The 119,343-nt window shown below is 37.0% G+C and overlaps 8 protein-coding genes and 4 non-coding genes across 19 annotated transcripts; 6 read left to right on the forward strand and 6 right to left on the reverse strand.

Annotated features, from left to right (window-relative positions):
• Nucleotides 1-4: 4 nt before the first annotated feature.
• LOC117238851 (male-specific lethal 1 homolog) lies at nt 5-5,802 on the forward strand (the record flags this gene model as incomplete). Its single annotated transcript, XM_033504060.1, has 4 exons — nt 5-877; nt 1,854-2,602; nt 2,755-2,973; nt 3,055-5,802. Coding segments are annotated over 4 exons (1,932 nt in total), but the record flags the coding sequence as incomplete, so codon positions are not given.
• Nucleotides 5,803-5,895: 93 nt separating this feature from the next.
• LOC117238852 (actin, clone 403-like) lies at nt 5,896-8,488 on the reverse strand. The gene is made up of 4 exons (XM_033504061.1): nt 8,001-8,488; nt 7,356-7,734; nt 6,507-6,742; nt 5,896-6,393 (listed from the first exon to the last, which is right to left on the reverse strand). The coding sequence occupies exons 1-4, from the start codon at nt 8,124-8,126 to the stop codon at nt 6,004-6,006; spliced, it is 1,131 nt and encodes a 376-aa protein (XP_033359952.1). The 5' UTR covers nt 8,127-8,488; the 3' UTR covers nt 5,896-6,003.
• A 473-nt stretch (nt 8,489-8,961) lies between these two features.
• Nucleotides 8,962-12,647, reverse strand: LOC117238857 (histone acetyltransferase KAT2A). The gene is made up of 5 exons (XM_033504069.1): nt 12,455-12,647; nt 11,371-12,348; nt 10,711-11,271; nt 9,921-10,645; nt 8,962-9,837 (listed from the first exon to the last, which is right to left on the reverse strand). The coding sequence occupies exons 2-5, from the start codon at nt 12,339-12,341 to the stop codon at nt 9,644-9,646; spliced, it is 2,451 nt and encodes an 816-aa protein (XP_033359960.1). The 5' UTR covers nt 12,342-12,348; nt 12,455-12,647; the 3' UTR covers nt 8,962-9,643.
• A 68-nt stretch (nt 12,648-12,715) lies between these two features.
• LOC117238856 (protein shuttle craft) lies at nt 12,716-21,576 on the forward strand. 3 transcript variants are annotated; one of them, XR_004494278.1, is made up of 12 exons: nt 13,080-14,780; nt 14,863-15,036; nt 15,159-15,548; nt 15,621-15,902; nt 15,988-16,278; nt 16,459-16,922; nt 17,056-17,586; nt 17,666-17,772; nt 17,957-18,086; nt 19,988-20,170; nt 21,041-21,182; nt 21,343-21,576. XR_004494278.1 is itself a non-coding variant. In XM_033504068.1 (11 exons), the coding sequence occupies exons 2-10, from the start codon at nt 13,277-13,279 to the stop codon at nt 18,057-18,059; spliced, it is 3,846 nt and encodes a 1,281-aa protein (XP_033359959.1). In that variant the 5' UTR covers nt 12,716-12,761; nt 13,237-13,276; the 3' UTR covers nt 18,060-18,086; nt 19,988-20,905. The 3 variants fall into 3 exon arrangements, 2 of the variants coding, with proteins under 2 accessions (XP_033359959.1, XP_033359958.1); XM_033504068.1 differs by lacking the exons at nt 21,041-21,182; nt 21,343-21,576 and adding an exon at nt 12,716-12,761 and having other exon boundaries at nt 13,237-14,780; nt 19,988-20,905; XM_033504067.1 differs by lacking the exons at nt 21,041-21,182; nt 21,343-21,576 and adding an exon at nt 12,727-12,761 and having other exon boundaries at nt 13,170-14,780; nt 19,988-20,905.
• A 6-nt stretch (nt 21,577-21,582) lies between these two features.
• Nucleotides 21,583-23,502, forward strand: LOC117238859 (tctex1 domain-containing protein 2-like). The gene is made up of 4 exons (XM_033504074.1): nt 21,583-21,908; nt 22,410-22,543; nt 22,649-22,782; nt 23,072-23,502. Exons 1-4 carry the CDS (start codon nt 21,709-21,711, stop codon nt 23,117-23,119), a joined length of 516 nt encoding a protein of 171 aa, XP_033359965.1. The 5' UTR covers nt 21,583-21,708; the 3' UTR covers nt 23,120-23,502.
• LOC117238858 (proteoglycan 4) lies at nt 23,260-45,349 on the reverse strand. 3 transcript variants are annotated; one of them, XM_033504071.1, is made up of 11 exons: nt 45,064-45,200; nt 34,757-34,913; nt 33,863-33,992; nt 33,684-33,801; nt 30,470-30,551; nt 28,054-28,102; nt 27,722-27,806; nt 27,539-27,632; nt 26,284-27,272; nt 25,552-25,758; nt 23,260-25,356 (listed from the first exon to the last, which is right to left on the reverse strand). In XM_033504071.1, exons 2-11 carry the CDS (start codon nt 34,878-34,880, stop codon nt 25,222-25,224), a joined length of 2,013 nt encoding a protein of 670 aa, XP_033359962.1. In that variant the 5' UTR covers nt 34,881-34,913; nt 45,064-45,200; the 3' UTR covers nt 23,260-25,221. The 3 variants fall into 3 exon arrangements, with proteins under 3 accessions (XP_033359962.1, XP_033359963.1, XP_033359964.1); XM_033504072.1 differs by lacking the exon at nt 45,064-45,200 and adding an exon at nt 42,929-43,059; XM_033504073.1 differs by lacking the exons at nt 33,684-33,801; nt 33,863-33,992; nt 34,757-34,913 and having other exon boundaries at nt 45,064-45,349.
• A 7,160-nt stretch (nt 45,350-52,509) lies between these two features.
• LOC117238850 (tyrosine-protein phosphatase 10D) lies at nt 52,510-99,106 on the forward strand. Of its 4 annotated transcripts, XM_033504055.1 has the most exons (20): nt 52,510-55,501; nt 78,835-79,081; nt 79,916-80,191; nt 80,311-80,517; nt 80,604-80,957; nt 82,352-82,524; nt 83,536-83,899; nt 85,218-85,487; nt 86,836-87,138; nt 87,958-88,236; nt 89,717-90,126; nt 90,538-90,915; nt 92,826-93,018; nt 93,320-93,334; nt 93,654-93,822; nt 94,237-94,489; nt 94,915-95,172; nt 95,844-96,228; nt 97,628-97,717; nt 98,719-99,106. In XM_033504055.1, the coding sequence occupies exons 1-19, from the start codon at nt 55,403-55,405 to the stop codon at nt 97,687-97,689; spliced, it is 4,695 nt and encodes a 1,564-aa protein (XP_033359946.1). In that variant the 5' UTR covers nt 52,510-55,402; the 3' UTR covers nt 97,690-97,717; nt 98,719-99,106. The 4 variants fall into 4 exon arrangements, with proteins under 4 accessions (XP_033359946.1, XP_033359949.1, XP_033359947.1 ...); XM_033504058.1 differs by lacking the exon at nt 97,628-97,717 and having other exon boundaries at nt 52,511-55,501; XM_033504056.1 differs by lacking the exon at nt 93,320-93,334 and having other exon boundaries at nt 52,511-55,501.
• Nucleotides 99,107-106,862: 7,756 nt separating this feature from the next.
• On the reverse strand, nt 106,863-109,056 carry LOC117238854. Its single transcript, XM_033504066.1, has 5 exons — nt 108,982-109,056; nt 108,723-108,834; nt 107,949-108,148; nt 107,131-107,366; nt 106,863-107,055 (listed from the first exon to the last, which is right to left on the reverse strand). The coding sequence occupies exons 1-5, from the start codon at nt 109,054-109,056 to the stop codon at nt 106,863-106,865; spliced, it is 816 nt and encodes a 271-aa protein (XP_033359957.1).
• Nucleotides 109,057-110,575: 1,519 nt separating this feature from the next.
• Trnaa-agc lies at nt 110,576-110,648 on the reverse strand. The gene has a single exon. It is a non-coding gene; the product is annotated as a tRNA-Ala (tRNA).
• Nucleotides 110,649-111,971: 1,323 nt separating this feature from the next.
• LOC117238860 lies at nt 111,972-112,094 on the forward strand. Its single transcript, XR_004494279.1, has one exon. It is a non-coding gene; the product is annotated as a U5 spliceosomal RNA (small nuclear RNA).
• Nucleotides 112,095-112,433: 339 nt separating this feature from the next.
• On the reverse strand, nt 112,434-112,505 carry Trnap-agg. Its single transcript has one exon. It is a non-coding gene; the product is annotated as a tRNA-Pro (tRNA).
• A 932-nt stretch (nt 112,506-113,437) lies between these two features.
• On the forward strand, nt 113,438-113,511 carry Trnat-agu. The gene has a single exon. It is a non-coding gene; the product is annotated as a tRNA-Thr (tRNA).
• Nucleotides 113,512-119,343: the final 5,832 nt, after the last annotated feature.

Consider the following 119,343-nt stretch of genomic DNA (forward strand, 5'->3'; position numbering starts at 1 on the left):
TGGTGCTGGTATTGGTACTGGTACTACTGGTTCTAGTGCTACTAGTGAGAGCGGTAGTGGTAGTGGTGGTAGTGGTTGTTCCACCAGCAGTGATAACGGTGACAGTGGTAGTAATAGTGGTGTCTGTGTTACCGGCTTGACCGCCGAGGGCGTCGTCGGCGTGGAGTTTTGTGACGTGAATTCCGATCTGAAGATACCGGAGAATCAGGGAGCGATACGTAATGAAAAAGATGTGAACACGAGAACGGAATACAGTGAAATCAAATTTGAAGAGACGTACACCGGAAGGTGTATCGAGACGCCAATCGTCAATCTCACCACCACTACCACTACCACCACCACTACCACCACCATCACCATCATTGAGCACGACGATCGAGCGACTACGGCCGTTTCTGCTCCTTGTTACGAAGAAGACGAGGAAGAAGATAACGAGGAGGACGACGACAACATGGTCGCGGCGATGAACGAACACTTGTCTACCACGTCGGCGACCAGCGGCGTTCGAAGTAACACGGTCTCGACTACCAGCACCACCGTTAACTCTGTCGTTAACCAGAACAATAGTTGCTCCGGTACTGAATTCGAAAACGTCGACGAGGATGGTAAACCAGCCGCTGGAATACTCAGTTTCCCCTGTGATTTCGATCACATGTACGCCAGCATGACAGATAGCGGAGCTCCGGCAGTAGCCACTGCCACCTCCACTCTTGGTGTCAGTCCTCTTCGAGGTAACGAACCACGTCAGAACGATCTCACAGAAGTCAAACATCTTAAGGAACTCTTGCTTCTTCATCTTGATTTGATTCAACAACAGTCTGAACAAATCGTGACGAAGGATAAGCTCTTAGCAGCTCTACGACAGGAAAATGAAACGGTACCTTCCTTTCCTTTGCTTTTAATCTTCTCGTCTCAATGTTAACGCGTATCTCAATGTTCGTGTTAATTTACAATTATTTCATTTCCTCGGGGATTCTCTCTTTTTTCTCATTTCTTTTACTACTAATTTACTATTACCACGCGAGCTGCATGTTTCTGACGATAAGATGCATTGCAAAGTACCCGCGTTTATGTCCGTGTGTCAATATCTTTGCCCTTCCCATTCTTTCAACTCTGCTTTCCCGGTTCTTATTCCTCTTTCTTTCATTGGTCACTCGAACGTGAAGGTCAGACGTAACGTTACCGCATGATGGCGCTGTTTTGTATAGAACCGTAACTTCGAAACAACAAGCACGTTATACATATGTAACTTCTGTTTGTTTCTCGCGGGCAATCTGCCTTTCCGGTGACGATACTCTCACTATGGAAAATAAAAGATCTTTAAATAAACGGATTTTCTGAAAGAATCGATCAATTTTCGCGACACTATTGTCGATAATATCACTCTCGCTAATACTTTGTGTTATATATACGTATGTGTGATCAATTGCGAGAATGATCATGCCTGGGATTCGGAAAGAAATCAAAACTCGACCGACCTATCGTTTGTTGACAGTAAATAAAGTTGTTTAAACGAATACTGCGTAATTTCTGTGATTATTCATTTGTGAATGTTTGTGTTTCTGAATGAAAAAAAGGAAAAAATAATTCATTCTAATCTTCCTACATGAAATTTTTTGTATTTAGTTGTATTTACATTTTCCGTGCAATGTATGGAATATATCCGTCGTGTTTATTATTATTTAAGTAATAAATCTCGATTTTATATTTGTATCTAATTAATTGATTAAATGTTTAAATCTATATTTGTACAATTTCAATATATCAGAACTATAGTTTTCATTAACATTAATGCTGTAGAGATACGCGTTATTTTGACGGAACTTACTTATAAATGTGTGTCTGTGTTATAGCTTAAGCTGCGGTTGGAGCGTATGGACAGGCGTGTAAATTTGCAAAAGCTCAGATCAGAAAACAATGAAAATTCCATTGCGTCAGAGCACATAGGAGCTTGCTCGTCTCCAACTATTAATTCTGTGAATGTGCCATCGACTAGCGAACTTCACAGGAATATTCAATCTGAGAACAGTAATTCTCAATACAATGAAAGCTTTAAGATACGTTTAAATACCAGTGGCGGCATTACCACTGTTAAACAGGAACCAAATGATAATCAAAGTAAGCACGAGACAAAAATAGAAACTGGTAATGATATTAGATTAGAGTGGGAAGAGAAGAAGAAAAGAAGAACGGACTCGACGTCGCTATCCAGTGGAAGCAAAAGGAAAAGGGGTGTTTCATGTTCGTCTACGATTAGCAACGACACATCGTCTACGGTACAAGATAAGCCATTAACTCAAGAAAACAACAGGAAAGGTGATAGGAAGGGGAAGCCATTAACAAAAAAGGAATCCTTCCTTACTACAGAGGAACATTATTATACAGCTGTTGGAGATCCCAATTATACGTTAAATTTAAAGGAACCTAATTTAGTAGAAAGTAATACCTCGTTAGAAGTTCCAAATTGGAGGGTAAAGATATATACAAGCTGTTATACGATGGAAGGAACTGAAAATTTGGATGATGAAATTTTTAACAAAAGACATTTAAAGTTAGAAAATGATGAAAGGAGGAGAAAAAGATGGGATGTACAAAGGATAAGGTTTGTATCGCGTTACCAAAGTAATACAAAGTGTCGTTACTGTATTTTATTTCCTTCCAACCGTTTCATAATGTTTCACCGTTTCGATCAAACTTATACAGCCGGTTGATTATTAAGTAAATTTCAATAGTCAGATGAACTTCCATTTTTAGAGAACAGAGACATATTGAAAAATTAAAACAAAGACAAGAAAGGCAGAATCATCAAGCAACGTGTTACAATACGAATCATACCGGGCCGTGTCCGTCTGCTGTTGAAGAAGAAGCTGTATCGTCGTTATGGCCTGATGTAGAACAAATACAAAGTCTTCAAGTGGATTCCCAGTTACCTGTTACTGCATTTGGTACTCCTATTCCTAGTTTCACCCCAAGGTAAATTAATAATGTATTAATAACTATGTCCTACACTCGTACTGATTCATATTGGTTATATCATTTGTTTTATAATTACAGTGAATTTTCTTTACCTTGGTCAAATATGTCACGATCGAACAGTCGTCGTCCAAAACGATCAACAGGTAGAAGAAAATCTACTAGAAGATAAACGTTTTACGACAGTGGACAGGATTATTTTTGTCTTATCATTTTTAATCTTTGTTATAGATATGCTCCCTCATATACATCTGTTTTTTTCTTTTTTCTAAAATCATATCTTTTTTATTACATGAAATAGGAGCACCAAAGATATTTTTATTACCCTTTTTTAAAACAAAATTCAGGAAAGATGACTATACTTGACAGGAGTACCTATAACACAATGCTTTTTATTTCTTACTTACTCATCCGTGTTTATTAAAGCTTGATCAAAAGATATTGATCTTATAGTTTGTTCAAATCTATAAGAATCATTTTATTTGTACGACTGTAATTTGATATTGTCGCAGTTTTGTAGAAATGTTATTCATTTATTCAATTTTAATTAATATTTATTAAATATACTTATAAAATCTTATTTGAAATTGTACAGACTTCAATGGACATAAATAATCGGATTAAGTGTATTTTCTTGCAATTAACTGGATAAAATGTGAATTTACATTTAAACATGCAGAAGCTCAAATGCGTTGAAGATATGCATACTCCGTGATAAACTATTACAAAATTAATATTATATACAAATAATGCAATTTACTTCAAATTCTTCGTAGCCCTTTTCTTTAATTTTGGCTGTAAAACTAATTGGCGTCAACAAATATGTTCCATGATTAATATCAAAGATTCAGTAAAATTGTAAATTATTTATGTAATTTTTTCTTTCTTTTTTTTATGGATAGTGCAAGAGAAAAGTGGGCACGACGTCCGCTTGAAAATATTAAAATGAAATAAACTTCTTTAATAAATTTCTTTTCAGTTTTAACATCAATTATTAAAGATATATCTTTGTTCCGTCTTCTTCTTTTCTATTTCTTTCTATCTCATTTTTAATTTCTTTCTAAATTTTACCCTAGCATTTAATTACAATCGTCGAAAATTCTTTCAGTAAAGTGCACTAATTTATTATGAATGTACTTTAATTGCATTATTCTATTTTATCATACATGACAAGTAATGGGGTACTCGATTCAACCGTCCATAAGAGATGGTCAGCATTTCGTAAATTGAAATGCTCGACGTTAAAATACGGTGAACATAGCGATTATAACTTGTAAATAAAAAGAAACATCTTTCCAATTATACATAAGTTTTTGTTTACTATTTTATTTATAGTAGTGCGCACTACCGATGAGTAGACATCAAACGATTATATTTTGTTTACAATAAACAGAATAAGAACGAGTAGCGTCTTTTAGGTATGTTAAGACATAGCATAGAATTATTTACGTTATTCTCGTTAATTCGATTTTACGCATTGAAAGCTTTTTCAAGTATACCAAAGACGTAAAATAATGTCATATACTTTTCTGTTTTAAAACTAATAATTTCATAAAACATACATGTGTGTGTATCACATTTTGATACACAAAATCTCATAACATTTATAAATATTATAATTATTATTTGAAACAACATAAATTTTTGTGCTATTAACATTATTTGAATTGTTTAAAATATAATTTTGAAAACATAAATGAATGTTAGGCATAAAGTACCTCCTGTTAAGTTTTAACGATTACATAAATTGTTCCGGAATTTCGTGATATTGTTGTGACTTTCGAATTAACGAGATTGTGACAGCCTACGTAATTGTCATGTGTATAGCATGTATATACGTTTACTTTATTTTTCGTGTGCGCGCGCGTGTGCGTACGTGCGTGCGTGCGTGCGTGCACGCATATGTCTGATATACCGTATGCGTGCAACTATAAAGTAATGTATATGATTTTAACTGGATCGATGTATATATAGGGTGGCTCATTTATTTTGATCATGCAAAACATTTCCGTCATTTTTAATGACAAAGAGAACTATAAAAAAAAAAGGTTGTTTAGTTCAGCGTAACAATCTTTTAAGATCGCAGTTTTCAATGCTTATGTCTCTTTAATGAATTAAAAACATATTATAGGGAGTACTTTTCAATGATAAAAGAATCGTTATGAGTTAACTTAATTTATATTTTTTATCACTTTATTACTTTCGATGCATAACAAGCACAACTTGAAAAACAACTAAAGTTTTATAAACTGTGGTCTTAAAAGCTTCACTGCGATGATAAAAATTTCTTCTTTGAACTAGACAACTTTTTTCATTTTTTATTTTTGTATAATATTAAGGTATTAAAATAAATGAATCATATATATAAGGGAATGAATGACTGTATGCGTGTTTTACAAAATATATTTATTATATTGTGTACTATATATAAATATTATATATTATAGTACACATATTATTGCTCTACATACAGGTCGTTCCATAAGTAGTGGACCACTGCTTAAGATTATACATAATAGTATTAGGAATATAATTTCAGTCGAATATTTCGGCTATCATAGAGGTACAAGAGCATTTACATTCTAAATGTATTTCATATATTAGTATGCGAATCTGTTTGTTTCTAAACAAAATGAAAAGATATTAAAATAAATAATGTATAAAATAATAAGAATAAGGAGAGAGAGAGGGAGAGAGAGAGAGAGAGAGAGAGGTAAAGAGGAGAAAAAGGTACGGTCCATTAGCAACTTATGAAATGACCTGTATATAATAGAAATTATAATTTAGAAATAAGAAATGTCAAATAAATAAAATTATTTCTTACAAAAACATTCTGATAAATGTTAGAAATTAATTATCCTATAAATAAATCGAAGTTTTCAAATAAATATTAGGTGACGCGTTGTGATGTAAAATTTTGCATACAGAGTAAGTTAGTTTTATTACGACACAATATCGATTTATAATTTTTCAATTGAATATAGTCAAATTTCTTTTGAAACCTCTTGAAAACTCTTTTTGAAAGGAGAATTAGAAACACTTTCTGTGTACAATAGACGGACCCGATTCGTCGTATTCTTGCTTAGAAATCCACATTTGTTGGAAGGTGCTTAAACTGGCCAAGATCGAACCACCGATCCAGACCGAGTATTTCCTTTCTGGAGGCGCGATTATCTTGATCTTCATTGTAGACGGAGCCAGTGCCGTTATTTCCTTTTGCATCCTGTCCGCAATACCTGGATACATAGTGGTTCCGCCCGATAAGACCGAATTGGCGTATAAATCCTTACGAATATCGACGTCACATTTCATGATTGAATTGTAAGTGGTTTCATGTATTCCACATGATTCCATGCCGAGGAAGCTTGGCTGAAACATTGCTTCTGGACACCGAAAACGTTCGTTTCCAATAGTAATTACCTAAAAACAGCATCAATTAGTTCGTTAATTTAAACATTTTGCTCTCAAACTCTCAGTTCCTGAATAACCATAGATCGTTAAAAAATTAAACATTATATATAAGTCAGAATTACCTGACCATCCGGTAATTCATAGCTTTTTTCGAGGGCACTTGAGCCAGCCGCCGTAGCCATCTCCTGTTGAAAGTCCAAAGCAACGTAACACAATTTTTCTTTAATATCTCGAACAATTTCACGCTCCGCGGTCGTAGTAAAGGAATATCCTCTTTCCGTTAGAATCTTCATGAGATAATCTGTTAAATCGCGGCCGGCCAAGTCCATACGTAAAATTGCATGCGGTAACGCATATCCTGAATCAAATAGGATTCTTCATTCGTAACAGCAATTATAATTAATATATACAGGATTCGTCTACTTTTCGGTCTTATAACGATTTGGAAGGATATTGTCATAGACTTTTATTAAAACTAAAACCAATACTACATTTGCGTACATTACTACACGTGATATATGCCAATAAAAATGTTCATTCTGATAATAATTTCCGTTATTCGTGCAACATGTATTCACATACAATAAAATGAATGCCCTCTTCTCAAGTATATTATACAAGTTGTATAAATTAGATAAATTTTAGTTTTTAGACAAATTTTACAAATAAATGAATTAAACGAATTATATTTTTCATTAATAGTTAATACGTAAAGGTATGTATTTTGTAGCGATAAAAATCACGACGTAAAATCGCATAATTTTTTCAGGAAACAGTTTTTTTTTAAATTAACGTTAGCTGTACACAAATATTATATATACAATGATATCTTGGATCAAATCAAATGAACCGTTTTGCTTTTGTAATATTCGTTAAAGAATGAAATATAAACGAAATAATATAATTTGCAGAAATAATCATCCTGTCGGTCGAAATGATAAATACACATGTATATGTATAACGACACGTACCCTCGTAAATCGGTACTGTGTGTGAAACTCCATCTCCGCTATCTAGAACAATGCCTGTAGTGCGCCCTGAAGCGTAAAGCGATAAAACCGCTTGTATAGCGACATACATTGCTGGAGAATTAAAAGTTTCAAACATAATTTGTGTCATCTTTTCTCGGTTAGCTTTAGGATTCAAAGGAGCTTCGGTCAATAGAACAGGATGTTCTTCCGGAGCGATTCTTAGTTCGTTATAGAATGTATGATGCCATATTTTTTCCATATCGTCCCAGTTTGTTACAATGCCGTGCTCGATTGGATATTTAACAGTTAAAACACCCCTTTTACTTTGTGCTTCATCTCCCACATAACTGTCCTTCTGTCCCATACCAACCATGATTCCCTATATATCATTTTTTATTGTTTTCAGAACAAATAAATAATGTGATAAGTATCCATTCTTTCTTATAAACTTTGAAACAACTTGATTTTACAAATGTAAATGTATTGAATTTTAAAAATACGATAATTTTGAAGGTTGCACGGTATTCCGATATTAAGTTAGAACAAATATTATCTTATACTAATATAAATGTACATGACAGTATGTATAAATAAATTTAGCTAACGATTTATAATAGGTCATATTTAAGATATTGTTAGTTTTACCTGATATCTAGGTCTTCCAACAATGGAAGGGAATACAGCACGCGGAGCATCATCTCCTGCAAATCCTGCTTTGCACATCCCTGATCCATTATCTACTACTAAGGCTGCTACATCGTCGTCACACATTTTAAACTAAAAGTATTTATGTCGCTCTTCTGATTTTTATAGGTATAAAAGGAAATATTAATCTTGATTGCCAAAAACAGCAAATAGCTTGTTTATTTGACTAGATTTTGCACTACCTCGACAGTGCATTGACTCTTCTAATATTGTTTCTGCTGAAGAATGGAGCTGCTTTATATTAATGCCCCCTCTTTTACTACCTCTATGCATTCATGCCTGTATATTAAACAGTTTCTTGCACGTCAATGAACTAGTATACATTTCAGCTAACATAATGTGAGCTAATATGATTTAAGCTAATATACAGCAATTTTTGGTTCTAACATTTTTATAATTTCCAACAAATATTCCCCCTATTGATATCTAATCTCTCTATTCGATATAAATGCCAGTTCTTTATTTTCTACATTTGTTATATTTACAGAACAGAAATTGTTAGCCAAAAAAGAGTTTAACTTCTTTAGTTTCTTAAGAATTTCTAAAATCTGTATGACAATATTAATCCTATACTTAACAAAACTGCCGAAATGACTTACTACTTATCAATGAAAGCGAAAACCAACTTATGAGTCCATTAAATACAAACGAACTGATAGAATATGCAAAATGATAGCTTAAATAATGATAAAGTTTACATAGTAGAAAAATATGTTATTTTTATTGTTATAAATATGTATATCCAGTTTATTTCAAATTCCAACTTTGTGGAAACATTTCTTATACATAAATGTACATATGTGAGTAATTTTAATAATAGAAACAAAATATGTATCTTACAAATAATTTGTCTTTTATGATATAAGGTATTATTTGCATATTTAAAATACATATATATGTCTTTTCTTTTTCATTAATTTAGCGAATGCTCTAGTTTAAAATGCAGTTCGTTTACAATTAAACAGTTATATACATAGCATCTGTTAAAGAAAATTTCATGCAATTACTAGGAATTTTCGTTTAATTCGTCCTCAAATAAATATTCATAATTGTATTTAAAAAAAATGTGTGTGTATGTGTTCTACAAATGTTTATTTTTATTTTAGCTTTATTTCGTTTCAGTTAATTATTTACGGAAAATAGAAATTTCAGTTTACTAAGTCTTCCAGAATTAACGCATTTTAGAGATTCACTGTTCCATAGAATGACCACTATACAGAATCTCGTTATAATCGGTGTATTACATTCCTTAATTAACTGTTCGACTAATGTTTATAATTAGGCCGTGAAATTAAGTATCCAGTTTGATTTTAATTTGCTGTGTATCCTATTTTCAATCGTGTTTTAGGGTGGAAAAATGATAAAGAACGTAGTACCAAATTTATTACAAATTATAGAATATAGGTGTAAATATTTTTAGCTACATTTTACATGGAGTACTACTTTTCCATCGTTTCTCGTATCCTCTTAAGAACTAAGTTCTTTTTTACATTAACTAGTCTTTAATTTCTGTATTTACAGACGAATGTACAAACATTAGCCATAAAAATATAATCAACACATATATTTTTAATTTATGAATTTTATTTATCCCAAAGACCAATTTCTTTCATTCTTGTTTGGAAATATTTTTCTAAAGCATTAGCACATCGATAGTACTCGGTATCAGGACTATTATACAAGCGACAGTTAGTGAAAATTCGTGTCATGTCTGCAATAAATAATCTTCTTGTAACATAATATCTAGCTTTCAATCGATCAGTCATAGTTTTGAGATCTGAAAAGTAAAATTTTTCATTCTTTCCCCATTTTGTACGATTTATTATGTTTTGAATTTTTCTACTCAATCCTTGCACTCACCCATTGGATATTTAATATGATCGTAATAATCTGGCACTTCATTCTTATCCACAGGCTTTAAAAATGGCCATGCTGTACTATGATTTTTTACGCTATTCAAAACATTTTTTAACGCATTATACAAAGAATCAGTGATATCCAAGCACGCTTCCATTGGTTCTGGCCCTTGAGTTCCTTTAGCTACTCCTCTTGTTCTTGTCTGAGTATAACTTTTCCAACCGGTTTCACGAATACCAGGTATAGATTCAACTGGAATACCCCTAACACCTTCTTTGAAACATGTTAAACCAGGGTGAACTTTTTGTATCTCTTGTTGCCTTTGATGAATCAACTTTTTAATAATTTCTTTCTGTTTTCGTATCACAGCCGTAAATTCAGTATACACAATTTTCGCATTCAATTCGCAATGCATTAATGTTGCTCCTTCATAATCCTTAATATATCCTTGATACATTGACCGAGGTAATTTTATATCTTTACTAAAGCCCTGCTTCTTGAAATATCCGATTGCAAATTCATCGGCGAATGTAAGGAAATGTAATATATTATTTTTTATATGATAGTCTTTAAGCATATTCATTAAGTGTGTACCATAGCCTTTAACTTGTTCTTGGCTTGTAACAGCACAAAATACTATTTCTGTAAAGCCCTGAGTAGGAAACATTCGAAAACAGATACCACCAATTGGTCGACCATCCTTTATTAGAGCTAGTGTTTTATGCTTTCTGTAAATAAAGAAAACATTATAAATCATGAAAAATATATCTATTTTATTATCCACGTTACTTACGGATCAAAAACTAATTGAGATATGTATTCTTTTGGCATCCTAGGTAATTGATGGCTAAATACATTATGTAATCCAATTAACCAAAGCATTGTTTGTTTAGAAACTGGCTGCGTTAAACTGTTCCCAACCACGTGAAATTCTATAATCTTTCTGCTTTCCTCAATCTTAGCAGTTTCATCTCGTGGAACATTTGGAGGAAATACTGCGTCAGGCCCGCACATGTAATTAGGATCGTTAATAGTCGCTATAATTTCAGCAACTGTTTCTTCTGATAAATCTTCAAAAATTTCTTCATTCTTTCTTCTTTTTACGTCTGAACGGCCTTCGGAATGTGATCTTTTTTCATGAATTTTCTTCATGCCAGGACTTATGTTAATTGTTGTATAGTTATCTTTATCATTTGGTGGAACTGTGACTTTTTCAAATTCACCGGTTCTTCTTCCTTGACTTGCTTTTGATTCCAATGCAGATTGTAAATAAGTAGGTGGTACTTGTTTAAAATCAGGATCCCAGATCGGAGAATTATCCGAATAAATCTCTGCCTCTAACATTGATAGGAACCTAAAATTGAATAAATATATTACATATTGCATATACGTTATATATCTCATCGATTAATGAAGTAACACAAATAAAGTAAAAACAGAAATTTTTACATACTTTGGAAAATGTGTTAAGACTATTACTCTTTTCTCCGGTGCTAACTTATCTCGTTCACTGTGACATTTATCTAGCAATTGCCTGGAAACTGGCTTAAAAACAGCTTGGACGAACGTTCGTCCAAAAACTAGAGACGTATCGTAATGAGGTAATGAATCACAAAATGCTGGTATATGACAAAATACAAGCCAACGAGTATGATTAATTTTATATGCAGGAGCTTCTTCTGCGCTGATTGTGCCTCTTCTAGCACTAAGTGGATCAAAGTTCCAATGGTTCAAACAATGCAGAAACATTTTAGCCATATCGCACATAGCTTGCATGTCTCTTTGCGGCAAGTGACCATATTTATAAGCAACAAAATTCATTACTGCTTTTGCTATACTAGGTCGTTCGAAAGGTGGTTGTCCTAATGGACCTTCTATCATAGGTTTAGTCATAGATTGTATACATTTTCTTAAAAGCTTGTATAAGTAGAAATAAACTTTCTTTGTGTCAGGATCTTCTTCTTTCTGTAAGCCTAGAAAAATATTGTCAGCGTCTATAACCATACATAATAATTTATTGACCTCTTCTTCTGATTGATTAGTCAAATGTGAAACATGATTTTCTAAAACATGCTTGCAACTTTTACAAGGGTCAAAAAAATTTATAATAGGTTGTTGTGTATCATTTTTAGAAGATTTATTTAGTAATTGAGAATTCTTCCATCCAACGCATTTGCAATCTTCAATTTTACACGCGCTATATGTTGCAATTTTTAATATTTTTTTCATTTGTGGTAAATTTAACATGTGTTGTTTCCTTTGTTGTATTCTTTGTAAATTATTTTGTCGGCTGCTCTGTTCCTGTGGTCTGACAGTATTTGATTCTCTACTATTTCCTGCATGTTGTGATGTACTAGTTACACATTGACCAGTTTCCTCTAGCGACTGTAAAGTTGAGTTACGATTTCCTTCTTCAGTTGTCATACTTTTCCTAAATAAAAGGGTGAAAGGAAATAATTTTTGGCTTTATATAAAATAAGAAAGTGATTAGCTTTTGAAATGAAAATATGTAAGTAAGGGATGCATTGTAAACTTACACCGCATCAATGACCCTATAACTGTATAAATTGTCAATACATTTAAACTGTTAATAGTAAACAATACTACTATTGTATATCTTTGATATAATTAAATGTTATAAAACTAGAGAAAAGATTCATAAAACAGATATAACACTTATATTTGTATGTAATATACGAGGCTCGACGCTTATTTACATCATAATGAGCATAAAGGTTAGGAAATAAAGTGAAATTAAATTGAACATAGTGCCATCTATTTCACAAATAGAAATTAATCCTCTCTTTCATTCAACATCCAAGAAGGTTCTAAAGCTTTCTTCTTGTAAGTACGACGATCAATCTTTATCTTATATTAGATGATATATATGATACAAACTACATTATTTCTGTTATAAAATATTCGAGATATCTTCTAAATTTTATTTCAATTACAATTTCAAATAATTGTTCAAATGTACTATTCCAATGAAAATTTGATAGCGTGTTTTGATTACATGATTCATGCTTGATAAGTCACGAGTAAGTACTTACATACTTACTTAAAAGGATCTTCGTACTGTTTCGGTTTTGTATTGCAATATCAATCGTATCTTATCTTATTTTCTCCACAACGAGTATTTAATATACTTATGTTTAAAAATTTTAAATAAAGACATACAGCGGTGTATATTACGAAAATTTGGTATTGCGTTAAAAGATTTCTAAAAAGATTGCGTTAACCATATTTTAGGTTTAATTGTACATCAGCTCAGCGTAATATTGGAAGGGACTTATAAATATAATTGTGTTCTTGTTACTATAACAAATTATAACGAAGAAAGTAAAGTTGCAAGAATTATGGCTACTTGGGATGGTTCTTATTCAGGGCCAGATGACCAAAATTATTGTCAAATGTATTCTGATCAAAGCATACCTGGGCCTGCAACAGGAAATTGGACATTATTTTCTGATAATATAAATAACGATTATTTGCAACCTAGTCGTGAGTTCTACGTACAAAATGAACCTATATTTGAACAGAATAGTCCGAATGCTTTCTATCATTCGAACACCAATGTTATGCCAAGTTTGTTGACTACAACCAATAATTATCATGGGCATGTAATAAACCCAGTAGGAAATACACAAGTATTAAATAGTGAGGAGTACTTTCCAAATGTTGTCAAATCTCAACAAGGCTACGTATCTGATGACTCTTGGAAATATGATAGCAATGTAATGAAGAACGAAGATAAATATGCCTCTACAAAGAGAATTACGGAATCTTCAGGCAGCATAGTCAATCACTCAAAATTACATGTCATGGCTGAAGAGTTTGTGCCAAATAATAGAGGATATGGTGATAGAAGTAAAAATAAAGAGTTAGAGAATACAAAATCTACTAATGATGCAAATTATCGTGTCACGGATAACGGCAAGATATCAGATAAATACTTCTTTTGCAATGAGAGTAGGCATGAAGGTAAATATAACAACAAAAAATGTTCTAATTATAAGCACAAAGAAAGACATCAAGATCAGTGTTACAAAAAAAATGCATATACAAATTCCTATCAACAGCATGTCAAAACTTCTCATAAACTTCAAGGTAATAAATACTTTACTAATAAGTATTATGCAGGAAAATCACAAGTAAATTCAAAAGTTATAAATGAAAATGCATTGGATCAATGTTCAATGACTAATAGTGCTACTTGTAATAATAAAAAGGATCCTGTAATAAATTTGAATAAAGAAGAATCATCATTAAGTATGAATGTATGTTCAAATAAAAATAAAAATTTGTCGAATGAGATTAATGATAAAAGAACTATTATTGGTGATAATAATGTCGTACAAGGTGATAGCATACAGCAGCCCAAAAATTCGACGAAGGAATTTACTTACTATAATCCTGGTTTCAAACAGACCTACAATAATCATAGAAATTTAAGGAAATATCAGTATAGTGATAGATATAACAGGGAAGGAAATTTTTACAAAGAAAAGCGACATCACTATCCAGGATATGGTAGAGAAAATTATAATAAAGAAGATAAAATTAAAATAAGAAATGAAATGTGCAGTAATGGAGAATGTAGCGAATATAAAGAATGTTTTAACGAGAGAACTGGATTAGAAGCAAAAGAGATAAAAGAGAAAAGGCACAACTATCAAGGATATAATGGATTTAAAGAACATCATAAGGAAGCTAAACTAGAAATCTTTAAAGAGAAAGATAAAGGTAAATATTATGTATCTGAAAATAAAGAGAAAGGAAATGAACATTGGAGAAATAAAAGGGAAATTAGCGAAAGAAATAATATTCAGAAACGGGGACAAAATAGGAAGTCACCAGTTGGTACGTATGTAAGTTGGTATTTCCTATGCTATGTTGTATTTTTAACATGATAATAATGCAGTTTTATAATTTTATTGTGCAGATGATGATGCAAGTCAAAGAGAAAGACTAGCAGAACAGTTGAATAGAGGACAATTAGAATGTTTAGTATGTTGTGAATATATTAAACAGAATGATTATGTTTGGTCATGTTCTAACTGCTATCATGTGTTGCATCTGAAATGTATTAAAAAATGGGCAAAGTCATCACAATCTGGTAAATATAATTAGAGTTATAAGCCGGATAATTTTTTTATTAGAAGTTATTAAATTGTATACTAATAATTCCTATATACTATATACCATACTACAATAATTCTTTATATACTATTTATATAGAAAATGGCTGGAGATGTCCAGCATGTCAAAATGTTAACTTAGTAATACCTGAAGATTACTTTTGCTTTTGTGGCAAAACAAGAGTACCTGAATGGAATCGTAGAGATGTTGCACATTCTTGTGGTGAAATTTGCGCTAGAACATTATCCAAAAATAGTTGTCCACATAAGTGCACTCTTCTATGCCATCCTGGATCTTGTCCACAATGTACAGCAATGGTAACAAAATATTGTGGCTGTGGTAAAACTCAGCAAACAGTACAGTGTAGCACTCAGAAATTATTGCTGTGCGAGTCTATATGTGGCAAAAATTTAAAATGTGGCAGGCATAAATGTCAAAGTAAATGTCATCATGGAGAATGTGCAAATTGTGAAGAAACAATAACGCAAAGTATGTAATTTAAATATGACATAATGTAAATTAAAGTATTAAATTTCATTCTGATAGCATATTTACTTTCAGAGTGTTATTGTGGCAAAAGTACAAAAGAAATAACTTGCCAGAGTAATATTTCGTTCACATATTCTTGTGGAACTATTTGCGGTAAATTGTTAGAATGTGGTAATCACACTTGTACAAAATTGTGTCATGCGGACGCTTGCGAATCCTGTTCTTTAACTCCTGACAAAATTACAACTTGTTGCTGTGGGCAAACACCATTAATAGATAAGAGACAGACTTGCTTAGATTCAATCCCAGTCTGTGACAAAATATGTTTGAAAAATTTGAAATGCGGGCAGCCTAGTGAGTGTTTCATCTCAAATTGAATGTGAATTGGGATTTTTGATAAAATACAGTAAAAATTTATGATATAATATATTGTCTGCAGATAATCCTCATAAGTGTAAAGTGAAGTGTCATGTAGGGGATTGTCCTGTTTGTGACTTAATTACCAATGTTAGATGCCGCTGCGGAAACATGGATAGGGAAATAGCTTGTAAAGATTTGATATCAAAAGCTGATGATGCACGGTGTGAAAAGAGATGTATAAAAAAAAGGTCTTGTGGGAAGCACAAATGTAACCAACTGTGTTGCATAGAGATAGAACATATTTGTCCATTAATATGTTCTAAAACTTTAAGCTGCGGGAGGCATAAATGTGAACAAAGCTGTCATAAAGGTATTAAATTATGTTAATGATAATATTAATGTTAATTTTGAAATTAAATCGCAAATATTAAGTAAAAATCATAAAAATTATACTGTACGATAAAGAGTAAAAGAAACTAAGATTTGTACCAAAAAAAGAAAAAGAGTCAACGAAATTAATAGATTAATATAAAACATTATATTAAAATAGGAAGGTGTCAACCTTGTTGGCGAAGTAGTTTTGATGAATTATATTGTGAATGCGGGGCTTCTGTGATATATCCTCCTGTTCCTTGCGGGACAAGAAGACCTACATGTGACAGACCTTGCTCTCGACAGCACTCTTGTGGCCACGAAATATTACATAATTGTCATAGTGAATTAAACTGTCCGCCTTGTACTGTTCTTACTCAAAGATGGTGTCATGGCAAACATGAGTTACGAAAAGCTGTACCATGCTATGTTAACGAAATTTCATGTGGTTTGTCATGTAACAAGCCCATATCCTGTGGCCGACATAAATGCATTACTATTTGTCATTCTGGACCATGTGAAAAACCAGGACAACAATGTTCTCAGCCTTGTACCGTTCAAAGGGAACTGTGTGGACACATCTGTGCTGCTCCGTGTCACGAGGGTAAATGTCCAGACACACCTTGCAAGGAGATGGTTAAGGTAATTGATTAAATATGTTTTCAAAATGACATTCACGGCTTGATGATACATAAGATGTCTGTATAATTAAGTTTAAAGTTTGTATTAATATATTGGCTTTCTAAATTACTAATAAAAATCTCTTTATACGTAGGTGACGTGTCAGTGTGGGCATAGGACTATGTCGCGTGTTTGCGCCGAAAATTCTAAAGAATATCAGAGAATAGCAAGTAGCATATTAGCTAGTAAAATGGCTGATATGCAATTAGGTCATTCTATTAATTTGGAAGAAGTATTTGGTCAAGGAGCAAAGAAGCAGAATCAGTTAAAAACTTTAGAATGCAATGATGAATGTAAAATAATAGAACGGAATAGAAGATTGGCGTTGGGTTTGCAAATTGTAAATCCAGATTTAAGTGGAAAATTAATGCCTAGATACAGTGATTTTATGAAACAGTGGGCTAAAAAGGATCCTCATTTTTGTCAGATGGTTCATGACAAATTAACCGAGTTGGTTCAATTAGCAAAAACCTCTAAACAAAAATCACGCAGTTATTCCTTTGATAGCATGAACAAAGATAAACGTCATTTTATTCACGAGTCTTGTGAACATTTTGGTTGTGAAAGCCAGGCGTATGATCAGGAGCCAAAAAGAAATGTTGTTGCGACTGCTGTAAAAGATAAGGTAATGCATATTTTACGTCTAACTAGCAGAATTGAACTTATAATTTAATTTTCTGGTATTACGTTGAAATTTATTACAGTGTTGGTTACCTAGTTATAGTTTATTAGAGATTGTACAACGGGAAAATGGTCAGAGAAAAGTTCCAGGTCCAATGTTAAATACTACAAAAGCTGATGGATCCGTGAAGTAAGTAAAATTAAGTAAATTTTCAAAATCTGTCAGGTAATTTTAATAAATTAACAATGGGTTTGTATATCGAGTTGGCAACTAAGTGATTGCGGATTTTGTCAATACCACTTAATGACAAAATCCGCAATTACTTAATTGTCAACCAAATATTAATTTCAAATTATCCATTTGTTCTTTTTAGGACAATATTATCACTGCCTGCGAAAAAGATTCAAAAGCCAGAGACAACATTAAGCATAAAAACATCAGAACCAGAAATAGATTATTTTGATTATAAGGGTTAAGATTACTATCTCCGTATTACATAAAGTGTAAGTAATATAAGCGATGAAATTAATATCATAATTAGAAAAAATGCTGTTAAATATAATGGATTAACTAAATATTTTAATAATATTTATTCTTTGTAACACATATACACATATACACATATACACATATACACATATACACATATACACATATACACATATACACATATACACATATACACATATACACATATACACATATACACATATACACATATACACATATACACATATACACACACACGCGCACGCGCGCGCGCACGCACGCACGCACGCACGCTACCATAATATATGTATACATATATGTAGAGTGACCTAGATAAATGGGCCACATGCAACGGTGAAAACAGCTCTATTTCATGGTCATTTTTCTTACAAGATTACAAGTGGTGGACATCACCAGTTTTTTTTTTTCTTTTAAATAGAACTGTATATATTTATTTTTCCATATCCTTATAGAGCACGAAAAAACAAATTCAATGACCTTAATAGCTACCTTAATACCGTTTCCATCACTTAATCTTCAGATACTTGCGTTTGAATTGTACATAAATGATATTTAATTATGTTCAATCGTTTCAATGGTAGAATAAAAGAATGCAAAATTTCCGACTTCAGAGCAGAATTTTCTAACTTTTAAGTTTAATTTATTAGTGCCACACGTCACAACTGTTATAAGACAAATTTTTAAAGTTACTATATGGTATAAGAGTTAATGTCTTGGATTAAAAAGTTTTGGTTTCAAATAATCATTATAAATGATTAAGATTTTCTTTACTACCGGTAATCATTATCGATGACAAGAATTTTATTTTGATCGTGAATAATCTGTAAATAGCTCATCACAAGTGGCCGTCATGTATAAACAGAGGACGTTAAAATCAGTAACGTGTCGAATTTCTTAGTTGGTATAGCAGTCACGTTGGGCCACTAAGGTTCATAAAGTGATTTGTCTCGTGGTATATTTCGTCTGTGACGCAGCCCACTGGCTCGTAGGACACTGTTTTTTACATTGCACGAGAGGTCTATCTTATCTTTAGTCCATGATGTTGTCATTGATAATATATGTATACATAATATGGTTACATCGATAATATAGTTCCCTTCGTCGTCTGATAAAGTAGGTTACCTCTTTAACTTGAAGTTGGTGCGGTGTGCTTCTTTGGCCTGAACTTGGCGCAGTATAGATCCGAAGTTCGTCACAATCCTGGCCAATAGGGCCCATATATATGAAAATTGAGCGCTCCTATTGGCGCAATGTATTGCGGTGTGAAATCGAGGGTGCCTATTGGTGCAGAATATTGTCAAAGTCAAATCGAGCGCGCCTATTGGTGCGAAATATTGGAAAGTCGTAGTTTCTCGGAGAAACATACCGTGGAGTGTGACGTTGTACTCTTGACAATCGTGGAGCGAAAATTCGTCCCGTCGAGCGTTACCCTGTCATTATTGGCACTTTCATTTCAAGTTTACCAACATTTCTACACTTCTATCTGCTTCATTCAAATAGTACGTTCGTATTTAATTACTTATTGATTTTATTTTTAATCACTTATCAATCTTAGTAGAATTAAGTAGTCTAACGAAATTTTCTTTTACTTTCATCGTTGTCTACGTATTTGACGAGGTTACAGTCATCGTATTACCGGTCTTTCAGATAGAGTTTGGGTTCTATTATTACTTTATTTCGCTATAATTAGTTTCATTGCTTTAAATTATTGGTTTATTATACATTTATTCTTGACTGTATTTCTGATGGTTGAAATTATCTATAATTCGCATTACCGACCTTTGAGGGAGACTGGATTTTATCGTCGCTTTATCTCGTTATAATTTGTTCTGTTATTGTTAATTACTGATTTTGTCATACATTTATTTGAAATTGTCGTTTTTCTTTTGTGCAGATTATTGGCTGGTCACGTGACTGAAAGGATAGAGGTTCATCACATCGCCACAGATGCCATAGGCGATTAATAATCGATAATTCGAACTGATACGAAATGGACGCTACAGATGATTATTAATAATCGAGTCGTTGATTTCTCGTGCAGATTTAGTAACGATCGAGGTATTAGAACAAAGCAGACGTACGTAGACGATTATTTTCTCTTTTTATTGAATCAATGATGATCGATATTTGCTACGTAATTGCTGCTATATAACTTACGATTGGTATATAATGACATTATTTTATAAATAGTTGCATAATTTGTTGAAAATATTAAGACGAAAGAAAAACCTTAAAGAAATCAAATTTTGAAACTGTTTCGGGTATATAGATTAGACGGATATACTTATTAAGTGATTAATGTTTTTATATCAATATACAGAAAATTATACGAATCATTTGATTGTTATTAGAAAACAATTTGCTGCAAAATTATTATATTTTAATGTATTCGAATGAGAAAATCGGTTTATTATTATTTATTATCGGTATATTAAAGGGTCTGAACAAGACACGTTGAAATAGGTTTCTGTGCAATATTAAATATACACTCTAATCACTAATCACTTCGGACATGTTTATGTAAGGAAGTTTAATTTATTAGAAGCATCGTCGAATCTTTATACGGTGCAACATAATATATTAGCAAATAGCATAATTCACACTCCGATAACGAACATTCAGAATTGAATTTATCCTAATGAAATGATATTATATTTTAAAACATTAATAAAGATTGGCAGATATATTAGAAAATATACATTGCAATACATAAACGGTGTTTGAAATATTACACGTATATCCCATTTTCTTAATATGTATATGTAACAGCTGTTTGTTGGTGAGAAACGAATAATAATCGGTATATAGTGTATACATTTCGAAAACCTTGCCCCTATCGTTCCCTGCTAATACAACTTTTCTTCGGAACATATTTTTGACCGCGCGCAATGCGCAATACGCTAGAATCGGTGTTTGCTGCGTAATGACATTTTTTTATATTTTCTAGAGCACGGTAGCTGTTGATAGTTGTAAATTCAGTTCAGGAAAAGTTATACGCGAAATTAGAATTTGGAATCGAAGCTTCCAAGTTTTCAACGCTGCTTTCGCATTTTCGAAAACGTGCTTCGACGAAAGGATTGTTGCCTAAGGTTGTTTGCATTAATATTTAATTTTTATTCAATAAGTTAAATAAATTTCCCATTCACTGTCAATTTGTCTGTTTCGTAATGGAATTTCAATAATCCAGAGAGTCAGTTATTTGGACGAGTCGTTACGTAGGCGCGTTTTCGCATGTTCAACCTGTTTCAGGGAATTTCATTTGAGCAAATCGACGGTGAATGCTGGCCGCGGATGGAGTATGCCATTGTCTCCTGTGTATGGCTTTGGCCATGGATTTTTCGAATTCCGCGATCGTGGTCGCGAATAGGTTGCCACACGAACTAACAGGACGGTTCGCTAATTTTATAGGTTCGTGTGTATGCCAATGTCAATTTAAACTCGGCATTTGACCGCATGGTGCAGCACTAGTCCGAGAACAACCAGGTTCGTGAACGTGAGCATTCTCGTTACCTCTCTGATACGACTGTGATTCGAGGCGATAGGTTTCATAACCTAAGTGCAGTGTGAGAAATATTTAAGGTTCTTTGTAATTAGATTCCAACGTAATTGAAATAGATGGCGGACAATATTGAAAGTAAAGCTACGGTCGCATCGGAAGAGATAGAAGCGGAAGAATGCCAAGAAGATGTTCCAGAGGAAGGAAAGATTATTCGGAAAGACGAAAAATCGAGGTTAAATGTGGAGGTGCTCGATGACGCGGAAACTGTGACGTTAGAACAACCAGTTTATCAAATACGTCCGCAGTTACACGAGAAGTACCTATTAATCGTATCGAAATTTTTTACAGTTGAACTCTATTCCTTTGGATTGAGAGTTTTTAATTGAATTTCTTTTTTAACGACACGACGTTTGTTCGTCAAGCTTTATCTCGTTCAATTATTTCTAATATGTTGCTATTGTTGTTGCTGTTGTTGTTGTTGTTGTTATCGTTGTTACAATCAAGGGGAATACTTTTTTCATTTTGAAGATATGATTTTATACTTTAAGTATATACTTCTAACATAATCTTAAGTATATCATTTGTAAATATAGAAACTATATACAGAGCAGTCTAGTACCACTGTCGTTGTAAATAACGTATGAAATGTATTTTACATGGAATGTAACTTTTATTATTATTAGGAATGGTTAAAACGAGTAATATAGTAGGTCGAATAGTTCGCTAAGCTCTACTTATATATAACGATAGTTTAATAAAGCGTTTCGCTTTTGACTATAACTAAAATATAAAAGGTGAACAAACGATTTGGATACAGGTTTAAACCGTTAAACGCTAAAGAAGTTATACATAATGTGCTATTTGATCAGCTTTCTGCGAAAACTTACGATGCTCAGGAAGCAGCTCAGTGGACTAAAGATATAGCGGATTTAATTAGAGAGAAAGTTAAAGGTGAAATTCTCTTTTCTAAAATAAGTTAGGCGTCGAGTAAATAATACGCTAAGTTTAATCAGCCAATTCAAAATTTCAAATAATTTGTTACGTACTTATTTCTAGAGTTAAAGTTCAAACGTTACAAATATATTGTAAATGTGGTTTTGGGCGAGCAGCATGGTGCTGGGGTGAAAATGGGTACAAGATGTATTTGGGATGCAGAAGCAGATACGTACGCGTATGATAGTTTCTTGAATGTAAGAGTCGCGCAGTTAATTTTAGTATCTTAATTTAGTTTAATATCGATACTGTATTTGACGGAGAACACTAAACGGAGATACTAAACAGTTTACAAATTGAGTTGCAACATTGGATATCGTTCGACTACGTCAATTTTAAAATAAACGTACTTGCAAAGATACGATATATATTATTTAATATACGCGTATAGCTTTTAATTCTTGCGATTATGATAAAAAGCGATTATTAGCGAAAGAAACTTGATAGCAAAGAGACGAATGCACAAAGATAATAACATTTTTTCAGGATACGATATTCTGTGTGGCCACTGTGTACGCGGTGTATTTTTATTAGGAAATGCTTGTACGCATCTCTTTATTATACGTATCTTTGATTACGATACACCAAGTATTCGAAGTTTACCAATTATGGTATCCTACGATCAAAGGAAACAAAATCGAATGAAAGATGAAGAAGAATAAAAGATGATCTCATAGGTGGAGTAGACATTTTATTGAAACGGAAGCTACTATTAACACACACTTTACATCTATATATCGTCTCATGGCACAATTTTTACATATTCGTAACATATTAAACATATCTGTAACCATGTATTCTAATAATACACAAACTCAAAATTTAACGAGAGCGCATAACATTTACATGTCTTTGTTTACTAAAATTATTATAGCACCATAATTCACGGTATTATTCTATTACAAGAATTTTTTAAACACGATAAAAGAATGATATAGTTATGACTTTCACTTATATTTATTTACTTTAAGATTATATTAAACTACGAAAAAAATGTATCGTCTTATACGTTATTTGTCTTAACAACTTTATCTAAATTCCTTTTGAAATTTGTTGCATTTAAATTCATATTTTCATCCATATTTTCATCCATATTTTCATCCATATTAAATCCATATACAGATAACATTCTGTAAGCGCATAAATATGTAACTGTTCATCGTGATAGATAGTAATAAAAGTGAAAGGACAATCATAAAATATTGCTTTAATAATACAACGATATAAAAGGATATATACTAATGAATAGTCTCTCTATCTGATTCTAGATAATGAATATTCCTGATTCGATTCCTGAGAAAAGAATTATCGAAAGAAACTATTTCGAATGTTACAAAATTTTATAAAATTTTTAATAAAAGTGCAAAATACGTGGTTTATATAATGATATATTTTTATACATAGATATAATGTACTGCATATGATGAAACGTAGAACTTGTAAGGAGTATAAAAGAGTATTTTTGTAATAAGGAACGAGAGAGAGAAAAAAAAAACACATAAGGTTTTTATTCTTACGAATACAGCGGATGATGTTACGCTAAACAAAACCCAGTGTAATACACAGGGTGAATTATAAATGCATGTTCGTACTTCAAAGGGTGATTCTACATACTAAAATGAGTAAAGAACGTCCTATGAACACGTGTATGCCCTACGTACCTTCGTTTTCGAGTTGTGGATGATTACAGCGAGAACATCCTTTATCGTTCATGATGATCTAAATTATGTATTCTTGCGGGACCATTTAAAGTCTATCGTATATTGAACGCAAGTGAACGATGTATAGAATCGTACGGGACTCGATGTTAAGTGGTGCAGTAGAGCGTGTGTCGATGAGAGGCAGTATCGAGAGTCGGGATACGCGGTGGACATTTTGAATATTTTCTTTGATCGTTCATCGACGCCGAAACTGAGGTACGTAAGACACAATGCTAGTAAGACGTTTTTTATATTTTATATTTTTTATATATTATATTTTAACGTGTAGATCGATCGCTGAAGTATGAACACGCATCTGTGACTAAGTCTGTATACAGCAGGATGAGAATTCACCGTTCTCTATAATATCGAAGTAATAACGCGAAGTAATAAAGCAATTTAAACGTTAGTGTCGTAGAAATGAAAAAGAACGAAAAGGAAGAAATTTGAATGAGATGTCGTAGCTTTAACGTCTGATCGGAAAAATTATTACACAGAGAAAGTAGAAGTAGAGATTAAGGTAAGAATATGTAGCGAGATTTAAAATGTCGATAATTCGTCGGTATGATTATGCGTAACTAAGAAAGCTTACAATTACAATTGCTACTTTGAATTAAAATTATATCGAGTTTTAATCGTATATTTATTTATCGTTATATATATATGACAAACAAAGAAGCAGACAAATATTTGCTTGCATTTTATTTCGTAATCATTTCGTAATCATTTCGCAATCATTTTGTAGCTTTTTAAAATCGTTTACTGTTTCTTACGTTAAGGTTGTTCTCTAAATATTATTCTACGCAAGTGGCACAAGTGATCGATTCTGACGCGCGATCGTTCAAAACACGATTAATAAATCGCTTAATCAAGATTAATACGTATTAATATTGATATTGATATTGATATTGATATTGATATTAATATCGATATAATTTACATAATTACACATGGCAAGGCGCAACAAAGTGGCAAACAAACAGGAACGACAGCTTTGCCGCTACTCGATTTCGATTTACTTTTACCAGACGCTTCGTATTCGTATTTCGCCTTAGCCTTTTGCCATCCTCCCTATAATAAAAAAAGTGCTGATAATCTTATATTATACGTAACACATACACGATTGCAAGGATTCTCTAAGGGACGATTCTTTACACTTGTTGTTTCGCAATTAATTTATAGCTAGAAAATATTTTGAAACGGATGAGTAAGAAATATTGCTTTTGGAAACAATTTGGAAACGATTAGAATACTTTTTGTACTTACACCGCCAGACTGTGACATAGCTGCACTAGCCTCTTCTTTCTTAGTGAATTCTGCTGCTCCGGGAGGATAATAAACCGGAGGACCAGCAACATTTTTACTTTTTACTTTGGGCGGTGTATGGGGTACAAAGTCAACCTCCTTTTTCACCGATGGCGACTCCTTCTGTTGTTCCTTTTCCCTTTTTTCAATGTCTTCTAGGACCTCGCGCTAGAGAGAAAGTAGAGATTGTTTACCATTTAGTAGTATGCAGTCGAGTAACTTTTTCTTAAATATTTTTAAATTTCATAAATATACGCGATAGAATTTAAGTAGCGATCCGTTTTAGCCACTGAATATTACAACGAATATACTATTGGACGTTTTATGTATGACGTATGTACGAACGGAGATTGAAAAGTTTGGAAAATTTATAGCAATAATTAGGTGAAATAAATATAAATATTTGTCTGTATAATATATAGTATAGTACGGTTTTGGTAGTAGTGTGAAGTAATGTCGATCCATCGTTGAAACGATTAACTGGAATAAATACGTGCTGTGCAGTTGTGAAACCACGCGATAGATACATAGATATAGAAAGGTTTTGCATAGGTAAAGTGAAAATGTACGATAATTCGCATGGATAAGACACAGAGGCACGCAAAGCGACCGTACGAGATTCCCTATCACCGACTAGACACACTCGCCGCTTACGTGCGACTAGAAATACTCGAAGAAATCAGAAATGCTTACCTCTGTGTCAGAAAACGATGCCATGAGATCCTCCAACTTCTTGGGCGGAGTTTGCACGTTGTTGTTAGCCGGCTTGGTCGATGGATAGAGCTGAACAGCCTCGGTCGGGAACGGTTTAGGTAACAAAAGTTCGTGGTCCTCGGGATTCTTGTTCGGAGGTATCGACGTGGTGGTGTTGGAATATTTGTATATTGTTGTGGTAGACTGCGGCGGGGAAGTGGGCTGTGCCGGTGATGTATAATAATTAACCGGTGTTGCCGGTTTATCGGGTGTCGGATGTCGTCCGGCGGACGGTGGTCGACTAGGATAATGTTCCTCGATCCGATTTATCGTTGTACGAGTCTCGTTTATAGTCGGTGGTTGGTTCTGATAGATGACCGTGGTTGCCGGATGATCCGGTGGTCGATCGCCAACCGTATGCCCGTTTGGATAACCTCCATCCACCTGATAGTATTTTTCATTTCGCGTGATCGTTGTTTTATTTGTCAAGGGTGGTGAACCAGGATGATAGATTGTGGTGGTTGGTTGCACGTTGGCCGGACTATCATGGTGTTGCTCGTGATAGAACTTTGACTCTTGATGGATCGTGGTAGATTTCTTTGTCACGTCTGTTACAGGAGGCGGCGGACTGCTGTATCTGGCTGGTGTTCTAGATGGAACGTTCTCGGTCACGGTTTGATAAGCGATGGTTTTGTCGGTGGAGCCAGTTCCTTTCGGTATCGTGTACGTGATAGTTTGATCACCTGGCAGCACAACGGTGCCTGGCGCGTTGCCACCTGGTAAATAGGTTTCAGGCGGTCCTGGTAGCTCGTAAGTGTACGTTTTAATGGTGGTGGTTACTTTGGTGTTCGGACCCGGTGCCAGATTGATCGGTATCGCTGCTGTTGGCGATGGCACTGGTACGTACTCGACGTTTCCATATTCTTGCGCAGCACTCGCGTGCACCGTAGTCGTTACCGTCGTGTTTTGCGCTGGTTCTGTTTGGTAGCCTACGAATTTATCGTGATTTATCGTAAAAATAAGTTTTTATCGGTAACAGCCAGACAATGCTGCATTTACAATAATATTACACGTACGTTTCAACGGTAGTAAAGGTATTGAAAATCACGTATACGTAAATGTTATTGCAATAATTCATTCTATCGCCATTGATTGCCATCACTGATTGCCGTCATCGTGCGAGTGGTTTTCATGACATTCGACCAGTGAAACGATACAGTAGCTGAATTTGATAACTTTGTTTAGATATACTTACTGGAAGATTCGTGAATATATTTCACATCCCTCTGAGTACCTGTTGGTAAAGGCGAAGTTTGCTTCGAACGAGATACGGAACTATCGTTATACACCTGCAATACGAATAGCCTTTTATACTTTTTATATTTATATTTACATTATTATATTTAAAATATAAACTAAAGAGATAAACTCTACTTACTAGTTCTCTGTTGACTGATTTGCCGACCGGTTCTAAGCCACGGGGGATTGTGCTTTCTTCGTAACTCCTTTCTCGGATATCATCGCTGTAAAATATATCTCATATTACACAGTCTATTATAATTTAGAAAATACATGGCTTTATTATAGCAATTATCGCAGCAATTATTACAGTATATTGGTAATGGTATTAGTAGCCGTGAAATAGTATTATATATATTAAATCTTTTTGCTATTTTGCTATTTCGCTATTTCGCTATTTCGCTATTTCGCTATTTCGCTAGTTTGCTATTTTGCTAGTTTGCTCTCGCTTTGAAACAGGATAGTACGTACATCAAAGCCGAACTGGTGTTGGTTAATGCGTTGTCTGCTACCCACGAGTCTGTAATATGAAAAAGAAATTTAACGGATTTCTCGATATTACATCATTTTACGTAATAGGAATATCTATGACCTTGTTCCGTTTTATGTCAAAATAGGTAATAATGTTATATTACTATATACATGTATAATATACTTGATATACTTAATATACATGTATAACGGCAAATAAAATATCAATATGCTCTTGTAAATTTCACGTTCGTTTTATTCGTCAATTCAAAAATCACTTTATCGAAACTTGTCCCGTTTAGTTGCCTGATATATCTAAATCCGGATTTCGAGCGAGAACGAGTTCGTTTCTAGCTTTACGCGTTTTAAATGTAATATAACTTGCCACTTAATCTTTCGACTCTTTCGTTCTTTAACTTAAAAATCAAGATTTTCTAATGTAAACGTTCATTTTCGACAGCTTTTAATAGAGCTTTATTTGATAGAGCGAAAAAGGAAAAGGAAAAGGAAAAGGAAGGATTATGTCGGTAGATTGGAAAATCTATCTGTTCGATTCTAAAATATCAAAGTTCTAAAATTCTCGCCTCGTTTCCATTATAATCTTCCAATTTCTCTTATTATTGCTTATTATTGCTCTTTCGATTATTCGAACGAGTATTCGAGATTACTCGAACACTTTCGTTTCCATGAAGTTTCCATGCTAACTTAACGACAATGTCATACGCCCTTGTTATCCAATGGCTCCTCAATGACGCTGATTCGTCGACTTGAATCAGAGTTTTCGTATTTCCTCTTTGGCCTTTTATCTCCTCCCTGTGCGAAGTGCAGCAGAGGGACAAGGGAGAAATCGGGTCAATCTTCTGTTATACGCGATCCTAATATGGTTACGCTTGTGTATCGTGCGTTACCGCAAAGAACGCACGCTCTGATCGCAACGTCACTTCCATATAGAGAGACAGGTAGCGCGGAAATCTTCTCCGTATAATAGCGTAGTCTACGATTACGGCATACCGGAACCTCGGGATTTCAGCAAATTCGCAACGCTGTGTTCTCTTTTGCATAATGCATAAATGTAAAAGAAGCAACGTTTCATGGAAGATATTCGTCCTTAAAATTATCCAATCGTCTATACTTTATGTCAACGGTTTCTGACCTCGTGTGTTTCGTTTTTGCTATACGTTCGTCCTTGCTGGTATACTTGCTTAAAACGCGTATGAAAACGGCCTACCTCTCGATCAACGATAAAATAAGTTAAATATTAGTAAGCAGTAAATTTCGTATACTCGATTTACAGTACTCGATTTACAGAAGGATATTTCGAAACTTTTGGCAAACGGATCGAAATGAAATATATCCTACTTTCTTTCCTGTTCGAAAGCTAAGCTGTTCGACGGAGCAAGGCTCCGTCAATATCCGTTCGGCAAGTTTACGTAGTTCTTACTCGATGCGAATATAAACGGACAAACAAATAGACAAAACATTCGAAAAATTCGAAAAATTAGCCTTTTCCACCACCTTTTAGCTTATTTGTCTTTCCCTTCTTTTTTTATTCGATGCAGACAATACGGACGACTAACACAAAATGATACGAATGATATAATCTTGCATTCGCTTCTGCTTGGTTTATTATACCGCATATATTCATTTCCTTATTTCGAATCGTATTTGGCAGATCGTTCAAGACGATTAACATTGTTTAGACATAACGTGCTTTAATAATAGACATAACGAAATTATAATCTTGGTATCTTATAACCTGTTATTAACAATATAGCGGTAACGGTATTACGTTTATTTTACTATCATTTAATCCTGTTTACAGAGGCATTTAATTTTCCGTGTTGGAGTTGCGGTATTTAACGGCGGATAGAGACGGAGTTGGATCAGTGAAAAGGAGGTGCTAGGCGAGTATCTCGCGGCAAGGAACCAACTTCTCTCGTTTTGTCGTTCTCATTGTTAATTAACCGTATACCTGCAAGGCCGTTCCGCTCCTTAAAAGGAGCGACACGAGTGACCAGCTCTCCCCTTCCTTCTATGTGATCGTTTAAAACGCGGCAGCGCTTGCGCGCGATTCCTCGCGAACACCGCCCGAGGGTTCGTAGCGGTATATCGGACGTTCCGTCACAAACGTCCTGCTTTTTACCAAAATCTCATTTCCTCTTACGATTCTCTCTCGTATATCGCCGTTTCTTCCCTTTTCGTTCGTTAAAATCGTTAAAATCGATCTTGTTAGAAAACTAAACGATTAATTTTTTATTTCAATACACTTGATACACATGTTTCAATGAACATTTGTCGCCAATTTCAAAATGCTTTTGTGTAATTTATTTATATAAAAAACTCGTTGTATAGAGTCTGAAGCTAACTATAAAGAAGCATATGGTAGGCACGGGCATAGGTGTTGGCGTAAACTTACCAATTGGTTTTCCATCCACACTTTTGTTATATTGATACGACACCTGTTTATAAGCGATCGTTTTGCTTTGACCAGGCTGTACCTAAAACAGAATCATCGTCTTACTTGAAATATCGTTCGCATACGTTCGATGCTTTTTCTCCATATCGATTGGGAAAACATGATTTGACGTGACTTGACAGATAAAAAAATAAGTAGATGAATTAAAATTTAGGTTATTTAAGATAAAAAGTTGCAACTACCGATTTGTAACGCGTGAATATATGCATAATCTACAGGGGGAGAAAAAAAAGAAAACAGGTCCGTCTACGAAACGATTACGCGTAGGTAAATCGAAAGGATTGTCTTGGCGATAATGCCGTGTTGATAGACGTTTCTCGCTTCTCTCGATGACTGTTATAAGCCCTTTAAGTACCGGCTCGTTCTCTTTATTACCCTGTCGATACATAGATGACTGTAATTAAAGCGATATGTCGAAAGTAAATATGTATATCTATTGTATATCGTAGTATTTATATTTCGATAAAAATCCACATTTTTAAATTCACATTTCGTCAATTCCTTTAATTAAGAACACTGGCAACTTAACTTGATAATTATAATATATAATATGATTGCGTTTAACGCTTAATAATAATATATATATATGTAGAATAATGCATTTGTATGTTCCGTATACCGCTTGTAAATGCAAAATTTCTTATTAGCGCGGCCGTTCTATGCATCTGTATATGTATATGTCAATGTCCAATTAAAAGTAAGTTAGAACGTGTAAATTCTACGCCAATAAATTGTCATAGATTTCGCGTCTCTCACGGTTCAAGCTGTTATTTCCTATGCAAATGAGAATAGGAGGTGTTTGTACGTACCTTAAGGACCGACGTACCGACGGCTGAAAGTTCATCCGGCGAACGTGTAAGATGCGCGCGATAAATTGCACGTGTAACCAATCTACATTTTCATTGTACGTTAGATTACGAACTGACCAGCCAGGAAATACCGCGATTACTCTAGAGTCCCGTGTACGCGTAACAGTAATTTTCCATTTTTTCATGCTCTTTTAACGTATGATGTATCTCGTAAGATGTCAGATTTATGATACCGCATTCCGTAAGAAACGAACCGTCTTATTTCTTGATCACAGATGCTATCGTGTGTGGTCATGTGGCTATTGTGAGTCGAGTGGAATTTACAAGTTGGTTCTTGCCAACGTAATTGCATCGATGATCGATCGGTTTTCTAGATATTTTATATTACCTTTCAGGAGTAAGATCTTTTCTTCGACTCCTTTCGCGTACGTATGGACGAAGCATCTCGCGATGCAACGTTCTTTATAGTATAACGTTATGAATGAAATATTTCGCCTGCCTTTTCATTAGTTTTGCTTCGTTTTTCCAATTCTTTGTGTCTCGATATCTCTTTAGTTTCGATCGAGGGCAAGGCTTTTCACATTTTTTCAGAGAATCTCTAACACAGAGTCGAAATATCATTGTCCAAAATGACCAATTCGAGAATATCTCGGTGATTATATTATCGCGTATAATACGAAAGAACGTTTGGAATTTCATCGAAAAGCTTCGAGAAACCAAAGTCATCAAAATAAAAATTATCATACGAAAATATCGTCGAACATGATAATATTAAAAATAATTGGCACGTTTAAAAGCACAGTTAAAAGAACGATGTCACGTTTAAAATCGCTGAAATTTATCGTACAAACTGAACAAACACTGTCAGGAATTCGGCGAATATTTGGCTTTGTTTCATCGACTTATCGTCGATCTTCGTCGATATTCTCATAGAGGGAAAGAAGAAACGATTGTCGTTAAAACGAGGGGTGTGCGGGTAACCGAGTTTTTTCAGGACGAGCTTAACTACAAGCTGACAGAAAAATTACATTTCGGATCCTGAAACGAAGGGTAGCCGTATATATTTACGCGTCGAGGAATTTTCGGGATCCTGAGCCGAATACTTCGAAGACGAGGAAAACAACTGCCGGACTCGACTCGGGAAACATCAGAAAATCGATCGATTATTTGCAATAACTTGCAATAACGTTCGGTAGATTGTTCATGTTGATGGATCAAGCGCAATTAAATAGCGATATCGAAGAAGAAATTGTTATTTAAAAGAAATAATTACACGAACCAGCTATTGAAAAATAGTTTGTACAATGATTCGTTCGTTTGATATTACGTTTGAAATATAAGGTGATCTAACTGTAAGCAGTTTCAGAGTGTACTCAAAGTAAAATCGTATACGAGATTACGGTTCTTTCATGTATAAGACTGATCTCACTACTTGCTACGATCATTTTAATACGTTATAAGCCTCTATACCAAGTGCTGTACGTAGACATAGAGCCACGCAAACGACGTATCCCGAGGCAAATTTCGAGCGATAGAATCTCTTTGATATACATACGTGTAATTGGAATCGGCAAGTTTTAACAAAAGAATATGAAAAAAAGAGAAACTAAAACCACGATAGTTACACGTTTACGAAACCGTGCTTCTTTCGAGTAAAAGCAAACGAAACGATGCGAGTTGATTTAAGCTTTGGGTATATGCGATTTAACTTGCACTTGTAAGTAATCTCCTTCTTTTCATTCATAGCAACGTTATGCAACACGAAGCGTCTTGGCAATTTCGTAACATATATATGTCGATAATTGCATAATAAATGTTGATTTGGCAAAAATTCGAATGTTCAAAGGGTTGCGTAAGTGTCGGAAAGATCGAAACTACACGTTGCGACATCTCTTTTATCGTTTGTTTTTTATTCGTAAGTTCTTTTTTCCTTTTCGGTAGAGAAATTCGTTAACGAGCGAAAGTTTATTCAAAAGTTTCTATTCTTCTTGAAGGTAATCGTATAAAGGTAATTTATAAGGATTATCCGAAAAACGCGTTACTTCGAAGGATTACAGCTTTTATCTAGTAATTTGTCATTACTATCGCACATTATTAGCTAGTGGAGCAACAAACAGAGATACGGTTCACGGATTATCAAAATATCCGAGTTAATGAAAAGAAATGTTCGTTAAGATGGAAATATTTTTATTTTCGATACAAATATATGCATACAAAAATAAATAAAATTAATGAGACGAATAAGTATATATGAATATAAGTATATATGAATATATGAATATATGAATATATGAATATATGAATATATGAATATATGAATATATGAATATATATATGTAACTTACATTTTGCAATTCCGAATCGATCAAGTTCAAATCAGGTATACCACTGGGCGCACCACTCGGCCCAGTGCTTATATATTTTTCGGTGGTGGTGGTCATGGTTCTAGTGGGCGAGATGGCTCTAAGGATAAGTCGAACTTTCAGTCGAGAAACAGATTCGAACACTGTTTAGGTTTACTTACCTGCCTTCGGAAACCACCTTGGTGGGATTTGCAGCTACGCGATACTCTACTTGAGGCGAAAGTGCCCTGCCGCCTCGGCTCGGGGTGGCACTTCTTGAGACACTTGTTTGCAAGTCCTCGAGAAGAGCGTCTGAAACCATGAAATGTGTGTTCCGCCGCTTTTCTATTTGCAATAACGAATGCTTATCGTTGTAAACGAATACACGGTCGAATAATTACGGTTAACCTAATTTTGATAATACGAAGTAACGTAGAATTTTGGCGCGAACGACGTATATCTTATCATAAGCGAAAGTATTGTAGCATATCACGTGATTTCGATATATTCAATCGTGACAAATTTTATTCATGGTTCGATGAATGGAGCTTTTCGACGCAAATAGATGTTTATCGTTCTGAACGAGCAAAGCTATTTTTGCCGTTGATATCATTGCAGTAGTGGTGTGCAAGTTGTAGAATCGCTTAAAAATTATGCGACATCAAGATACACAGTATATAATTTAAGATGAGAATAGTAATATATGTGAGAGCCATTGAGAGACATAGATTATCGTTTAAATAAAAAATAATGGATTTCGGGAGATGATAGTTTTTAGATTAAAGGTATCTTGTCATATTGTCGATTAATAGTCAATAAATAGTAGTAACGTGCATTCGCTAATAATTAATAATAATACATTTGTTTTCCAAAAGTTGTTAATTAATTTAAAAACGAAGAAAAATGTGCAATCAGTTTTTCTTACGGTGATAAAAAGAATCCTTTTTTGCGATCCAAGCAGTGTTGCGGCAGTGCGATATGAAATGATCGAAATTCACGAAATCATAAGAGAGATGCGTAAAGAGAGCAGGTGGGAAAAGAACGATTCAAGGATAGGATTACGATTAAAGGTTTACCTAAGTTGTTTTCGAGGCTGTTGGCCGTGGTTGTCGACTGACTGTGGCCCGATATAGGACTGCCATGACTCACTATCTTTCTGCTGGTGTGCGTTGTTGTTCTCTCCCTCACTGCAGCTGACATTGCGTTCTTCTCAAGTTCCCTGCCTCACGAGATCTGAACAACGATGTAAACAGAAATGAAAAAAAGAAGAAGAAAGGAGAGAGAGAGAGAGAGAGAGAGAGACAAGAAAAGAAGAAAAGGAGAAAAGGAGAAGAAAAACGAAAGGAGGAAGCGAGAATTACGGTGAAGTTAAAAATATTACAAGCTAAAGAGAAAATTATATCGAAGGAGATCGTAAATCGCGTGCATTACGGGCACTGGTTGTCGCTCTGATCTCTGCCACTGACACTACGCTATTAGCATGTAATTGGAGTGATAGTGATTTTATCATTTATTTTATTATTTTTATTCATTTTTGTTTAATTTTACAAACGTATCGTATCGACAGATCGCCGATCGGATTACTCGAAATCCGGTAGAACTTTGATCTTTCGTATGGTAAAATTACAATAGGTTCCTGTCTAACGATATAGTTATGCTATAATTACGATAATAATGCAAAAGTCAGTACGAAAAGTTAGAACGATGAGACGATGAACGTATCGATGGATATGCCGGATGAATCGCTTAAATTACTCGACCTCGATAGTTTTTTCACTTCGCGCTCGATGCTATTTCGAATTACAAGGTGAAATGTTACACGTTACGTTTAAAAAAAGGCAAAATATTCCGAGAAAATCTGATTATTATAATCATAATCATCTCGATGTTATACGACTTTGATTTGATATAGCTTCTCGTGTGTCACGATCGTCGATTATTAAAAGGACGTCTCGATCAGCGAGAACAAGAATATCTTGGTAATTCCAATCGAATGATATTTCATTTTTCTAATTATAAGACAAATTGCTCTTCTCGCTGGCTCTTGGCGTGCTTCTAATACCGCTGATCGTAACACGCGTAAAATGCGGTTTAGTCATATATAACGGTGTAAACGAATAGATAAAGGCGACAGCGGCTTTTAGATTCTTCGATACCTAAACGTCTCTTTAGTATACAAACGGTATTTAATTAATTTTCTTTGACCTTTGATTAATCGACAGGATTAATAGAATGTGACAGGAGTGTATTTCTTCGTATATTCGAAGAGAGTGTATTTTCTAGGAACAGCGAGGCGAACGATCGTCCGTAAGATTACTATTTCCAACGAAGATCGTTGCGTCAATTAAACGGTACGTGACGCGATACGAAAATAAGTGCAGCCCTGATAAAATCTCGTTCAGCCCGGAAGCTTGGAAGCTTACGTAAGCTGTATGCGACCCGTTGATAATTGGCCGATGATGTTTCGCGAGAACCAGGAGCTGCGACTGTTCGAAATCGGATCGTGATAAATTTAATACGCGTTTAATTACGCGAGTATTTATTAGTAAGTATTATCGGTATAGTTTGCCAGAAAGGTAATCCAAGCCATAGGACCTGTTCGATCTGTCGCTTCTACCGTCGATCAGCTTGTGCAACCTAAAACTGTGCATACTTGGTGACGGGTCGTGACTACGAGTAAATTTGAAAAGGTAAGGTCTGCTATAGCAAAGGTCCGTTTCCTTCTGATAGCCGGACCACGATCGAACGCTGAAACGAACGCTGAAACGAACGCTGAAACGAACGCTGAAATCCTGTTATTGGTACTCCTCCGCGCGTCCAACGCCACAGTACTTCTATTTATAGAGGCTGAACGTTTATAAATATGGGAGATTCGAATAGATGGAGAACTGGATCGGTGGAGGCGCTGCAACTTTCGCGGTTCACCTGAACACCTGAAGCCGGTTTAACGTTAAATCCAGCTGCGAGCTAGGTTAGAGCAGTGGCATTTTGAATTAAGTGGGCGCGCGTAATGGCCGGCGTTCGCGATACAAACCTGCAAACGAAGATTTATTTCTGTTTCGACCGTTCTTATACCGTTCCGATGCTCGACTCGGTCGTACGCGTACTTATGTGTACGCCTGTCGAGCACGCAGTTTCGAAAACTAGTTTTGTAACGCGCTATTAAAAGAGGTATAACGATCGTAGTGTGGCTTGATCCGTGATACTTAGTTTCGATCGGACGAGCAATACGTTCGCGCGATGAAAGGCAAAGTCGAGATTTTAATAACTCGTATAAATAGTTATTGCTCATTGATATTACGTTTCTAAGGTATACGTTGCTATATCGTATTTGAGTTTCAGGAAGACGATCAACCCTTTCGTGCTTGATGTCGCGCGTAAGCATGAATCGATTAAACGACGAATATGTTTCCTTACTATACCTCCTTACTATACTCCAGAAAAATGAATTTCTATTATCGATAATTGTCGAAAGATTTCGTCAGATTCGTAATCGTATCTTAATCGCGATAACGCGTAAAAATATTCATCCAATATCAACTACGTAATAAATGCGCGTAATATTTTTACCACTGTCCTGCGAATATTTCATTTCCCAACATCTTCTGTTACAAACAGTTTCTGTAAAACACATCTTCTAGAAAAGTTTGTAATTTTCGCGTACGTTGGAGTAAATACAATCGTCGTACGAGAAAGCAGAGTTTGCAATATTATGTAAGACAGATACTCGATTACAGAGTCGTAAGAATAATATATCGAACGCAGATCGAGATGCGCATCTGTATGAATTCCGCGTGAATTATATCAACGAACGTCGTACAAGTACGGATAAGCATAAGACTTTTACTCTTACTCTTACTATATTCCGGCTTTAATTTTTTCTTTGTAACTTTGTGTAGCTCGCAGACCGCTTACCGATCGAAAAGATACTGCAACAAACTTCCTGTTAAATTGTTCCATTTAAGTGAAACGGTTCTATTTAAAGCACGTCTGGGACGCCATAGTAAGCGGCAAAAGTATTTCCACGGGAAGCGCCAAACGGTCGGTTGTTTTATTCCGGCGGAGACATCGATGCGAATGAGGCAAAGGGGCCAAGGAGTTCTTCCAAGAATTGTCCGTAGAGGAGAGACACGCTCGTATGATCCCCGCGCTGAAACCTTGAAACGCGAACCTCGACAGTTTCTAGAATTTGTATCCCTCTAACCAGTCTGACGGATAAAACGTTTTTCGCTTAGGCTAGCCCGTGATTAAACTCGCAGATTTTTTTTATTATCGCGTCATAGACCGTTCATTCTTATTAGCTTCCAACGATCTAGCTTATCTCAATGGATTTTTAATTCTCTCGTTCACACCGATTCGCACATTCAAAGTAGTATTTATTTTTATCTTGCGAATGATATACTCTCTCTCTCTCCTTCTCGTTTTTAAGTTTCTAAATTTCTGTAAAATTTAAATAACGGTCTTTCGTTTCGATGTGATCGAGTAATCGGTTCGAAGATAAATCCACGCGTATAATCGAAAATTCTTATTGTTGTAGTTTCGCTGAAAATTATACAACTACATGCACGTTATTATACAGCGTTAACGTACAAGTTCAGCGTGGAAGCTGCGCGAAGAAAAATCTATTATATTCCACTTTGATCTAACAATTATGCGTTAGAAGATTAATTACTATATTTATTGGAGCGTACGATTGGAAAGTTTGGATTTTACAAAAAAAAAAAAAGCTGGTTTAATATCAAACTGTGAAAAAGCATATAGTATGGTATATCGTATATCGTATTTTGACCAATTACACGAATGAAAGATTTATTCTTTTTATTCTGCTAGGTCTAATTTGGAGTATCGAGTATCGTAACTTGCAAAGCAAGCTATCCCCTTTAATTATGCTTTAATTATGTAATTAGTCAAATGAACGTAAATCGTAAATAAATTTGTATTCGTATTTGCGACATTGCGAATAAAATGATTTTATGATTTTGAGAAAGCTGGTATTTCGCGTGAAACGATTTGATAAATAAGGGCGTGCTTTGTTTAAGCGAATATAAAACACGTGTAATTATACAGCTGGTTGTACAGATGGCTGCACGATTTTAACGATTTCGCCGTTACAGACTCTCGACTTTACAAATGCCAAGTACAAAACCAGATTAAATCGTCGTTGCTGGTTGCGTCGACTTTTATCGTTGTCGAGAACGTTCTTCGCATCGTATCGTACCGTATCGTTCAGAACGAAGTAATAAGAAAAATAGGTGATCGTAATTGAAGACGAGTCGACAAAATACGCTACGTTTCGAGTAATCTCGGGTAGTTTCGATATCGCAAAGTTTGTTTTTACAAACTTTACCAACGTTCGACTTTTCTCGTATTCTTAATGTTGCTAATACGTTATGTACCTGTCGATCTCTACGATAAAAATAGGGACAAATTATAACAGCAAATGGATTAAAATCGAATATCACAGTGTAAAAGGTTGATACGATGTAGTCAAAACGATACGTAACGTGTAACTAATGGGTCTGAAACAGTTAAATGGCCTGATCTAAATGTTGCAAACGCGCGAAAACGAACGACTTGAAAACGAATAAATGGAAACGATTTGAAAATAAACGATAACTCCACGATAGACGTAATTTTTTTTTAAACGTAATAATACCTGTGTATAGCTGTATGTACTGTGTATTCATTGCTCTTTGTCTAAAAGCTTGGTTTGAAAATCTTTTACAGTATACGTTTATACATACAATATATATATATATATATATATGTATATACATAAAAGTTTTCTATGGGAAACGTTGGAATACTTTTGTAAGCTGTTTCGGAACTGTTGTACAAAAATTCAAAGTACAAAGTACGCCGTCTGCGTAAAGGTTTATCGTTCGAAATTTCTAGCTTAGCCTTCAACGACGATAATCGCTCGATAATGGCTTTATGCTGTCTCTTTGTACGACCCAACTTCGCATAATCCGATCTTTCTGGTCTAATTTTAACTTGGCTGCATCGATCGCAGTCTCGAAGGCAAGTGACAACATTTTCGTTGATGACTCGCTCGCATCGAGTTTGCTCGATGTTCTTGTCCGCGTTCTTGTCGACGTTCGATGGCCTTCGCCAGAATGCGGTTACTCGCGTCAATGAAACGATCGGCTGCTAACGTAACAGCGGACAGACACGATCGAAAGGTAACCGATCGATCCATTGACGATAGAATAGATCTGTTGCGTATCTTTTACGCGAACGGTAAAGAAAGACGCGTAAAGTGACGAAACGTTTCGCTGTTTCTTGCTTGAGAAATTGTTCGAATAGGAACGTTCGAATAATAATAACGATAGAAGGAATATTTTTAGAATTAGCAAAAGATCAATTTCGAGGCTATCTCGAGGCTATCTCGGTGCCTATGTACACGCGTAATTTATAATTTTACCGTAATGGAAAAATTCTGATGTAAAAACTGACAGATATAAAATAAGAACGTTGGGACGAATCAAAAATTTGCAAAACAAAGACCGAATTACCTAACAGTTGGCGTACACCGTAACGAATTACCGAAATCTTGATGAAATGAACAAAGATACACGTAAAATTATTATTTAAAAATATTATAATTAGATTTTGTTGGTTTGATCGACGTAAAAAAGGTTTAATTTTATCGCTGATCTTACAAGAAGTTACATATGGTGTGGAAATAGAAAGGAATATTTTTAAATAACGTCCTTTTGATTTGTGAATTTTTCGGTTGAAAACAGTCGGAGAGGAAGCGGAGTTTGACTAGCGTAAATTTAACAGCGACGTTTGACATCACGCGAGCGGCTATAGTCCAGCCAACTGGCGCTCAGAGTTTCATTCTATTTTTCCTCTTTTCTTCTGTATCCGATCCAGCCAGTTCTTTCTTTAACTCTTACCCGTAAATACAACCTAGCAACTTTTACAAAAGTGTAGCCACAGTGAAAACCACTGTGTGAATTCTTTAGTCGCAACCATTTTTTTAGTCGAAATCTTTATTTAGTCGCAACGTATTTGTCGTGCCGATATCCTACGTTTCGGAACGACATTCGACTATCAGAAAATCAAAGTTTATCCCCAACTCTGTTACAGTTTTTTTCTTTTTTTTTTTTTTTTTTTTTTAATAGAAAAAATCCGAATGCCGTTGCCTGCCTTGGCTGACGAGCCAAAATGATTTCCATTCGTAACCGTATTTTTCTATCGATAAGATCGTACAATTTTTTAAATTTCAAGATAAAATAGAAAAGTACTTATCGACGTGTATCTATACTCGCATATTTCAATTTTAAGCATAAAGATTTTCTCAGAAGGTTAAAAAGCCTCGTTGCTCGCTGAAACGAAAGTAGCGCCGAAACACGAAAATTCGGGCGGAGCGTTACGCGGAGGATTAAAGAGCTACGCGATATAATCCTTGGGTAAATTCTTCTTCTGAAGGGGCAGAGGGGATGGCACACTAGGCTCGTAATTAAAATTCCGCTAAATAATAGACCGATACATTGAAAAAATACATCCAATTTCAGTAGAAATTAGTTTCTATTTAAAAGGAATTCTGTCGTACGAATTTAGGTAATTTAGGTAATTTTTTAACGTCCTCTTTTTAACTATAGATTCGAAAGATTTTTCGTCGTAACGTCGGGTAATTTGGAGAATGTAAAAGAAGACGAACAAACGAACGCGTGTTCCTCTATTTTCATTCGCGCAACTGTCAAGACGGTGCGACAAAGACGTTCTTTGATCGCGATCATCTGCACTTGTATCGTTAAATTAACGCGCGAATATCGCATTATATTTTGAATAGAACGTAGCGGAATACGAACGACACGGAATATAAAAATATCGTAGAAAGGTGACTGAGAAATTTATGGACGATCCGGCTAGTTTCGGCCGCGGACGTTATATTTTTCGCCATCGATAAATCCGAGGTAATCGCATCCGTCTGCGACCTATCGAATCGAAAATCCGTCGACCGTGCTTTTCTCAGGAAGCAACGCGGCGACACCGGTTGCCTGGTGGCGCGAAAGTTTACTTTTATAAACTACAAACCGATGCGTGTTCGCGCCGGTTTTTCCTTGTCCACCGTACTTTCCCGGATGATCGAAAGATCGCGTATCGTTCGCACCGCATTCGTCGTCGTCGACCTGTTCGGTGCGACCGCGAATATTTATTGACTCGTCCGTCGACTATAGTCGACGCTCGTACCACACAGGTTACACGTATATTAGATATATTATCGCCGCTACAAGTACCAGCACGTCCACCCTTTACGCGTCCGCTGGAAAACAAATTTTATCGTATGTCGCGTTTTACATTATTATATCGCGTCTTACATCAGTAACGTTAAACGTTCGTTCGTGGAAATACCGCTGTTCGATGTCGAGGAAGAGACAATTTGACGGAAAATGTGTAATTCTACGTGGAACGACGAATCGCAAATACAAAGGTTGTGGTAAAAAGTAAATGTAGAAAGCATGTAGTAAGGTGTTTCTATCGATATCACTGTATACCCGATCGGTGGAGATTCGTAAAGGAATTCTTCTTTAATTTCTTCATTCTTGAATTTACTCGTCGTCTGTTTACGTTTATATTGGCGATTATATTGGCGATTATATTCGCGTTTAACGAGACGGTAGCGTACTATTTACAAAGTAATTGCAGGAAATTACGGAAAATCACAGGTTAGCTCGTGAAATGTATCAAAGTAGGGTAAATGTATCGCATAATGAAAGGATGTCTGCGTGGAAACGTGCATTCCGTGACAATGCGATTTTCAGCGGTTATGTAAATAGCAATTTATCGATGGAAAATTAATATCGCGACATCTGGATTCAGCTCGACCTCGCATCGATCGACACAAAGAAGAACAGGTTAATTACCGTTTTTGCTCGCGTCTGTCCACTGTTTCACTTACGTAAAACGGTTCGTCGAGTGGGTATCGATCGTACGACGGTGCGAAGAACACGACGAGAATGTTTCCAACTTTTTACCGTTGAATGCTACAAAAGCTGGAACGCGAACCACGTTTTCTGAAACGCGCGTTATCTACGAATGAGAGTAGTTTTCCGCAGTTTTCGGTCTAGTAGAGACGTAAAAAACCCATCGAAAAAAAGAAGAGGAAAATAGAGAGATTTTATTCTTTAGGTGCGAATTTACGACAACGATCAACGAAAAATGAAAACATCGGTCGAGTCATATTAACGAATATGAAAGCGTATGCGCGAGCTGAACGCTCGGTCCTTGAAACACACCTTACATGGATGAAAGATCCACGAAGACGAAAAGTGGGAGTCGACCTTCCGCCCATCCATCGAGAACGATCATCTGCTTACTGGGTTACGTGCGCCGCGAACAACGCGTAGTAAACGCGAGCATGCCTATAATTAACAATTTCCCGTGAAATATCACGCGCCTTGGCGAAGCGAACCTTAATTCTCAGGCGAACAATAACGGCGACAGCTTCTAATCGGAAAAACGTTGTTACGTAAAATCCTGCTATCGATGGCGATCGTTGGAAGATCGGATTAGCTTCGACACGTTAATGTGGATAGCGCTGTTCCAGCCGGATACCGGCTACAGAAGTGAAAGCGATCTTGAAACCTCTACCTCGCCAGAATTGTTACTTTGGCGATAAAATTACGTTTGTATTTCAATGAACGAGTCGCTATCGATCGCGAAAACATCGTCCAAGCAGCTTACACGTTTTCAACGATAATAGCAATAATTGGAGAAACAAATATCCGAAACTCGTTTTAACAAATAAGCTAGTTGTAGCTAATGTTATCTCGGAGTCAGCCTGCCAAAGAGGATTCTACGCTTTCGCGATCGAACTGTACATTTTTTAAAATAAAGTAATTTCAGTTACTCGATACGACAGTGAGATCTTTTCGTGTCTCACACTGATTCGGTAATTATCGCCTTTCTCGAATCTTGCACTTTGGCAAGATCTTTGTTAGTACGGTGACTGTAGTTTTAGCATCGTTACTCTCGTAAATACTTCAAAAATTACGCGTCAACGTTGTAAACCTGCCAAAGAGTACGAAAATACTTGTGATTTACGATTAAGAAAGGCCGATAGTCATTCATTTGCGAAGCTATTTGCGAAAGGATTTTCGAATCGAAGGAATCGAATAGAAACTAAACGTACACAGGATGCATGTATAGGTCGGTGATGCTCGAGAAAATAACCGGTACGATTTTTAAAAGTATCCGAAGTAAATATGTTGTGGATAAATGTATCGGCACGCGTACGTATATTCGACGTACCACCGGTCCTAATATTTACATTGACATAATGCAGCGGCCGATATTCCGGGGTTGGTGTGCGGCAATTAATCTCGTCGCGTGGAAAAACTCTCGAGGCCTTTGAGAGGCTTGAACTCGAACAGTGAGCGTCGTTATGCCTGGCGTGCACGTCGATGGTTAGCGCGTTTCACGTTTACTCGTGGGCAGATGTTTCGAGAACGTCCGTTTGACGCGATGAACGAAAAACGTCCATTTGAATTTCATTCGTCCCCTTTAAACGCGGCCAAACACAAAAGGGAATGCCGCGAATTTCGCACGTCAGAGATGCGTCGCGTCTATTTTGCAACCGTGACTCATGGTATACGTTTCCTTGGCCGCCGTGCTCTTGGACGTCGCGTTTAAGACGCTTCTTGCCGATCGGTCGCGAGTCCGTTAATCGCGAATCAGAAATATACGCTGAAAGGCGATGCCAGTGCCAACGTGTACATACGGTCCTTATGTTTTCATTTTCTACGTTCGCATCGTTTTCTACGTAGACGCGTAATCGTCGTTTAACGTCGTGAACGGTGTTGGTAAAAGTAAAGCTTAATTATTTCAGACTTTCTATGCTTGAACGAATCTAGCGAGAACGAGTTCTACCAAGATCGTAGAAACGTCCTTTATATATCCTAATAAAACCGGGAAAACGGGGAAAAACTTTTTCTTTTTTTTTTTTTTTTTTTTTTGTTTCCCTTAAAATTACAACTTGCCAAGGATAAATTCGTTTCGAGCTCCGATGGCGCATTTAATAACGCATAGGCCGATAACGCGCCGACAAAGTATGAAATATCGAGATAGATTGAATAATTCAGCGCGAAGCGAGCGCAACGCGTTCGTTATTGTATGCAAACGTTATTACCGTAAGGCGGCACTTATTTTGCCAGTACAAAGAGTATGATTATCTTCGTACCTAATTGATACATATACGATATATGTGTATATATATACACGCATTATGTACGGATACGAGTGTAATTCTATACGTTACGCTTCGACCTTCTTCGAACGTATCAAAAGTGTGAAAAGCGTGAAACGCGAGTGTCACAGCTCGAAATACGTCCGGATTTGAACTCCAGCCGAATACATACTTATACACACTTACCTCGCGAGAAAGGGTAATCCGATATTTGTAATAAAATGCGACCGTTTCACCGTTCGGTTGTTCGTTTTTCGTTTCGTCGGGAAATTTCGCGCGTCGAATGGATCGATCGTCGAGTAATTCTCTCGAGACGACACACGTGACACCACACAGTGGTAGCCTGTCCAGTACTGACTCGATCCACTTTGCGTTTTGCTCGCGAGTGCGCATTGCGGCGCAGGACTAGCGTACGCGCATGCGCACCGAGCTTCTCCAAGTCGGATGCTCGATTCGCTGACCGCGTCAATTTCAAAGTAGCGAATACGCGACGGTGTAAAACCCTTTTCTTCGATTCACCGACACCACTTTTCCTCCACTGATCGCTGACTCTATGCCAATGAAGTTTTAAATAGATTTGTTGATGTATTTTATATATCAAATATATCAAAATATGCAAATAAAATATACGTGATATGGAAATGTAATATGCGAATAGGTATAAATATAAATCGGTAAGAAACTTTTCTTACAAAATTTTCGTCTGATAATTACCTTCGTTTTACATATTTCATAAAAGTAACTAAAAATATGGTAAGCGTTCAAACAGCGCATAGTGGCTGAAAAGTGGCTGAAAAGTGGCTGAAAAGTGGCTGAAAAGTGGCTGAAAAGTGGTACAAATTATTTTGTCGAAATCAGGCGCGAGCGTTGTTTGTCTGGTCTGGTAGGTTCGCGCGAGTCCCACTACTCCTACGCACAGGGACGGGCAAATTCTAGCGTCTTTGTAAAGTATCTACTACAAGCATTAATTATTAAACGAATGTGTTATTTAAATGCGTCGTTTAAGAGTGCATCGTAATTGTTTATTAGCTTCGTGAAAATTATAGGAAATAGATTTAGCTTGTTGGCTCTTACGGCGATGATGTCATCGATAAATAAAGTAAAACATCAAGCTTTATTTTAGCGTTGTAATTCTTTGGTAAAATACTTGTTTATTTTAACCTAATGTACCGTAATATAAGAAAGGTTTTATAAGTTTTTAATAGTTATTAAATAGTTATGAAACGTAATAATAACTAAAATAAGGTTTTATAAGAAAGATTTCTTTTCATTTAGCCACGAATCTTCTCTATCTTCTATATCTCGTTTAAATAATTCCAACAGCGTTTGAGCGTAGGTGACCGTTTATTTCAAAATGTTAGAATTTGAATTTGTTGGAAACTGCCATATAATGTAAATGAAGATGAAAAATTTCGTTAAAAATTTTTATAGGCGTAGCATTCGTGACTTTTAGTTATAATTATATGTTATTACGTGTATAGAAAAATTGTTCGTGTAGCAATGTGTTTTCTTCGACGGAATACGTTCCTGTCTGTGCTCTGCGTATGTATTTTTTTTCTTTCGCCCACGGTGCCGCGCAGTCCCTAGTATCCACGTCTACCTTAAGAATCGTTATTTATGGTAATAACGTAGTACGAGAAACGCAACCGATACCGCTTTTATACGTATATACGTGTAACAGGGAGAATTAGCTTACGATTGAATATTTCATAACGATATCGGCGCGATATCCAATTAATCCTTTGCTAGATATAATTTTTCTACTTGCTACCGTATACTAGACTAATTTATAAGTGAAATAATCATTTTGAGATGTTTAACTACAGTTTTCGTTTTATCGGAGAATTTAACAAGCACGTGAGAACGCGAACAGAACAATTTTTTAATCCGTTGGAAAGAGAGAGTCGATTAATCGTAGCTTTGCTTTGACAGAACGGTTGTTATTTCAATCGATAACCAAAGATCGAACAATGAAACGAGAGTGATCGAACGACTAATTTAACCACTTTAATAAGAGAAGTTGCGTTTAGGAGATATCGCAAACCTGTTTGCTTATTATTAATTTAATATTTGTTAGTTTGTCTCATTATCGGATTTCATTAACCAATATTTGATATTATATCGGAGACGCAAGGTACTAGGATACCACGTAATCACACTTTTCCCGTTATACGTTAATTAATAATTGCCAATCCTAAACCATAAACATACGTATATGTGCGTATCAAAGAATCATTATAAAAGAATATTAATAATAACGTGAGCAATCTTGTATCTTGAAATCGTTTAAGAATTATTCGAATGAGTATGTGTATATATAAATAGAAGAATGCGGGATAACAAGTCCATAGTGACGAAACAGAACGAACCTGTTGGTGATGTCATACTCATGATTCCTGTTTAACCGCTAAGGTAGAATCCGTATGATGTATGTTTGATATTGGTATCCGATTGTTCTCCAGTCCACGTATCTTTCAGAGACTAAACATCGATTAATTGCCCTCATTAATTATCCAGGTTTATCTCGGACAAATTATAATAAAATCATATATCTTCGAACGGTGTTACACTAAAGAACGAAAGTGTTAAGTAGCGAGGAAAAATTAAATCGAAATTTGCATTTACTTTTCATATTTTGGCGCTGTAATATAATTAACATTATCACGTGTATGTAGTTTCCAACGTACCCAATATTCAAGATTATATGAAATTTTATCAAACTTTTTGCTAATTTAAAGCTAGTTCCTTTACAATACTTAGTATCTTTTAGTTTATATATATATATATATATATATATATATATAAGAGAATTATAAAATATGTTAAGGATATGTAAAAAATGTACAATGTACATACGTACGTACATATTAAAATAATTAAAGCGAGCGATGAATCTGCTACAGAAACGTGATAAAGGAAGATTCCTTCATATTCTTTAGATGGTAAAGCTTTATCAACAGATTCGTTATTTTATTCTTAATAAAGTGCAAAAGTAAGTTTACAGAGTGTGCAGTGGTTTTCCCATAAAAAAAAGCATAAAATCGGCGATTCCGAATTTCTTCTGAAATTAGAAAAAAAGTTCTTTATTACGTAGAAATAATCGACATATATTTGATCTTTATTCTGTTCCATCCGTGTGTTAGTTCTTTGATTGCGATTGTCCAAGATATATTTTAAATAGAGTATCGCACACGAGTGTATGTATTCTTATGTGGTAGTCAACTGTGATGGCCATCGTTCTGTATCTTATATGCACGTGTTTTAACTACCGATGAGTCAATAGTTTTAACATCTAATATCGATGTATGTATAGTTCATCAGTTGTAGGAATAAAAGGAAGCGATAATATCGACACAATCGTGGAATAAAGTTTCGCAATTTTTTAATCGAATTTCTGTTATGTTGTACATGTAACGATGAATCTCATAAACTATTCAATGTGTCGATATTGGAAATATTAAATATATCTTATTATACTCTAAATACTATGATACCTCCAAAAATAATTTAAAATAATTTAAAACTATTTAAAACAATTTACAAAAATACAAGAACGTGTTTATTAACTTATTTCGATTAATTATCATCGCGAAACAATCTTCATCCTGCGATGAAATTTCTTTAGTAGAAATTTTCATTTCTTTCCCGGAAACAAATCCAATCTTTTACCGATCAATATTTTATCACATGATATTTTTAATATAGTCGCAACTGTATATGCAAATAAGATATCTGCAAAAACCAAATACATACGTACATACTCGCACATACACGATTAAAAAGTAAATAATTTTATAAATTTCATTGAAGCACTACTAATTTCTGAATCAATGCCCTTTCTCTCAGTCTTAAACGGATCTAAATTTCTAATACAGTTACGAGAGACAACCTGTCCTCTCTCTTGATACGTATGCGTCTTTCGCATTGCATGCCTGTGTTTGGCTCTTTTGTGTGGGTGTGACACGAAACACGGTTACAAACGAATGAATATTGTGCACACGCGCAAAATAGGTACGTATATGCATGTAGATAGTTTTCTCTGTTCGGGGCTCGCAATAAGGGTAGAAGCGTAGAGGGCGAACGCAGCGCTGGTGGAAGGTTGCTCTGAAAAGTGGGGAGCGTACCAGGGGCTGGAGGTGGAAAAGAAGGAACGATTGGTAAAGTTCTGTTGATACAAGTGCTAACACGGCATGACTGATAGTGTGCGTGTGTCTCTCCAGTAACTCTTACTCGCGAAGAGGAGAGCCTGGGCAAATATATGTAGCGAAGTGCTAAGAAAAAGAGGGGAAAAAGGTGTGGTTGTCACTGTCACTATACTGTATAAACACACGCCACGATCAACGACCATTTCGATTTAGCGTGCATAATTCCAGCGGACGTCGCAATATGGCTGATCAGGTCGAAGCAAGCTGTGAATGTGTGTGTGTGCGTGTGTGCGTGTGTGCGTGTGTACATTCTTGATGCTTACATATCGTACCCGTAGCGATTCCGAATTTATCGTTAACGATGTTATTTCATTTATGACAATGGCTCTTACTGAAAACCATCAAGCAATTGATTACTCGTTTACCCTCGTGATTCATTGGAGTAAGATACTAAAATTAAGAGCAATAGGATACTGATACTAAAATCCTAATTTCTTTATAAGATGAAACCGTAGAAAGACTGACTATCCTCCAATATCGTATATATATCGATATATCGTAGAAATTAACATTTTAGACAACTTTTTCCTATAGGTACAAATTCTGTACAGGCATGGTTTTCGAAATATTGGCGAAATACTGCCGGTACCACTACAGCGAACTGTCTCTGTAGTTGCGTGCCTATGACATCGTATACGTATAGCGCTATTGGCTGCAGCCGCCGTGCGGCGGCCGGATGAAATAGCTCCTAACTCGAATCTAATTCTTATTTTTTGTTTATAGTTTACATAAGTTTTTGAATCAGGTGTCACTTTATTCGGTTACCATGGGGTGACCGGCAACCAACATCAACGAATACATTGCCATAGACGCAAAGCTATAAGCAGAGTACTCTGTAGTGGTACCGGTAGTTTTTCGCCAATATCTTGGAAACCAACCCTTATACGCATAGGAAATAGTTGTTTAAAATATCGATTTCTACAACATGTCCAAAAATTATGGAAATCATATTCTGTCTATAACGTTAGTCTGTCATATTTTGAAGTGAAATTCTTTTAAGGGCTTTTGATTTAGTTCGACATTGATAATAAAGTTTAATTTTAGATGGAAATTTTTAATTTTCATGATTGTCATTTCTATCCGATATGATATTTTTAAAGGCTCTTTATTTCGATGATTAATAATTCTTAATTTTGTTGGTTGTTACTTTTTGTTAATTAGAGAGCATTGATATATTGAAGAATACTTGATATTTCCCTCCCCCCTCCCCCCTCCCCCCTCCTTAAGATACTAAATAATCGGTATACGTAGTATATGTTACTACTTAACTAATTATTTAAGTATCATTCAAATTTTTGTCGTATGGTAAAAAGTACAAATAATATATACAATGAATAGGTTGCTTTTTGTTTTATCTTTAAGGATTTGATAACAAGTAATTTGTAAATTAATAAAAATTTAGTTAATTTGCGCAGTACATATAAAAAGAAAGGATCCAATCGATATTACAGAAATATCAATCGAAATCTTTAATACGAAAGTTCAAATGATAGATGATTACGATTATTCCTTTGCAACGTTAGCTTTACCGATTCAGCCGCATGAATTTATACGTCTGCTTATTTTGTGCCTAAAAGATCAGTTTCAGATTTAATTGTTTATCGGTAGATTGAAATTTCTCGTTTTTCTTTCATGCATTAATATTACAAATTCAGGTAATAGTATTTATATTCGTATTATGAAGTTATTCTGTTAACATTTGCTTATATTATTGATAAGCGATTCAATAAGGTGTCGTTGGTCAATTTCCTTAGATCTATATTTAATGACGTACAAATAAATTTAATAATCTTGTTACAAGCCAGTAACGAAACGGTATATTTAAGCATTAAGAATATATCGTGTTGTAGCTTACCTCCATTAAAGTAACTTTCATTAAAATAAGGATATAATACGATGTACTCGATAATATCTTGTTATATGAAATTTAATAAAACAACGATATGTACAATTCTTTAGAAATTTAAAGCCTTTATGCTTAAAACCTTTTACACTTGAAAATCGATCCAACGATACATGTGATTTTAGGGTTATATGCAAACAAACAATCAACTAAATCTATTTATTTATCAAGGAAACAGATGAAGCGTTTGAATTCTTTTATTACGGAAGAAATATTACGCCTGCGCAATACGCACTTCCTTAAACAACAATATCATCGTCAATTTTAACTTGCTTGTGTTGTCGTATCTTCGTCGAATTCATCGCCATTAGTCGCTTTACTTGTCACAGAGAAGTATATTAGAAAGTAGAGGCTTTTAACTACGTCCCTGAGTTTTACACGTCTTATCCTTCGGTTATGTAAATATCAGGTAGGTTCTAAGTTCAAAGATAGCGAACGAAAGTTTTAGTTCTAAGATGAATCGAGAGTAACAAACGAGAGTTGCAAACAGACAAAAAATTAAACGTAACTATGTATCGATAGAGACTTTATATTTTCTTTCCTTTCTACCTTAACGGCAAACATTTTTTATTCGAACTGTACAGGTAATTTATTTTTAGAGATTTTGATAAAAATTATTATCGTAAGCAAAAGCTATTTTAAAATTAATTGTAAAAGGAATTGTTTCATTTCTATAATGTAATATATGATTCGTTTCCAAGAATGTGCCAATACGTACCATGAGACGAACGACATTCGATAACTCGAAGAAGTCTACCAAAGTTGTAAGACTCTTAAACATTTACGACATCCTTCTAATTTCGAACGTATTTCACCGGTAACTACGTAAATACTCGATTATTCCACGATATTTAACATACGAGTCGTCCAGTTTCACAGGAACATGTTGATCATCTTCAACAAACACTTTTAATCCTAAACACGTCATTTTTGTTATCAAACGTATGAAACGAAAATCTAAGTGCCGGGGAAAAAATTGTTTGTCTCGGTAAAGACGAAATCTAATCTGGAAGCGAACTTGACGAAAGGATCGTGAAGTAAGTCAACGAACCCACGCAGTTGAAGAACCAAGTATCTCTTTGGCAAGCTACGTTCCTGGCTACTAGTCTATACGCATACACGCGTACACGCATACACGACGGAACTCACAGAGAAACGTTCTATTGGGATAGGTAGCGAAGCAGCTCTAGTTGGAGGAACATACAGTGAGCGAGGGAGGAAACTCGGAGCGGCGAACATGGACGGGGACGATGGCGGCGCGGCGGTTCGTAGCAGCAGGGAATACAAAAGGTGGCGGTGGTGGGAGTACTAGGTTGGTGGCACTAACTCGATGGTAGGGAACGACGGAAAGCGGCGAATGGGGCGGGGGAGGGAGAGGGAAAACGTTGGTGGTGGTGGCGGCTGCGTCGGGTATCCGGCCGGGGCAGTAGTCGGCGGTGATTCGAACGATGGTGAGACGAACGAGCGAGCGTGAGAGAGAGAGAAAGAGAGTGTGTGAGTGAGTGAGTGAGTGAGTGAGTGAGAGAGAGAGAGAGAGAGAACGAGAAAAACGGATGGAATGAAAAGGCAGTCAGGTTAGCCGTGCGACGGTGGGAGAGGCCAGGGACGAGGCAAGGCAAGCGATTTAGCTGCTGCTGGTTCGGCGAGCCCACGAGTTGGAGTGCCGTGAGAGTAGCCGAGGTCCTGTTGACCGTGCCTGCAGCGGGAGAGGCGTCATGAAAGCGCGCCAGTTGACCGAGTGCACCTCAGCTCGGACGAAATCGCGTATTTGTCGTCGTTGAAGCTACCTTGCCTCTCGATTTCTGCTTTCGTGGCAAGGATTCGACTCGTGGGCCTGCTGCTCCTGGCTGTCACGAGTTCCCTTCGCTCCGTGTAGTCTCGTTTCACAGTGCGAAATCTCGTTTTGCTGGTTGCTAGTTCGTTTTCACGCAGCAAGAATCCGGGATACGGCGACGGATGTGTGTCGGTCGACGATGAAACGTGTTCGATTTCGTTATTGCCAAGTCGTGTATACTCGTTTCGCAGAGAATTTCACCGTTTAACAGTGTGTGGTGCGTGTTGTGCGCGACGGATTGATCACGTATGTTTTGGTTTACCTCTGACATCGACGCCCGTCAAGTTGGCGAAGCAGGACAACAGGTTCCTGCCCGACAAAGAAAAGAGGACGTACGTGCGATGGTTTTCGCGGTTTTCTCGTTTTCGTACGATATTCGTTGGATACCTATATCGAACAGTAGTTGTTATTGACATATTGATTTTGTTGGTACGGTACGCTCGTGTTCTTTGACACGTCGTGAATCGAGTTGAATCGGAAAAAATATGAAAACTCGTTTATATCAATCGGCAGACACGCCTATATCGGACGAAAGTATAAAACGTTCTTCGAGTTTCACATTTGATAACCACTCGACACCGTTCCCTAGCTGGCGTCTTTCACCTTGACGTTGAAACATCGAACGTACTGCCACGTTTCGGCTGATATTCTCATCATCGACCGGAATCGAGAGTGACAACCGTATGAAATTAACCAAACGATTTTGATTCGTTGTTCCAACGATCGTATCTTCGATTACAGCGACATACGGGGAAACGTTTCCCTTCGAATTTCGAAAAAATTCCCATTTTTCATACGTCTTAACTTAATTAATTTCATTTGGAAATAGGATTCGATTCGAAATAGAAAAAGTGCGCGATAAGGAGAGAAACGCAGTCACGCTGGACTGGCTGGAAGATCGATTCAAATTCACTCGGCGTTCTGTGACGTTCGTTATTTACATAATTGTACGACGTTAACGCAAGCTGTTTGGTAGACGAGAAGGGAAACGCGATAGCAGAAACAAGCTAAATAATTTTAGCGATTCGTATTTTCATATCGTTAGCATTTTCTTTTCACAAAGTGAAATTACCTCGTCGTACATTCCATTTACTTTTAAAAGAAAGTATTCGATAGAAGAAAGCGTAAAAATAAACATGCTGATTTAATAAAAATTCATAATCGAATAATACCTTTTGTCGTAAGAAAAAGGAAAGAAAAAGGAGAAAGAGAGGAAGGAAAATATCAAAGGAGATTACAGGATATCGGAGAAAATTCTAGTCGTTTCGAGCGACTAGATTGCTAGAGAATATCGAGACAATCTCTCGATTAATAACGGCGACACCTCAGATTTTGTAACGCTCGGTTCGTTACGTTGTCGTTGTCTCGGATGCAGAGGGTAGCATCCCTCCGGGTCGTTATTCCATTGCACGCGCCGAAGGGCTCGGAACGAGAAGCAATAGGAGCGCGGCGAGCAAGAAGAGTAGGAAGAAGAGCAGGAGGAGGAGGAGGAGGAGGAGGAGGAGGAGGAGGAGAAGGAGGAAGAGGAGGAGGAGCAGGAGAAGGAGGAAGAGGAGAAGAAGGATGAGGCTGAGTGTTATCTAGTTGGAACTGTTTCACGTTGCACGTTTCTCGAAGAGAAAAGATGATAGTGCACGATCTCGTTGTCGAACGTTACATGCCTGTCGTCGACGAACGCATTTATCCGCGTGGTTCGTGCTAATTCGATCGGTCGTTTGATCGAAACGACATGTCGTTGGTGCGATCGTGGTTCATCGATTTTCTAACTTGACGTTTCGTTCTCTTGGATTTGTAAACGAATCCTACAACTTGCCGAAGTAGGAAGGACAGAGAGGTCGTTGCTGGTTAATCCGAAGTTATCTCATATAGCGCATAGAGAACCGCGCAACGATCGTTGTAAAGCGAACGGTAGAAAATGTATGGGAAGTAGCGGAGGCAAGAGGCAAGAGGCAAGAGGCAAGAGGCAAGAGGCAAGAGCCAAGAGACAAGAAAGCCAAGAGGCACGCATTCGTGACACACGGCGACACGTGGTTATCGTGTACCGTTTGCCTACCTATAGCGTGTACAGCGAGCTAGCCGGAACAACGACAGAGGGGCGAGGGCAGAAGGAGAGGAGCGTTCCGGTTAGCCAAACTCGAGTCAGCTTGCCGATGGATATGGCAGCTGTCGTTCCCCTGGTTGTTTCTCCACGATTCCATCTCGCTCGACAAGCCTATCGTCGGCATCGTGCTACCCGCGAATCGAGCGAACAGGTATCGTCGCAAGGTGTTGTCCAGGCCGGGATACGCGACTCCTCGTGATAGCAGGTACGCGGCTTGCGAATCGCGGCAATCCACAGTGCGTGATCGATCGATCGACAGACACCACACGAGCGTTCCTCGCGCGCATTCTTAGTGACGGCCAAAGTGTTTGCCGACAGTGTGCGTGATATCGTGAGTTTCGGTGAATCGATCGTCGCGTGCAAGTAGGCCAGAGGAGAAGAGAAAGGGGGAGAATACCGTCGATCGAAAGAAGAAAGCTTCGAACTGCGAACAGAAGATCGAGAATCGCGCGTAATTCTATATATCTTGATAACTGTGCTGTATGATTTCGTCAAGGATGAAGGACGTGGCCGTCGATTCTCCGCGACCGATTTCCAGGCTTCGCGGCAACCTTCTTCTGCTTCTGACGTTACTCGCAGAGGTGAGTAGAATGGGTAAAATTGGGGTTGGGTGATCGTACGAATCTAGGACGTGTCGTTCGAACGCCTTTCTGTCACAGAATCCGCGCGTACGCAACAGTCTTGTATGTACACGAGATTGAAGTTCTTTGGAAGCGTAAACTTTTAGTCCGATTCCTCGATGAAGCAACTGTCTCGTGACTGTCGCAGCCACGGAAACTGTACTTTTCCATCTTTTCCAATTTTCACGTCGCTATTCGTTGTACCGATCTTGCGATGAATCGTTTTTGAAATTTTTTTCTTTTCTCTTTGAAGGTATATTCTATGGGTAAAATTAGTCTTTAGAACGATCGAAATTGTTCTTATTTTTTATCTATAATTTAAAGCTACCTTTGGAACGTATACATAGAAGCGGTATACACGTAAGGCCTCCCTCGCCATCGAAGTAATAATTCTACGAGTCATCGATAGTAATAGGTTCTTCTTCCTGACCGGATGGAATAGCTAGATTCTGATGGAAATTTACAAATTACCAGTTATTCGATTACATTGTTCGACGTTTCTTAAAGTATAGGAGTAAACGATCGATGAAAAATTGTGAAATTTATCCGAAAATGACCCGGATCTCTGTTATATTTGTTATAAATTCTTCTTTTCTAATTGCTAATCATTGTACCGATTCAATCGTCGGTATCGAACTGTTAGCTTACTGTTATCTAATTCCCAATGAAGTAGGTCTACGGCCTAAATATCGAGGTTTATCGGTATAACGAATCATTTAAATACGATAAATGATCGTGATCTCTGCAAAATACCTACTTGCGTTAAAGTACGCAACTACGAATGTAGATTTTGCATATGAGTACGTGTATGTGTATATAGAATTTCGAAATTAGTTTCGATCTTTACCAACGTAATCGTTATAATCGTTTGCTAAATTTTCGTGCAGCATATCTAACGGTAGGGTAAGATTAGCGTTTATTTTAAACTATTTAAGTGTACGGAGTTTAAGAGTAGGCCGATTTTGGTTATAAAGAGTAAAGGGTGAAACTGCTCCTCTTCCAACGCAAACAAGTTTATCTTAATAATATGTATCATGAATATAATAACAAGAACAAGAACAAGAACAACAACGCCAACGATAATGGTAATAATAATAATAATAATAATAATAATAATAATAATAATAATAATAAATATTCTCAGCTGTTGTTATTATAATTCAGTAGCGCGTGCGTATTACTTAATTTCTTCAAGTTGTTTTCTCGTTCATTTCACTAGTTGTCTCGTATAATCTTGTCTTCTCGCTGCTTCGGACAAGCTAACCATAGGAGTTATAGTCCGAATCGTTTTGTCGTTTGTCATATTTTTTTTTTAAGTTTGTTATATGTTTTGTTCGATCGTATCTATCCTTGTTGGATCTAAATCGCGCGTTATTTTCTCACGCCCTTTCGTTATTACATCGAAGTATTTGCAATACGCAACAAATTTGATTATTCTGCGCGAACGTTGCAGACGTTGAATTTTAAGACGTCGAAGTTTAAGTGCATTCGTAGAAGGTTTGTTCGTGGCCAAGCGTTTCGATACTTTCGCGAGCTACCGTAGATGGACGCGTGCATCGCGTTTCAGAAGAGAATAATATTTCTGCTATCAAATATTTTCGATCAAATATTTTCCCATCGTAGAGAATAAAATTAGCAGCGGATTTGTCGGTTGAAAAGTTGCCCAACTCGATAGTAGATTTCACGAGTTTCGCGATAGATGCGAATCGGATCTCGTCTCGAGCTGTGGTCAGCGATCGGTGAAGGGGAACACACGGTCGGTATCTAGTCTTCTTTTGCTCGGCTGATTCGTGTCTCCGGGTTGCGAAACTCGGTTGACTTTCCCAACGTGAGAGAACGTCGCCTCGTATCCGGTGCGATGTCCACTGACCTTTGATTTTCAATGATCCGTTCGACCGCGCGAACGTTGTTCGTGCAAACGTTGTTGATGCACGCGTTTCAACGTCTCGACACGCTGGATTTCCATCGGTTTTGAAACGTTTCGTATCGCGGAAGTTGCGAATTGCGAAATTTCCACCGGAATAATTTTGCGTTTGCCGCGAGAATTTTGCTTGGCGATTTTATTGAATGCTTCTTGTGCAAACTCGTCGCTCCCATATCCAGGCATATTGCTTTCGACCGCTCGCTTGTATCGATGTAATTGCCATTCGTATCCGATCTTATCCGGTGGCATTCGATGTTTTAGAGTTTGATAAGGCTGCGGGTTTCGTTTATGGTTTGACTAAGCGAGTTCCGCGAGTTGTTCGATTTAAAAAGATTGAGATAAGAATAGGAAAGCGCGTGGCTTTCGGAGGGCTTGTTATATGATTATACTTTTTTTTCATTTATTTATAGTTGCGTCAATTAGTGGCTTTCAGTCATTAACGACACGAAAGAACGAGAAGTTACGATTACATATTACCGTACAATTTAATTGCATTTTACGTAATTTACTAGTTCTTGTATTCGTTTAACTCGCTTTTTTTTTTTTGTATCAAATCGTTGTTTATAAGTGGAATATTTCTGCTACGAAGGAAACGCACCGAAAGTAGTTTTTACTTTGTCATAAGACGAAATAGATTGCATTCAACTAATTTCTATTTTATTTGTCTCTTTTAAGCAAATAATAAATACCTTGGATTTTACATATCGTGCTTTGTATATGTCGGAGATGAGAGGACACCGGAGCCTCCCCTCTGAAACTTTGGGAAAATCCATAAAAATTGTAATTAAAGTTTACAGCTGTAATTAAACAATTTGCCGTCATTCTACCCAATTGTATTTATTTGAGAATTGTAACAACGAGCTTGGGCTCGAGGCGACAATCAGTCGCCGAACGTAGCCGCCGTCAACGGGACGAACGCTCCGTCCAACAAAAGTATGGAGTAATAATAATAGCCTTCGTTAAAAGAAATACCCGTACTCGACGGTACGTTACTCGACGGTAAACATTCCAACGGTTCCTTCGGGCAAAACGATTACCAGATGTCGATGTACCTACACAGCGCAAGTCCAGCTAACCCGTGGACTCGCTATAAACCTTGGGATTTTGTTAATCAAGGTTCTTCAAACGGACAAGCAGTCTTTGTCCCAAATTGACCAATTAACAGCAGCGTCGATTTCCCTCGCTTCCCGAACGGAGACATCTCTCCACGAATCCGAGGATTTCGTGTTCTTAGACACACTCCGTCATAGTTTTCCTCGACAGCGTCACCGTGACGGAAAGTCTCTCTCGCTGGTGTACGAGCTCTTGGACTGGTTAACTAACGTCTTGCTATCAATTCCAGCTTAGACTTCGACGAAGGAATAAGCCTGCTAACCCGTTGGCCGCGGATTCGTTGTTGGACCTAGGTGTAGGACCGAGATTAGCTTCTCGAGTGTCTGATTACCGCGGTTACTTGTCAAGTTCTGTAGTAGATTGCATAGCAACCATGTGTAGTTCAAACGAGGATTCGTTTCACGCCCCTAACCCTAATCGTAATGAGAACTCGGCATATATATCTCAGTTGTAAACGATATAACCGAATTATCTTCGAACGTAATATTTGTTTCAATATCGTATATGTGTACACATTGTGTCACATTGATCAAACGAACAAACGAACAAACGAACAGACGAACAGACGAACAGACGAACAGACGAACAGACGAACAGACGAACAGACGAACAGACGAACAGACGAACAGACGAACAAATAATATTTGTTCTTAGAATCGTTTTAATTTTCATTATTTTTCCATTGTACGTGTCTGAATTTGTATGCACGACGCGACGCCTGTGATAATGTACGTATACGTAAGACTGTAAAGAAATTGGTATTTCTGACGCAGTTCGTATAATAGTAATCGAAATTTACTCGAATATATCAACGTCGGAAAACTTTTATTCAGGTACCTTAAATATCTCGAATGGTCATTTTTATCGACTTATCCTCTACGTATCCTCTCGTATACGTATCTGTTATTATCGATAATAGGGAAAATTTGATCTAGAAGGGTAAATACGATGGTGAACGTGACATCTTTTTCAAAGTCATGCGTTTCGGGATTTCAAGCTCATCGATGTTTTTTTTAAACCGGGCTATACATATAGTCTTATCATGACGGCGTTATATCGTAGCTAAGGTTAAGACCGATTCAAAGATTTATTTATAATACCGTGATATCCACGTGACGTTGAATACGAGGAACTCGGAAACGTTTGATAATAGCTGCGAATAATTCGATGACTACGATAGGCAGATCGGGGAAGGAAAATTTATTTCAACAAACGTTCGAAACGATCATCGTCCACTTTGATTGTCCCCGCGTTTCCGTGAACGATCAACCCACGACTCCGTTCATGTAACTTGCAGTTGTAGAAATATCACGATAAACTGTTTGTTCGATTACGCTCCTCGCAAACAGACTGAAAGTTGTAAGATCGGGCAAACGCGCAGCCTATCGAGTAACAGACCGATCCGACGTTCTCCGAGTTTCGAACATTTTGGTATCGAAGATCGCGTGCATATCATCTTGTTACGGACTTGTCTTAACCTCGGCTATATCTATATAATCTATATACGTAGGCACGACGATAACAGTATACAGGCTGGTATTTAAAGGCTTAAAAGAATCATCGAAAAATCATCATTCGAAATATCGAAAAATATGACTTTGAGGATAATTTCACGATTACTATCGTATTTGCGATGTTAATCGAACGCTATGTCAAATAATGCTCTTCCTCTGACATTTTTTGTCATGTACAGCTGTGTGCATACATACATACATACACGTACATGCATGTATACATATCAAGGCATCGGCAGTACCTAGGGACCTATACATACGTTCGTTAAATTATTCTTAATACCTCGAGACATTGCGCGTGTAAAGAGTTCTTTGAAGTATATTTCTTGGAATTATTTTCCTGCGATTAGCAAATAATATATATATACACACATATATATAGGAAAGTAGAAAAATGCAAGATAACATTGTGCAAACGCTTTTATTTATCGATTAACGAGTGCCGTGAAATCGTAGAATATCGTTGGAATAAATGAAAGTTCAAGCACGAAGGATTACTAGGTGTTTCACGGTTTATCGACTAAAGGAAAGTTTCTTTAGCGAAAGTACCGTTCTGCGAGCCCCGTGGCGAATGAAATCGCCATTCGTTCGATCGGACAACGCCCATTTCGATCGTTTTTAAAGACCAAGATATTGTTTATCGTTTTCGAATGTCGTTTCGCGTAGAAAATCGATGCTCGAGCGCCGAGCTGCTGCAAACTACTCTAGGTTATTCACGTATGCTGGTGCACGGTAACTAGGCTAAGTGAAAGTGAATAAAGCAACGATCGGCATAAACGCGATGCAAAGCGAATACCCGGGGTGCGGACGGACACGCGTTGAAGGGCAGAAAAAATCGTAGAATCTTCCTGAGTTTTACAGTATATCGAAACATTAGAACACTGTTGCCATTACGAGAGGATCAAAGTTGCGTTATAAACTACGGTAAATAATGTATATGGTACACGACAAAGTCGGTAGTCATTTTACTGTATAGTATATTATTCGTTAAACGTTATTTTTACACCATTTTAACGTTCTATTACAAACAGTAATGTTTGTAGCAGGATGTACATCAGCGGTGAAAATGTACGAGGTAAATGCGTCGTTTCAATTATTATAATTACCTGTCAGATCAAAGAAAGGTTATCTCAATAATTATTAAATATTCGGATAATCGTTCGCGCGGAAGTTCTTAACTCGATCGTGTATTTGGTTCGGCTTTCAGTTCGAAGATTTAAATATTTCGGCGAAATAATGGACGAAAAGTTATATTTCCAGACTACTTGCCGATCGTAACATCGTTCTTTGAATATAAATTTTATTCGCAGTCATCGTAAACGTTTATACTTTCCTTTAATTTTGTTTCAACAAATCAGGCGCATATTTTCGATTTACTCGAAAATAACGTTAACAAATTTAATCCTCTCTTTTTAACTTCAATTGTACAAAATGAATAGACTTGGCGTTCTTTTATTTGCCACATTTAACATAAATTTATCAGTTTAATTTATTAGTTATTATTGCGGTTTTAATAGGATAAGCTTTAATAGGAAAGTGTAGATTTTGAACGAAGAAAACGATCCATGGTCTGTAATAAAATAATAATTAACTCGAGACTATGAGATAGAACCGATAAAGTAAAGGCCATCTGTTTCAATTTGTTGGAACGAGTTGGCCTTATGGACAAACGAGTACTTCTTTCTGTTTTTCGTCGTTCGTACGTAATTAAATGACTCTAACGATTTTGATATATAAATTGATCTTTGGATCGATCGCGATAATTAACGATCGAAAACGTTCGTGATTCCGATACTTTTTGTACGAAAATGTTATAAAACTGGAAAATTTCTAATATTTCGCGTCGATGGTATTTCGAAAGGACCGCTTTCGTTAATTTTCCATCGAATCGGTGAAATCGAATGGCAAAATGATATGGATCGAATGGAACGCAAACTGAAATGTTATTAAGCTTCGATTAATTACGTACGTGTTCTCTTATACGTATATAATGTTTATATAAAGTAAAACGTCTGTTGTATAAACGTAAATATGACCGATGTTAATATATTTTCTACTCTTTTAAACTTTAAAGCGCGCTGAATCTTAAGATCGCGCGAGAAATCTTTCAACGAGTAGATAGATCGATAGGATACGAAAGATACGAACTTTTCGGATTCTTTCGAGTAAATAAGAAAAGATTGATCGCATGGAAGTGGTAGACGATTACGTGGAAGCAGAGGTAGCTAGCGTTCTACTCGAAGAAAGATCACGTTAGAAACGTATAATAGCTCACTGGACCATATATACTTTCTCTCGGAGTAACTTGCTGCATCTCAGAGCAGATGTTTAGAGGAGAACTCTACAGGCTTCGTACAGATTTCTCGAATCGTCATCGAATCGTGTGCAAATCGAGCTGTGGATAAATGTTTTCTCTCGCCTTTTTTCCCTCGAAACGTCGCGTAGATCAAGACGTTGCGTCAGCTGTTATTCGCATATTCGTTTCTTCTTCCAACAGTATCGTTTCGATATTTTTTCACGAACGAGGACAGGTTGGTCGATGCAAAAGCGATTCCGCTCGTGTTCGCGAGCTAGCATGCGTATTGTTTGCGGTATTTTCGCTAGACGTGATGGGATTGAGAGAAAGCCGTGACATTATTGGCCCAGAATTCGGGGCTCATGACCGCGTGCTAATTTAAGTACTTGCTACGAGGACCCTGTCCGTCGAATGGATGGCAAATAACTGTGACGTATCGCGCTGTCGGCTTCAAATTGTGCGCGTTATACACGCTTACTGCTCGCTGCTCGCTGCTTACTGCTTACGATGTATTACGTCGCCGCGTGCACGTTTCGTTGGTCAATATACCGCGAAAGACTTCCGTCAGCACCATGTTTCTCATCGATATCGACCCGTCATCGAGCTAACAACAAAATTCTGTCTTTGAAAACATCTTGAGAAAACTTTTCATTGAAAATTCGTGCCGTCGTAAACGACGTTTATTCTCCGTTTGTTCTTCTTCGATATTTTATTCCTCTACTGTTTTGGATCTATCACGTTTCAATATCTACTTTCCCATCCAACGATGGATTTTTCGATAATGCGAACCCTTTGTCGCTCGCAGGTAGCTTGATCCTCGTTGAAGTAGAAACATGCTCGTTCCCTCGATGGATCGATCTGATTTATCGTAAACGTTGTTCGGGGGCGGAATCACGTCTTTTCCTGCTCGTGCATGATATCATGATATGATACGAAGCTGGAATGCTTTGACAGACAACTGTATAACAATCCGTTTGTGACGCGTAGTAGTAAGATAATTACGAATAGACGCGAAAGGACCATGTGAAATATATATAATTCGTTACGCTCTTTCGATTTAATGCATTTATTAGCACTTTCGAGAAATTAGATGGCAATGTAAAATATCAAATAAAATAAAGGCGCAACACTCGTTGGTAGAGGTATGAATGCTGAAAAGTGGGAGAAACTCTCGGAACGATATATTTGAAAATAAAACTAAAAATCCCGTTAGTTTTCGTGATCATTGAGTAAACGTGTATTTAGTTGGAAGAATAATCATCGGGATTAAAGTTGATACAAAACGAAACAATTATAGTCGCGATCGTTTACGCTTTTACGATATTTACTCTACTTAATTTTGTTTTTCGATTCGTTTCCACGAGGCTTTGCTTTTATACGGTTATGCGTATAAAAGTAATCAGTTGCGCTCTCATAGTTTTCTAATGGTTAGAGACACTGTCTCTAAAGTAAATGAGAAAAATAGCGACGCAAAGATTAGAAAGATAAATAAATAGATAAACGAAATATGTAGGTCATGCTTTGACGTAAAACTCGATTGTAATTTTCTTTGATACTTTGCGGAATATTATTATTTTTATAGATATTTTACAGATATTGGCAGTTGAATGATTATCGGTAGATGAAAATTATTATCAAGGTCGTTATTTCGCTATTTATCGTATTCGTTGTTTGCGGTTATTACTAAACTGTAAATTCTTACGAAAAATGTTTTGTTTGTCAACGCAAGATAAAATATAAAATAAAATCGAACGTACAACGTGCGATAAACGAACGAAGCACGCGTGCCGAATCATTCGGTGAACGTTTGGTAGGGAAACGGTTAATGTTTTAAAAGAGTCGTACAACGAGTGCTCTGATTTAGCCTGGCACGTTATCGGCTCGGAATTGTAACGATATCGAGATGGCCGTATTATGAGTAATGAGCGTGCACGTGACAAGCAATCAGTTTGCATTTAGTACGACGACAACGCGTGTACGCTATGCTCTTTATTCGTTGGTTCGCGTGTCGTGTAAAAGTTTTGCAACCTGCCAGTTGGATAGCGATGCAGAAATTCACGCGTATGCGCGCTCCACGTTCGTCGTTTATCGTGGAACGTTAAATACGCTTTGTTTTCCTATGTAATTCGATCGATACGTTACCGTATCCGAATGAATAAAAATTGCGTTTTTACAAAATTGCATATTAAATTCTTCTTAACTGTACGTACGTATAAGTATCGTTATCGTATCATAAGTAGGACGATTTTTCATTGAATTCTTTATATTCGTATTCTCTCTCTCTCTCTCTATCTTTTTGATTACTATTACGGAAATGCAGAGCTTTAAATCGTCATATCTGTCGTTTAGAAATCTTAGGAAATTATCGAAAGAAAAAAAAAGGACAAGTCTTTCGTTATCGTTTTATATTCTACTTGCTCGCAATTATCGTGTTTACAATGTCGGCAATAGTACGACAACTAAGGTTGCAGAACTCTTCTCAGTATGACCTTATATCGTTGATCGTTATTACTCTATTATCATTATTATCGATTATTATCATCTTCGTCATCGAGGTCGTTATTATCGTAGCTAGCTAGGATTTTGTTGGCGATTATAGCAGCAGGACCGTTGTAATTCGGCAGAATTTTTTACTCTTCCTTCCTTGAAACGTAAGAATCGATCGTCGCTACAAAGAGATGGTGATAATGCAACGGAGGAAATGCTGGCCGTAAGTGGAGCTCGACGAAGCACCGGAACTTGGGTTGGACAGAGAATAGCGGCGCTGGAAAACGCGTGCAAGGGCAAGTGCAGAGACAAGTGTGCAGAGGCTGCGTGTGGTTGGCCGTGGTCGCTCGTCGCTCTGCTACGTGTGTCTTGCATCCGGATGTGAGCTCGGAGTACATCCTGGTCTAGCCAGAGAGGATGCGGCCGCGTGCACAACGAAAATAGAGCAGACGGGAGAAATAAACGAGCAAACTACTCGACGCATCGCGTCGTACCGGGACCTCGCGCGTATCGCGTTGTCACGAGATCGAGCTACTCACATGCCACACGAATAACTTTCGAGGAAAAGAAACGCGCGATCTCGAAAGAAACTTGAACGGCGCGAAGCAAAATTTTAATCGACCGAAAAACCTTATATTTAGTGTTTCATATTTCTTTTATAAGATAGAGCTACGATTAAGTAAATTCCAACTATTGGCCTGTTTCATAAGTAATTGGTTTTCACGTACTGGACTAAAATCACCACATCTTTTTTATCTTTTTCCTCGAGTCCCCCAATCAAGTTGCCCATTTGAATTTCATGAAATTTCGACGCTAACGATTTCCATTGTTTCGAACTTAACGCACCAGATAACCCAACAGTGGATTATCGTACAAATAAATTCGAAGTAATTTTTTGTCATTTATTCTCGCTGCGATTGCGTAAAGTAAATGGTAAACCGCATTCTTTGTTCCGCCTATGCTTACACTCTCGTTCACGGGTCGATCGGGACATCTGCTAGTTTCGTATGGAACGTAGTAAACGGACCTAGATGGTGGAAGGAAAGATTTATCGATTGAGACTATGTGTTTGCGCGCCAACGATCCAAAATACGTGGTAAAGATATCGAAGAGTGAAAATAACGAACAACGAATTCAGGTCTACATCTTGAAGCGCGCAGTGAAAGTGCGCGCACACACGCGAGAATCGTTTCGTTCGTCCTTCGATCCAGGTACCACGACCAAGGAAAATTTTAACCGATTAGTTACGAAATTCAGAGAAATTTTCCAAAATTTGAATCTGACTCCTGCAATCTCTACTTTACTCTACTTTACTCTCTATCTTTTGAAACGTCTACAAAGCTAACAATTTCGAGTGACACGTTTTAAAGAGTACGTACAATTCCTATGTGAGATATTTGTTGGTTAATGATTCTACGTCAAATAATTTAAGCGATATAAATCGAGTTTAAGCGACTGAAATAATTTAAACAAAATCGATGATGATCGTTTCGTTTGATCGCGAAGATTAGAAATCCAGCGCCCAATGAGATGCATCCTAGTTGTTCCAAGTGGATGATAAAAGAGTCGTTTAAACGTGTAGACACAACGCAGACGTGAGAAAAAGGAACGATCGAAAGATCTCTCGTTCGGATCACCAGTCGGCTACTTTTCTTTTACACCCTGTGACATCAGAATTCTGGGATCCTTTTGACGCACGTGGTGCATCATTTGCATTTTTATCGCTCGCCATTCGATATCTACTTTTGTACGCGGAATACCCGCGCGAGTGAAAAAAATTGAACGATTTTCCACGCGTGGGAATATCCTGCAGTGGGAATTTCTAATTGGAGATTTTTAAGAAGCGGTCGTCGATCTGAACGATAAACGCGGAACGCGTTTGCCTTTGCCAAGTAGACAAATGCGATGAAAAGCGTTGTAGAGACGTTTGATTCGATTTCATTGGAGCGTATGCGATATCGAGCACGAAAAGAATACTCGACGGGTATTAAAAATAATAAAACCCGTCGAAAATAATATCAATATCGATATAATAGTTGGACAAATAAACAAAATATTTCCAAATATTTTTAAAATTTAAATTTCTTCGCCATCCAAGTTCATTTTCTACGAATTTCTACGGCCTTCGCTGTAGAACGATCCTCGAAACTCATTACCTGCTTATAATACTTTGCCACGAACGTCCCCAGATTTGCATACAATGTTTCGACTTATCGTAATGCAAACTGACGGATTTCGTTTCTCTCGTTCTTTGTATAAATTAACTTGCCTCGGATTATCGTCGTACAAATGCTGTATTTTTCAACTTTTATTTACAGCGTTTCGTCGGCGTAATTTTTCACTTTAAAAAGTGCGAACTTCTTTGGTGATCACGGTAGGTGGTTGCATCCTGTTCCTGTTCCTGGAAATTCGAAACGCTTTGACAACGCAACGTGCAACTTCGGTCGAACGTCGGTCCTTTACCGCTTGGCCATTCCTTCGATGGTGTCGTAGATCGTGCGATAGAAACCTTCGTTCATTTGATTACCCGTTTCATTCGCATTTCAATCTAATACACGCCAGTCTATCGATGTGTTGACTTTCGTGTCTCAGCTTTAATCTTTTTTCTACACTATCGTAATTTAATGCCTACGTTTCTCTCTACGATGCATTGGCACTTGTACGATCGGTACTCTTTCCAGTCCAGGAAGGTTAAGACGTTGTTCGACGTTTCTGGTCGTCTGTGCGCGTTCCTTTGTCACGAACAGCTTGCTCGGTTCTCAAGGGGACTGCCTTTCACTAATCTGCATCTGACGTGTCGGCAGACGATTTTTGTTTTTAAAGCCACGACGTTTAACGTCAAACGTCAAGCGTAAAATTGTCAAACGGAAAAGGGTAAATTTCAACGCACCGCGTAAGATTTCTCGTCGCGTACGAGAGAGAAAAGGCGTTTCGATCGTTGGTGTTTGCGTGGATTAAAAGTGTTTTACGATTGGTCGAAGAACCGTTCTCCGCCGCCTCCGCTCTTTCGAAAGTGCGTGTGTGTGTGCGCGTATGTCCGCAAAGTTCCGTTACGCTGCGCATAATTGCGCGAGTCCAACTCAGACATCTAGAAACGCGTTTTGCGTGGGTACAATAGCTAGAACCATCGAGCTAACTACGTAGCTAGCGATATCGAATCTAACGACGTCTATCGGAAGAGTTGTCAGGGAACGCGAGTACCTTGCACGGCAATCTCTTGAAACGGATACTTGCACGTTCAGGTGAAAATCGTATTGGCGTTTCTTATTTGGCACGTGTACGACGAGAGATGGAGAGAAGTTTGCAGGAAAGGCTGAAACTTTGTATGGAAACTTTTGAAAGAAGACAGCTGAACGTTAAGATTTAATATTATTTTCTCTTAGATATGTACGTTTTCGATAAATACACGCAGATAGAATAGACGATGGAATATGCAGTGAATTTTTCAATTTTCACGCTTGGTCCTCTCAAATGTAATAATACTAATAATAACGGCTTTCGCCTATTCCAATCTCCTGTTTTTCCTATTTCTACCATATTCTATTTTACTTATTTCCTACTCTACCGTATATGCTCTAAACATTCTTTAAGTCTGATGATGATGATGATGATGATGTTGATGTTGATGTTGTTGTTGATGTCGATGTTGTTGTTGATGTCGATGTTGATGTCGATGTTGATGTTGATGTTGATGTTGATGTCGATGTTTCCACTTGCTATTCTCTCTAAAAAAATGTCGATAAATGCAAGTTGCTTAGAAACTACAATTACATATGAAAAATATGATGTTGCTGCAACTACGAATATCTTGCGATCTTAGGATTTTACGAATAACCGAAATATCGTTGTTTGGAAATCAATTACGTTGCATGCTCGTAGGGGCGATTACGTAAATCTTTAATTACGCACAGCCAAAAGTTACAGGAGTGCGCGCGCGCGCTCACGCACATACCGTCAAAGTGGAACGCGCGGTGTACCAAACGCGTTTGGAAACCGTTTGCTTCTTGCATCGCGTTGCTCCTTTTCCGATTAATTATGTCACGGTTTCGTCACGATTTCTATTTTTCGCTCGAGTAAATCGCTTTCGTCTCGCGAATCGACGTGAATTCTGCTTTTTCTTTTCTCTTTTATAACGTACTTGCTCATTGTACAGCGATGTGTAAATAATTTCTAACGATAATAATTCGATATTTGGTTAAACGAGAAAATTTTGATCGAGTAACGCTTGGTGGGAAGAAAATAACGATACCGTGTGTACGAAACATTTATGACGATCGATCGCCGTTCTTGAATTTCTGTTCTTTTATTCAAACGTATATAAATAAGATCGTTATATGATATATGATAATTTCTAGTTAATTTATCAAAACGATAGATTACTTTTTATTTCGATAAGACGAGCGGACCTCGCAAACTATATATTTCTTATATATTTTTCATCGAGTTTTAAAGGAAATTCTCTATTTTCACCGTGTTAATCAACGCCTACTTAGCGAAATATCTAAATCTTGCCTGACCTTCCTCTTCCACGACTCACAAACGGCTTGAGAGCTTTCGTTCGAAACGCTGTTACTGGCATACACCCCATCGTTCCGATAAATATCCAAACACTTTGATGTATCTCGCCACGAAATGTAAACTCTGCCGCCGTGCATAATAATTAATTAATAATAAATAAAATATCACAAGCGATGGAATAAAGTGATTCGTGGAACGAAAAGATGATAAATTGGAAGAAACATTAATAAATGGTTTTTTATGTAATCAACAGGTAATAAATTTGAATTATCGATCAAACGTACGATGTATGTCCATGTAAAGTCTATTTCACATACCACGTACGTACTATTTCTTACAGCTTTTAAAGAAAAATCTTCTTTATCGATGATTTGAAAATTACACGATCTCGAGATAAAGAGTTTCCCACGCAACAAGGTGCCAAGGCATTGCGATTTTATTATTACGAAGCTACGAAGCTTGCAAAATAGTGGCCGTTTAAAATGGCTGCAGATCCTTCTTATTCGTAATTTCGTTATTAAATGAATACATTATGAACGGCTATCGTGCCGAGCTGTATAATTAAAAACTAGAAATCGATTCGCACAATAATAATAATAATACGGTAACGTTAATAACTCAAAGGATAGGCAAATTATCAGTTATCTAAAATTTAAAGCTTCGACTCTGTTTGAAAAATAACAGACGATGTGGAAAAAGCGACTAATAACACGAATAAATGGAGGTTTCCCGCAGTTTTAGCTGGATCGTTTCTCTTTTGTTCTTTCTCTTTTTCCTGTTTCCTCTCTGGAGAATTCATCGATTGCGTAAAACGTCGTATTACACAAGTTAGCAGAAACGTATCGAGCATCTGGTAAACAGGAAGTCGGATCGTTAAGCACACGCAGATCTTATCCGACGATTACCGGTTGGATTTAGCTATTGTCAGGATATTGCATCGTCGGATTAGATCGTTTCGCGGAAGGATGGTCGTTGCTGGCAGTTTCGCGGATAGTCTTTTGTGCATTAAATTGATCGAAGCTGTGATTTCCTTTTATTTGCGAGTGTTGCGATTTTGGTTACCTGGAATCGCTATGTTATTACCTTTACATATGCCTGTACGGTACAACGATACAATCTTAAGAAACTTTGACTTAAAGATAATTGTACAGATAACAATTTTATACAGGTGCATGCAGGTCCTTCCACGCAGAAGGACAGAACTCTCCTTCGTAATATTGTATCGCGGAGATACGGATTATTTTAATTATTTTACTTATTATCTAAGTTATCGTGGATATGTGAATTTTCATTTTAACTTTGGTCCTAATTTTGCTGGAAATTTCAGCGTATTACGCTTATTATGTACTCAAGCGATTTACCGTAAAAATAATTCATCGTTTTTAACAAGAACGATTATCGTTATCTAACTCTCTACACATAAACTATTGTACCTGTCGTTACCTAATTTCGACGCTTTTAATCTCAAAGCACTTGAATTATTCGTATTTTGTACATATGGTAGTTTCGTTTATTTTTGTTTATTTGTTTATTTTATTTAGCTATATATAAACGTTAACGTTTACTTTTTCTATCGACTATTTTCGTTAACTGAATCGTTAAATTAATAATACAGATACATCGACTTTTTTAGTTGGGTCGATCGTAATTCGAATATAGTTTATCTTTGAAACAAACGAAACAACACCCAAAGAAATCTCGTCTGAAGCGTGTCTAAGAAAAGGAATAGTTACATTCTATGTTCGAGAGACTCGCAATTAAGCAACGAAACGGTGATACCTAGTAATACCATTTAAGAAAAGCGGTTAATCTGTTACGTTTCTTATTCCTACGATCGGTCAGCAGAAATTATTTCTTTTATGCTTTTATGCTTTTATGCGCACACACCTATACACAGTGTTTTATAGTTAAGATAATAATAGAAATTTCATAATAGAAATACATGCTTGAAATTCCAAAGGTTTCTTGTTTGAGATACCTTATCGAATATACTGTAGCATTTTAGTCGTTTAACGTACGTATATTCCACGAGTTAAATGACAAATTACAGTGAACGAGCTACGTTATCTCATTTTGTTTGATTTCTATGTTAGCTGCACCATTCGTATGACAAGAACGTTTACGACACGTATTTAAAAATTATATCTATTGCTTAATAACCAACATTTGTGACAGGGGCATTTACGTGAAAAATAAATAAAGAAAAATTTTTAAAGTTTCATTTATATTTCTTTGTTATTATTTCTTCCTTTATCTAGATTCTACGATCATGTAATATTTAAAGAGATATTTATAGCGCTATGATAAACCATTTTCCTCGAAGCAAGACATTTTTTTTATGTTTCGGAATCGCGTACCGATCCCTTGTCGAATATCTTTTATTTCGAATTATTTCCATACGTATTTTATACTTTAAAACGATATATTTTATCTGTACTTTCCGATATTCTACTTTTCTATCGCGTATATATCTTATTTTCCTGCATATTTCTTAATGGTTCAACCAAATTTATAAAATAAAGAAGAGATACACTTTTAAATGTATATAATTTGATATATTTCGGAATAAAGATAATAGCCGAATCAAAGTAACTCTTCGTATTTTTCCTTCGTCGAATTCATAAGGTTCGTAACAGATTCGTAACGGATTCGCAGCAAATTCGTAGCAAATTCGTAACACGGCTATGACCAATGAACATATCGATAGTACCAAGGAGCGTTTGTCACGGAAAACGCGCGTCACAACGATCTTAATGATTATTTGGGATCGCCATCCAATCCGTTAGAAATGTTAATCTTTTTACGATTTTTACGATTAAGATTTTAATGGGCGATTTTTGTCAATTTTCACGAGCCACTACGTTCTATATCGTTTAAAATCCGGAAAAATGCACAAAATTTTTCCGTGTCGAAGGCGATTTTTTTTTCAAAAGTGATCTTTCAAAAGTTAGAAGAAGGAAAGAAAAAAAAGGATGTGCAGATTCGCGTCTGGATCACGAAGATCTCCGACAGGAATAGCCCAGCGAAGATCGCAAAATTATAGACAGTGACTTTCTTTTTCTTTCTTTTTTTTTCCTTTTTTTTTTCTTTTTTGTCCTTTCGACGAGAAAAGAAGGAGGGGCAATCGAATTCGTCGCGTACACTTTTTCCATTCGATTAGTAAAATTTTCACGGAGGTAAGGACTTTCTCTCTGAAATTCGATTCAAAGGGACCGTGCTGCTCGTTTTTCTCGAGAATGTTTGTCTTTGACAAACCCAAGACCTTTCGGTTTACGCCATTAGGTATTCCACGCAGGGACGCCACGTATAGTTTATTTAGAGATTCGGGACTCATCCGTGAACGAAAAACCGGAGCGGAACAAAACGAATATACACGGAATTCCTGTAACGGCGACGAATATATACGAACGGCGTGAAACTAGAATCTAAGCGAATTAGAGTATATCGGTAGAATTTGCTTAATTAAAATATCGACGATCGTTCGGAATCGTAGCAGCTTCGCCGATCGTCGATGATTTTCCGATACGTTGCAGAGATCCACGTTTCGAATATCCTTTTCCTCTTATAACGTGTAACTGCCTCGTTTTCGCCTTAGCTTTCGAGATACATGTTCGAAAAACACTGTCGGCCTTGTTTTATCCAAACGACGCGAATTATAAACGGAATTCGGCGTAGCGATATCGACGGTTTTTCGCGAATATCTGGCAACCTAAGGCCAAGCGGCGGGGTTATACGTATAGGAAAAACTTGCCACCGAATCGTGCCTCCGACAACGTATTCGAGAGTCATCGAAATCGAACAATTCCCACTGACAGAAGTGGATGTGGTGCGATTTTTCATTCGAGTCGTAAAATAAATCCGTGCATCGATTGCGCAACGTGGATCGGCGAGCGTGACCTTCCTTCGGCCAAACGACGTACGTATGTACATACCTGTAACTTACGTAACTCGTTAACGATATATAGAAACGATATATACGCGAAGCGTTGTTACGAGTACGTCGCTTGCTGCCTGCGGCCGTACGCGTAAATGAGAAGAAAACGCGTTGTACTTGGGCCACGTGTTTGCGATCGAAAGCGTGTAAGTCGAACGGCGACAAAAACCGCAAGCGATTCGGCCGCGACAGACTTGCCCATGGCGCAGACATTCTTCTTCGCTGGTCGTGGACATTGAAAGCGAACACGGAGAAAGCGCACGTACATTCTACATACGTTAAAAGTAAACGGGCCTTGATAGATTGTTTCATCTCGTTCGTTCTCACGATTTCTTATCTCCGCTGTTTCTATCAAATATTTCATGCTATATAATATAAGCTATAACTTGTTTCGATAGTTTCAAGAATATGTAGCAAGGAATTTCTTAGTTACTCGTTGTCCTTTGATGGAACAAGATTAATTTACGTCAGTTTTATGTGGAAACGTTGTTAAACTCGGAAGGAAGAGAACTTTGATCACACCACTGCTCCACGAGGATTATTTGCGCTTGAGTTTACAGGTGCTATTCCACGTTATTGGAACTTGCGTCAAAGTCTGGAGAACTAGTTGATGCGAGTTAAGAGCTAATCGTTCGAAGCAAGCGTTATTGCGCGCCTTGGTATTGTTTTCACGATAATATGTACCGCGAAAATATCCTACGCTATAGAGAGATAGATCATACGTAGGTGGAATACAGGAAAACGCCAGACGGCGGATTTTGCAAAGAAAGAGAAATAATTGATAAGTAAAAGAAATCTAACGGAAAAATGTTGCAGGGGAGGGTGAAGAATTTCTATTTCGACGACAGTGTAATGTACGTTACCTGCCTCGCGAGAGCACTACGCGCACGCGAGCTTCTTGATCCCGACTTCTTTAATGGGTGAATTGTTGGAAAACGTGAAACGATTTTGTGAATAATACTCTCGACGTTATATGTATGTATGTATGTATGTATGTATGTACGTGTAAGATGCTGTCAGGGATACGGTATTTTTTCCCGAAAGTCAGGAAACGTCCGCGTTTCAACGTCTAATTTCGAAAGTGAAAGTTTTGATTTTAGCTTTGTAATAAAACGTAGAATTGGAAATTTTTCGCAGAAATTGGTTGCAGGAAATTGTATGCACGAATTTACGGACCACTTTAGTTGACCACAAAATTGAAAAATGGCAAATCAAGGACGATTACGCAAAATAGGAACATTCTGTTTAGATATCGATCGAAATATATCAAAGGAGATTGGGGAAAACAGTCGGAATCAACGATAATCGAAGCTTACAAATAAGAAATAGAAATAAAGGGCTATCGTAAACTATAACGGTATCCTATAAACGTCGATCGTCGATGTCAACAGAGATCTACGAGGATTCTTGCAGAGGTATTCTCACGTTTTTATGTCTCGTACGAGTCACGAGTCAGAATCAGAATCAGAATCAGAATCAATGATATTCAGTACCAATCGTGGTGACGATACTTACGCCTAACGGAATACGAACGTGAATTCTCGTGGTATTTTTAGTACTCGCCGACTGGTGAACTGGCAGCTAACGTATAGATTGTTGCACCCCTGCTCCATTATGATTTATCTCGTTAAACGGCACGACGAACGCGTCTCTATTTACGCCGAGTCGTCGCATCGAGCTCGATCGCGAGTTGCGACCACGGTCTATCTATCCGTCTCTTTTTCTGCGCAGGACAAGATAGACAGTGTACGAGCTGCTTTGGAATTTCGCGCGACACATCGCATCGGTATACACGTAACGCTCGCTGCACCATCTAATCCGCGTACTCCAGCGTGTTCCGTGTTCGAGGCATTGGTGCGCGTTAGACACCACTCGCCAACACAAAATAAACGACTCGCGGTTTTTTCAACCAATCAAACGAATCGGAGACTGGCGGAGAAAAGAAAATTCCAGTAGATCGTCGAGAACGTAATTTATCTTTTTCACTGGTACCGTTCCATCGATATTGGGAAAATCGAGCAGCTGGTAACGAAGACGATCTCGGTGAAGCTTTTCACGCTTTTTACGTACTAACGTATTCCGCTAACCAGAGAAGAGGCTTATAACACGATCGAATTGTTGGTAGGAAAAACGCGTACAACTTCGTCTTAAGCGTCGTAACTCGATACGTTCGTTAAACACCGAAACATCCCTCTCATTTACCTCTTAGAATTCAGCAATTTACATACGCACAAGATGTCGCGCGTTGATTCGTACAGTTAGTATTCGTTAAGCACGACACGAGTCACGCGCGCTACGTCACGTTTGCTTGCGATTCTAAATCGATACAGGGTCGTCTAAATTCCTAATGTAATCGCGACAAGTGTCGTTGCATCGCGACGAGTGAACCGATACACGTAAAAAGAATGCCTTTCTTCTATCCGCTTTCGAAAGTGTCGAGACAGCCGATGGCTACGTCGTAGCTTCACGTTTAATTTTACTGTATGAGAGTATAGTACCTAATAAATTTCCCTAGCCTAGGTTCCCAAACCTAGTAAACAGATCGACAAAGAGAGATTTTTTTTTATACCAAATTTGAAGTAGGTGCATTTGCTTTTCTATATAAGATTTGGATGAAACTTATGGAGTTTGATGGTGATGAAAAGATTTGGAGTTTATGCGTACTCGATAATTTCCATTTCATCCGACGGTGTATCGTGGACTAATCGCAAGTTGCGTCGGTTGTTTGGAGGGAGAATGAAAATATTTTACTTTTCGAGGATTTAACGCGATACGAATTCATCAACGTTGATCTTAGATATTGAGATTAATCGTATTGTACATCTTAATTTTTGCTCGATCGAGCATCGAGCATCGATATTTTATTTTACTAGAGTTTAATGCCATATTCGTTCGAGAAGGCCGTATACGCTCGACGATATGTTTGACGAGGTGGCGAGATCTGATCAATTTCGTTCACGGGCACGTTATTTATCGATTATCGTTACGATGAAATATTTAAGTTAAATTTACAATATCATTACGTTTAGACCCGTTTCTCTTTCTAAAAACCAGAGATTGACATCTGATTTATCAAATGGTAACGCGACGATGTACGTTGAAATAATTATTACGCATGACTATTGTGATATTGTGATCGCGTGTTACATAAAGCGAAATCGTAGCATTTCTGTGTCGCGATATTGCGTATCTGGATCATGATACAGAGACACCCGTCCAGACGAGGCCACCAGTCAATGGCAAAGAGGCATAAACCTTTGTGGTATTTATAGTATACATTTATAGTATCATAGTGAACGCTCATATTCTTTGCTATTGGATAAGTTATACAGCAGAAGTCTGATTATTATCCGAGTTTCATTCTATTCATAGCAGGACGACCCCGGATAGCCGAGGCCATTCCAAGAATCGAATCGTGCTATCGAAATCTCGTTAACGAAAGAATCGAATATACACATGTGCTTATATACACATGTATAAGTATTTTTATATTTTCCTTTAATTAGACTCTTAAAATTCGACTTTCTTCAAATTCCACTCTGAAAGGTCTAGAAATAGGAAATCTTTGGATCGATCGGAGCCATCGGATAATAATTTGATCGAACCGAGATGAGAGGACCGGTGATAGCTAAATCTACGTTGGCGTCGCGTTTCAACGACGAGTATCCATAATCGGCGGCAACGTGCGCGCGTAAAATAATTCCCGGCAAATTCCGCTCCAACCCTGTCCGAATGAAATTCTCCGTCGGTTTCCCACGCGCGTATATACACGCACACATACACACACGTATATACAGACGCCATATGCCCTTGTACATCCCGATTCATAAGTATCAGCTCGTTTGCGAAAAATTTGGTGAAACCAGAGTATCAGGGCAGTTATAAAAAATTGTACAATCGTTTGAAAATGTACAGTGTACGTTGTATTTGCTATAGCATTTCGTACTTTTACGCAACTAGAAAAATTTCGTACTACGGGAAGAATAAAACGATTAAAAGTCCTTTAAATAGGCTTAAAAGTATTGCGAAATATCATCGTGGCCTACCGATAGGATACCGATGCAATAAATAGGCGATACGATAAGATCTAAAATGTTTTACGTACATACTCTGACTATATCGATGAAAAATGTCTATAGGTGCGCAAATATTTCCACAAAGTATCGCACCGTGTATATTTTCTAACTGTGTATACATCTTCTTTTCGCTTTTTTCCCCATTGATTTCAAATTTTACCGACATAATACGAAATGTTTTACATCGCGCGTTGTTATACTTTGCGTAATGCACTCGTAAAAGTTTTCTGTGGTAGATGTTGAAACGTTTTCGCGAGCCACTTGTACCAACGCGTGGCTGGTTTCGTTTAAAGTGGTAAATCTTCTTTTATGGTATTTATGAACGGGACTGTACATATGGCACGACCCAGCGATGGGTTATTTCGCTGTTCTTCGTACAATTAGGAATTCTTGTCGTCGTTCGCGACGACGCGACGCGCGCCCAAGCGCCAGATGAAAAGCGCTACGACGAGGAAAAGGGAGCGCGCGAGCTGGCGGATTCTGTGGGAAACGGAGAGGCGAAGCGAAGGAGGGATCGATATGTAGCGACCCGAACGTCGCGACCGGATCTAGGAAAAGCGGCTGGAGGCTTGCACGCGCGTCATCGTCGCGACGGAGAAAATTTTTCGAAATTGGTAAAGAGGAACTTGGAAAACTTGTTGCGCGAATAGGCGATAGTTTATCAGAAGAGGCTGAATAAAGAGAAACAGGGAAGAGACGGAGCATGTTGTCGGAGTCGGTGAATTCCAATAAGCTGGAAAATTAAAATTACCGATATGGTTGAGAATGTTGCGTTAATACTGTTCGAACGATGACGAGAACTTGAACGGTAGAGCGTCGAAGACGAGTCGATAGAGCGAGAGAGACAAGAGGAAGAAGAATCTCGATTGCTTGTCGTATGCAAACTCGTACGTCAAACGATAAACTCAGGACCTATCCTACCATGAAATTTTCGGCTTTTCGTGGTATATAAGCAGCCGAGGTTACGAAAATCTCAATCCAATAACCAAACGACGCTGTAAGAGTTGCTCGAACGATCGAATTGCTCGCTGTGACGTTGAAATGCGGTACAGTTTCCTTTCGTTCCTTCGCTGAAACGGAGGTACCAATGACAGATAGAACGATCGAATTGATGTCATTTTTTTTCTATATATTATTCGCTGTCCGCCGCAAGCTGTCGCGTTACGGTTGAGTAACGGCATTGTAAATTTGCGGTGCGCCTCTTTCCCACGTTTGTCTCACCGCTTCCGGCATACCGTCAACACTGTACAGTATACACTGTACATTGTGAGTACGTAGCAGCGATAGCACTCTATCGGAATTCATAGTTACGAGCAAATTACCACCCGATATTACCGAATTTTCTTATTTATAGTAATTTTCGACTTTTCATTTTCTCGGGCGTTCCTACAAATACATAGCGTTGTCAAAGGTGTTAATCGGTTCTTTTTAGGTCACGTATTCGGCGGATCTCGCAATTGAGATACCAGGAAACTTGAGTCAAGGCGGTTCCTGGTATCGTTTAGACTACAGTCCTGCCGTTGGTTATCCGCCACCAAATACCACCATAGCCGCTACCGACATCGGCGATGTGATCAAATTCAAGGACGGACTTCCTGGCACTAGATACGAATTTTGGTTATACTATAGCAATAGCACGCTTCACGATTGGCTGACATGGACTGCGTCGATAACTACAGGTACCGTAAATTTTACTCGCGATACGTGTTTCAGACGAAACCCATCGTTCGAGTTATTCGGAAACCAGGCGGAATCTACATTCGCTGAAACCGCTGAAAACTCATCTTCTCCCTGACTTCCATGACTTTGAAGCACATCATAGAAATCGACGTAACGAACAACTTGTTCCTATATTAATCTATATTATCTATATATAATCCTATACATAAAATCGGCGGTTGGAATTAACTGTCGGTATCGCTATAGTAAATTCCGCAAAACGCAAACATTTTTCCTCCCTTCTTATTCGCTTCTCTCTCTCTCTCTCTCTTTCTCCCTATGCTACGTCTCTATGCTTCCCCCGGGATTCCATCTTTCTCCGCTGTTTGTTTTTTTCTTTTCTCTTTAATTTACTTTATTCTATTAAAATTCCCCCGTCCGTCAACTCCTTCTCCGTGTGCTCTTTCTCACTTTTCCTTCCTTACTTTTTCTTCCGATTCACCCAAAAACCTGATAAAATGTTTCCTCCAATTCGTAATTGTAAAGTATTTGTATAATCTAATTTAATTCGATCCAATCTGATCTGATCTAACATAATGTAACGGTAATTAGTCGATACATTTTTCAATACTTGAAATTAGTCTATAAAGTTATCAAGCAGACGATATCTAAATAGACGTTGCATCGAAAGTATCGTGAGATATTAATTAAAACTCCTAACGAGATCGACTTTTAATCACGTTCTTACTTTGCTCTCTGCTCGGTTTTGCAAATTACTCGCGACAACCGGACAGGGCAGCGGGTATCGAATGAAAATGAATAGGTTTTTTTGTTGAGAAACGTTTGTTTCGCAGCCCCGGATCCGCCATCGAACCTCACGGTCTCGGTGCGAAATGGAAAGACGGCGATAGTTTATTGGGCGCCACCAGCCCAAGGCAATTATTCCGGTTTTCGGTTAAGGGTGCAAAGTTTCAGCGACACCGGAAATCCAAAAACCAGCGTCATTCCTGCGGACGCGGTTCCCTATGTGCTGCGCGATCTCATCCCTGGGGCTACGTATTCTCTTCAGCTTTTCACCGTATTAGACACCAAAGAAAGCGTGGCGTACACCAGCAGGAATTTCACCACTAGTGAGTCGATCGAATTACACGCGCGCTTCGCTACGCTTCCGCTCCGCGAGATTACAAATTATTTCGATTACAAACCAATCAACGACAGTATAGATAGCACGTGTCTTTTATTCTTATAGAACCCAACACACCGGGCAAGTTTATCGTGTGGTTTAGGAACGAGACGACTTTGCTAGTCCTCTGGCAACCGCCCTATCCTGCTGGCATTTACACCCATTACAAAGTTAGTATAGATCCCGCTGATGCCATAGAATCCGTTCTTTACGTGGAGAAAGAAGGAGAACCTCCTGGGCCTGCACAGGCTGCTTTCAAAGGACTCGTCCCTGGTAAGATATTTATTCAAATAATTTAACGTAGAGCGAAGAAAATTTTGTAACTCGTCGTTTTGATGTCCTATTTCTGGTCACCGCAGGCAGAGCTTACAATATCTCCGTTCAAACGGTGTCAGAGGACGAAACCTCCGCTCCCACGACTGCTCAGTATCGAACGGTGCCATTACGTCCCCTCAACGTTACGTTCGACAAGTCTTCCATAACGTCCACTTCCTTTCGCGTTTTCTGGAATCGGCCCGAAGGAAACTCCGAATTTGACAAGTATCAGATATCTTTGGGAGGTAACAGAAGACTAGCGCCGGTTACCAGGAACAGAGACGACGAGAGCAAATGGGAATTCAAAGATTTAGAGCCGGGCAAAACTTACCAGGTGGTTGTGAAGACGGTCTCGGGAAAGGTTACCAGTTGGCCAGCTAACGGAGACGTTACTTTAAGTAAGTTTTCCTACTTTCTACTTCGTTGTCAACGACTTTCTTTCTACTTTGTTTCTATTTCATCTTTTCCCAATCCACTGTGTAGATGTATAGATGTACAGAGTGTATACATGTACGTGTACAGTCGGCGTTCGAGTGGCAAATAATTTATAAGTATCGCTTGAAAATTAAGATACGTTTTGCTAGTGACAAAAGTTATTCAACTTCTTGGTATCGAACGACGTCTTTGGCGTTGTTATTAGATCGTGAATGTCTTTTAAGAATTAGTATACGCTATGAGTAAAACGAGCAACGATAATATTTACTCTCGCTAAATATCGCGGCTTATTATTATATAGCAAATAATTAACCGTCGAAACGATTTTGTCAACTTTGTAAAAAAGTATAAAAAAGGGTAAAGTTTTGCGGTAAATATCCTGTAACTTTCATCTACATTTTCCGATTTCTTTTTAACGCTAACGATACGAACGCGATAGTCGTATTATGTGATACGCTGTAGAAATTGTTTATGTAACACGCATGATACACTTGGCGAATGCGTTTCTCTAAGCGTTGAAATATTTTTCCGAGTCATTATATATTTTGTTACGTTAGATCGAGCGCGTCGGACGTGTTTGTGCGTGCGTCGTGTAAAATACGTAGGCGACGATGCACGGTGTCGAGTCGGTGACACAGCTTAGGGGCGGCTACAGACGGGTCGACTAAGTGGTCGACCGACGAAAAATTTTAACAAGTCGCTTTTCGTGGATGCAAATTTGCTCAACTGATGATCGATTGGCGAAAAGTTGAACTCGGTCCACCCGTTTGTAGTCGTTCTTGTACGATCTATCGTAAATAAAACGCTATAAAACGTCGTTACAGCGCTGATATGCAATTACGGTTGAAAATAATTTTGTTCGTGGGTGAGGAGATATAGTCTAATTTCCACGTATCCGTACGGACCTTCTCGTAGGACCGTTTTAACTTTCTGGGGGCTCGATATCAAAGGCAAAGTAGAAGAAATTAACGAGATGTATATTGTAATTTCGAAGTGAATTATAACGCGAGTAAATACTGAAAAAATTGGTTGCTTGCAGGTAAAGCATGTGTACAGGATCGAACGACGACTCGATGAAATTTCTATTATTTAGCGAGCGTCTAGCGTAGAGTTTATACCAACTTGCTCTCTCGGTTACCAATCCTCGTGTATTTCGTTGCCGCGCAAATGCATTGTCTCGTTGCTGTCAATAATAATCATCGTACGCGGTGTTCTGAAAAACTGAAACTGGTCTTTGCTTTTCATTATTCTGCAAACGGTGAATGACAGGATTTTTCTTGAGTAAATCGATAAATTTAGTAAATTTCTCGATATATCGTTTTTTAAAATACAGCCTTTAACTTTAATATGTCTCTAGAACCGTTGCCCGTGCGGGATCTTCGCACTGTCATCGACGAAAAAACCGGCATGGTCGAAGTTTCTTGGCATCCTGAAAATTCAAGTACTCAGGATAGCTATAAGCTTCAGTATCACGAAGTGGAAACTACGATCGGCGGCGATAGCAATATGTTAACAACTGATAAGACCAAGGCAAGTATTTTATCTTACTTTTATTTTAACAAATGTACGATTCGACGAATTAAGATTTCATTTATCGCATAGGAATGTACGTTTCCATAATTTACAATGTGACTCGTATCTTAAATATTTTGCCATGATATTGGAAGAATGTGTTAAATGAAACAAACGTATCTATCGAGTCAGGGTTGCGTTTCGTTGTATGCATAGTGATGGATTCCTATGAAAAGGCTGTCGTCATTCGTTACGGTATCGACAGAGAAGGCATTAACGGTTTCGTGTTTAGCGAAAACCGTTGGAAATTTGAAAAATATCGGCATTTTGGTGATGTCTGTAATTTTATCGCGCGGCCGTAGCAGCGTACGCGTCGGTATCGATTGTCAGCCGCCTAAGACCGCGATTATAAAGAAGCGACGGCTGACCGACAGAAAACAAAATCAAACCTATAGATTAAGAAGCGACGAGCGGCGGTTACGTGTATAAGAAAAAGTAGTGGAAAATCATATACCCGACGACATATCTCATAAATCATCGAGATCCAAGATGATTGGATCTTTTCAAACGACTAGCGAAAATATACTGTACTGTAAATTTTTTGCATGTATGTCGTGTTTTCTTTCCAATATATACATATATACATATATTACATATATTACATATATTACATATATATATATATATATATATATGTAAAGACTCGAAAGGCATTTAAAGTTTTAAAAAAACTGTAATTTCAAGCTGATACCGAATTACGTACGTACATATACGTAGATACGTAACGAAGTATTAAATATCTTTGTTTTATAAAATAGGAGGGAATTTGAAATTCAAATTGCTTTAATTCTTTGTTCAGATTTCCAATCTTCCAACGATATTTTCGTATTGAAGGATAAAACCGTGGTAACTAAAACTTAATCGATTAAAAGACGTTAAATGGGTTTAACGCGTTAATAGTCGATTGGTAATTTTGTACATTTGTTTCAACTAATATTTACGTAACATCGTATAATTATTTATTTTCAGGTTACGTTAGAAGCTTTATTACCCGGCAGAAACTATTCGATAATCGTTCAGGCGATTAGTAATAAAATCGAATCGAACGAGACTGTGTTATATCAAGTCACACGACCCTCGAGTCCCATAATCGAGGATTTGAGGCCAACCGAGATGGGATTGAATATCTCATGGAAGAGCGACGTTAATTCGAGACAGGAGAAATTTGAAGTAACGCACAATAGGAACGATACCGGGGAGAGCGCGACTACGTTAACCACGGAATCTCATATAGTCCTGGAAGACCTTTATCCTGGTGCAGCGTACGAAGTTAAAGTTTTCGCCATTAGCCACGGTCTAAGGAGCGAACCACACGATTATCTTCAAGCCGTCTGTAAATATGATATCACGTGAAAATTCTCAAACGCAAAATCGTTAAATTTAAACGACTAAAATTATAAAATCGGATTACGCAACAAGTATTACGAGACACTAATGAGCAAGATTTTAAGATTTTAACGCGTTTAACGTTTCACGCTACAAGAATATGGGATAAAAAAATATAAATCGCGTTTAAAATTATAAACCTCGCCTTTATAGCGTTTTCCAAGGTTATCGCAAGACGAAATAAATATCTGTACAACATTTGTTTCAAATATTTTTCCGTATCGTTCGTACTCTTCGACATATTTACACGTTTCTAGATAAAACCGACACACGGTATATGAATATTTACATTTCTTAAATTACTTAACGATTACTCGTAAAAACAATTTTTTACATATTGGAACGATTAATATTGTACTAGTAAAGCTTCTACGATATCCCGCGAAATTTAACATCGAAAGACGAACAAGCTTATTACGTAACCTGATGTATGCGTTAAGCGTAAAAATAAGTTAAACTTTTGTTTTATTCGTAGAAAGAAGTTGTACAGAGATTCGTCCCGTTTACCGATTATTCCTTATTGATACGTTCTATCGAGCATTCCATCTTTAACGCTACGACGATCGGCTAGCTTCGACTTTTATTCAAAAAATCGACAGGATATAGTTTTCGTTACAGTGTTTTGTCACGATTAGAAAAAACGTCCAGTCTCTTATATCCTCGTGCGATAGATCGCGAATCGTTCTTACGTTCGTGTATAAAGAGATTATACAGATAGATTATTATATATATATATATATATATATATATATAGATTTATATAAGTATAAGATACTGTACAGTGATGATGAAAAGTATTGTCACACGGAATAGTTTATCGCGTAAAGCTCTGACAGTTCGTAAAACACACGATTCTTTATGTAAGCTTTTATTTTTGTCAAATATACAACGTAGGGGATAAAAAAAGGTAGACGTCGGTTTTGCTTTTTAAAGAAGCATGTTTCGTAGAAACTTCGTGGGTATTTCTTATAGGAAACTTAAATTTCTGTTTTTTTTTCTCTCTATCGGTTGCAAAACTGCTCTGGAATTGATTCTTTCGAGAATTTTACGTTTTGGCAGAAATAGCGTGTTATAATGATATTTTGCAACAACGTTATATACGTTTGCAAATACGCGACCGTAAGTTTTTCAAATTTGCAGAAGATTTTGTAGGAAAATCCAGTATCTGCCAATATTTTTCTTCGTCACTGTACATCTCTAAAAGATGTACAATACTGGAGTTTTACTTTTCTCTTGTGGTAATTGATACGATTGTTCGATCGCAGTGCCTCACCCACCAAAGAATTTGAGCATCGAGAAGGTAACGAGCAACACGGTTGTCGTGCATTGGGAGGCACCGACCGATTCGTTGTATTCCGAATTTTCGATACGCTATCGAACGGAGGATGATCCAAGATGGGTAAAATTGCCCAGCGTTCGAGAAACGGAAGCGGAAGTGGCGGATATGACCCCGGGAGAGAAATACACGATTCAAGTGAATACCGTGAGTTACGGAGTCGAAAGTCTCTATCCCCTTCAAGTGAATCATACAGTTCGTAAGTAAATAATCAAATTTTAAATAACAGTAGATAATAGTAAATGATTGAATATTGTCTTTGAATTGGTTCAACAATTTTATCTAATATTTTGTATTTTCTGTTTTCCCTTGCGAGTCGATCAAATTTAAATAGTTGCGATTACTCTGAGTAAATTTACATAATCCACCAGACTATCGTGCTATCATCGAACTCTACAATTTTTAAACTATGAAGATTCGGATAAACTAATAAACTACGCGTTTCAAAACGTTATTCGTGTCATTAATCTTTTTTGCAAACAAAGTAAGAAGCTATACGTAAATGGAAATAACTGTTCCCTCGTGAAAGATGAGATCACTTTTTTGTCATCAAGTTTCTTTAAAAGCTCAAATACTCGTATGCTTTGACTTGCTATTTTTCCTTTCTTTTTTTTTTATAATTTTGATAATTAAAGTTATGACAATCGAAATTTTTGAAGTGCCAAAGTGAATAAGAAAAACACAAATACGGGAATAGAATCAGGCGGCAGGACAGTTTTAATAATACGTCTGAGTTTGATTGCAGCGTATTCAATTTTGTCTGTATGAAAAAGAAATGTATATACACATATATGATTAATTATTACGTATATATTAGAAATTCATATTTTTATAACCACGACTAATGGAATGGAACGTTTTTGCACGTTCTATACGTTCTCGCCGATAATTATTTAAGCTCGAAAAATTGAGAAACTGTTCGAAGAAGATTGAGATTCATATATCCATCGAACAAAGAATCGTCGTACGTGTTAATAGAAGCAAGGAATCTTTACTTAGTTTTATTTAGTAAAAGCAAAGTAAGGTATAAAAGGTGTGTCTTATGTATATCCTGTACGTTTTTGTACACTTAACTTTTTTAAATACGCACATACATCCATGATCTATTTACAGTAGCTCGGAAAAGTATAAAACTTTTTTATGAATACATGTATTATATGCGTTGTACGAAACTTTCTGGAATTTCGTCGATAGTATAACGAGGCACGACTATCGCGATTGCATTGACAAAATTTGAAACAGATCCGAAAATATCTACGAGGATAAGTAATTTATCGCGGACGTATACCTGGTAAAAAGCTTTGGTACGCTGGAAAAAGCTTTGACGTATATTTTCAAATTCTATTCAAATTTAAGCAATACGGTCGTGATAGTCGTGTTTCGCTACAGCGTTTATAACGCAACAATTTAACATCAAATGTTTTCGATACGTTGAAATACTTTGACGAGCCGCTACATCGTATTTCTTTTCTGTAATCTGCAAATGCTTCGATCGGAACTTTGTTTTCTTGTTTCGCCGATAATCGAAAAGCTATATCCTGTTTCAGGACCCAATCCGGTACTTAACATCACCCCGATCATCGATTCAACGAACGTGACTCTAGAATGGCCAAGACCAGAGGGTAGAATCGAAACTTACGTGATAAGATGGTGGCCAGTCGAAAACCCTCAAGACATACGTAGCAAAAACGTCACAGAGAGTAACGACGTGACTAGCGTTCTTTTCGAAGAAAATTCAGTGCAAAGGGTGCTTGTTGGCGATCTGATGCCAGGTGTTCAATATTCCTTTGTAATCTACACGGTCTCTTATAATCTATTCAGCGATATCACCAATCTAACAACTAGAACAAGTAAGTCTTATTATTCGTTTGTTCTCGCAGCAATCCTCGTGTAATTCAACTAATGGCTACGTTTCTCTTTTTCGATGGATTGTCCGACTATTTCACCGAAATAGTCAAAATTTGCTTTATCACGAGTACTAACCCTATACTTGAATCAATACCATTCATGGTTATTTCGTTACTAATCGCGTGTGTGCCGCGTGATACAGTGACACCTTTAAATGCATTTGTCACACGTGCAAACATCTTAGAAGCAATCTTATTCCGTAAAATAATTTATGATCGTTGACATAACGTGTACATATAATCTCGAGTAATTGGAAAATGCATTGTTTTATCTCTGTTTAACCGAGATCCTACGATATGTAACACGTTTAAATTACTTTATTTAAACATCGAAGCATTCGATTATTTGCGTCGAAGCATTTAACCAAAAACCGTATTATCGTATATAATAATCTAATTTTACAACATTTTCAACGTAGATATCGCGAATACAGTAAGAAATTCTGATTACACGTACAAGAGAAAGATAGAGAGAGATCTTGTATCTATTGTAGTTAACTTCGTTCTAGCCGTTCGATTTGTCTTTCGTCGAGTAAACCAATCGTATATATTTCAAATACAAGAAGGAAATTTAAAACGTTAGGAAATTGTATTAAACGTAAAAGAGTAAATTTGTTCGAAGTCGATCCAAACAAAGAGAAACGTGATTAAAACTGCGGTGAAAAATGTTGCCTGTAAAAGAAAACAGAAAAAAGAAAAAAAAAGAAAAGAAAAGAAAAGAAAAGAAAAGAAAAGAAAAAAACACGAGTCTGTCGAATTCAGTGCCGCTGATCCAATCGGAAGTCGTTGTGGTGGTCGATCAGGATCAGCCCGACTCGTTAACATTGAGATACACACGGACCCCCGTTCAGTCATCCAAGTTCGATTTGTATCGATTTCGGATTAGCGACGAGAACAACACGACGAAGGAGCGGATGGTCGACGACATCGACACCAAGGTGACGTTCACGGGCCTTATACCTGGTAAACTGTACAACGTCACAGTTTGGACTGTCAGCGATAACGTGGAGAGCAGACCTTTGCTTAGGCAGGATCGACTTTGTGAGTATTTCGCCTGTGGAGAAGCATCTTCATGTATTTCACTGTGATTAGAGTTTTTCGATGCACGAGCGTAAAAGTAAATTCAGGCAGTAGCGAATACGCGAAATTTAAAAATTGACAAAGTTAATTGCGATTCGAAAAGCGACGAGGGTCGACGAGTTTAGCTGTAGTGGCAAATGTAATTACGAAATTAGAAAGAAAAGAAAAGAAAAGAAAACGACGATTCGCTGATTTTTATTCCAAAATGACCAAAGTCGAACAGTTTCGTTTCATTTCAAATAAAATTGTAAAATTAAACATTTTTTTTATGAAAATTAACATTTGTGATTATATTTTGTATTGTAGGAAGAAGAGGTTTAGTTTTAATTTGCCGATAGGTACGTTTAAACGCTAAGGTTTGAATCAATTTACCCAGTTAACACAGGTTAATTGCGTGAAGCCTCTACTTATCGTTTCGTAACGGAGCTCGATATTGAGATACTATATTCGTTTGAAATGTTCATTACGCAGCTTGTGTTAATAATGCTTATTGAAGCGTACATCGAGACAGTACGAGCTCCAATGAAACTCCACTTAAGAACGTGGTGCTTTTCTCTTCGTCCAAGTTCAACTTGCTCATAATGCTCGAAATCGTACGTGAATGTAATTAACCAACGAGAGTAAAGAGATAACGATTTAAGCGAACTTTTTCCAAATAACTGTGTTATCTTCCTCGTAAGTCGTTTCAAGCGCATTTTAGTCTGAAAATGTGTTGGGAAAGTAGTATTTCAGAATTGTATTCTTCCATGGTTAAATCGTTGCGACGCAAAGATAAGAACCTGGAGAATTAATGGTAATTGTTCGAGAATAATCTCCTTTCCTTATGAAAGACGACAAAATCAGAGAGGCGAATTGTTATTAAGAAATCGAGATTGACCGCGTTTTAAAGATGTACGACGCGTAAACGTACGATATTTCTTTGATCCTGGATAGCTCACGATTCGTTGTTCGACAAATTTATGGTTTAAAAAACACCGTACGGAGTAAAACGATGGACGAAACGCAACGTATCGTTTGGAATCGCAACGTATGCGATGGAAAAACGGATAGAAAGTAAGAATTTTGAAAAAAGCCAGCTTCGACTCCTGTTATCTTAGAAAATCTATCGATAGTTGTTGTAGCCTTGAAATTAGCCGACTCGTCATAGAGTTAATAGTAAGCGAGTTAGCGAGAGATTTCAATCGTTTGCCCAATAGCGTCTATCGCGATATCGTACGAAGTAAAAGAAAAGTTTCGAGATTATCGTTTGTTTGTCGTCCGTTTATTTTAGAGAATTGAAGAAAACAATTACCATTGTTTGTATCGTAAAGTACCGATTTTACTTGTAGTTTACGTCTGTCCGAAACACTTTAAATTCAATTTGACGCGTAATATAAATAGGTGAATTATGGCTGGCAAACATGGTTGCTTTTGTTGGTAACTTGGCGAAATCTATTTTCAGATCCCGAACCAGTCACGTCCATTCAAGCAATAGAGGTGAACGATACAAGAATTACGTTAACCTGGGATATTCCGCGTGGACAGTACGACGCGTTCGAAGTTCAATATATAAACACAGAGGAAAATTATATTCAAAATGTCACGAGCACGAATTTAATAACCATCTCGGATTTGAAGCCGCACAGAAATTATACTTTTACGTTGGTAGTACGTTCCGGTACGGCGTCCTCTTATTTGAGAATATCGAATCCCGTGAGCGCAAGTTTTACAACAAGCGAATCTTATCCTGGCAAGGTGGAAAAGTTTCATCCTACGGATATTCAGCCTAGCGATATTAGTTTCGAGTGGTCGTTACCTAGTCAGGAACAAAATGGAATCATTAGAAAATATACGATCACGTATGGGCTGGAGGTAAGCGTATCTTTCTAATCGATATAAATTTTTTAATGGCGCACTCTAGGTTCGATACTACATGTGTTTTACGTTAACAAACGGTAAATAGTTCGCGAACAAACGGGACATGGTTTCTTCGAAGGATGTAGCGGTTCGAAGACTTTCGGATTGTTTCTATCTCTTTTTCGAATGAAATTATAAATCCATTTATCCTACTATTAATAACACGTCTGTTATTCTCTATATATGAAAGTATTCGGACACGTTGGCGGAAAATTAATTAATTTAAAACATATCTCGAGTAGACTAGTGCGCTGTGTTACGTTTGTTAGCTTTTTACCTTCCATTGCTTCGGAATTACAGTTGGGCCGGTGTGAATAATGCGCGATCGGATTAAATTAACGCGTTGTTTCTTATTACTGTCATCAGGGTTCGGCTCATACTCAAATGCAGGACTTCAAGCCAAACGAGTATCGCGGCATCGTCAAGTCTCTCATACCTGGAAAAACGTACATCTTTCGGATTCAAGCGCAAACGAGGATCGGCTTTGGTCCCGAGGCGGTGTGGAAGCAGAAAATGCCGATTCTGGCACCGCCGAAACCGTCCACCCAAGTAGTGCCAACCGAAGTGTGCAGGAGCAGTACCACGATACAAATACGGTTCCGGAAGAACTATTTCAGCGAGCAGAATGGCGCGGTTACGTCTTACACGATCATCGTGGCCGAAGATGACAGCAAGAACGCCTCTGGTTTGGAAATGCCCAGCTGGAGGGATGTCCAGGCGTACAGCATCTGGCCACCGTATCAGGTAAGAATATTCCAGTAATTTCTCCAATATTTAAGAATATCTCTATTCCAGATATAGATATTATTCCGTTAGGTTTCGGGCTTGAATTCGATAGATTCTTTGAAATAATCGAAAGTTTATGTAATTCCACGAGATTATGTTCGAGTGGTTAGATTAAAAAATTAAATCGACGTTCGGAAGTCTATAATAATTTTTGTGGAAACGTTATCGAATGCCGTATTAAACGCGTATACGTGCCGTAGTATCCGTCAAACGTACAGATTGCTTCGATCCGTAATTAACTAGAAATGCTTTTAATCGCTTTTCCTATGATTTTTCTACGTTAAACGAAACAATTGGAAAACGGTAAAGAGGAAAATAACAAATGGAAGCGATAGGAACATCGTATCATTTTTTAACGCGGTTCTTCGATCCAAGTACCGCGCGAACAAATATCAAGGTAATAGAAGGAAATCCGAATGACATCGAGAAGACACATACTCGTCGGTTACGTCAAGCTTTTTCATTGCAAATCGAGCGACGAGATGCGATGCGTCATCGACATGGCGAATGATATTGCAATCGAGATGTAAAATAATTAATGCAACGCGTTACAACTCGTTGGCTTGCAAGATCACGAACAAACAAGTAGACTCGAGACCACGCATAAACAATTAACGTTTCTGCGATCGTTGCATTATGCGTTGTACGTATATGCGTCGTATGTGCGTCTTGGCGTGCAACAGTCGATGGGCGAGCGTGCGTGTTTCTAGTTGTCGTTAAAGAGACGAGTTAACGAGGACGAAACAAAATATTCGAACGTTGTAATGGTGAAACGCGTAGAAATGGAACAGGTAGCACCTTTGTGCTACGTAGAAATCAGGGAAATACAATCGTAAGAAATACAGAATCGTAAGAAGTATCGCGCGAATTGACTCTACGAGGAAACTTTTATTTGACGGTTGAGTTCTATCGATAGTGATCGTCGTATAATCGTTGCAAATACGACGAGAAACGTGGTTGCTAATAACAAGTCTGATTTCGTTCGTAGAAGTTTCTCGGATTAAAAGTTTCCGCGTGAAAAAAGATTTCAAGTAAAAATGCAACTTTTTTCTTTGACACGATATACGTCCCATATTACGTATAGTTAAGTTTTGCTTACTATGGAGTCGAAGCATTTTTCTTTCGGTTTATGAGTTTGTCGAAAGTGTCCTTTTTCTTTCCGATGGAATACGGATAAATGAACGTCGACGTACGATTACTCCAGTTATACTATGGATGTTCTAAAAAATTTGATCGCGAACACAAGAAAAATAGTTACGCAGGTAATGATCGTTCTTTTGCTGTCAGCCGTTACATAGGGCATATAATTATATCGTTATACGGTCGGTACACATGGTGGACAGGTGGACCGTACAAGTAACGTCTCCACCTAAATGTGTCTTTGAATTCTGGCGATGGAAAAAGTCCAGCGATGGAAAATCGTTTCCCGCGTAATTTTTTCCAAGGTTGCTCTTTCCGAAACTTTCAAAGTTATCCGTGTTCAAATACGTAAAATAACACTATATCTAGTAGCTCTAGGGAGCCTGTGGACGTTTAAATAAATGTAAATAATTACTTTACAGATAGTAATTGTCTTGATCGTTTTCGATATCGACGAACCGTTTACGATTAATTGCTGAACTTTGTTTCGGAGCACCGCTCCTCTTTAAACGTCTTTTTCTCCATTTTTTTTTCTTTTTTGAAGTTTACTATAAAAGACTTAATTTTAGTCTATCATAGAAGATAGACCGTTAAAACGCTAGTCTTCGTTGACGCTACGAACGTTGTCGCTGTAGCATCGTAGTATATAGTTCGTAAATCGGAATCATAAAAAACGTGATGAAATTAGCAAGACGTTTATGCGATTACGATGCGTGTTTGATTCGCAGGTGATGGAACCTTACTATCCTTTCAAAAACGGCTCCGTGGAGGATTTCACGATCGGTAGCGAGAATTGCGACAACAAGATTGGATACTGTAACGGGCCATTGAAGTCTGGATCCACGTACAGAGTAAAAGTTCGAGCGTTCACCGCGCCGGACAAATTCACGGACACCAGTTACAGTTTTCCAATTCAAACAGGTGAGAATGCGCTGTGTTCGTGCGAAGGCGTGACTCGCCGATGTTAGGAAATTCTTCTAATTTACGGAACGACAACGCGACAAAGACATAGTTTTTATGCTTCGCAAGCATTCCGGATACGTCATTTTGCCTCCTTCGTTAAGAATGTATTTTTCTTTTACTTTGTCTCGCGTACAGTCTCGTTTCAAATTCGACGTCTAGATTAAAAACCCTCTCCATGGGAGTCTGCTTGTTATGACATAGCTATATAGGAAGCTTGCTAAATTCATGCCTCGTTATTTCATGCACATGTCTGCTCAAGGATTGCTGCTGGCAGGTAAAGTAATAGAAATAAACAAATAATTAATTATAAATTTACGATCCATTACGATTCTAAATTAACAATCTAGATCAATAAGACGCAGTTCCTTTATTACCTATTAATTTCTGTTAATTCGCACGCGTCCTTCGACGTTTCTAAATCTCTTTAGAATGGTCAACGTATTTAATATTTCGATTACGAAAACGTAGAAACAACGGTATTATATTTTCCGTAGTACGCGATTCAAATTCCGCACGATCAAAAACCAAACGTAGAACGTGCACTTATAAAAACTTATACACGGCGGATAATCGTGATATTTTATTCGAAACAGATAAGGACAATACGGCTATCATAGTTGGTGTCACGGTTCCCATAGTACTCTTATTGACCTTATTGGGCATCGGACTGCTGGTGAGGCGAAGAAGAAGTCAAGGACGTAAAACGACTGAAACGAGGACCACCGACAACTTGTCTTTGCCAGATAGCGTGATCGACACTAGGCAAGTAGGATCGCAAGTTTTAGGTATTTCGATGAAATCGGTCGTCGGTTATGAGCAAAGATTCGTTCTAAATCTCTATATTTTCTATATGCCAACTAGAGGGATAACGTCCTGTCAAGCTTAATATAAATTGACGTATCATTTGTACCGTACCGCGCAATAACGATTGATTTATCGATTTAATTTTACGAATAATTAAAGAAAGAAGAAAGGCGGGAAACTTAATTCTGTAATCGGGCAGTTACGGTGTACGAAACTCGGGACGATCTCGATCGGAGAAAAAAAAGAAGATCGAGTTAATTTGAAGTCGTCCAAAGAGTCTTTCGTGTTCGATTTGTGGAATTTATTTGTCAAATTGTCAAGCGAAAGTAACGTGAATCGATCACGAGCGATAATTAAATCTCTTCCTTACAGTCGGCCAATTAAGATAGAAGATTTTTCGGAACATTATCGCACGATGTCGGCGGATTCCGACTTCCGTTTTTCGGAAGAATTCGAAGAACTGAAGCACGTCGGAAGGGACCAACCGTGCACAGCTGCAGATTTACCGTGCAACAGGCCAAAGAATCGTTTCACAAATATTTTACCTTACGATCACAGCAGATTTAAGCTGCAACCTGTGGACGACGAAGAGGGTTCTGATTATATTAACGCCAATTACGTTCCCGTAAGTTTGAACTTCTCCGTCGTATTTGGAATTTTGAAATTTAAAGGATTTACGCGGTTGGGAAGATTATCGATGAAAATTGTATTTAAAAACGCGATGGCTTGTAAATAGCTACATCGATACTTTCGACGTTACGACTGGAGTCAACGACGAGTCAGGATCTAGCGGATAAAACGAAAGTGGCGAAACATCGCACCAACGCAATGAAAACAAAGAACGAACGATACGTTGACTTTTCAACGACGAGTTAACTCGTCGTGCCCGACCTAAGGATTCATCGATATCTTCGTTGCTTGCTTATCTTGTATTTTAATATTACAAATGGATAGAGTGTCGCTTATAGATTAGTCCGCGTTACTCTTTGAGAAATCGATAAAGTTGAGTGAAAATAAGATTTGAAGTAATAGGTATATTTTATGCACCAGGGTCACAATTCTCCAAGAGAATTCATCGTCACACAAGGACCTTTACACTCGACTCGCGACGATTTCTGGAGAATGGTGTGGGAAAGTAACAGCAGAGCCATCGTAATGTTAACAAGATGTATCGAAAAGGGCAGAGAAAAATGTGATCACTATTGGCCTATGGATACCCATCCCGTTTATTACGGAGACATTTGCGTCACGATATTAAACGAAACGCATTATCCCGATTGGAGTATCACGGAATTCATGTTGTGCAGAGTAAGGAAACATCCGTTATTCCTATAAAATTCTTTCTATATCATATCGTGTATGAAAATAGAAAAGAAAAAATAATAGAACCTGTTTAGTATCTTGGACTCTTCGTACTTGCTTCGTACGTGGTTCGTTCTTATGAAAGCACGTGAAGTTACGTGTTTCTAAATTTCGCCATATTACCGATTCCTATCTAGACTAAAAATAAAAAGGCTATCCAAGACCGTATTGTCGTTCTACATTTCTCAAAGTTTATGTTTTCACAACGATATATAATTCGTAAAACGAAAGACTCGTTAAAATAATACGTATGTGCATATAGGCGATTCCTTATGAAATAAAATAAATATTTGTTAAAAAATGATAGCCCGACTACGGAAAACTAAGAAAAATAAGAAAGACAAGACGTACGTGTTTCATCGAGGTACGCATCCGTATACTTTTTAAGCGACTGATATAGCTACCGAATCTACGGACGAGTAACGTTAAAACACGTATATCTTGTTTCCTTTAACTTTCTAGCTTTGCATAGTCGGTTATTATTTTTATCGAATATCTATTTCGTTGGCTGCTTTTTAGAAAAATAATGCTTTTCGATACTGTGGAGTACCTATAGAGAAAAAGGGAAAGAGAGAAAGAAGGAGGAAAAGAAAAATAGGTAAACGTTTCTTCGACAGGGAGACGTGAAGAGGGTCATTCAGCACTTCCATTTCACAACGTGGCCAGACTTCGGTGTTCCAAGTCCGCCTCAAACGTTAGCCAGATTCGTTCGGGCGTTCAGAGAGAGAGTTAGGCCAGATCAAAGGCCTATCGTCGTCCATTGCAGCGCAGGGGTTGGTCGCAGCGGTACGTTCATCACCTTGGACAGAATACTTCAACAGATTTTGGTATCGAAGTACGTCGACATCTTTGGAATAGTCTGGGCAATGAGAAAGGAGCGTGTTTGGATGGTCCAAACGGAACAACAGTACATTTGTATACATCAGTGTCTTCTGGCAGTGCTGGAAGGCCAAGATATGACAGGGCCACCACGGGAGATTCACGACAACCAAGGTTTCGAAGGTGAGTTTCCATTTTTCAGTTCCACGATTTGGTAATTTTAGCGAATTCGAGGTGTGTTCGTTATATTTTATACGTTAATAGAAACGATGCTCGAAGATCCGCGAAATAAAGAAGAGTTACTTCTTACAATGGAAATTCAAGATAACGATGTTCGAATCAGGGAAAAATGCGAGAACGTCGATGATAAAAGTTTGCTCGACTTATTTCCTAAATATAATTCACCTTTGTAAATGCTATTATTCGCTTTATGAATACATTTTCATATATATAATGAACAAAAGTAAGAGATTTTTTAATATATGTACATGGTATATAAAAACTCGGGCATATTTTATCTTAAAGTATCAGAAGTAAATGCGCAGGAGAGAAATTCATTGAAACGTAACTTTGGATATTTATTACTTTATTTTGTTGAACGACCGATGCATTTTTCTCTTTTGCGTGAGTCAAATCGTTACAAACAGAGAACAGTAGTGCACGAGTGATTCGCAATGGACGAAACATCCGCCAAAGTGCGAGATACGCGCTTTGGAGGAGAAAGTGAATCCATCATTTTAAAATTTCCATCGTAATTCTTCGTCTCTTGATCTCGGTAGTTTACGAACTCGAGTTTTCATCGCTTAATTATTTTTAAATATGTTCGCTGCCGCTCGTAAGTACGTGGACGCTACTTAAACGGTCCATTTCTACTAAGATAGATAGTCTACGAATGTCACTAAAGTATAGGATTTAATGGCGTGCAAGTAAATTGCGAAGCGCCTTTCCGTTCAATATGTAAATTTCAACTTGCATTTAAAGAAAATATTCGTTGTATCACGCAGGCCCCTTAATTTGAAACAGACTTCTCTATCTTGTTCTACCAGCTAAGGATAATGAACCTTAAATGAAGCTTAAATGAGAGAACTGCGTAACAGCGATGTGTAATTAGAGAAGTTACGTTACAGATACCGGTTTTTTAATTAACGTTACCCTGTCGTGATACTCTATGACAGCTTTAATAAACGATAATATCGTTTCGGGCCTGTTCATTCGTAATTCTATAATTAAATTGCATTTTAGCAAATACAGGCGAGCGTTAGAAACAAACTTTCGAGCGGCAGCTCGAATCAGCGTATAAATAGTATTTTAGTAACAAGCAAGATATAAAAAGAAGAGAATCATTAACGATTCGGGTGTGAATCGTAAGAGGCTTGGTGGTGGCGACGGTGACGGTGTAGCAATGGTTTTGACTTTTACGGTTTCTTTAACATTAGAGAACGAAAAGAAAAGAAAAGAAAAGAAAAGATACATTCGGTTTTGTGTCACGTGCAAAAGTGTTTGTTGCTTTTGGTAAATCGTATCACATCCGTACGTAGTGAATCACTTTCCTTCTCCAACCTCGTAATCCCTTTGAATCCAGGCAAGAATCGAAGCTCCGTTGAAAACACAAAGAGTTCTGCTGAGGATGAAAAGGAAAGGTGACCCTCGAACTGCGATTCCGGCGTCGATGGTAATTTCGATCCTCGCTTATTTCATTTTCGACCTGTTTTCTATTTCTCAGCTATTGTACAGCGTGTTGCATGCGACGACTAGTCTTACCCATGCACGTGGCATGAAAGCTAATCGATAGAAAGTGGCACGTACGTTTTGAAGGTACAGACAACAACCACGTTGATCGATATACGATCCATTTCAAGAGTAAACGGCCATAGACTAGTTCCGCTATCCTTTTGATTTCTAATAATCGCGAGTTTAAGTAGCAAACGACAAAATCGTTTTGTTTTATTCTTTCACAGTTTCGCCAAATTTACGAAAGATAATCTAATTTTCTTTTTTCCCACGTATAAATTTAAATTTATAAATATAGATTTATGACGTTTCGCTGACAGATAATTTATAATGTCAAAGGGCTGATTTCAAGTCCGAAGAAAAAAAATCTATTCGTAAACAACTTATTGTTTGTAAAGGAACGGATCTTTTACTTTTTCGTGCGCGTTACGTCTTTCTTATATAGTGTTTGATGCATGACATTCTCGGTGATCCGTGTAAAAAGAAAAATAGCGAATAGAATCGCTGAAACGTCTACGAGTTAAATATTTTTTTTGGACGCAAAACTTTTACGGAGAAGAAACTGTAAAATTATCTCTCGACCTAGCAACAAGCAGAATTTTTTCCATCAACGACCGAAACGTTCAACGGTGAGAAATAAGGGAAAAAAGCTTGTTGTTTTCTAATTCCCAATAATTAGTATGTATAATTGTCATTTAACGATATTACGGACAATCGCTATAATAAATTATACGTGACTAATAAATAGCTAATGAAAAGTAGCTCATTTATATAACAAATTTAATTTGCCGCATTCGATTAAACAGCTTTACGATTGGTTTCTATGATCGCAAATAGCATGATCTTTTATTCGATTTAAGCATTTAAGCATTTAAGCGTTTAAGTTTGGAATTAAGTAAAATTAATCAAACGTTTCATTCTCGTTCTCGTGTATTTTTACAGACGACGAAGGAATAGCAGAATCAGGAATGTGATGTTCGGATACCTCGTCTCATGCAGGAACACGAGGATATTTTAGAGGTATTTTGAAGAGGTGCAGCGCACCGTACGAAGAATAGTATTACGTGTTATCTAAAGCGTGAAAATGGTAATGAAAGCGAGAGTGTAAAAGCGAAGAATAATCGTCGACCGGATGGTTTTCGTTCGGTTCGTTTCGATCGATAGTCGATAGTCGATAGTTATGAAAGTTAATTCGGTAATACGATAGCACGAAGCCATACGATGCTTGTAAACGTGCTGCAAAGGAGAAAACTGATTAATCAGCGCTGGACGTTAAAAGAAGGATGACGCGTGTTTCCTTCTTTGGCGACGACTCGCGACTTTGCTTGGTCGAAGATGTTTCGCGCGAATGTCAAATCCGTTTATATCGCATAAACGGATAATCGCACGTTTACGTTGAACTTTCACGATGAGAACGTTGGTCGACCGAACGAAAGTATCAACGATTCGATGTCACTGATGTTTCGCGAACGTCCGTCGAAACATCAAAGCGACAGACGTGTCTCGATCGATCGATGCGAAGGAAAACGTTATTCCTATTTTTCGCGTGGTACACGACGATGTAGTTTACCTTTGTCCTCGACATCATACTCGACACGTTCGTTTCGCGAGCCACGTAAAAAGAGGAATTTCGTTTCTCGAGCAAGACGATGGAACACGTCGAAAGTAACTAGCCAAGGAATCGAATTACGATGACCGAGGTGGAAAATGGACAAGGACGCTGAAAGGGCCACTTTAACGAACGACGATGGAACTCTCTGAAACGTTTCAGACGCGGATAATTCGTAACGCGCATAGAAAATTCGATCGAAGGCAGCTGTACGCGTATAGCTTTAAAAATGGATCGTTTTATCGAAACATACTGAATCGAAGGTAGACTAAAAGAGAATAGAACACGCAACAACGATGGTGTTATTTTTCAAGGATTGTTTAAAGACGGTACGTTTCGGCAACAAGTATTCGCAACGAGAGAACGTACGACGAGGTAGCATCGTAATGAATTCCTACGGATCGCAACGTACGTTCGATCGTTCACCTGTCTCACCGTGTAAATATAAATCGATGTTTTATTTTCCACTTAATTAGACGATTTTGACGTATTCGATCTCGATGTCTCGCCGAGAGAACGTTTCTGCCTCGATTTTCACGTCGACGCGATCGATGCTCGCGTTTAGGTACCTATCGTGATGTAGATAAGTCCAGGTTGCATATCTTAAGGATTGTAAGATGCGTATCCCGCAATGGGTTGCCACCGTTTCGATCGAGACGTTCGGTTTGCAACAAATCCACTTTCGTACAAAAAATGACAAATGCTGGAAAACCCTGATTCTGATCCTACGTTCTTTTCGTTTCGCTTATTATTATATTTTATTTTTCTTTTATTCCGCGTGTAATTACTAAATAAATTAGTAGACGCATCTTTCTCTATGTAATTATCGCTTTTATAGAAATACGTAGATCATTTACGAGTCGTAAGATCTAATCGAGAAATCAATTTTTCCAAAATATTTTTACGAATTTTCAATCTTATTTTCAAACGAACGTTTATTTGACATTTAAATATTCTCTTATTTTGTTTTTGTTTTTTTTTCGTTTTCGTCTGTTTCCACTTATATAAATTATTCTCCGTTGATCAATAAACTTTTACTATTATTTGTCTACACGCGTTTCAAGACGATCCGTGAAACTATGATAAATACGTGGCATCTATTATCAAATCTTTCGCTTGTTTCTCTAACACTAAAATTCTAAAATTACGTTGTAAATTTAAATACGACTTGTTGGGAACCCGACGAGAATTGGCTCTGCGAACAACAATTGCCGATTCAAATCGCGAGTGGCAACTATCCGTCCAAGGGTCGTAGTAGAGACGCAAATTAAATGTAAAACATTACCTAGAATGAAAAAAAAGGGAAGGTCAGAAACGTGAGAGAGAAGAACGATTTCCTTTTTTTTCCATGATAGGAAAAAGACACGTCAGTGGGAACAAGAAACTCGCATCTTCGTAGAAATCATATCGCTTTTCACAAGAATCATTCGACGATCCGTATAATATACATATTTACTTATTAACAGTCGATTCGAAACGACGATCGCGATATCGTTCTGAAGTTAATTATAGCGTAGATCGTTCGTTCTTTGACATCGTCGTCAACGTCTCGTGCCGTTTATTATTAATGTGAGACTAATTTGTTGAAAGAAAAGAAGAAGGAAAAGAAGGAAAAGAAAGAAAAGAAGGTAAACCAAACGACCATCGAACTGTGAACAAATCTCTTCCATGCGAGAATTTCAAGAACAAAACTTTATACAATTTAGACGATTAGTAGGGCTACGATTTAGAGAATATCAACAGCCAAATGTCCGAGGAAAAGAGTGAAATCTATGACTCGTTGTTAATTTCACTTACCATCGAACTGAATGAAAATGAGTACGCATTAGTCGTAGTAACAAGTACATTTACTTACTTATTTGTAAAAGGATCGCCAAGTATTATTAGTTTTATACGATCATTCGTCTGATCAAAGACTAACCTATTTATCCTGTTTCTTTATACATATACGTATATCTTTCGTTACACGTCGATTCATATACACGTATTTCGTATGCTTTTTTAACGATTCTTATAATACTTTTCGATATTAGCGATAGAAAATCCTTAGTTACCAGTAACGATCGAGTAAGTAGCAAACGTTGAACGACGACGCGTTTAAAGATAGAGTACTTAGAGTGGGATTTGCTCGATGCTACAAAGTCGTGTACTTAATTTTCTATTTACAGGCCAGGCAAAAGTAGGCGCGATCGATAAATTTTTAGATGTTTAAGAGCAACAGGCAAGTCGATTACCTGCTTTCCCCGTAATTATTTCCCCGTAATGATTTGCCCGTAATGATTTGCCCGTAATGACTTGCCCGTAATGACTTGCCCGTAATGACTTGCCCGTAATGGTTTCCCCGTAATGGTTTCCCCGTGATGGTTTCCCCGTAACGGAGAAAGAAAAGAACCGACAAAGGGATTGAAATTCACTGCCCATATGTATTTTTGGAGAAACATTTTTATATCGCTTAAGCACGTATGTAGAACGATTCGTAAAACACGCGATCGTACTTGTATTGTAGAGAGAAAAATGTCCGATCGAGTCGACGTTCTTTTATCGATCGGTTGGTGTGCCCTCGATGTTTCACATCTTTCGCGTGCACGCATTTTTCTATCTTTAAATTTCGCCTAAATGCCTGCAGCTTAAATACTATCGAGATTCTTTATCGCGTAAACGGAATACAAATACAAATTGTAGAGAAGTACGTTAAAGTCGTATAATTTAATTCAGCTTGCACGATAACTTATCGACTGATAATATCGATAAACCGTTCTAAACAACAACGAGTTAACGATTACCATCCGATCCGCTTTATTAGCAAGTATTGGCAAATTTAACGACTCAAGTGTTACAGATTATAGATTCGTTTTCTACGATTTTCCAATTTACGTCACGTAGAAAAAAAATGTAATAGCGTAAAATTTCGTTTCTCTTTTTACCAAATTTGTAACTGCAATGAAAAATTACTGAATTGTAAGTCGTGTACTATACAACGATGTCGGTTGACCGTTAATTAAGAAAATTGCCAATTGATTGCCAAATGCGTTAGAGTATTACAAAGTGATAAGACTAACTTGTACATATATAGTCGAATCTTATTCCGAGCTCGTCTCCTTTGTAACAAACGTTTCATCGCTTCGAATATCCTAAGATGTCGCGAATATAATTATACTCGCTTGTATTTAGCAAACGAAAAAACAGATTCACACGCATAGGCTAACAGATCGATAAAGAAGAGATCGATCGGACAACTGCAGTTTCCAACTCATCGAACTTACTTCTTTGCTATACGTATCGTATATGTATAACACTGTGCTGTACATTTGCGCGCATATATTATCAACCGTATCATCGATGTTTCTCGCGTAGGTGAATAATCGTCGAGTATCGGTATTGGATCGGTTTTTCAGTTTCAACGTTTTGATCAACGGATCTTATTTAATACGATCACGGGAATAGGAAATAATTCTACGATTTATATGTCTTTTACTTTCTTAAATCTAGAAACTAACGCAATTTTGTTGATCGTAAGATGCAGGTTTTATAACGCGTTTCGATTGGTTTCCTCGTTGAAAAAGTACGTGGTTACTTTTAACAGATGCTCGTAATGTCATCGATTTACCGCGATCGTAGATAATTTTCGGTAAAATTTATCGATCAATGTTTAAACGAACCTTTCCCATTTGTATAAGTATGCTGTCGTTAAATTTCGCTCTCTGTCTATTTCTCTCTCTCTCTCTCTCTAGGCTTGTTTCTTATGGGAACATTATAATTTTCACATTTCAATAAAATTTTAATGTGATAACATTATCGATGTACAGAGCAGTCTTCGTGTAAATATGGTAAGATAAAAATCGAAGCAAAGGATATTATTTTGTTTCTTCTTAGGATATCGGAGAACCTGTAACGTAATAATTATTTCTATGTATTAAACTAAGTAAAAAATACGTGACGTATATTACGAAATTAAAAGTATAACGTAACGAATTGCGAATAAATCAATTTTGCTAATAATATTTCACTGCTTTTACGTTGGGATAAATTTACAAATCTTCGTCGTTGTCGAATCCTATATCGTTGATACGACTTCAGTTAGGTCGCATTTAACCTGATAACGAAGGAAAGCAGATCGTAATCTTTGCACATATTCGCGTAAAATTTTCCATTACGTGTGCTAAAAACTAATTAGGCGATTATTTGAAAAATAAATTTGATTAACTTGTACAGTAATTATAGTATACGCAATCTTTTATTAAAGATTATATTGGCTCTATGTATGTATGTATGTATGTACATATATATTTGCATTCCGATTCAAAGGAGATGTCGTATCGCTTGTGGAAAAGATCACACGCTTCGTTACTGTTAACAATTTCAAGGTAAATGTCGGTGTATCGCTTTCATTGGATCAGCTTCGGAAAAGTCGTGAATCGGTTTCATCCGTTCAGGTTGTCAGTATATTTGCAACGTAATGCACGAGCAATTGAAAAATTCGGTCATTGTCCGTGCAAGTGTGTAGATACCACCGTCGCGATGTAATATAAGAACGATCTATGTATATGTGGTAAGCTCTCGATCACTTTGTAGTAAAGCGTTTAACGCTTCGTTATTATATTGCGTTATATCGTATTATTTTTGTACGAGAGAAATAAGGAAAAATCGTTGGATAAATTTTGTCTGTTCAACTGGACAAGCATCGTATGATTGAGATGTTCTCTTATCGCTGTTTTACCGTTTGAAAAATATCAAAATGTAAATACCGCGCTTGCGCGAATTCTACGTGAAAATATGCAACTTAATTTTCACTTATCGTAATTGATATTTTCACTTAAACAGATTTGCTTGTAAAAGGACGAAATTTATCGAACGATTCGACGAAAATAAATAAGAATTTCATTGGAAAAAAATTCACAGACCTGTCAAATATTTCTCTATATACCGAGACTAATCAGAGGATCGACGCTACGAGATGTAAGTTTTTCGAAGCATCTCGTAGCGATATTTCCAAGACATATCACGACAGGTAAGAAACGGAGAGCGGTACCGGCCATCGATCGTATTGAAATTATCTTCGTTTTTACGGTGCTCGATTCCAATGTTTCTAATCTCCGTCGGAAGAAAACATTTTTCTCGATATATTAATACGTTCGCCGTTCGTGCACGATTGGTCAAGGGACGCCAGCCAATCGTTAAGAAGATCGAGCACAGGGATATCTGGTGTGAAAATTGCGTTGTCATTAATACAATGAATGTGTTATTCTGTGATAAATCGTAACTGTCGGCCGAGTATGCAAGTATCTATGGACGTGAGTTGGAAAGATGTTTTGGTTTACACGGATGATTAATTATAAATAATGTTCGATCGATCGTCGATTCGTGCCAATTACTTTTTAGTCGATCGATGAATATCCAAGTGTACGGTGTAAGAGAACGACGCGGTTGTATAATAAATATGATACGATAACGCGCATTATCACTGCTGTACATAGTATGATAATTAAGGATGGAAAGATATATATATATGTACGTTTATATTTTTTAAACAGTGCGCACAAATCACAAATCCGTTAAATACCATGAAACATGCTTAAATAACGGTGTCCGCGATTAAGTTGAAGGCGTTAGACGATGTATAGCTAGTCTATTGAAATCATGTTACCATTCAAGACGAAATTGCGAAAGAATCGGTAAAATTTCTCGGACAAACCGATCTTTTCGAACGAAGATTATAAAAGGCGAGCTAGAAACAGATCCCTTATGGTTCCAACTGAATTATTATTAATAGCGAATCGATATTGTAAACGAATTAAAGGATTCGCACGATGCTCGAATATCGGCTATGATGGTAATAACGTTGTCTTTCTTTCAAATTTATCGTTTCTGTAGCGCAGCCGCATGAAAGTAAATTATATTTTATTCTTGAATGGATCATTCGTCGTTAAATCGTTGAAACGAACGATTCGCTTTTGTACAGAAATATTTGCTTCTACACGAATATTTGTACAGAGATATTGGTTAAAAACGTATACTTTGGTAATACGCTGATCCTATTTTGTCGTAATATGTATTTTTATACATATTATAACGTAAATCTATTAAACTCTTTGCCTTATCGCGTTTTAAGTCACGCTCGATCCACGCTACTTACTAATTAACTAATTAACCGCCGCATTAACCAATTATTTCCACGAGTTATTAATTGATTGATAATTAACGATAAACGTACTTATTTTCGATAAAACTGTACATTATTACATCGTTGTCGTTATCATTGACACATTGTGTCTCCTTTACTCAGAACGATCCGAACCAAATTACAGTGCTCGTTAAATGCCAGTTGTCGAATTTCCACGAGAAATCGATTAAATCGAAGATCAAGTTTTTGATTTTACGCGCAAAGAAGGTTAAACGCGGATTATAACTGTATATGTGTAACGTTTCGATATTATAGCAGCGAATAGGTGACACTGGCGTAAGTAGCTACTAAGAAATCGTAAGGCAAGGGGTTAAATAAGAAAAGAACGCAGGTTAAATAAAAGTTTAACGCTTTCGTCGAAGCAACGTACGAAATACGAAACTTTTGTCGCGTGGGAACGCAAGTATATGTTTAGATATGAAAATTCGCAGATTTTCATCGAGCACGTGCCGCTGTAACGTTTTCCTTTTGAAGCAGCAGTGGCGAGATTTGCGCGCGCCAAAAGGAAATTACGTAAGCTACGTAGGTCTACGTTTTTTCTTTTGTAAATATAGAATTTTGTACCAGCTGCCAGAACAGCCGATCCTTAGGGACGATTTTACGAATCATCGACTAGTGCGATTTCTTTTAGGATTCGTAAAACGATCTCGTGATAATTTTGTCGTAACGCTGCCAGTATCTAGAAAATGGTACAGCGTGCGGAGTACGAAGGGACACCGGTTGTCTCGCAGAAACAAAACGAAACACGAAATATGCGTACGTAATAAATATGGTTCTTCCAATAAACTAAACTTACTTTCTTTCTTTCTACCTAACTGACATGCTAAAAAATGCTACGCGTTGAAATACGAGTAAAGTAAACTTTGTTTTATCGTTTTCTTTTCTTTTCTTTATTCTACAGCGACGTTTACGCGCGTTGAAACGATTTCCACGATATACAATGCATTCGCAACGTGTCGATTGATTTTCAATAACGCTGTAGCTCGAACACCGAACGAGACGATAATTTTTACTCGTCGATTCTGTGTTACGATTATACAGGTAAACGTATTCGTCTTTTTTTCTTCCTTTTTCTAAATGCACCATACTTGATCGTTTCGTTTCGCGTGCCGTTGTATCTGAAAAATACAAATCAAAGTGAATTTCTTTGCTATACGAGTTAAATACGACGACGCTGCAACGAATCTACAAACGTTCAACGTCGATTATAATTACCACTGTAATTGTAATATAATAAACGAAATGTTAATTACTGTCGTTTTTTTATCGCGTATCGATACTTTGAACGGCGGCGACTTAAATCGAATATTCGAAACTGGACAATTTTTGCGGCGATTCGTTGATTCGCGTCTGTGGCGACGAAGTGGACGTCGACGAAGATAAATTAACCGTTCTTGAATTTAACGGCACTTTTGGAGGTAACGAGCTTATTTTTTCGCGTGTCTTTAAGTTTGGCTCCAGCGTGGCATTTCCACTTTGTGGCCGTCCTGAACATCGAAAATCTACATAAATACCACGTAAGTAGGCGTGATTTACGATTTTTTCCAGCTTTTTCTACTTTCCTCTCAACTGATTCAGCATTCTTGAAAAAATGCCCGGTGCGTTTTCTTCTATCTGCTTTTTGTCATCGCTGTCCTCGTTATTAGGATTGCGACGCAATATGCGGCTCAGAGAGCCAGCTCGAGGATGGAACATTTTTTTCGGCGAGCCATCTTTATCCACTAGTTTCAGCATTCTACCTAAAGAGTTGCTCTTCTCTTTTTTCGCTGCGTCCTCGCTTTCCATAGTTTTAGCCGGATTCTGAGAAAAAACCTTTGTAATATCATTTGTCTTTTGTTAGAAAGATATCTACTATCATAGATGTACGATCTAAAATCGCTCGATCTTTTTATACGTTAACGGATAAAAAAAATACATAACGAACGATATTTGCGATCCGAAGTGTGCTATAAAAAAGAGGATTTAAGAAAGTTGCAGAGAGACGATGGTTTTGATTTTACAATAGTTATTCTTATACGCGTAAAATGCAATATTATTTCTGAAAATCGGATTAATTTCTATTAAATTTCTTTTTTTTTTTATCACGCTCGTTTACTTCGTATTTGCTGTACTTGTAGTTTTATAACTCGCTTGGCGACGAGTTTCGTACTAATAACTCGAATCGATTATTCGGCTCGTTAAAAAAATCCAGGCCCGTCTTCGATAGGAACTTGGAACGAAAAATTGTCTAGTACGAATTTACGTGAAATTCCCAAACGTGTAACTCCTTTTCTGCCCAATTATTTTTCACTGTTCCCCTCTCGTTGAATTTCTATCTGCTCCTTTCTATCCGATATCGCGTTAGGGCAAATAATATACCTTTTGCAGTGCCGAGTTGCTTACGATATCGCTATCGATATCGAGGCGTGATTTATCCGCTACAGGTGTTTGGGAGCGCTGCTTAAACATTTTTCCCATTCGATTGAGCGTAGCGGTCTTCAATTTTCTGGCATCTTGTCTGACAGTCTCGGTCCTTGACAGTCTTTGCGTTAACTCCGCGGATCCATCCTTGTTCTTCGAAACACTTTTGTCTTGGTCCGAACCTAAGCAAGCAAATTAAACCGTTCGAGTTGATTTATCTTCGGATTTTCCAACAGATACGTATTTTCTCCTCGACAGAGTGTTTTACAACTGGGCCTTACAACCTGCAGGGTACGCTTAATTTTAAGGTACGTTGACATTTTTTTCTTACTTTACGTTCGAACAAATCGCTTAATAGGTTTTACCACGCCAGATAAACAATATACAATTTAACCACTCGATATTAAACGAGTTGAGATAAACTGGTGTACTACTGGCGATTTCTCTCGTTCCTTTTGTCCGAGTATCGAACTCCTCGCTGTGCTTAGATCGGCTAATTCTTAATTGTTAATTGTTTGGATCAACGGTTAAGATTGATTCAAAGTTAACGCTCAACGTCAAATTTTTCATTTCGATCTCGCTATCACTCACGCGGATGTCAACCGTGTTACTCGACTATCCGCTTACACCTGACTATTTTAAATCCCGCTGTTTTCCCCTTTCACGCGTAATCCTTCTTTTCTTGAAAAGCTTAACGTTTCGTCGTTTCGCGATAAACGATATGGCAGCTTCTTCCGTGTAAATTAGTTTACTTACTCGATGTGGCCCGCAACACGATCGATCGCGAATCCTTAATTACATCCTGTTGCGTGGAAGAACGATTCGTCGAACCGTGAGATTCGTCCAAACCAGTTGCTGCTGCCGTAGCCTGTTAAATTAAGCTTCGTCTTTTTATTTCGTTTCTCGGTTGCGCGGTCACACGATACAAGTTTTTATCATTTTAAACGACGTTCGAAATTCTTTTAACGAATCTTTCAATGATCCAGGTTTTATCGTTATCCTCGTCGTTTTATACCGGTAAATGGAAGCCACCGGCACGATTGGTAGTTAAATTACGACAGATCCAAAAGATAGAATCGTAAAGTAGCATTATAGAAACGAATAGGAATAAATTTAAACTCCGTAGCTCGTGATGTTTAACGCGATGAAAATACAAGATGGCAATATAGTTGATACTACGGGATTCGATATAATGGCATTGAGATTTGTACTGTTTGATAACGAGAGTGGAATTGGAGAAAAAAAGCAAGACGAACGTGCGATTGACGCGCGAAAGAAGCGACTTACCGATTTCTGCGGTTTTACTCCTTTCTGAGCACCGTCGTTCATTTTTCGTTCGTTTCTTTAGCCAACGAACAGAACGCGAATCCGTGAAAGCAATGGAAAAGGATTGAAACGTGGTTGCGTTTGTTTTTTCCTCGCTTGACTTTTTGATCGACGATGCGCGTCGTTCATGCCTCCGCTTCCGTCTCTCCGATGTTGGTTTTCAACCTCGAGATTTTCTTCAAAGCTTAAACATTCGCCAACAATACGTTAACGTTTCCATTCTGTCAGTGCAAATTCACGAAACGTGCACGAAAACGTGGTTCAACGTTGTCGTCTCGCGACATTCTATCGGTAAAAAGTAATTATACCTCGTCAGAATCGATGTACGAGCGTTTTCCTTTTTCATCCCTGACCAGCAATGGCGGAATGACCGTTCATTGTTTCGCGAGCTGAAAACGTAGTAGATGGTATTGAATATATTTCCATTATTAAGGCTTTTTCGCGTCAAGAATATTTATATTGCCCAGATGACAGCAACTTTCATCACAGTATCCACGCTACATTTTCTTCCGCGTGAACTAGCATTTATTGTTCTATTTCTGTGTACGCGAAATAGAACATCAGATAGACTTGTATTTAAGAAAGAGGAATTTTTGTGGAAATAATTCGCTGGTAGTCGGAATACTAGTCCTGCTTTTACATCGTTTCCAGAGTAACTAATCTTTCTTGTGTCTCGTCAACGATCAGCTGATGGAACACGTTTTTGCCATTTGTTTCCAAGATATCTCTCTGCACGTGGACTGCTTGGAACGCATTGCTAAAATGTAAAATAGTATTTAATCTATCGTTGTGTTCGATACAACTAAACTATCCTCGCAAGTTCCACGATTCGTTAATTGGACAGCTCGCCCGTGTTGCTCGCTGTGTTTTGTATGTCAAACGACATTAGAACCTCTGAAACTCGTCAAATATATAAATCTTTTGAAATTTATTATACGAGTTACGCTAGGTGTATATTCCTGGTCCTGCGGTATCCCATACCACGACGTCCCATTCCTAGATTTCCACGTAATATTTAAGAAAACCACGATTAGTAGCCGAAGAAACGCAATAACCGAATTCGATTCGCAACAAAAAGCTCTGTCCTGAATTAATCGTTATCGATCCTCTATGACTAACTCATTTGCCAAAGCGAATATACTTGCGTGAAATTGTCTCTTATCGTTCGTCAAAAATGTGAGGTGGAATATTAATGTATAAAATAAGACGTACAAAGATTTGAAAGCTTTGATATATGAAAAATAAAATCAGATATTATTTAACAAATAATATACATTCTGGAATGGAGGCGCCGGGTATCGATCCCGGTACCTCTCGCATGCTAAGCGAGCGCTCTACCATCTGAGCTACGCCCCCTATACGAATACAATTTTTACTTTATAATTTTCTACTCGTTATTTTCTTTTATACAAGTTATAAAACCCAAAGTCGCATAACCGTAATTTATCAAAGGTGTCGATATATCTACGCCGATATTCAGTGTACACGGCAAGATACGAGGTCAAGCCAACCACAAGAAGACGCTTTCATCTTACATCGCTACGTTCGTTTGTAGCTGCAACGCAAGCTACGCTACCGACAATGTTAGTAACGCCACTCGTCGTGACAAAAACGCGTAGCATCGAAAACGGTTCGCTACTGTTTCGTGGACAGGTTCACGTTATTTTACAACGACCGCTGCATGTATCAGCAGTTCTATGCCTAATGCGCGTCACAATGTAGGTATAATGTGGACAGTGGGTCTTAGATTGTATCGTTCCTATATTTACGATCATGCGAGCATTAGCAATGCCATGTTTGATCTGATAGAACGGTGATTTACTCTGCAGGATCGTCGTCATTCCGATCGTATTGTAGAATTTGTGTGTGCCGAAGAGTATACAAATCTTAACAATAACTATAAAAGCGATGTATACAGGCATTTGAACAACTATGAAAATTCATTGACATTGGTCGATGTTTCCGTGATTCGACGAGCAACAATTTGTTTACGGCGGGATGAACGACAATTTCAGTAATTTCTTCGTTGATATAAATTTTAATCCCGCTAAAATATTAACAAGTCCCGTCGCAATATTGTCAAAATAATAACGTACATACAGTACAATCGGTTGTCACCAATTTTCAAACGTAATTTTCTCGAAAACGAAGCCGCAAACAAATAATCGTTATCCTATATCTTTGATTTATCTTTTCATAAGTAATTCACCGTTGTCATTCTATACTGTCTGTTCCGAAACACACTCTATAGTGGAAGAAATGAATTGTTCATAGATGTAATTTTGTTATCATTAAATTATTGTTTTATTATCATGTATTTATTAAATTACTTTTATTAAATTTTGCAATCACATTGAGGTAAAACAACTTTTCTACGTTATCCCCTATATAAATATTAAACAATCGAAATTATTTTATTTCAAACAATTTTCCCATGAACGAATCTGTTTATATAAGTACAAAAAATAGAACATAAATATTTTGAAGCAATACGCTGTCATGAAAATTTCTAATAAATAAACGTATGTAGTATAGTAAATAAATAAATACTTGATAAAGTCTTTAATGTTTTGACGAATTATTATGGCGTAAATGCACCAAATTCTCACCAGAGGGACACGTTTCTCACTTGCGAAAGGGCACTGGCGTAAGATAAATTTCAACGTAACGACGGTGTCTATACCTTCGTTCCCCTTCAAATAACGTATAAATCTTTCGCCTTTTACTAAAGATTTCCGTGGAGGGGAACACTCATTGAGTTTTATAACTTAATTTTTGTTATGCCCAACATTTGTTGGGTAATTAATAATTCGAAGCATAATTAATCAGGTGATTGTTAGTGCCAGAAGGATATGCATATGAGTTTTTGCACAAATAAACAATTTAGTGTAGAAATGCATTGCAATATGAAAGTCGTGAATATATGCGCTTAGGTATGTGATTTTAAACTTTAGCTGTAAAAAATAACAGCTTTGTGTAACGTTACAACGAAACCATTAAATAGGAAATACGTAATTGTTATTTTAATCGTGACATTGTTTGTCAAGAGAGAGTTTTCAAGTAAAAGCTAGCAAATCACATAGGGAGGATAATAAATAAAATTTGTAACGATAATTATGAAACAAGAGAAAAAAAAAAAACGGGCTCGTCCGGGATTTGAACCCGGGACCTCTCGCACCCTAAGCGAGAATCATACCCCTAGACCAACGAGCCGCTATGTACTTGGGTCAATTGATTAAATTTTATGAGAGTGAATAGTTATATTGTAATATTATTAATGATAATGAAATAAATGTACAATTAATTGTAAATTCGGTTCGACTTCGGGGTTGACTTCGTGTCGTCGAACATAACGTTATTGCCTTTTTTGTTTGTCATCTAATAGTTTTAGGTTGTAATAGTTTTAATATATATATATTATATATATAATTTTCCTTAGAAGAACAAAATTGATCCTCATATGTCGCCCAGGCATCTTCCTAAAAAAATTGCATCCCTTAATCGCGTTAAATTACGTCCCCCTCGAAACCATCCAATTTTTATTTGAAACATTTAGCGGTAAAAACATTACTTGCGTAGTAATCGGAGCAATTACAGTTACGGGCTCGAAAATGCTGCATTCGTGTTCGTATCGTTGAAACATCTGTAATGCGACGAAACCTTTTTATTTCAAACCTTTTGGTGATAAAAATTTTATTGACACGTTTGTGAGATTTTCCTGATTTGAAATGAAACTAAACACGCATATGTGTACGATATTGTAAAATTTTATAGTGAATTTCATATAAATGTATGTAGATATACTGTCGCATCGCCCAATTTTATCTCTGTATTTTGTGAAAGTTTCAGCTCTAAATGTTAAGGATTAGTAGAGCTACAGTGACGTTTTGAAAAAATATTCTCAACGATAAATATCTCGATATGATAATTGATATGGATTCAAAATTTTTCTCCGTACATTCGTATATAAATAACGGTTTTTCCGACGCGCCGCGACACACGAAGGGCCTTGTCCTTAAGCGTAAACCCCATCAGATAGATTTATAAATACTTCTTTTAGACAATTGTGATATACTTAAGTTGATATATTCTTTAAATGTTGCTATTTATAGTGATTGAAATATTAAAAAAGCGTGGAAACAAGCGGCGCCGTGGCTTAGTTGGTTAAAGCGCCTGTCTAGTAAACAGGAGATCGAGGGTTCGAATCCCTCCGGAGCCTAAATCTCAACCTAATCCTCTGGCGTAGCGTAACAAGAAAGGGTTGTTGGTTTATTTTTTTTTTTTTTTTGAACGTAACATTGAAACACTACGTAACATTATTTACGTAATTACATATTTTAGAAATATCGATGAACGTTAAGCAAAATACATCGTAACTAAGAAATTTCTAGACGTATAAAAGTATATATAAAGAAACGAAATTCCAATAACAACCATATTCAAACATCATTGGAAATGAAATAAATTCGAGATAATAATATGTGATAAATTTGTATTTTCATGTGTACACGGACAGTGGACAATCTCCTGGTCTCGACGGTGCTTAAAAGACTAGATTGCGTGCCGAAAGCACGATGTATGGCGTAACCATATTGCAAAAGCAATAACGAAACGTATCGTTTACCGATGGCAGTTTAATTTTGTTCCGTCCTATAATTCCAAAGCTGTTCGTTTGAATTCATACGATTCATACGATTATTGCGTTCGAAATTGAAATAAAATTCCTTCGAAGCAGATTCCTTATAAAACGAAAGAACAGTTTCAGCGTTTTAGCGTCGTTCTTCTTTAACGCGTGGACGTTTGAAAATCATGTTTATTTCTTGTAATTCTTATATTCTTCGTGTACCTATATTTATAAATAACGTTATATACGATGAAGGCATATATAGTCACGCCACTACCTATTGTTAGCAGGGGAAATGCAGCCTATCTGTACACTGTGTATAACGTATTACATTTCTTTTCGTCTATACTCGTCGAACTTAATTTCTTCGTACTATACTTAAGTATACTATACTTAAGGTCTACTTACAAGCATTCGCACGACTCGCTTCGTCTCTCACAGTTATATTCAACTTTCGCGTTACTCAATTACATCGATCATTCAACATTGATTGTAATGGTATCTACAATGCGGATGATACAAAAGTAATGTGGTACTCTGCGCACAATTGTTCGCATTATGTATCGTCAGATTAAACGTTGCATGTGCTAGGTACGATTTACAAATGTTCAAACGGAACAGAAAAATTAATTACAACTAATTTGCGTTACGATTTCAGATTCGAAGAATCGGTATAATACGTGGTAAAGAATGTTCGATTAATACGGAACCTAAACTTAATTTTTCCCGAGAATAGAGTAGAATGTAATTTTCTATTTGTATCTTAAAAATTTACTTTGACGACATATTAAATCAACGTACGAGATACAATATCGTTATATCGCATCAATTAAGATTATATAAGGCGTAAAACTTTGTTTCGAGCATCATCCTCTCCTTTGGATATAATGTTCGCATTTGCGAATCATGAATTCATCGATATGTAAGTAGATTTTCCTTATTCGGCAGTATCCAACATACGTATGTTTTTCGATTACTTTCGTAATTCAACCGTACTGTTTAAGCATTATACACAGGCAAATAAAAAATTAGATTTTCACACCGAAAATATTGGTTTTAGTATCTATATCGATCGAACATATTTTATTCCTTTTAGTTTGCATTACGAACGTTTACAGTTCCGTAGATTGCTTAAACGTCTTGAATATTCAGTGAATCGTTGTTAGTTCTACTAATGCACGTTTATGTGATACAAAATAGACATTTTTTGGTCGTCGCGACAGATCTGTTCAATGTATTTTGCAATTGGTACGAGGAATAAATTGTGGGATCGGTTTCGACATTTTTGAACGTATAGCCAATTATTTGCTAGATACGTATGGCGTCAAGTAACTTTTTACATAATTTACATTATTATGCTGTGAAAGCAAACTATTTGAAAGGTGGAACTGCACGAATGCCTACTAGTTAAAACGTAACGAAAGACAGATGATAATTGACTTTTCTAACAACGGTTCCTTATAATTGAACAAGAAAGAACACGGACATTTGATATGTTCTGGTGGACATTCTTCGTTAAAATCTGCTACTCGAACGGTAAATGCTATACAATTGGACAACGAATCGTGTCTAAGTGCTTAATATCATGATTTTCCACAGATATTTATCCGTCGGACGTCTTGAATATTTACACACAAGAGATACAAATATTCGTTAACAGAATTTCACATTAGAAATTAATTACGAATAAAAGTGGCGTGATAAATTAGAGTTTAATGAAATGTTTTATCTAACGTTCTGTAATAATTCTTACTCTCACAATTGGTTAACGTCATGTAATTAGTTTAGTCGTCTAGCGCGTTTCACACCGTATTTGCTGTTTGCAAAATTTACTCGTTTATTTGATCGTCGAAAATTCTTGTATTCTGATTTAAAATTACATTTGAAAATTAACTTAAAGCAAATAAACGAGAAGACTAAACTAAAAACGCGTTGATTATTTTGATAGGAAATTTTAACGCATAACAGAGAATTGTCAAGCGATAATTATATCAAGCGCGCAACCGATAAACATATTTATCGATAACTTCGTAAGGATGAAAATAATGTATTCTTCGAGAATTATCGAATAAACGGTGATAGTTTTAAGGAAACGTTCGCGTGTTCGGATATGTTTCGCGTCGTTGGATAATAAAAAGATTGTAAATTCGTTTCCCCTCGGTTCTTTTACGATCGCTGTAGAATGCATCTGCGGAGAATCTCAAAGCGGAATACCACATTGTCCGTGACATTACCAACGATCCTTTTATCCTGTCTCGCGATCCTTCTGATATTATTTTTTACGTTGATCGTTAAAGTCCCGTAATCAGCTTTCTTTTTCTTCCCCTCCTTCTTTCCGAGTACGTTACGTTTACGAACTGATGTATCGAACGCAAAACGATCGATCGTCCGATTCATAAACACGTGGTCGCTCGACCAGTGAAAATCGTATGTACATAATATGCGAAACGTAGAACCGTTATGTCGAGAAAAACTATATGTGTATGAAAAACTATAGACCTTTATTTCAATCATCTAAAAGTATGCAGTGAGTAAGTGACGATAAAGGATTACTTGGCAAAGTTAAAGTGTTTCCATCTCTAAACAGGCTCAACGCATGGAACTCGTGTATGTAGAGTGGCTCACGAAAGTATTTTGTACGCTCATAGAATCTTTTCATCGATGTATTATGTGTTACATGGTGTAGGTGAAGATGCAGGAGGGAAATATTTGGAAATTTCATCAGCGATGTAACGAGGCTCGACCGTCGTGACTACGAGTATATTGGTCAAATTTGAAACGAATTTGAAGGTATACGATACGATGGAGATTACAAGATATTTGATGCAAGCATACGCAAGCTTCATAAAGATCAGCAAACTGTCTGAACACAGTCAAATTATTCATCGTATTAATATCGCGCAACGTTCGGTAAGATCATTTTTAGCGTTAATTACATGTTTCAGACGATTTACTTATGCTATTATTTACTACTAGTTCTTTATTAAGCGTATGCTCGCGAAAAAACGTCTTGTAGCTCTTACGAGTCTTACCCACACGGTAGTAGTTGTCACGGTAACGATGTCTCGTTGCAGTACTAATGAAATTTCGGAAAGTTTTGTACAATGCCTATAACGTGTTTATACCTTTTCGCGAGCAACTCTATATTTTTCAACTAGCGTCGTTAAAACGTTAAAACATTGTTTATTTCGAAAAATTGATTAATTTTCATGCTACTGTCGCATTAATTCGCAAATAAAATTGCAGACGCACAAAGATCACGACGATCGCTTTTCGAGGTAACAACGAATTTTCACGTAAGTCGTTAATAGGTTTTCTTAACACGTCGGATCGAATTTTAGTCGGTACGTTCGATTTACAATTATTTTACCTGTCGTACCTTCGTTATACATTCGAAATACAAGAAAACCGATAAGTACACAGTGCGAAAATTCCACTTTGTAATTTATTTATGCAAGATGTTCGAGTTTGAAATAAAAGACGAAAGAAATTAAGAAATACTCGTTTTAAAATTACCATAAACCTTTGGTCCTTGAGCTACGACAAACGTATAGTAAATAATTGAAGTATTGTCGAAGGACTTTTTAAACGTGTTTCGTATTTCATCAAAAGAAATAATTCTTTTTATTTCCGAAACACGTTGCACATTTCCATAAATAGGGAACAAATTTTTCTGATTTTAACGGATAAACTTCCTCAGATATCTATCGACGTTTTATGATGCGTGAATATAAACAAACTTTTCTATTTACCTACTAATGTAATCATTATACCGGTATATGCATTCAGTTTCGACGTATTCTAAGTACATACATCTATAATCTTTGTATTTAAATGTGTTTTAATTCTAAAGCCTATAAGCTTCACGCTCTTTCGTACATTTTAATAAAATCTCTATGTTAGTGTATCGCTTAATTAAATCTATAAGTTTTAATTTACATTCCACTCGTATTACATTTATAGACTATATAGTAAAGTTAATGGCGTTTCTTTTTTTTTTTGTTATTCGAGACTGCTTAATGTCCCCGTTGTTACAAAAATTTGACGTAAATATGTATATGTATATAGTGTATATCTTTGAAATTGTTCAAGTCTGCATCGAATAGCGAACAATACGTAGATGCTGCCAATGGAAATGGAAAATTTCGTTTTCCCATTATTTAATCTCATAGTTATCGTCTGCCAATTATTCGTACCAGTTTAAAACACGATACCGATTTGGAATGTTCTTTGAGAATTTTTTGAGAAATCGGATTTGCGAAACAGATTTCCAATCGCTGTCTTCTCGTGTAACGATAGCGAACAACTTCTCGTATGAAGTGTGCTTCGTAACGTATTCACGGCCGGCCACGTAAATATTCGGGCACCGTCTAAAACAGAGTAACCTTTTAAAATTCGACTCGAAGTCGATTGGAATGTTCGTAAAAGAATTGGCGAAAGGATCAGTTTGCCAGATGACGCGTAAACAATTTTTGAAAAAATTGGAATTGGCCGGGATCGGGAAGAAAATAGTACGAGTCGTTTTTTACAACTTTTTTAACCGAGCTTGTAATGAAAAATTAAACGATACATTTCGTAGATTTATGTCGGTTACATAGATATTGCATAGTTTCATGGCAATCGATCGATGCGGAAATAAGCGACAGACATGGAAAGGTCGAAAGACGCAAGGATCTTTAGATTTGCTACAGTTACAGATCGATCGTTGTGAAAAATTGCAATTTTCAACGTGATGTTTAACCGTTCGTAGATCGTAACAACCGATTTCGATGAAATTTTCAACATGTACGTACGTAAAAGTATAACTGACATAAAGCTAGAAAACGTATTGTTCAAATTGTCGTTACAAAAGTTGTAAAAAGCCATCTTACTATTTTCTTCGCGATTCCAGCCAATCGCAATTCTTTGACACGTCGTCTAGTAAATTAATCGTCTTAAGTCATCGAGAAAACTCATTGTTATTATTTGTAAAAACGAAATTATTCGTAATAATTTCAACGTTCAAAATAAGGGAAAAGTTTAGGTGGGACGTGCCTCCGTAATTTTTTTCACCCGACATCGAATGTTTCAAATTTTAGTTAATCCTACCTAACTGTAAAGAAATTTTTTTTCTTCGCGAAGAAGAATTATCTTGAAAAACACTAGCATAATTTAGCGACGAGCTTGCGATCTTCTTACACAATTTTCACGGATGGCTTGAGAAATTACAATTGAGGGACTGTACAGTTTTTTCTGCGCGCTGTTTCACAGAGAGATTCCATCTTCGATTGATCCATGATTTTTACGGGTCACGCGAGGTGTGATTTAGTTTCGGCCATCCTTCGTTATTTAATTATTTAATGCAGTTCAAGAGCGTCGAAACGATGCTCTCAGTCTTTGGATAATACTATATCTAACGTACTACATACAGTTATATTATATACATAT

Source organism: Bombus vosnesenskii, unplaced genomic scaffold (assembly GCF_011952255.1).
Source record: "Bombus vosnesenskii isolate JDL3184/JDL3185 unplaced genomic scaffold, Bvos_JDL3184-5_v1.1 scf7180000013644, whole genome shotgun sequence".
NCBI lineage: Eukaryota > Metazoa > Arthropoda > Insecta > Hymenoptera > Apidae > Bombus > Bombus vosnesenskii.

Coding starts and splice junctions, on each gene's coding strand:
- LOC117238856 (XM_033504068.1), top strand. CDS start 13,277: ATGGCTACTTGGGATGGTTCTTATTCAGGGCCAGATGACCAAAATTAT. Junction 15,549..15,620: donor TGAAGAAACAATAACGCAAA/GTATGTAATTTA, acceptor ATTTACTTTCAG/AGTGTTATTGTGGCAAAAGT. Junction 17,587..17,665: donor CGACTGCTGTAAAAGATAAG/GTAATGCATATT, acceptor AATTTATTACAG/TGTTGGTTACCTAGTTATAG.
- LOC117238858 (XM_033504071.1), bottom strand. CDS start 34,880: ATGTCAGCTGCAGTGAGGGAGAGAACAACAACGCACACCAGCAGAAAG. Junction 33,802..33,862: donor AAGGTGGTTTCCGAAGGCAG/GTAAGTAAACCT, acceptor ACTTATCCTTAG/AGCCATCTCGCCCACTAGAA. Junction 28,103..30,469: donor TGTGGATGGAAAACCAATTG/GTAAGTTTACGC, acceptor TTCATATTACAG/ACTCGTGGGTAGCAGACAAC.
- LOC117238850 (XM_033504055.1), top strand. CDS start 55,403: ATGATTTCGTCAAGGATGAAGGACGTGGCCGTCGATTCTCCGCGACCG. Junction 55,502..78,834: donor TTCTGACGTTACTCGCAGAG/GTGAGTAGAATG, acceptor GGTTCTTTTTAG/GTCACGTATTCGGCGGATCT. Junction 90,916..92,825: donor GCATCTGGCCACCGTATCAG/GTAAGAATATTC, acceptor TTTGATTCGCAG/GTGATGGAACCTTACTATCC.
- LOC117238854 (XM_033504066.1), bottom strand. CDS start 109,056: ATGCTACTTTACGATTCTATCTTTTGGATCTGTCGTAATTTAACTACC. Junction 108,835..108,981: donor CCGGTGGCTTCCATTTACCG/GTATAAAACGAC, acceptor TTAATTTAACAG/GCTACGGCAGCAGCAACTGG. Junction 107,056..107,130: donor AGAATGCTGAATCAGTTGAG/AGGAAAGTAGAA, acceptor TTTTCGATGTTC/AGGACGGCCACAAAGTGGAA.
- LOC117238859 (XM_033504074.1), top strand. CDS start 21,709: ATGGCGGACAATATTGAAAGTAAAGCTACGGTCGCATCGGAAGAGATA. Junction 21,909..22,409: donor CGTCCGCAGTTACACGAGAA/GTACCTATTAAT, acceptor ATTTGGATACAG/GTTTAAACCGTTAAACGCTA. Junction 22,544..22,648: donor AATTAGAGAGAAAGTTAAAG/GTGAAATTCTCT, acceptor ACTTATTTCTAG/AGTTAAAGTTCAAACGTTAC.
- LOC117238857 (XM_033504069.1), bottom strand. CDS start 12,341: ATGACAACTGAAGAAGGAAATCGTAACTCAACTTTACAGTCGCTAGAG. Junction 10,646..10,710: donor TCTCAATTAGTTTTTGATCC/GTAAGTAACGTG, acceptor CTTTATTTACAG/AAAGCATAAAACACTAGCTC. Junction 9,838..9,920: donor TCATATTAAATATCCAATGG/GTGAGTGCAAGG, acceptor TTTACTTTTCAG/ATCTCAAAACTATGACTGAT.
- LOC117238852 (XM_033504061.1), bottom strand. CDS start 8,126: ATGTGTGACGACGATGTAGCAGCCTTAGTAGTAGATAATGGATCAGGG. Junction 7,735..8,000: donor TTGGAAGACCTAGATATCAG/GTAAAACTAACA, acceptor AATGATATATAG/GGAATCATGGTTGGTATGGG. Junction 6,394..6,506: donor ATGAATTACCGGATGGTCAG/GTAATTCTGACT, acceptor TGCTGTTTTTAG/GTAATTACTATTGGAAACGA.